Here is a 144,179-nt window from a genome sequence, read left to right as displayed (position 1 = left end):
TACTGGGGGGAAAATACTTGAAAAACAAAACACCTTCGTGTCTGTTGTCAGGAAGGTTACACACCTGTGTGATGAAGGAATTTTAACAATCTTATCTGAACAGCACAGGGGATTAAGCTAAGCTTGCATTTTCCTCCCCAATGTACTGGCTTACCTGAAGACTTGTGCACACTTTGATACGAGCACACCAGTAATGGCGTGCATAAAGATGGTCACGCGAATGCTCACTCTTACAATTTCCTCTTTTGTTCAGCTGTAGCCAAAGATACACTCATGCACGCAAAACTGCATAATGTCAAGTGAGGTGTGCACGCAAACTCACATGAGTGCACAGGTTCTGCCCATGTCGCAGTGTGTCTGTGTGTGGGAGTGTAGTTTGCAGCTTTAATTAAACTTCCTTTATTTTCTCTCGGCTTGTCCCCATGGGGCACTGTCTTCTTTCCGACCACATGCTTATTTATTTATAATTGCATTAAACTGTAGAGCTGAGCTGTAGCTGAACATGGTGCCAGACCTGTGGAGTAAGCTGGGATTGCCACAAATACAATTTCATGTACTGAATCGTCCCACTGGCTGGGAAATTTCCACATTATGACTCATGCAAGGATACAAAACAAACTGGAGAAAAAAAGTAAGATATTATTGTCAACATCAGAGTACCAATCAAGAATGTCAACACAGATGTATGTAAAAACTATGGAAACGTATAACTCCGTCTCACAACAGCAAATTCTACCTGTAAGATCGTCTGAAGCTCATCCCAGCAGAAATGTGTTCTTCCACAGATCAAACATCCCTGAGAAGAATACAATCCAGGTGTCATTATAACTTTTCTCTTCTCTTCTTTATTCACTTTCCAGATCCCCTCTCTCTCTCTCTTTTTGTTTATCTTTCTTCTTTGCTCTGCCTCAGACTAAACATCCCACCAGACAGCCTTTTGGATGAGCTTCACAGCAAAGACATCCCAAGCGCTTTTCTTAAAGTTTGATGAATGTGATTTAAATTTTCAAAAGAGAAAATCACATTACGATATTCTTATCGCTGTGAAATTGTCGAGATGCCCTACATGGGCAGCTACCCACCAGTGGTGGCTTAATATCTGCAACACTGCCTCCAGATAGCTGACGCACAAACCAGGCTGCTTCCCATTCTTTTCATAGTCAATTTCAGTACTGACATGAAGATTATAATCAGCACATGTTAACAACAGCATGTGCACTATAATTCATGCCTTATGTTTTTCTGAGTACATTTTTAATTGCTTGTGGCATTATCTCTCACATCTACTTCCTGTATTGACCCACCTTCCCATAGGCAATAGCTCACTGTATAGATAACAAAATTCCTGCATTTTGTGTGGTTCGACTCCTAAAGGAATGTACATAATCTGACCAATGATCATGAAGTAGAGAGAAGCAATTGCTTCCAACAAAAGTGTATTTGTGTGTGTTTGACAAAGGTAAATCAGTGAGTATCTGGTTCAGAGGAAGATAGGAGCAGACACGGCTTCAGTATTGATGTCTGGTTGTATTGTGTCAACAAAGCTTGATAGTTTAAGCTTTTAACTGATGCCAGAACACAAAGTTTGACCATCATGGTCTATAAAGTTCCCATATCATGAAGTAAGCCCGTTTTATAGTGATTATTACTGTGATGCAAGTTATTTAATTTCAGTATCTGATGGCAAAAGGGCTAAAAGATAAAGGGACCACTTTCATGGGCTTTGGTATTGTAGTGCAGGTGGTCTCGCATTTGGTTTATCTGACTCTGTTGTTTTGGTTCATTTGAACCGAACATAAGTGATTTTACTACAGTGTGTTTTTGGCGGAAAGAACTGGTTTCCGCACACCAGGATCTTGTTGAAAATATTAAATTTGTTAGACGGACATAGCTTTTCTACGGCTAAACCCTGTAGAGTTTGGATGAGGAATAAAGAAAGAAAATATTTCTTTGCATTTATTATTTTCCTTTGAACAACAATAACAAATGTTTGAGATAACACTAACATGGTAACTTCAGTGACATTTGAGTGAGATAAAAAACACTTGTTGGGCAAGTTGTGAACATGGCCCAGGCATTTCCACACATTTAAAACAAAATGTTCTCTGCTATATGAAGAGCAGTTTTTAAGGGGTTGATCTAGTCCTGGTTCTGAAAAGCTTGCAGTGTGCTGCTTCTTCCTGTGCATTCACACATTTGGTTTGATGGGCAGTTCAATGTCCTGCCCAAAGACACATCATCACGTTTACACACTGGGGAGCGAACTGCACACCTTCCAGTTGGAAGACAGCCACTCCACCAGCTGAGCCACAGACACCCCAGCTGTTGAGTCATCAATCATTTAACGGTTGGGAATTTCTTATGACTTTCACTAAGAATAAACAGAAAAGGCTCCATTGATTGTATGTGTACTGTACACTACAATTACAGGGTAAAACAAGGCGTAATCGCTTTTAGCATTCTATTTTCTGTGCATCAGTATAATCTGACCTGATTAAATATTTCCATTTTCTATGACTTGTTATTTCAAAGCAAAATGGTGTTATTGTACTCCATCTGTATTTTACCTAAGCAAGACGCAAACCCTTTTCTGCCGCGAAAAATTCATTTAGTTATAACTTTGTAGACTTAGTTTAGCATGTCAAAAATGCCTCTCTTTTCACATTAGTGCAAAACAAAATCAATAAATTATTACAGACGACTTCAACTTCGACATGATGCAAGGTAGTTATAATGAGATTTACCATAAACAGCTACATTGTAATGCCTCTCATGCATGAGTGCATAGGTAGTATAGAATCCATGAAAAACACTGAAATGCGTTAAAAATCCATCAATTTTCAAAGTAATTTCTTGCACTCAGTAGGCTTAACATTTAAAAATGACAAGACTTTGTTGGTGATTGTTTGACACCTGGAATGTTTCCTGTAATGGGAAACTTAAAGGCATGACACTGGCCTGTTCAGACACTGTAGAGATCAAGATACACTTATGCCTGTTTTTTTTTTTATATTCAAGCCATGCAAAAAATGTCATTATTGACAAAAGGGAAGCCATGAACTGAATAAATAAGATAATACAAATACATCAGAATTCACAGATAACAAATAATTAATTGAAAACGGAACAGAAAATTATGTCTTAGATTTAAATGCAGAAAAAATTGATCATGAAGGTCATGATAAAAGAAAAGTATATTGAATAAAAAAACAAAAACAAAAATATTTTTAGAGACCAAAGTAGTAAAACAAAGTAGTACAAATATTAATTTAAAAAATCTTAATGTATTTGTTGACTTTAGTCTGAAGTATTGTTTTACCCTAAGTTTTTACTCGAATATGGACATATTAAATAATGATGGAGTTGATTAAATATAACTTAAGTAAACTTGAACAGACATTTTGTTAATTTGAGTAATACCTGCAATAATAACAGCAACTATTAAAAACATTTTTTAATTATCCTTTCTTTATTCAAGTTTGTCCCATTGAAATCAAAGATCTCCTTTCCAAGGGAGACCTGTAAACTTGGTTCCAAAAGATCCAAATAGAATACTTCAAGTTGTTTTTATCCAGCTGTCAGTGTGCGTATTATTCAGAATCCATAATTAGATTAGAGATATGACAAACCAAACAAATACAAACAAAGAACACTGAACTTCATAATGCACCACTAAAGTAGACAAAAACAAACAAATAATAATCTAAACTAACTGTAGCTTTAGCTAGAGGATCATTTTTACAATAACTGTGCTGCTGTGATGAAAGACTGTTTATTCAAGAGAGGACTTCGTATTTTTCCAATCTCACAGAACCAAAATAATCCCAGCATGGCCAGCCTGCGTCACCTTACGTCACTGCCTCACCTGGAAGTGTTGTGACAGCTCGTGTCAAAACAAATAACAAACATATTTGTCAGACATTTCAATTTAAAAGACAAATTACTCCACGTGGTAAATTTTTTGGAGATCTCACTTTCAAAGTGCTAATTGGGAGAAAGCTTGGCTTCTTCCTGATAAATACTGCATTTCCAAGAAAACTGAAGAAATTCATTTTAAGATTCTTCATATTTACCCAGTTAACACTGTGATCTCCAAATATTTAAATATAACCACTAAATGCTCCTTCTGTGAGGCAGAAGATGAAACTGTAACTGTTCTCAAAAGTCTCTTACTTGATCACCTAAACCTTGTGTACTCATTTAAACTAATCTACATCTTTTTCTATTATGAAAACCCCAACAATAAACCTCTTGAACATGTAGCTAACTATTTCATATGACAAGCCAAATTTTTTATTCATAAACAAAGATTCCTCAAACAGCAACTGCTGTTTCCCTTATTCCAAATAGAAATTAACTCACTCCTTAAATCTCTGAAACTCCTGAAAAACAACATAAAGAATATGAGGCTTCTCAATTTTTATGAAAACATTTTTAATTGTGTAGATCCCTCCTCTTCATAACTTATACTTTATATTTCATTGTCACATAAAATGATACCCTCTCATGTTTTTGTTCTTACTTCAAGCTGAATTCTAATTAATTTGTATGTAACCTTGTTTGTCTTATCTGTATTGACTTATTGTACCTATTTTGATCAATACTGCATATATAATTTGTATTTTTGTTTGTTGTTTCAATAAAGTTTTGTTTAAAAAAAAAAAAACAGCTCGTGTTGAAATTTCTTGCTTCAAGCTGAATTCTTATTAATTTGTATATAACCTTGTTTGTCTGTATTGACTTATTGAACTTATTTTGTTCAATATTGTATATATAATATGTATTTTTTGTGGTTTAAATAAAGTTTTACCGGAAAAAAAAACATTAAAAAAAAAAAAAACAACAAAAAAAACAAAACAACAACAGTTCGTGTCACAATCCTTCATTTCTGCCAAAGGTGAGTTTTAACAGTTTTTTAATTTGGTCTTCATGCAATTGTTGCCCAGAATTGTTTATATTTCTTCAACAATAAGTTTAATTTCGAGTTGGATGTCATTTAACGTCAGATTAATTTTAGAATCGCCTAAATATTAGCTGCTAACTGGCTAATGTTAGCAAGTTATTAACGGTTCAGGAGCTTTACAGGTTTAGGGTAATAAATTTATATATTTTATTCTGTATAGAGCCCAAGGCTTCTGATTTAATTTGCATATACGGATAGAAAATGTCAATGCTAAATTTTCCAAAAAGAGTCGCGAAGTTTTGAGTTTGTAGTGAAAGACATGGTATGCCATGGCATCAAGCTCAATAGCAGTATCCTGCCAAATAGTGATCACGCCTTCTCCCTCTGTTGCTTCTTCATGCTGCAGGACAGCTGGAGGTTTAACTCTGCCTGCAAGCACCCACAGACAGAGCTATGGTCCAGCAGAAAGACCACTGCAATGCAGACTCGGACCTGAGCCAGATCACATGAATAAAATAAGGATTTCAAATCCTCAGAAAAAAGAAAAAGATACTGATGAATGTTTTAAGTGGAGAAAGATTAACTTAGTTTAACACAAAAACTCTGTGATAATTTATGACATTACATTAGATTTAACAACTTCAAAAATGGGGTAAAGTCAGATTTTAGGGTGAAATCTTTGGTACTTTCCTTTGTTGCATTTAGGGAAAAAAAAAAATCCCTAAACCTCTTTATCTGTCTTTACCAGAATTGCATGGCCAGTGTGTTCATGCAGATACTGGTGAGAGAGTTGTTTTATTCAGATACATTTCATCTTAACTTCGAAAAAAATTTAATTTAAACAAAGGTTTAAATTATGATGAAAAAAAAAAAAAAACAAAACTCAAAAACTATGCAACTGCTCCAGGTACAGCAGTAGTATGCTTCTCATACAAATCTAATCACGTGATGTTTACCTTTTAGTTGGGAAGACTAATTCAATACTTTTTGCTTAAATGCTTTAAATATATTTAGCAGCTATTAAATATGTATATTTGTTTCAAAAGGTTTTTTTTGTTTGTTTATGTTAAATAAAGTGTGGTATTTTATATTTTTTATTTTTTATTTTCATACATTTCCTTCAACAAATGATCTAAATACTTCTTCCGCTTTTAACATAAAGTCTTTTTTTGTCTTGAAGTATGAGAAATTCCTATTGGGTTTTGTCTGTTTTTTTTTTTTGTTTTTTTTAATAAAGTAATTTTTCTGTTATTTTCTCAGTCTATTTTTAGTATTTTCTTTGATTACTAATACTTACAGATATATATTTAATGGGTGTTCCTAGCTAACAATCAGATGGGATTGATTAGCAATGATTAGCTCCTGATGGTATAGTATAGCACTTTGTAAACATGCAGGTTTAGGTGAAAAATAACCAGTTATTATTTCATTTGTCAACCGCATTGTAGACTTGTGATACCTAGTTTATGAGTAATTGGGGCCATCTTTTCAAATTTTAAATCTATTTTAGATTACAGGCTATCAATATGCTTGATTTATTACTATGATTATCAGGGAACCAATATTAAAATAATTTTAGCCTTATGCAAAACTATGGCTCTGAAGACAGAACTCCTTTTTAATAAATCCTAATCAGCAGTCAAAGCATGAAGAACTCTGAAAGGTGGAATAATAATACAGTTCAGTCTTGAAAAGAGTAAAACTGGTGATGTGCATGAGAGGATTGCGATTGAAAACAGGTACTAAATTGCAAAGTTCCTAAAGAAATGGTGCCGCCATAACCTAAATTCATTCTAACATTATGCTAATTATGATGAAGCTGCCAGTGTCAGAGTTTTATGTTTGACCTCTAAGTGTGTTTACATACTGTGCACTCCAGTTATGGCTAAACTTTATGAAATGTGGACAAATTGCACCTGAATTAGTTGAAATACAGCATAATACAGAACGGTTGTTTAGTGCCTGAGAGGAACCGGATATTACTGTTAAGCATCTGCAGGAATGAAAGAGACAATAAACTCACAATGTTTTTGTCTTTGACTCTTTCAAAAGGTTTTTGCAAGGTGTTAAAGGAGGAAGGTCTGCTTGCAGAGATGTTTGGGTGAAAAGCAGACGAAGTGTCATCCATGTGACTGCCAGGAGGTAGGTTTTGTCAGCAAAACATTGAAATGGTACAATGGATAAAAGCGTCTGCTAAATGACTGTAGAATACAAAATGAGCAGCTACTCCTTTCCCATCTCAGTGTTTTTAGTGTAGAGGCCGATTGTTGCAATTTGTGTCCTAACCTTGACTGCAGACTAGTTTGGCTTTACAAGCTCAGAGCCCTGCCAGTGCTGGTCTTCCATCAAGGCTCTGTGGTATACAGCAAAGTTAAACTACCAGGATCGATAAACTTGTATTTACATGGAAACAACTTTGTGGGTTGTTTTAAAGTAATGAATTTGAAAGGTATATTATGTAGTAGATTATTACTTTTGCTGAAAAAATGCCACATCATCTCTTATCACTATTTTCTTCATATTTAAAGTAACACATAGGTGATTGTGACTTTTTTGTGTGTGCACCCTGCCAGCATTTCATCTTTCGGCATGCTTGCTCAGTAGTTTTTGTTTCTGCAAAGCGATATGCATTTTATCTTAACAGTCTTCCAAAATCCAGTTAAGGACACAAAAAAAAAACTCTAAACATAACAAAACTAAAACTAATGTATCTGCAACATACCATGCCTTGCATTTTTATCAGTGTTGCTGCAGCTTATAATTTCCGTTTATTTTACACGTGAAACAAGTGACTTGGTAATGAGAGATGTTTTTCTGGGTAATATTGTAACTACCAATTCACTATCATATAAAGGAAACACTGTGTGTTTTCTACATAAATAAGCAGCATCTGGTCGTAAAAATAAGTTACAATCACAAGTGTCAATTCATTGAATTTATGAACATAAAATGCAGCTTTTCATGGGGAAAAAATCAAATTTTTGCAAACCATCCAAATAAATTCTGTGTAAGAGGAACACAGATCAGGCTTTTAACAAGATCAGTTTAGAGGGGACAGGCCAGATGCTCTTTTTCAAATTTCTGAGCCGTATGCATCAAAAGCAGTTATTACACAGGTGGCTTTTCCATAGACTTCCACCTGGCAGCTGGCAGATAGATATACATGTCATCTGCTGATAGAAGTGTGTGTTGAATGGAATGAGACTACTTTTCTTTATTTAAAAATGTGCTGCTTGTCTGGCCTGTATTTCCTTAAACACTAGTCAGATTTAAACAGTCACAATGATGTGTATCAATATCTCCCCCAAGTCATCTGTGTCCATTCAACTTGACGTATATTAAACTACTCAACCACTGTCAGATGTTCTATACACTGAACGCTTCCTTTCATACACTGCAAGATGTAGCCATTTGGTTTATTTACGGGAGGTGCTTTTGTAAATGCTGGGAATAGGCCAAGAGCCAAACCAAACACATGGTGGAGGCCAAGTTAATAGAATCTGACAGGAATGGAGTCATAGGGGCCGCTCAGGCATCGTAAAGCTGTCGTCGTTTAAGCCCCTAAATTTGTCGCTATTACCCGCTTGCTTCTCTCTTTACCTGGGGAAAAGAGTGCAGTCAGGTTGTTGAGTTTGGAAGATGCTGTTGCTGCCCATTTTGACTACATCAAATAAGTCTTGGTGTGTGTGTGTGTGTGTGTGTGTGTGTGTGTGTGTGTGTGTGTGTGTGTGTGTGTGTGAGAACACATGGCTGGATCAAACGTCTGGGTATTTTATATCAAAGTCTGTTAAAACATTTCCAAATATATACTTGGATTACATCCACCAACCATATGGTTAATACAACCACAACCTGTTTGACAAGTTAAAGCTATCCTAAGATCTGCAAATCTAATTGGAATTTTGGAATTAAAGACAATATGTGAAATGAGACCATCTATCCTGATAATGAAACATACAGTCTCATCTTGAATATGATGGCTGGGACAGGTCTTTTAACTGCACTCTGTAAACAACGGAAAACTGAGTTGGGAGCATTGGATGAGGAAAGTTCTTTGATTCTTGTCCGATTCAGGATTCTGGCTACTTAACAGGGGTCTTTGTTCAGTGGGACTGGACCGTTGTGTGGTGGTGAACACTGACAGCTCACAGCAGGAAAGTTGCTGGTTTGAACAGTGGTTGGAGATTCAAACAGGAGCCTTTCTGGAGTTAGTTCTCCTTGTGTATGTGTGGGTTCTTTAGGTAGCCTGCCTTTCTCCCACTAAGCCTGTTAGGCTGATTGATCAGTGTAGATTCTCCCTAGGAATGAATGTGAGCGTGAATGGTTGTTTGTCTCTCTGTTTTGGCTCTGCGAAAGGCTGGCGACCTGTCGTGGGTGCACCCTGCCTCTTTCATGCTAATTGCTGGGAAAAGCTCCAGCCCCCTGGATCCTGAATTGGACTAAGCAGTGTCGTAAATGGATGAAATAGAAACGTATGAGTGTTTGCTTAGTGTTTGTGATTATGCAAATATTTTCAACTGGTCACATTTCTGGACTGGGAGCAGGCCAGTCCAGCAACTGGAGGTGGTTTAGTTTTGTCTTTGTAAAAAATGCACAACCTTCCCTGAAAAACACATAATTAGATATCGAGCTTATCTGGCGCTACAACTGCACAGCCTATTTAGATTTCAGAAGTGATGGAGCCCTTCCAAATGAAAAAGCTGAATGCTAAGTACGTAATAATTAACCTCCATTCCTTCATAAATGAAGTCTTTGAACTGAGTGTAAACAACAAGCCGGACAGTCCGTCTCAGTGATTACACTGTGTTAGTATTTCAAAGAAAAGATTTCATTTGGCCATTGAGTGGTTTTTCACTTTGCATCCTTTTAAAGGATCATGTTTACATTTGGCTTCATCTTTACATGATAAAGCTTTAATCTGTAACTGTGGGTGGTGGTCATCTGTGCCGACTGAGTGTCTGAAGATTACAAGCATCCAATATTGATTTAGAGCATGTCCCTTGTTGTCGTGCGTTGTCATGACATCTCATTTTAACTACTTGAGATGATGAATTCAGTTACTTAATATTAAAATATTATTACTTCTTAATATTTTTACCTTTTAAAAAAAAATTTTTTGGGGGTTATCTTTACTTGAAGAGACCCTGCCCTTCTAAGAAGCTCTTTTCTGCCTAATTATGTTACCGACTTGTTGCAAGTTAATTCAGTTCGCTGCAGCATGTTGTCCTTCCCGCACCATTAATTGCCTCCCTTCCCGCCACCCCAATGCCAACAACGTAGAGGAAACACTGTCATAAAGTAATAAATTGCCTCTTTTTCAGCATTTGATGCTTTTTTTTTTGTTCTAAAGTTATGTGTAATTCATGAGATTTAAAAATCATGGCGTTTTGTTTATGATTTATATTTTAGACAGCATCACAGCTGCTTTTGTTATATGAGCTGTAAAGCAGCATCTTTACCAGGTCTTTCTCACCTTTTACTGAAAGTCATGCCACATTTGCTGTACCTTGGAAAAAGGAAGACAACCTCGAGATTACATCATTTTTCTACCTCGAGATTGAGATTTACAAAAAGAGGTGTTGTCCTGACAGCTGCTTCTGTGGGGAAAACTTACCCAAGTTGCAGACTGAGAAATCTGATATCTTGCGCTGTTTTATTATTTTTGTTCTTACTGTTTGAGGATCAGATGTTAGAATTCCCAGTTGCAGTTTGATGCATCACAAGGACGGCGGCGTTGGAAAGTGAGAGACAGGCTGACATCGGGAACAAAATGCGGCAATAAATCTTGAGAAATGCATTGTGATTTATTGATTTTTTCACAACTGTTATATTCTAAAGCACAAATAAACAAGTGTTTTTGTGACAGTTTATATTCTGCCAACATTTATGTGGGTGAGTGTCTGATGCTGTCTTACATAAAAAAGAAGAAACAAGGAAATTACAAGCAGAGATGTCTGAGAAGTAAACGTACACTTCTAGGAAGTCAAACAGCATTATTGAGAGGAACAGCTTTGGGATGAGTTTGCACATTTTGTTGTAAGAAAACATGATAAGTAAGGCACCTAAGTTGATGTTTTGTCCATGTGCTGTTGTTCCCCTCATCCCTCTGATGGGGTCGCCACAGCAAATCATTGCTTAGGTGAATTAGCATATGGTTTCCCTTTCAGACACAATCCTCTGCATTTGCAGCGTAGACTCGAACTGCAGACCGTCAGGTCACAAGACAACCTGAGCCACTGCCACTCCCGGGTTTCCAGTCTTGTAGGAATGGCAAATGTTGCATGTGACCCAACTCAGTCACTGCTGTAGGTATGTTTGAGTCAAGCTGTGAGGAACATTAACGTTAATGAGAACTTTGTCTGAATGACTGAATGGCATCGCTTTACCAGAATGATGAAGCCATTAAAGTCGTGTGTCTGGAGAGAGCTTAAGTTTCAACACACCAAACTCTAAATGCACAGTCTCCTGGGTTCTTCCAGCTGAGAAGCTGTCATTATTGCTCCCTTTCTTTGGAGTTAGACTGATTTGATGGCAGAATGGTTAACCTTTCCCAAAGTCCAGTCTAACAAGGAAGGGAAAAGGCTGCAGATGCACTCTCTAGGTAGTGATCTATGAGTGGAAAAGAGGGCTGACTATAGCTGGGAGAGAAGATGCAACCACTCACCGCATCCTTCTCACTGTAGGGAGGAATGCACAGGGGGCTCGAGTAGAAAGGGCAGTGAGGCGGCTGCTTCATGTCTTTTAGTGGCCCACACCCTGAGCACAAGTTCAGAACACGGAGGCCAGCATAACCTGAGCTTCCACAACTTCTCTGAGTTTATTAAAATTTTTATCTTGTTCTTATTTCACTGAACATGTCTAACTGGCAAATGATGATTCTACATTTATTTATACAGAACATTTCACAGATAAAAAAAAAACCACAAAGTGCTTTACAGAACAAATATAAAGTACATAATCTACAGAAAAACACAAGTTAATAATAAAGAAGACGATGAAACCATAATAAAACCCATTGCAATGTTTCCCCTGCGAACTTTTCTAGCTGTGGTGCTAGCTATGGTTACTGACAGCTAATACCCTCAGCTTCTCTAGGCTACGGTAGCATTAGGACCAATTACATTGCATTGCTGTTCATCATCAATATCTGTTTTGGAATGTTTATATAACTTGTAAAATACTTATCAGGAGCTGATTTCCTCTCTGGAGTCCACGTGTAAAAAGGTTATTTCGACTGAAAAAGGTAAAAACTGTAAAAAGGTTATTTAATTTTGCCCCTCCCCTCTACATGCTGCATTCAGGTGCAGAGCAGATGTTGGACAGCACAGTAGCAAGCCGCGGCTGTGCTTCTGGATGCAGCAGATGATATATTAAGAAAGTTTGATGTTCTCCATATTAAAGGATTTCATTCTCTGCATTTTGTGTTAAAAGATAAAGCAGTGGCAACCCGCCATGTTATAGGCAATGTTGGAGAAACAGGCTAATTAAAAGCCTGTTTTAAAAAGCAAATACTTTAACTTCTTTTTAAATACTATGTCTTTGCAGCAATGGGAGAGAGGAAGTGTGTTACACAACTTAGCACCACTACTTAATCTAATGAATGTGTTTAAATCTTAAGAGTGTACCTTCTGAACTCACACAAGTACCGAGAAGGCATTCTGGTTTCAGCCATGATTCATTTCTTTTTGTAAGATGACACTGCTGTTTAGCTCACTATTACGCAGCATATAATTTAATGCTCCATTTTTTGCAATGTAACTTGTGTATAAATATGTTGCCATGTTGTTGCTGAAACAGCAATCGTGCAGCATTGCATGATAAAGTTTAGTGACCCCGAACATCAGTAACATGTTTTCCAATATTTCATTGTCAGATAGACATTATTATCAACTGTGGTGAAATGAATCGCAGTGTTTAAGGCTGCAGTAATGCAACCTATTATCGCATCATTTTGTCTGTATGTGTGGCACACATCAAAGCTTTTCAATATTAATTTACAAAAAAAATATACATATATCCTCGGCCGTTTCTCGGTCTGACTGAATCCACCTCGTTGTCTCTTCTACATATGTGCTGTCATTCTAATTGGATCTGTGCTTTTTGGGTTATTAATTTGTGGTTGACCTTGTCAGTCCGTTCCATGTCAGCCTGTTTAAAATGGGGGAACATCAAATACTAGTTAGTAAAATAAAATAGTACATAAATATATTTTAAAAAAAAAAAAAAAAAAAAAAAGACCAACAATGAAAGCAGTGAAAAAGTTTTTCATTTATAACAAACTAATGAAGTTTTGTTTTTTTCCCCCTTAATGAGCCAGATTAAAAGGATGCTAATAAATTCCTCTAATTTTGAGCTCATGATGTGGGCATTGACCTCTTAGCTGTATTGTTGGATCAAATTTAAAACGTACTTGCCTATGGCATCAGCGTTAACAGCCTTGGCATTTCTGTTTCTGGCTTTAAGGGAGATTTTCATCTAACCTGATCTTTGTCATTGAAAAATCTGAGAGCTTTTCATTCAAAGCTGTCGGTGATCTGTTTGGAAAGCACAAGGAGTTAATCTATTCATATATGCACAGATGGCGTGTGATGTAAAGTATTAGCTTTTTTAAATGTAGCTAATTGAACGTGAATGCATTCGGAAAAAAGTAATGAAAAATATCTGTCTTGGCGCGAAGTATAGCAGATAGTTTGTCCTCAGACACTGTGCTTCCAGGAATCTACTCAAGTGCTAGCCTGCTAAGACATAATTGATATAGACAGAAGCACCACTCAAAAATGTCTTTGATTGGGCCTTTTATATACGCAACTTGAGAGGAAGCTCATTTCTCACATGGCTTATCGCTTGTGAGGAAAGGCAACAAGTATTGAATTAGTTTGCATGAGAGCAGGGAAATTGAAATATGGATTGGGGTCGCAAATGCCTGCCAGTGCTATTGGCTGTTTTGGATATGGAGGATGAAATGTATTTTGTGTGTATACTAGTGTCAGTGTGTGACTGATGCAGACACGGCCAGCATCGAATGGTTTTTCACTGCTCTTCAGCGGAGCTATTCTCCAATAACAAGTAGGGAGCAGGAGTGACACAGATGAAGTGAATGTTTTAAGAGGAAAAGTAATCTTAAAGACAAGCCAAGCCATTCCTCACTTTTAATACCCAGCCTCATCCCGTGCTCCTCCTACATTACTGCTTCAATCTCTTGCCATCTGCCATTTAGATGTATTTAAATCATGCATGCTGACATTAGACCTTTGCTTTGAACTGGCCACGTCCCTGGTCTCTATCAGGCTTTAAAAAAAAAAAAAAAATCATGACCCAGGCAAGCCAAAGGATTCTGAATTAACACCTGTGTTTAAAAGTGTCAATGTGCTGAAGTCAAATAAGGTTTTGCTGATTTTATTTGGCATTTTATCTTGGAAAATGCCAACTCATTCTAATAGTTTGATTTTTCGGACTGCTTTTTCATGGCTGAAAGAGTATCTACGTGAATTTTTTTGTTTAGAGGAGTTTAACTTTTATAATAATAATGTTTTATATCTGGAAGCAAGGCGAAGTCTAGTCCATCTAAAAGTTAAAGAATGCCAATAAAGAATTGTTTGGGCTCAAGTCTTTTTATAAACATCAAATGTTTGGCACTTCCCTCAGTTTTAATTGCAACTAATGCATACTTCACAATCAGTCATAAGCGGGGGGGAGGCAGGGGCAATAGGGTCCTCTCATGCCCCTATTCTCGGGGCTTTACTGGGGGGGGTACGGGTGGGGGAAGAGCGCCATCCATTAGGCCTGAGTCTGGGCTGGCCTGGCTGTAGGAGGGTTGTTGCCGGCCCTGGGGGGGTGCTGGGTCAGCTGCATCTGTGGAGTGGTGGGGGGAACGCTGGGAGTGGTGGGCGGTAATTATGGGGGCCCTGACCGGGGCCATCCTGTCCTCTGCCCCCTCTGGGGCATCTCACATGGGACATGATGGAGGGGTGAGGTGAGGATGTGTGGGAGTAGGTGTATGGGGTTACAGATGGATGGTGCGGTGGCTGGGGGGGGGATTAGGGTTGGGGATATAGGTGGGTAGGGGGGTGAGGGGATAGGGATGTGTGCGGATGAGTAGATGTGTGTGTGTCTGTGTGGAGGGGTATGTTGGTGGGTGGGTTGTATGTAATGGGGTGTGCCTGTGTTGGAGGAGTGAGGGTGTCTGTGGGGGGGCTGTGGGTGGTGGAAGGGTGTTTGGTGGGGCATGTGTGCTTGGGTAGAAGTAGAGGGATGGGGTGGCGGGGTGTGAGCGTGTGTGGAGGCGGGGTCGGTTGGGGTTTGTGTGACTTGGTATGGGTGAGTGAGTAGAGGTGGGGTGGGGATGTGTATGTGATGGGGGATGTGTGGGGATTGCGGAGGGGTGTGTGGATGGGGGCTGAGAGGGGAGTGCGTGTTGGGGGAGGGAGGGTATGCATGTATATGTGTGTGTGGTTTGGTGGTGGGGGGGTGGTGTCCTGTACCCGGGGAGCGCAGCTGGCGCACTGGGGTGCGACCTGGCTGCCGCTAGGTGGCGGTCTGGGGATCCTGGTCGTCCGTCGGTGTGGGCTGTGCCCTCTGCCTGCGGGGGCGGGGGGCTGCTCTCGGGCTCTTGGGGCCCTGGGGCCCGCGCTCTGTCTGCCCTGGGTGGCCGGTGCCCGGCGGGATCGGCCCTTGCCGGCCTGGGCCTGCTGGGGCCTGTTCCCCCTGACTGCGGGGGACTCTGGTTGGGGACCTCCTTCACCACCTCCTGGGCAGATGCATGGCTGGCTCCGGAGTGGGGGGGTTGGGGTCTGTGCCTGGGGGTGACTGTCGGTTACCCGGGTCTCTGGGTTCTCCTGGCCTGCCTCTAGCCCTAGGTGGGCGGGGTCACATTGGCATGATCACTCTTCTCTGAACACGTTCCACTCTAAATGTTCTGCATGAATGTTCTGCATGTGTCACAGTCACTGAGTCATCCAGCAAGTTTATTCATTAACAGCAGGTACCTCTCTTTCTGTCTTTTTGATTTAACTTGCTAGTTTCTGGTCCTCATGATTGTCAATGGTTTTGTTCTCCACAGGGACCATGAATCTAGAGTTGGCTTGTGTGGGTGTATATATTTATGTGTGTGTACATATGTATGTATGTATATGTCTGTATGTATGTGTGTGGATATGTGTGTGTGTATGTATGTATATGTATGTGTATGTATATGTATATATATGTATATGTATATATATATGTGTGTATATGTATGTATGTATGTATGTATATCTATGTATATGTATGTATGTGTGTGTGTGTGTGTGTGTGTGTGTGTGTGTGTGTGTGTGTGTGTGTGTGTATGTATATATGTATATATATACTGTATGTGCGAGTGCATATACATATATATGTAGGTGGGTATGTATGTGCACATACGTGTATGCATTGATCTCTTTTTGTTTTGTATGTTCTCTTTTCTGTTCTCTTTCTGCCCCTTTCCTGTCCCTTCCGGTCGGGTCCAGCAGCATAAACTCTGTAATACAAACTATTATCCAAAGCAAATAGAAAAATAAAATAAGAATCAAGAAATACAAGGGGATCATTACATCTATAAAAGTTCCCCTTGGCAAAATAAATTTGCTCAACAGAACACAGCATCCAGAACATCAGTCTGCTTGCTTAAATGCTGGACAAGACAAAAAAAAACAAAAAACCATCAAATGCAAAAGAGGTGAATTCTTTTGGATTTTTGGAGCCAGACATGGATTTTATGTTATTCTACCAGGTATTGCAGACATTTATATACTAATTAAATGATACCATGCTGCAGTTGGGTGGCATTAAAACCTTTCATATGTTTGAAACAGCATAATACTGAAAGCCGTAGTGTGTATTATTACGGAAGCCGTGCTCGACTATAATTCTTTGTTTAATTGTTATTGCGAGACAATGGACTAATTTTCTCATTATTTTAAGTTTATGGTGACCTTTTCTTCTGAAAACTTGAAAACTCTTTTATTTATTTCTTGTAAAATGTTTGTGTTTAACAGTAAGTGTGTTACACCTAATTTCATTGATCAAAATAGACCCTGTGACAACTGAGAGGGCTGAAAGGAGCATGTGTGTAAATCTAGGAATGAGTGATTGGTAAAACTTTATTGTCAGACACATCACAGTTTCAGCATTGTCAAACTTGATAGAAGTAAAATCAGATGTATTCATGAGTGACGGATGTTCTTTGATCTAATATCTGTTTGCATCTGTTGGCTTTACTGAGACTTCCCAGTATAAAACAGCTCTGTACTGGGATGGCTCTTGGACTCACTAGTTGAGGTGACGGGAGAAAAAGAAAATGGCTAACCAGACCCTGACCCCTCATTCCCACCAAATGCAAAAGAGCTGCAGAGCATCTGTGCTGCAGCTTTGCAGCTTATTGCAGCTAATTGCAGCGACTATAATCAGTTGGAGTGGCTCCACCAGGGGCTCTACAGCGCGTTTCTGAACCGTCCCAAATGCACTGTTGCTTCCTGCTTCGCTAAAATATATGGCTGGTTTTTTTTTTGCTGCTTTTAAACCACATCAATCTGAAACAGAGCAGATTCTTCAGGCAGGAAGTCAGTCAATGAAAAGCAAAATTAGTGTAAATATTTTTATAGTCTCACACTAAATTATACTGTAAATAGAACTTATTTATCAAAACCAAGAAATGCTAACGTCATTGTCATACTTTTCTCATCACCTTCAAATAACAAGCCGTGGTTGGAAACAAATGGAAGCAATTGTACATGTTCTTTGATGTATTAAAATGCTTATTTCTTCCATATGTGATCATGTTTTCAGTTTAGATCTGTACTTTGGATTGTTCATCATTAAGCCAGTATAATGAGAGTGTTCTGTGATAGTGCTTTAATATAACCTAATGTGGAAACAAGTAAAAGGACCCTTTCCCATAGTTTTTAGCTATATTTTTGTGCATCTAAGAAGAAATGCATTTTATAATGTTGAACACCAGCATTAATGATCTATTTGGAAGAGTGTAGTTTTGGATGTATGAGCAAACAAGACAGCAAAGTTACTACATTACTTTGTTGCTAGAAACTGAACACATCCTGCCATGTCCAATTTAAATCCCACCCAAACTGAAGTGGTTAGAAACTGTAATGTTCCTGACAGGGCTTTCACTGTAACCATGTGCATGCGTACTGTCCGAATCAATGGGCCAAACTGACATAAAGTGGTTCACAATGAACCGTACAGCTAGTCCTCAAGTAGTATAAGAAGCTTCTTGTTGAATCCCATTTTCATTTAGGGAAAAAAATTGTGTTTTTATTAAGAGGAATTCATAATTCCTTACATTTTGGTTAATATGGAATTATGAATTTATCGACAATGAATCTTTTTATACCTCTAACAGAAAACACTTATGTTTTGCCAAAGCAGAGAAGTGGAAAAGGAATTTCATGTCAAAAATGGGAACTGGAAAGGAGAGCGGACAGGAGGAGGCAGAGGAAGAGTAAGAATCGTGGCTGTGAAATCGATAGCTCATACTGTTCTGAAATTGAGTTTTTTTTTTCCCCTGTCTTTTTTTTTTCTTGGCAGAAATTGCGTATAGAAAGTAGAATATGAAAAGGCTTTGGTGAGCCTCCCCCCTCATGTAAGCAACAATACTGATTGCCAGGGAGAACCTGGTCCAATTATAGTGCTACAGATTTGGTCACAGCCCTTTAAGAGACTGAGATGACTCTGGTGGGGCAGAATTTTGGGCAGTACCCTGCTTTGCCCCCCCCCCTGCTACTGACCAAGCCCCCAGGTAATTCTGTCTCTTAAGCCACAAAGGGAAAAAGTCTGGAAAATAGTGTCTTCCATTGTTACAGTTTCCCGAATCCCCCTGAGAACACAGCTGTAGGATGAAAGATTTCCCCTGTTGGCAGTTCCTGTGAAGAGATTCACAAGCATTACAACATAAACAGAAAATAATCCCCTCTCTTTGTGCGGTGGTCTCTGTTTGCACGCGTGTCTGTTGGCGAGTGGCTCAGAGACTGACTGAACGGATTGACAGACTGTGTGTCTGTGTCTGAGACAGCCCAGCTTTGTGCCTCTAAGTGTGTTTTGTTGCTGAACAATGACAAGGGTTGAATGAATGTCTGTTCAGCTGCAGCTCGAGTTGAGGTGTATTCACACACATCCCCTACAGTTTAACAGTTACTGTGAACAGCCAAACATTAGTGGAGAAATTGCAGCTGTATGAAAGCTTTTCTTGCAAGATTCACAGGGAAAAATGGTCTGTAATTTCCAGCCTGTGCTCCCGCTGCGCTGCCCCTGCTGCTGACGCTGCTTTCTTAGTGCCTTGTTTTTTTTTTTTTAAGTAAAGGCAACAGAGAGGTTTCAGCCCCGGGAACAATGTAGGACATCTTTTCACCTCTACTCTGCTCTTGAGATTCCAAAGAGAAAAAAAAAAAAGAAAAAGAAAAAAGTTTGCTGTTGAAAAAAATGAAGGGATTACCACTTGCTGTCTGCTTCTTCTCTAGGCACCATGTGTCTCATCGATTCTGCTTTCTTTCTCTCTCCTTTAACTCTCATTCTCTTTCCAATTAATGGGAGTCTCTCGCAATATGTTTTGTTTCGCCACTTGAGTGTTAATGAGGCAGATGAATATTCATAAAGAGGAGGCTGACATTGCTTCGTGGTGATTGTGCAGAAGATGATTGTCTGCACAGGGACTGTAGTGGCCACATTTCTGAGGGATCTGTGGGAAGTCATCAGGAGACTCTGTGCTCCTCTGCTAATGATGCAGATATGCGTCCCTGTGTTTTGTTTTGGTCCATAGTTTTGAATGACCCGTTCCCAAGGCCTTTCCTCTTTCCCTGGAGGCTCCTGCCAGAGCTTATGTTTAGCCTGTAGCTGCCAGCGGAAAGCAGGCACACTGCTCAAGACTTAGAAGAGGAGCTGCCTATCTACTGCCTGCAATCTTCTTCCTCCCTGTGGTCCTGACTTGCTACAACAGATGCTGTTGGTTTCCTTTCTAGCGACCATTTCAGTCCTTTTCTTGTACCTCTCAGTCTGTATTCCTACCTCTCTTTGTGTATTTTTTTCTCTTCTTTGGCATGATTGTTTTCTTTTCCTGCAACATATTGCACTGTGATGTCTCGAACTGTCTGCACTTTATGGTGAAGGACATACAGTGAGAAAGCACGCACCCCATTTTAAAAGGGAAAAGCCACATTATGCATGCTTATCATGTCCCTAGCATTGCTGTTTCCTTCTGCAGTTGGCTCCCATAGTCACACTTTCTTATTGTCGGCGTCAGATTGTCTTCCAACAGCTCTTAAAGTAATCTCTCGCGTTTCTTTCGTCTGCTTTCTCTTTTCTTTGTTCAGCAGATTTTAATTTACATTTTCTCACTTACTCATCATCTCAGTCTTCCTCTTCTAACACTGCTACCCTCAGCCTGCGGCTTTTTTGCTCCTTATTTGCCATTTCTCCCTTTTCTACCATTCATCCTCACCTTTTCTGCCCTCATATCTGACCCCTGAAGTCTACATCTAAAGGAGAACCTGCAGGGATGTTAAATATACATCAAGTATCTAATGTTTCACAAGACATTTTTCAGTCTAATTTGATGTTTTTACTTTTTTTTTTCAACCGTAGCTGGAGATGTGCATTCGTCTGTGTATCTCATGCTTTTGTACTCTGTAGCCTCTAATGTGGGAACTTGAGTCCTTTTGTACTGTTGTGGAGGACAGATCGCCAGACTGGCTCCTTTGTGGTTCTAGTTGCTGACATAATAGAGGCCTTCCTACAGTTCTGTGCTCTTGGCCTGCTTACATTCATGGAAATGGTCGGATGGCCACTTAATGTTGTCAGTTCCAGTCTAGCAGGCGTCCACGCTGATCCTCATGCGTACATCCTTCCTGGAGTTGGGGAAAAGGTGGAGGCCGGTCAATTTGTCAGTGTTCTGACTGTACGGCTACAGGGAGCCCTCCGTCTTCATCAGTTCACTCAGCAAATAGGCACACCCCAGTCACCGCTACTAGACTCACCTCATGTGTCTCCATTATACGTTAATAACAAAGCAGTGGGGGTGACTAGAAAGATGCTCCATGTTTGGTCGTTTGAAGAAACAAGGGTCTGTTCAAATCACAGGTGAAACATTAAAATATGTTTGTTGGCTGTGAAAATGAGGATAGTAGCTAGTTTATTTGAATGTGTCGGTGTTAATCATTTGTGGTCATCAGGTTATTTAATTTAATAGTAATTTTTCTCTGACTGGTAACTCCCATCAACTGACGGCGGATCCGGATTACTGTGATCAGTTTACACCTCTTTTGTCGTTTTACGTTTTCTTCCAGCTCTGTCCATTTCAGGGCTTTTGCACAGCAGCGACGAAGGACGCTGTCTGTTTTTCCGCTCTCCTCCGTTCTCCTCCCTCTGCCGCCCTTGGCTCCAGTGCTCCCTCGCTTTCCTTGGCCGGTGCTGATCAAAGCCCCTTTGAGGTTGCTGAGCGGTTCTTGGGCTGATAGTGATTTGATGATATGTGCATGTCTTCAGAATCTTGCGCTCAGTGATTAGATGGTGTGTGACAGGTAGTGTCAGTCCCATCAGCTCACATTAAGCCACAACGCTTTCCTGCCACCACTGCTGCCGTTTTTATCCTTTAATGTTAAACCTTCTTCACCAGCCGAATCAATTATCAGTGATTATGTTAGTGTCAAAGTCTTTAGCGCCTGGCTGAGCCCCACCACAGCCTCCTCCTGCTGGTTGCTGTGTGGCCCAGAGGCGCAACAGACGCCCCCCTTTCCTGTGTTCATCCCCTGTCAAAGTGCGACTGCTGCAGAGGGACAGCCTTACAGACAGCTCTAAGTTTAACCTTCCTCCTCAACAGTGCTGTGACAAGGCAAGGAGAGTTTATTATGCCTGACAAAACTCCCATATGTACATTCCTCTCACTGCATAAAAATTAGCCATATCGTGCTCAGTCGTGGACGTAGCAGTAAGCGCCAACACGGTGGTCCCGTGTCCTTGGACTGAACATGGCTGCATACCGTTCTCGAAGACCTGCGTTGAATAGGTAGCTTCATATCAGAGACTTTTCTCTGCAGCACACATTTTCTTTTTTTCTTTCATTCGAAATTCCCACCTCACACACTTCTTCTCATGGGCTTTCCTCAGAGCCGTTTGGCCTTGGATACACAATATGTGTGTATGGATTGTTGCCACGGCACGACAGGGTAGTGAGGCGGCTCGTTAAAAACCTCTCTCAGCTGCAAGGTCACGGCTCTGGCTTTGTCACCCTCGTGTGTTAGTGCTTTGTCATATATGTTCACACATTGTTTCCCGATGACAAGCTGCGATATAAGTTTTAAATATATCATATTTTCATATTTATTAATAATGAACTCTCCCAGATGAAGTCTTACTTTTAGGGAACTCAAACATTGTGAACAAAAATAGATAGAAAAATAGATCAGGAATGTTTAAACTGAAGTATTCAATAAATAACTTCAATCCAATTTCAATCTTGAATTATAAGAAATGTAATTGAACATGTGACATTTTATTGGTATCTCTGCTCACATGGTCATTTTGGAATTGGCAGAGCGGCAGATTGAGATATATGAAATTGTACATACATCAATTTGTAAAGCTTTCCATCATTCAGTCTAAAGTCTCGTTCATGTCAAAAACGTTCCAAGTGGAAGACAAATTTATGTTTCCTCAGTTCAGTTTAATTGTTTACAGGGGAGCAACTTTTTTTTTTTTTTTTTTTTTTTTTTTTTTTTTTACCATTCCTTTGTTTTTAATTAAAAAAAAAAAAAAAAAATTCTCCTCTGGGACAAATAAAGTATTTTTCATTTCATTAAATTTTTATTTTATTGTCTGACTGTACATCAACAACAACATTCATGGATTTTGCAGTACATTTGATAGCATAAAAATATGATCTATATAAAAGTATTACAGTGTAGATCTATCATTGATTATCACTGCATTTTATGTCCAATTATAGACAATCCGACTTGCTTAATGAGCTCAGTTGTGCTAACATTAATTTGCCCGCTTGGTTGATGACGCATTTAGCTTTTCTTAAAATGATGTCTGGTTTAATAGCATTTAGTAAAAACTGATGCAGATGTCAAGCCCAACTTAATTATTTTATGTTTAATTATGAAACAAATGGAGATCTCTGCTTAGTTTCTGGCTTATTTCCCTCTCTGTCTGGCTTTTTTTTTTTTTTTTCATCCCTGCAATCTGTGACGTGGATAGACTTTTCTACTGTTAAACATAAAGCCGATGGAGACATGTTTTCACATTCAAAATGTCAATTAATCTCAACAAATCAATATGCCCTGCTTAGCTAGTCTCACCCCATCTGATCAGTGTATTGGCAGTCCTTTTGGAAATGATCTAATAAATATTCATCCTCAAAATTCGTATTTTTTATCCAATTAGTGCTCAAGTATCTGCTTCTCTACAGCCCCACATTATGCTCAAATGTGGTTACATTACGCACCTAAAAGACCAAGACAGCAACGTCCAAACTGTGAACTTGAGGTTTTAAAAATGTGCTGCTAACAAACCAGAGGTTGGCGTCATGGCGACTGTCAGTATTTAACTTAATCTCTGGTTGTGTCACTGAACACAGAAGAGGCAATGGCGTCTCCTTGGAGAGCCAATAATTGCACCAACACATGAAATACTGAGAAGTTACCACATACTCTTATATACTCAACATCAGATAATCCAGTGTTATTATTCTGTATCTGACGGTATGAGTGAAAACTTATTCTTGCCATTAATTCAGAATTATGCGGACAGACACAACCCAGTTTAATCCTGCTTGTTTGGCTCATTGAAATGTACTTTCTGCTTCACATCTAATTAGGTGAAAGATTAAAAACACACCTTTGTGTTATTCTGCAAACAGATTCATATTTAATTTTTAAGAGACCATTGAGTCAATTTTACTATTATTCTTGAATTAGATTAAGATCAAGATTATTTGATCCACATTTATGGTGTGTTTGCCTTGACGGAGATTTAGGTTTTGTTGCTACAGTTCAACAAAGGCAGTAGGAATACGCACAAAGCACAATCAATGAAATCCAAACCTTTCATGACTTTTTTACTGCGCTCAATGTGGAAATGGATCAAATGTCAGGCTTGGTGTTGCCGGCTTGGATTAAAGTGCTTAAAAAGCGCTTCTGTGCTTGTTTTCTTGACAAGCTTCTGCTTGTGGCATGGGTGGAAGTTTTTCCTTTTTTTTTTCTCTTTCATCTTTTAACCCATTAAGGCTTAAAGCTTTAATTAAAACTATCTGAAGGTTTTTTTTTTTTTGAAGTCATAAATTTGTTTCTGCCCCTGAAGAAACTAGAAACATGTTTTTTTTTTTTTTTTTTACAAGTTAAACAAATCACTGTTTTGCACATAATTGACTTTGCCCTCATGTTTAATTGATATTGCTAAAGAAAAGATTAAATAGTATCTCAAAAATGTTGATGCTATGCAGATGTAGCCCCAGGCTTGAAAAGGTATAAGCTTATATTTATTGCATCAGCTCTCAATGGGTTAGGATCGAATATATCTGCCTTCTATCCAAGAATTTCTTTCTTTTAGTCTCACCCCTCATGCCCCTTCCTGTGCCCATCTTCTCGGTTTACATGTTATCCAGTGTCGAGTGGAGGAGGAACAGATAGTAATCTGCTGTAGCCTTGCCATTCTCACACTCTGGTCTCATTGAAAAAGATCGATGGCGCTCATTTTGGAATGACTGTTAGTTTGGATGGAGAGAGAAAAAGATGGAGGCATAGAAGTGGATTAGGAATGAAAAACCGAGTGCTTGGGGGGGCAGGTATAGTGGGAGGAAAAGGAGCTGAAGGTAGGGTGAATGATAGCTGTAACAGATTAAGGAACGGAGGAGAAAATGCCAACGTGGAGGAGCTTGAGAGGTCATTAAATTTGCTTGTATTTAATTGAGTGGGGGTATGCATTGACCTGCGACTGGTCTTAAGATTCACACATCGTTCTTTTATTCTATGCATACGTGGGTTGTGAAATTGGCTGCACTTGGGTTGCATGTCAGCAAGGTTGCATTTAAATGCTAGATTTTCTCTTTGGATGCAAATGAGATGGGAACAGATTGAGAAGATATGAATTTTATACTTGTGTCTTATGTTTCTGCTGCGTTCATATACTATTAATAGTAGCTGTTCAATTGAAGGGGAATTAGCAGTCCTTCATCCCTCTTTATGATAGGTCTGTTGGCCATGTGTGGGTGGCGCTGGGTTTATTGGCTGTGATGACAGTTACACTCTTAATTGTGTCAGATATTCTCCCTCAGTAGCTCTGTTTGAATTTAGTCGAGCGCTTGATGTAACCCCCTGGTGTTTTGTTCTATTCTACACATCGGCCGTTTTAAGTCTGATTGGGTTTTTAGGAACGGTGAAACATAGAGGAGCGATCCTTTCTTCTTCTGTTTTAATTCCCTCCTCTTTTGAAAGATGAATTGAATCTGACATTTTATTTATTTTTGGGCCACCCCCATCTTCTTGTGCCCCTCTCTGCTGTCTGATTAATTTGTCATCTGCTCCTTTCGTGACGACTTTTATGCTCCTCTGTTTCTTGACTATTGTTTGAACTGCGGTTCGACTCCCTGATCCCCTTTGTCTTTTTTGCTCTGTTTCATCAGCGGGATGTACATAGACCTAGCTTTCATCCTTTCGCTCCCCTATCTGTCTTGCAAGCTCTTCATTTTTCTGCTCTGTTGTACTTTTTCTATCCTGAGTCCCAGTCGAGCAGCTCTGTCTCCGCTTGCTACTTTTTCAGATACACCATGGTGTCTTATGAAGTCCAGCCTTTACTGGGGTCAACTAGTCAGGCGATGGGGGCATGGCACGTTGAGCTGTCTGTTGTTATTGCCTCAGGTCTTTAGACTGCTGGAGTTGCAGCAGGGCAAATGAAGGAAAACCAAAATGACATGAAAAACATAAAAGTTACGTCCTGTTGGACTCACTCAAACTGTTGGGAGGGTTGTTGCACAGTGCAGGTCATGCCTCATTTCCTATGTTCACAAGTGAGTGTCACACCTAAGGTGAGTGTGAATACTGGAAAAATTTAGACATTTAGCATTTTTAGTTCCAAGTTTAAAATGATGAGGAAGGAAATAAGAAGCAAAGTCAAAGTCCTTGTTTGTATTTTGCAGAACTAAGTGATTGTTTGCATGCTTAGGGTCTGCAGAGACAAATCAGGGCTATCCCCATTCGATCTAGCTTCATACAAAATGAATGATTATTTACTAATAATTTGATGTTCACAAAGACCTGTGGATGTCAATGACGTATTTCAAAAGAAGCTGTAAACTGCAGCAAATGCAGAACAGCAATGATCCTGCTTTGCCAAAGTTGCCTCACATTAGGTAGTTCTTCTTGCAGTTATCACATTAAATGAACGATTGCTTATTTTTAGGGGGTGAGAACTGAAAGTTGGCTCACCAGCAGTGATACAAAATGTCATATATTCCTGTTAACAATCTGAAATACCACCAAGTATCTCAGTGGAAAAGAATAAAAGTTGTGAAGGAAGATTGTCAGTATCCAGTTTATTAATCTAATTGGTTTTCATGAAAATATGTTTCTTTTGAAGAAGCTTTTTCAAGTGGCTTGTTGACCCAGGTCACAGTTAGTTTGTCGTCATGTTTGGAGTGAGCATCTGCTTTGTTGAGTCAGAGGCAGCGATCACATATTCAGGTGTACTATTGATCAAACGCTGCTGGTTTCCTCCACACGTCACACAGGCAGGCTACCTTTTTGACATTTCTTTCAGGGCTCAACCTTTGTATTTTGCATCTGATTGACATTTCCTCGGTATATATGTGTAAATATACGGATCTTAAGATATTTCATTCATTCACGCAGATAATCTTTTCCCTCTTGGAAGCATAAAGCCCACAAGCACTTTGGATTCTTGTCACGAATAAAATGAGCCTATAAAAAGGAGCCCATAATGTGTGCTGTATTTCTGAGCCAAATATGAGTCAGTGTTTAGTGTTTTGTTGTGTCTCCATTTACTTTGTTTTTGAGGCAGCTTGTGACTCTCAATTCTGCTGCTTAGACCGTAGTTTCAAGTCATTTATGCCGACTTTAAAATGCAGCCGTGTTCTTAATGATATTGCTGTGAAAAAGTTACTTAAATCACCTTGCTTCTTCTGGTTTAAATGTCAGGCATCTTTATGGATCACCTGTATTATGAGTCCAAATAGCACCACTGTTGCTGTTTGGCTCGAGACATTTTGTTGCACTCAACACAGACTGTCTGCAATAATTTTCCTCTGCACAAACACGAGCAGTCTGTTATGTGAGATCCTGTTCGCTCGTGGTTGACAGGCATGCGAAGTATGAGAAAGCGTCCTTGGTCATGTTTATTTAGGTAGGTGGTGATATTTGAAAGAAAATTAGACTTGGAAGATTTTAATGAGACTGCCAGAGCACACATTCAGGCTGGAGTTGTGTGTCACTGCAGGTCTGTTCTGCTAGATGTTTGTTCTACTATCGAGGTCTCTTTGGGGCTTTATTACATGCAGTGTGTACATCCGTAAAGATTGTTATCCATCTTTATGACTCTGTGAAGATAGACCACAATTAGTATGAGGAAACATTAATCCTGCTTTTAAACATTAATTCATTTGTTGGACAGAGACGGCATTGCTTTATCGGCATGTTTACAGGTTGCTGTTTTCATACAGTTTAACAGTGTTTGACCATGTAAAGTGGAATTATACAAGGAGGTTTCCTGTCCCAGTTAGTTGGGGTAAGCCTTCATGCAGTCTTTGTAAAACATGTGTCTTTTCAAATATTGTCACACACACAAACACATTCTCAAAATGATTCTGCATTCAAGTCTCCCACATAACAGATGCGCACACAAGCAGTCAACTTGACCAGGAGTCTCTTGCAAGAATATGATAAGACAGTAGCTTACACCCACGCCTGCTCTCACAACTACATCTTGTTTATTCTTTTTGCAGTTTGTGTTAGCAGCTTGCCATGAAGCTCATGCTTGGGACAGACATGCAGTACTGACTCACCTACAGACAGCCGGCGGACAGGGTCCAGCTGGCTAGCATGGCAGCAGCAAACGGAGCAGATGTGCAAGGTGCTTTGATCTAGGTGAGGAGCAAATGGAGTGAGAATCTGGGGAAGCACTAGTCTGAAACATTGCTGGGAAGTTGTAAGCACATTGGGGGTTAGGAGGGGAGTTGAAAACAAGATGAATTTATTGGTTTATGAAATGAAGTTTTTTTACTCCAACTTTATAACTTCTTCATGTCTAATTTATATTTCAGTGTTAAAGGAATATGTTATTGAATTTTAAATAATTTTAGACAAACAGAACAATATTTATTATATATTCAAAGTTAATTTAATTTACTCTCTTGTTGGGGTGTCACAAGTCGTCTCCTTGAATTCTAAAGGAAATTATTTGCCTTTAGGCAATTAATTCTCTGTACAATTTTTCATGCAGCTTTGGCTTTTTCTTGGACCGCAATAACACTAACTCCTTCAGTGCTTTTAGCTGAGCTGCTTTGAAGTCCCTTGTGGGTAAGGGGACATGGATTGTCCAGAATGAGAAATGAGGTTTAAGGTTTGAGTAGTGAAAAGTATAAATCTTCAAAAACTGAAGTTGTCAGAGGATCTAAAGGATCTAAAGGATGACAGAGGAGCAAAAAAAAAAAACAAACCACACACACACACAAATTGTCTTCTGGTAATATCCGTAACCATTGGGTAAAAGATTTCATGCCGTAATCAGATGTCTTTTACAACTTCAGTCTTATGAGAATGAAAAGATAATTCAGGTTCAGATTCTGGTCAACCTTATTGATCCCATGGGGCAAATCATTTGCAGCTAACCCACAGCACGTCAACGGTCATCAGAACAAAAAGCAGTCCTAAAGGGACAAAAGATAATAAGACCAGAATTATGTGTAAAAAAATGAAATTCATAAAAAACCTCAATAAAGTACAAATAAATACAAGAATAATAGTTAAAAATTCTTGTTCAAATATAAACGAGTTGACAGACTGCTGTCAGGATTCAGTAGTTTTATAGCTTAATGAATGAATGACTCGTAGAAATAATTTGTTTTAATTAAAGGTGCGCAGTAGTGAGCGCAACTAGTAGGCATCACACCAAAATGTCAAATAAAGGAGCATATCTGGAAAAAAGACAAAGAGCGAGAACCTAAAAGCTGCATGGAAAGACTGTAAAAAGGCCCACATCACCACTTAGAGGCTAACAGCTCCACATATGCAGATAGGTGACATATTTTTATGATGAATTAACTCCCTGCTCAGCCATTGTCTCGTCAAATGTAACATTAACAAAATGAATCTTGTTTTTTTTATTTTAACTTCAAACATTCATATCAGTGCAGAGAAAGAAACTCCAGGAGACAGAAATGACAGGGACTGACCTTTAAATACTCATTCACAAATATTTAATAAGGCCATGTTTATTTCATGGAAATAACATCTAAAGAGAATTTGTTGAGAAAAGCTTGAGCTTCTAAATGATCTCCTGTGTGTGAAAACGTACACTCACATTCAGCATAAACATCATTTTATGGATGTGTGGAACCGCGACTGGATTTCCTGGTTGTGGTTTAATTTCTTTCCTGTCATAAAACTCAGAATAGTTTCAGTGTTGAAAATGAAAAAAAAGCTGTGTTTGTGTTTTGTTTTATGTGCAAAAGAAGCCGTGTGTGTCCTGGGTGTAAGCATGTATGCCCACGTGAAAGGCAGTCTGTGCTGACCCTGCACTTCCAGCCAATTTGCTGTGATCACTCTGACAAGTGTTTTCAAATGGATACTTAGTAATTAGCTAAGAAGAGATGGAGAAAGGTTGAAGCTGGTAGGACATTAGAAGACCTGTCAGAAAGCCCCTCTCATCCTACCCCCCAAAAATCTGTCAGGAGCCTTGTCGGGGGCCCTTGCTCCCCAGTCCCCTCCCTCACACTTGGCTGCTTCAGTTAATTGAAGCCACTTCAGATCAGTTTGAAGAGCTGGATCTGTACGCCTGAGCAGACCTTAGCACTCACCTGACCTGCCAGTCACTACTGCCAGCAGCTGCCTGCCACACACACAAACACCAGAACATGTCAGCGTCTTTCATGGGAACTAACCAAAGACATACAGTAGCAGGCAACCCCAAGTATTTGTTCTTGTTCTGTCCTGTGAGTAAAAGAGGGTTTATACCAGTCAGTTTAGTATCTTCTACTTTTTACTTTACTTTTTGCTTAAAATAGACCTGAAAAATTGGAGCGAATACCTACACATTATTGTTATAGCATCTATAATAAGTGATTTAAATTAAAACTTACAGAAGATCGATGTTGTCATCTGATGGATGGGGTTATTTGTGCTTGGAAAGCCAAGTGTAAACCAAAATCACATTTGTATTTGTGATGCAGCAGAAGAAGCGGCAAAACTCAGTTCCAACAAAGAGCCAAGCCTCCGAAGCTCAGCTGAAGTGACATGGACTACAATTGGATTTGCCTGGAATAATTTGTGTCCCACATGGCGTTTGTTGATAAGTTATGGCTAAAATGCAACTTGTCTGTGGTTATCAGAAAGCAACCGTAGCATGGAAACAACAAAGACACAACTTGTTCTCTGATTTGGACCAAAACAAACTGACAGTCACCAACAATTTTCTCTCATTATTTCTCCACCATGAATTCTTGTTTTTCTTTGGTTTTGTTGGGCAATGAATTCCTCTTCCAGCATAGTCTTCTTTTTCCTTTACTTTTCTAAAATGACTGTTTAAAAAAAACAAACAATTTGTTAACAGTTTTCTTTCAGGGCCCATGGCATGTTTTGCTGTTTTCAATATTAAAATAATAAAACCTTAAACGTGAACCAAAGCTCAAACAGGGCAATTTCATAAACTGACTCCCTGCATCCTGAAGAAAATATTAGCCTAAAACACGGTGTCCTTTCTACCTTCTACTGCTTCTGCACAGCTGCATCAAATAACACTGGAGCTTGGGAAATCCGAAGGGCGACAGTACTGTTGCTGTCTTAGAGACAGCTCACATGGGAATGAATTTCTGCAGTGAGAAATGGAGCTTGTGTATTGTTTTAAATGCCAGGCTTGTCCTCAGCAGTGTGCTTTATTGTGCCAGCCCTTAGATATACTGTAGCTCCCTCAGCTGACATTTAATGCGCACTCATTACTCTGATGCTACTTATGTCTAGATGCAGTTGTTACAGCTTGTGTTTGAGTAGACAGATGTGACAGCTGGCCAACCACATGTGACAACTGTTTTAGATCTTTATTCCATAATTATTCCTTCCCTTAGGGACCTATATTGACACGTAAGGTCTTAACACTCAGTCCATATAAACAGCCAGCCATTGGTTGGCATTATCTGTCTCTTGGCAACCTTCAAACAGACTTAGAAAGTTGCTTAATAATAGCTAAGTGCTAATTTTGTCTGCCAGCTGTGGTGAAATGGAAGCTTTAAATGCATCATGAAAATGATGAGTTGTTAATAGATTTGATCCTCTACTAAAGGTTTCCTTGTTTTCTTTTGCTGCTGCATTTTTCATGTCTTTTCGAAAGCCTTTTGACACCAACCGTGATTACAGATAACTTTTTACAGATTTCCACCGTAGATTTCACCGCTGTGGAAAAAATAAAGGAATCTTTAATCTTGAAGTGAAAGCTGGAACACTTCAAACTTTACAAATATAATAATTTCCTTTGAATATTTCCCGTTTTCCTTGTTAAATTTTTCTGTTTTCCATCGTCTTTCTCACTGACTATTAACTTCCGTTGCCGCAGCAACCCTGTGGCTCTGTCTACTTATGCATCCTCCCTTGTTTCTCTGAGCTCCTTGTTAAGTTCCCTGAGCTGCTTAATTATTGGTTTTGTTATTTATTGGATTCTTAAAGTGTTCCTTTTGATAGTTTTAGCCGTTTTGATAGCTGTTTTATTGGCTTCATTCTTTTTTTACTTTTCTCACTTTGTCAGCAGACTCTTCATTCTTTTGCTTTTTTTCTCCTCATTTGACTTCAAACTTACACTGTTTAGTTTAAAACATGCAGGAAATTGGGGTCATTTAAGGCCACGAGGTGGACTGTCACTGCTTATCTAATGACGTACTTGGATGCAGATGAGTTTGCTTAGTGTACCTTGTCTGATTGTTTCTTTTAATGGAGGTTTAAATGGAGTTTAGAACATTTCTTGGTTCGTCGTAGAGGTTCAGCAGTAGCACATCACAGGGATGCTTGATAATAACTTTTGTTATTTCATATATCCATTAACCTGGGTATACATTGTGTATTTATTTGGACCACTATTTTTTAATTGAAATGCTTTAGATTCCTGAGGCCCTTAAAGTTCTGCTGTTGTTCTGATGCAAATCTAAGGAGCACTTTGTTTCAGTGTCTGTTTTGCAAACTCTGTGCCTTGAAGACAATAAATTATGTTCAGACATTTTTTATCTCCACAGCTGAAGCATTGCTGGGGGCTTGTATATGATATTCTGCTATCAAAGCATTTCCTTAAGTCAATTAAATGTATGTATTGTAAATGGAAAATTGGAAACTGACTGATATGCGCAGTTTATAACAAACACACAGGAAGGTACAGTCGAAAAGAAGGAAAGAAACAACATATCAGTTTTCAAACAGCTGTAAGAACATTTTTGGTTATTTTTCCTGGACGGCAGGTCCACGATGTACCCTGCTTCTCACCTCATAGCAGCCTGGATAAGCTCCCATGCCCCCCCACCACCCTAGATTGGAATTAAGCTTGTACAGAAAATAGATCAGTGTTTTTTATTCTAATCCTCATTGTCAAACCGAGTTAATCTGTTTCTTGTTGGAGTCATGTAGAGAGGAATCGATCATTCCTACTGAAACTGGAAGCTCAGATCTACTTCACTGTCCCTTTTGAGACAAGCTTGACTCTGTCTTGACTGCATTATGAGTTGTCCATGCTGTTATGTTGTGAGAGAAACAGCAGTTATTGCATTTTCATGGCCTCGGTGATTACAAATGACCGTACAGTTTACCAAGACCATCCTGACTTCTGTGTCTCTTTGATCCTCCATGATTGTATGTGGAAATGAACACTTTTATCATCCATCTTTTACAATTCTTCCGCTTTTCATTACTTGACCATTCATTGCATTGAGACACTTCCTCTGCATCTCAGTGAATTGTGTACATACTTTTAAGATGAAGTGCTACATTGAAGCAGAACCACTTGACTGATGTTGTCTTCAATTGTTCAACTAAAAACGCGAACCATCAGCAGATTCATTTCTGTAAATCTGTGTTGTAAAGCGGTTATCAGCTGCCAGGAAGTGAGAAATGTGGCGCTTTGTGAGAAAACAACACATAAACTAGCCTATTTACTCTGACTGCTTTGGCCAGATGATGATGATTAATTCACGTTTGCTATTGTTACATGGGAGTTTTAATTCCTGTTTAATGCCGAATAAACGTTAATTCCGCTTTAAACTGATGAAAAACGACCATGTAAACACTTAATTCCTATAATGCAAATTTCTATTCGGAATTAAACTTAATTCTGATGTAAGTAGCTGGTTTATTCGCATTTTAATTCTGAACTAGTTAATTCCTCTGTCATGTAAACCTTAATTCCACTTTAAGTTAATTCCGGTCGTTCTGTGCATGCTAGTTACTGTCCTGTCCCGATGACGCGCGTTGTTTTGCCTCCCGTGTTCGGTGGTCTATCTTTCTTCTTCTTCTCAGTTGCTGTAAAAAGTGAAGTAGTATGCTCGTGTTGAGCTTCTACTTCAAATTTATAATAAAAATAGCGGAGAAACTTGTACTTATTATGTAGTTTTTACAAGTTACGACTGAAAAGACGAGAAGCAGGAAGCTAACTTTGTTTATTTTCGGTATACGTCATACGTCACGTGCACCCTCTGTCCAATCAGAACCCTTCCCAACCCGCTGCTCGAAAGAGGAATTAAGTGAGGATGTGTTTCATGTAAACGTTATTTTTATTTTAAACTCATAGGAGAATACATTAATTCTGAATTATTTAATTCCAAATTATTAATTCTGAACTAAAAAACATCATGTAACCCTAGCCATTGATAACACCTGTCTGGATGCCCCATAGAAACACAGCAGCAGCTTACTGCCTGGTGCAGCAGGAGAAAGTTGCTTCGCAGGCTTGACATAAAGGCAGCATTTCATTCTTCCCACGTTCCACATCGCTGCCTTTATCGACCACACAAGAAGACTACGAACTGAATAAAATGGCATTGCTGTGGATTTGCGGGATTCTGTGACATTACATGTAATTTCTGGAATCTTTTGCTAAATTTCCAGCCGTGATCATAAAAAGCAGGACTTGTTCATCTATTGCTGCTGGTTGTAGCTTAGCTGTGCTTTTCTATCGAGCTACCTTTAAATGACACCTTCTCACCCTCATCATTAGCATTGTAAACATATTCCTCAGATCAAAAAGGTCTGCCTTTGCTTTGGATTCGTCTACATGCAGATATAAAATCTTAGTTTTTTTAACGCATCTATTCACATAATCCGCATGGAGCTACCAGCCGCACATTTTCTAATGACAAATATAAATCATGTGTTTTGTTCATAGTTTAGTTAAAAAGCTTCATTTTCACAAGACACGAAAATATGCAAACAGGCTTGATAAGCTCTTTCATTAAAAGGTACAAGTAATCCACATATCGACTCTGTAACTAATGATACAATGTTATTATGGTGTAAAAAATCAATCATTAGCTTATAAAGTTGTGGGAAAGATAAAGTCTGATGAATTGCGTCCCTCAGGGCAGCAGCCCAAATCCATTTTGATGACCTGCTGACAATCAGCTCAGTATATTCTGTGCGACTGAACAGATTCATTGTTGCTTGTTGCCAAGCAGCAATTTCTTTTCTCTCTGCTTTTTCATGTATTTCTTCACTTTTTTGTCCTGTTAATGCTTCTAAAATCATTATTGATAACTCAGAGAAAAACTAGTTACCATGCTGGGCTGTGCAAAACACAGGCTTCAGGATATTATTCTAATGATGAATATCCCCATGGGTGTGATCTAATGGATGATGGATAAATGTTTTAATGAATATTTGTTCTATAAACTCGAAAAAGAATTTGCAATGAAACAAGTTCATTTTGCTAATTCAAAGTTTCAGGGATGAGAATCTCATTTCGTTTGAAGTCTGGCTCCCTTATTTGCATCATCAGTTCGTGTCAGGACATCTCGTCTTTTCTGTTTCCTCTTTCGAACACATGGCATCTATGTTTCAGTGTCTTATTATCCATATATATTTATATATTCCACATGTTCAGCTTACTCTTATCTGACTTGTTTTCTTTGACTCATTTCTTTCTCGTTTTGTCTGCCTCCACCCCTCAGTTCATCACTGTCTGCTGTTGCCACCATCTTGGCATCTGCCAGAGCAGTGAAAGTCTCTGTGGTGCTTTTGAATGGCTGTTCAGAGATTGGATTGTGCCTGTCTGACTCAAATGACTTCATTAGAGAGAGTGATAATCTCAGAGGGGGTTTGCACCAAAGGCATCCTCCACCAGAGGCGATTTAGACAAAAGACAAAACGTGCAGAATAGTTAACGTGAGTAATTTCAAATTGCAGAACAGGGGAAGAAGATGAGCTTTTTGGCTCAAAGTTTGATAGTGGCAGGAGTGCTTTCAGGGAATTAGGAAGGCTTGAATTCAGACCATAACTGGTAACTGTGCCAGATTTACTGCAAAGATCTGAAATGTCACCGTGTGTGTGTGTGTGTAAGAGTGTGTGTCAGTGGAACTCGGCTTTATCTGTCTGACATTTCCCCCTTTCAGAACCGACTGCAGTACCAAGCACCATCTGATGACCCGCCAAAAGGCTCAGCACGGCAAAGAATATTGAGGGAAACACATGTAACCTTAACATGAATTAGGAAGGCTTGGATTTGAAGGATGAAGCACGGGGTTGTGTCACCTTTACTGACACTGACAGTTATTTTGTTGCTGTTATCTTAATGGTGCCTTTGAGGCGGATTTTATTCTGCCACTGCTGACTTTCTGTGAGCCCCTGTGTGCAGGTAATGAACTGATCCCAAATCAGTCTGCTAGCTGATTAATACACATGATATGACACATTCACAGTTGTTTGGTTTCCGCTTGTGGCTGCATGCAGTCTGTTTTCACATCAGTAGTGTTGGGAGAAAGGCTGGCATTTAGGTGTCATCAGCCAGAGACTCGCATCTGCAGGAACTCAGCTCCCACTAACGCTATCTGAGCTAACGTAGTAAACACGGTAAAAATGTCACCAAGAGTAGTTGCATTTTTAGAGTCATGAACATTTCGTAAAGTGAAATTTACCTAATTATAACAGAAAAATCACTGAAACTGTACAACGTCTTACTTGAGAGTGCTTTTGCTTTTTTACTTTTTCACTATACAGTCATTCATTCATTCATTCATTATCCTAACCGCTTAGTCCAATTAATAGTCGCGGAGAAGCTGGAGCCTATCCCAGCAGTCTTCGAAAGGCAGGGTACACCCTGGACAGCTTGCCAGTCCATCGCAGGACTTCACTATACATTATTAGCTAAAGATGCACAATGTAAAGAACAAGGTCATTATTCAGTCATCTTATTAGACTTAAAGCTTAAACCAGGAATATTTGATACTTTCTGCATTGATATTCCCATCAGCTTTTATCGCCAGCTCTGGATTTCTCTGCTAAGCATCCCTGATAGTCACTTTTTCTTCTTAATAATGTAGTTTGACTCCTTTTAAGCCAACATCAGATAATGTATTTGTTCTTTAATGTGTATAAAAGGTAAGAAGACCACTTTTAGTAAAACAAAAAGAATATCTGATCAATTTAAAAAATAGGATTTAAAATGATCTCAGAATATGAATGCACATTTATGTGTGTGTCTGTGTGTGTGTGTGTGTGTGTGTACATATATTTGGTAATTGGGGGAAGCAACGTGACTCTGGGGCACACAAAGAAGTAACCCTTGTCATAGCAAGCGGAAACGATGGATAGAACTGAACTTATTAGCGCAGCTACCTTTGTTCTCCCTTCATTTGGCTGAAAAGAGCAACAGCAAAGCAATAAGACAGAGCAAAGTGTGCACATTCCTTTATATGTCCTCAGTGGTCTGTGAGATTTATGACTGGATTTCCACCCAGCGTCAACATATTTATGCTAATTTTATATCTGTTCCAAATAAAGGAATAAATCATCTTCTTACTTTTTTTCTTTGTTAACAAATCTAGAAAAATTATGAGCAGGATGAATTTAAAAACTACATTTAGTTGTGTAACATTCATTAACCGTGTTGCATTATAAATAGTGTTGCGTTTTTGGGTGCTGTTTATCTGTTTGTTTGTTTGTATGATGGTTTTTTCTAAGAATTGGTCCTGATATAATTTAAATTCCATTAAATGTTGGGAGTGATTTGGATCACAGTCTAGATCCATGATTTTTTTTTAAGGGTTTATTATCATTGCAAGCAGGGTCATTTTCACTATATGTGCTTATACCTTCACAGTAAATGTTCCAGGTGTTTGGCAAAAAATCCAGGATAAGTTCCCAACAAGTTTAATAAAATATCAAAGTTAGATCTGGACCTGGCAAAATTCCAGATACTACCATCTAGAACTGGGAAAAATAGAGCATCTTTGGTATTTTATACCATATATTTTTTTTTTTCTTGTTTAATACATATATATATATATTTTTTTTCTTTTTATGTATATATATATATATATATTATATATATATATATATATATATATATATATATATATATATATATATATATATATATATATATATATATATATATATATATATATTTTCTTTTTATATATATTTATTTATATATATATATGTATATGTATGTATATATATATATATATATATATATATGATAGTGTGTGTCGTTCAGGTTTGACTTGGTTTAAAGCACAACTTTTTTAGGTGTTGAACAAGAGCTTTGTTTAGGTTAAAATCAATCCTTACTTAAAACCCTTAGAAATGAGTGTCTGAAAAGAAAACGATTCATTAAGGATCAATGTTTGCCAGTTGAATTATTTCAATAAGACACTTCTCCTGAAAGATGACTGGAGCGACGCAGACGTTGACCCAGTACGGTAACTTTTTGCCTGGGTAGTAGCTGCTGAATGGTCTCTAATGTACACTTCTTAAGGGAGAAGGAGATTAGATGTGACATCTGTTAAGAAGTGGGAATATTGTCCCCTGAGGTAAAGATGAGCTGCTGTGGAAAAGTGTCAGTTCTGACCCCCTACAGCATGAGATTGCCCTTGATCCTCATATTGCAGCAGAATGATATGACAGTATGACACATTAAGTGAACAGTTGATCTTAATAGGCTCCTCTTCACTGAGTGTATGTGTGATGCGTGTGTATATGTGTGTGTCACACTGGCTCCCCTTGGGATTGAAGTACTTTATGTTAATAGAAGACCAGCAGTAAAGAGACTTGTGTATTTAACAAGAAGATCTTTGCCACACTGATGGTTTTCTACGGTAGCTTAAGACAGATGTGCATTGTATGAAGTGCACAAGACATGACACTGAAGTGTTGAATGATAATTGGTGCTTCAGTGCACACAGAGCAGGCAGTCATGTAGAAGAGAAATCTTGCTGTCAGTCACAATTTTTTAATGTTTTTGGTGGAGTAGGGCCACACCAGGTTTCATTAAACTGCTTTTCAGGAGGCTTATTGTGTCTGCCTCCTGTCTTTAAATGACTTACCTAAAAGAAAAGAATGATATCTTCACAACTTTAATGTATATTCTTGGTGTCAAAAGAAAGTGAAGATGTGAGAGGTTACTTCAGAAGATTTGTGTCAGTGTGTCAAAGTCATTTCACATGGAACAGTGTGGAAAATTTTAATGGTTTTCTCCTCCTACTAGAAAACCACATTACTTGCAGTGAGAACCAGACGATCGCAGCCGTATTTATCAAAGACTTAGTAAAATCATATCTGATGTGGAACTGTGCAAAAGCAGATGATAAAAACATGAACATAGGCATTTTACAGGCATTATAATCGTAATTTTACACTGGTAAATATCTCAGGAACCTATCATCTGATGTTGATTATCAACCCCTCTGTCAATCGTCAGTCAGAGTTGAAGGTCAGGCACCAAAAAAATGACCTTAGAAACACCATGATGATCCAGGAAAAGTGAACCGCTAATACTATATGTTTGTAAGAGTAAATGCATCACTCTTCATGTACATCACCAGGGTCTTCATGAAACATTTCAAACAAAGGCAGAGTCACATTAGCAGCTTTTATTTGAGTTGGAACAAAGGTTTTGATCATAAATCAGTTAAAGTAAGACATTACTGATGACTTTGTGATTTGTTTTTGCTTCTTCTTATGTGGTTTTCTTGAAGTAGAAATTAGTTGAAGCTCCAAAGTGGACAGTGCTGCTGTCATGTTTTTGTTATTTTCCCATATAATTATTCGGGATTCGAACTGGGTCTTTCATTTTAGTTTGCTTTGTGTTCGGTTTGGTGCTTCCTTGCATCGGCGTACATCTTCTGTGCTGCACATATCTTATGCTTCCACCATAAAAGCCTGTTTTTTTAACTTATTTTCTTTTTTTTCTGTGGTACATTTGATTCAATCGTGTTCGGTTTAAGATGACATCTCACAAATTGTTGTATGCAGGCTGCTGCAGGAACAGTTTATCATTATTATTATTTGAAAGGAGGGAAAGGATGGCGGAGAGGACTGTAAAGGGAGAAAAGGAGAATAACTCGAGTGGGACTGAAGCTACTCCAAGAAATCACTATTTTCTGCAAATCTGAGCTAACTAAGCAAAAGAATTTGTTTGATTATTGTGTGAGACTTCAGGCAGCGCCCTTGTGGACTTTAAACATTAAAATGTTAACAGTACGATGTATTGTATACCAAGTCTCAGTCACTGAACCTCACTGTGAAGTTCACATCTTAAGAGAAAGGAGACGATAGCAGCGCAGTTCCCAGCAGAGTCTGACAACACAAAGGCAAAGTTCAAACAGAAAAAAGAAATCTGTGGTTCTCCTGTTTTATTGCTGCAGTTCCTTTAAACTTGTATGCTGCTTATTTAAGTTAATGGCAGCTAAAGATGTTACATCAAGCAAAATAGTTATGAGTTTAGAAATAATGTGCAGTGAAATGAAGAGAGCAGGAATGAGTGAATTTTACAGCTCGCAGCATGTACGTTTTATTATAATATACCCACAAAGAATGTAGATAGGCTTGTATCTCTAGTTTTTATCTTGTTGCCACCAAAGCATGATTATTCAAATAAACTTTGTTCCATTTTTATAGAAAATATCTTTTGTTTATACATTTCTGCTGATTTGAATGTTTTTGTGTTGCATTTATTTTAGTATTATTTATTCATTTGTATTTTTTTTTACATGTGTAAATCAGATTTATTCATGCTTTTAAGCTGGCGCTTTTGGATCAGATATGGAATTTTGCATCATGATTCGACCCATAAAAAGTAAAACCTGTTGATGTGTAAAGATACCCACAGAGTGCGTGTATGATGTCCAACACCCCTTTTGAAAGAGAAGGATCAGAAGAGATTAGACGAGCAAAGAGGATAAAGATGGAGCTAAAGACAGGCTTTGTGTTTGGTCCCCTCATGAGCTCGGGCTCCTGCTAATTACCAAGCTCTCTGGTCCTTGCTAAATGTGTTTGAAATCCACTGGATGCAGATAATTGAGCTGGAAACGTGTTACATGACAAAGTCACGGTGAAGGACATCTACTCCAAAAAAAAAAAAAAAAAAAAGGCTTCCACTCCACTTCTGTTACTTTTTCTGTCAGACACACTTTTAAAGCCCCCCCCCCGCCACATGATTCATTCCACAACGTTTGTCTTTGTTGTTTGTTGAGATTGAAGCTCAGAGGATGTTGGAGCCACCTTTTGTGATAAACTATAGTCAAAACAGAGACAGCGCGATGGTAGATGTGTCAGGCAGAATCGCATTTTCTTGTTGCAGAATAATTGCTTTTAGCTTTCAGTTCAGGGATGTAAGCTTTTTAAAATCCGTCACACATCATCATAGCAAAGTAGACTTTCTCTTTCTTTTTTTTTTTCGGCACAAGCTGGGCATCTGTCCATGCGTCTCAAGTTTTCTTTCATTCATGTTGAGGCTTGTATTTAAATTTTTGTCCAGCCTGAATCTCAAATTGATTTCAGTGCTTCATATAAAGAATTGATTTCCTGCCTTGGATACATAGATCCCAGACAGAGATGGGCCTCCCCTGAGAATGTTGTAGTAAAGTGAAAACAAGGTAGAGAAAGACTTCCTGCTGTTCTATTTGCATTTTAATTATAAATTGCATCATTGCACCAAGTGCAGTTCCAAAACAACTCCCTGCCTCTCCATTCACTCCTCCCTTTCTTTCCAGCTCGGCTCACTTCATGACAATGAAACATCATACCGAGAAACTCTGCAGGGCAGAAATGAAAACAGAGGGCAGTATGAAAGAGCACATCTAGAGCAGTTAGGTGGATTAAGATTAAATTAAACCCGAGCAGATTTACGCAGACATGGACATCTCTGTCCACAGAAGGGAAGGTGAATGTTTCCATAGGAACCCAGTGTGACATATATACAGTTTCTGAGACGTTACGCAACACTTTATGGTACAAACTTTGTTAAAAATTCTGTGGAACACAATCTTATTTTTGTCTTTTGCCTCTAATGAACACCAGGAAGCAGAAGATTACACCATAAAATCTTCACATATTACATATTAATAGAGGTAAATATTCCTAAAAAATGTAGGTACTTTTTATTTTACATTTTGCAAAAGGAACAAATAAAGAGCTTGTATAAGAAAAAATGAACTTATCTGGTCATTTTTGATGGGGTTGGTCTTTATGGGTTAGGTTTATGCTCAGACTGTGTGTTTTTGAGACAGAGCTCTGGACTTTAGTGATTTGCTGTTCCTACTTTTATATGTTTGAATTTTTCCAAGTCTCCTTTTTTCGCTCTGTTTGACTGTTTTTGTTTGGTTGTCTCTGCATATGTAAATAAAAAAGTGTGTTTGTGCTGTGTTGATCACTGAGTAAAAAGCTTTAGACACTGGAATTGGCAGAACTCTCACAAGGCTTTAGGTATAAAAGTTGAATATCTATTAGCTCATGCTTTCTGCATCTGTCAGTTTAATGTTATCTTTCCTACAAGTTAGTTTTTTTCTGACTGTACAGATTTATTTTTCACAGTTGAAAGTCACTTCTGTGTTTAATGAAGCATATTAGGTATTGTGCTTCTCAGATTTTCATTCACACATTGTGGTAAGATATGCTCTTTATGTCTTCATCATTAGACAGCGTTTGCTTTTAGTTTAAACCTCTCTACTCTGAGTCAGACATCAGCTGGTATTCTCTTCAACAAAAGAGCGATGGAGAGATTTGAGAAAGATGAGAACGAATACAGAAGTGAGAAGGGTAAAGAATCGGGCTGTGAGGATATGTTTTCATCCTGATTTGATTCCAATATATTCCAATTCCAATATATTGGGTGCCGGTTCAATTTGAAATGCGATTCTCATGATTCCCCAAAACTGCTGATTTTTGTCAGCAACGAAAACAACGAAAAAAATGTACAAACATTTTTTCTTACTTGTCATCTTTCTTGATTTCAATGAGGAAAAAACAACCCAGTAGCCAGCCTATCATTCTGCTGCTATGATGCCCAAAAAGACAAGTTAAGAGATCAATAAAAATGATAAACATTTTATAATTGATAATTTTTATATATCTGAAAAAAAAAATTTAACAAAAAAAAATTTCAATTTTAAAATTGTGAAGCAAAAAAATCCCAATATTTAATTTTTCGATTTATTATGGTAACTTTTTCTCATCCAGCTTTGCCCGTGTCGGCCAGGATTGCTTCACACTGCTGGAAACCTGTGGCTAATTGAGTGATGTTGTAACGAGGTCATAAGAAGAGCTCCACATCATTACACTGTGATCATGTTTGCATGTTTGCCTCCTCTACCCTACAAGATGAGACTTTTAGGTTCCAGTATGACTACAGCAGTGGTGGGAAGAACACTTGGAAAGACAGTGTGAAACGTTCAGTGCAATCGCTGCTGCGTCAAATTAAGCTAATTTATTATTATCACTCAAAAGAGTCACAATTCAGTTAAAGCTCTGAAGTGCAACTACGGTATTAAAGTCATTAATTTGGGCTCAGCAATCTCTCTTTTTTATGATGTGTAATGGTTGTTGCACATATGAATACTTCTCTGGTTTTATATCTTTTAAGGACAGAAATGCCATCAGAAAGAGGGTCTAAAGCATGAAAGAAGGTGTGTGGCTTTGCCACGGTTGCCTGGTTTTATAGCACTCCTGAGTGGGTATTAGAGGAGAGAAAATGGGGAGTTGAGGAGATGCTTTAAAAACGGGGGGAGAACGGAGGCCAAAAGTGATATGGAGAGCGATGGCGGTGTTGTTTCGCTGGGGTTCGCGCCACGGTTCAGGGAGGACCTCTGTCTCTGCCAGTGCTTCTTAATCCATCACACCTCCTGCGGCCCTGTATCCGACACACTCCAGCGTCCTCGCGACCTGCTGCCGAATGGGTGCTCAGCTTTGTCATGCATGTTTGCCCACTGTTTCTGGCATCCTCTCATCCTGGTTTGAAGTCTGTTTTTTCCTCTCTATCAGCTGTGCCTCAGGCAAGATGGACCGATGCTGATTTACAGCAGACAGGTTTCATACATGCTCTACATCTGGACTTCTTTCTTCCTCCTGTGTCTGATGGACAGTTCCTCTTCCGTTCACCTACTTTGCCTGCCAGTCTCATCCACAGACACTCATATACTTTAGATTTTCTTGCCATTAATTTTTAGAGACATCCCTGGGTTACTTCTCCTGTCAGACATGCTGAATTTCTCATAATGAAGAGTTACAATTTATATGGTGCATGTCCATGTGCTTCTTTGACAGGATGTGCACCTCCAGCCAGCTGTGTATGATTTTTAGAAATCAGCTACTTCACTTGATCAATCTTAGTAAACCCCCCTCTTTTCAGATTAATCTGCACATGCTTCCTGCAAGCTTTTAATGGAACCCCACCTTATAATGAGTGTGGTTCATTACCTCTGTCAGATTTTCTCACCAGAGGGGGAAGGCGTGGTGGTGAAGGTGGCATAAGACGAGCCCAGGCTTGACTCCAAACTGTTAAAAAATTAAGCAAGCACACATGCATTTACACACATGCATTATGATCAGAAATGAGCCCTGCATGCATTCATATCTTTAACACTGTGTCTTAAGTTCAGCCCTCTGGCATTGTTTTCAGAGTTAGGGAGCTGTTCCTCTCAACTCTGCAGCCTGTCTCTGTACCTCACTGTTTTGCTCGATGCCTGTTTTTGTCCAAGGTCACCCTCCAAACGCTCCAGGATCCCCGCTGTGTTCACTGCCTTTTCTGCAGCAGCCAAATTTGGCAGCTCCACCCCCTGTCCACCTGGTGGCGTTGTCTCAGCACCGTGCCACCTGTTTGTTCTCCTCTCAGCAGGAACCCAATGCCCCAAGGGAGGACATAGTGGGTGGCCCTGTGTATTGGATTTTTCCTTTCATTTTTGCAAGTGAAGGGAAATTTAGGGGACATCTTTGTTTGTGTGGAAGTGCTCGTGTGCTCGCATGTATAATGTGGCTTTTTTGTTTTTCCTTTTTTCTTTTTTTTTAAATAATGAATTTATTTTCTGTGTTTGAGGGTCTGGGCAGTGACTGTAATATGTTCCAGAAGGATTTCTGTCTTTCTGTTCTGTCACTCCTCATTTCTGATTGCACAGCAGGCCTGGTCGCCCGGTGTCACTGCCATATTGTCTGGCTCAAGGATTTTGGGGGTTAATATAACCTTTTTGTATATAATCCATTGATTTAAAAGTGTTTAATGGGACTTTTGACATTTTCAGCAGATGTAGTCTGAATTAATCTTAACATTAAATGGATACTTTAAAGCTGTGCAGCTCATATTTGACTTGATAACTGCATTTATTAAATATAATTCAGTAAAATCTTTCCAGGAAAAATGGTGCTTCCTTCATAAAAGGAATAAGCCTTTTTGGAGCAAAAGACCATTTTCCTTTTGCTCTTCTCAAGGTCTGACTTTTGTAATGTTCTGTCTAAAATGGCATGCCTTAAATACATAAAGGATTTTTTTTTTTTTTTTTTACATATAAATGTAATCTTTGTCTCAAAAGAAAACCAATTTTTGTGAGATTACTACAGAAGTGTTAGAATCAAGATACGTTAGTTTGAGTATTTATCTGGAAGACAGTAGAAAATGTAAAGTTATCTCCTCTGAACGCCACATTGCTTTCAGTTAAAGCCAGATGCTAGCAGCTCAGTTAAACTAGGAGTTATAATGTCTGATGAAGAATGTGCAAAAAGTGAAGCTAAAGAAGTGAACCTGAACAGTTTTACAAATGTTTTATTTATTTTACTTGCCTTGGAAGCGCTGTGAAGATCCAGGAGGAAGTGAAGCCCAAGATGGTTTATGATAGGAAGAGTTAATACTTCACTATGAACCTTCATCTTCATGGAAACTGTCAGAACCTTCATGGTTCATTTCAAACAAAGGCAGTCGTAGGAGAACACATTAACAAGAGTTTTCTGATGATGAATGAAACATTTGGCCACAAAAAAGCAAAACCAAGACATGATTTTTATTTGAGTGATTTAATTTTTATCTGCTACTCTTTGACTTTGAGCTCACAGAGGTTTGAGGAGACAGACATCAGCAGTTTATGCTTTCATGTGACGCCCTGTCTATGTGGTTTACTGGCAGAGACTCTGAAGTGACAAAGTGGACGGTGTTTCTTATGCTTTTGTTACATTTCGAAGTCATTTGCTGGGTTTGAATTGTGTTTTGTTTGGATGCCAAAGCTTGGTAGAGTTTTTTTTTTTTTTTAAATCTGAGTTTCTTTCTTAAGTTTTTGTATTATATATGTTATGACTGCCTCTTCTTAGAGTGTGCAAACATATTTTGTACTGCATGTTTCTCATACATCCCTTGTACACGGGACTCTTGTGAAGAAGAGGTTCAACAGTTGGGTTGCCATGTCTTGTTTCAATGAAAATATACATAAAAAAATCTTTGCCCATTTGTCTACATCTTACATGATAAGACTTTTTGGCACTAAATATTCATTTTTAGGGATTCTAATGAAACAAAATTCATGTTCTTGGTTCAGCATTATATTTGATAGTGACAGCAGAAGAAACACAAGGAGAAAGTACCCGACTAAAGTCTCCCACAGGTGGACATAAATTAGTTGGTTAGACCTTTAGCATTCCTTTTAACCAATCAACTTGACCTTTGAAAATGTTTTTGTCTGATTTTTTTTTTTTTTTTTTTTAAATTAGTTTTTTCAGTCATTATGACAAAGAAACAAAGCAATGGCCTCATTAACCAGCAATGAGCCCATGATCAGTGAGCCCAATCACTGTTCATCAAAGACGTTGGTAATCACGCCTTCTGGTTGGTCATAATGAATACAATCTGGATGTAATCGGCTTAACATTTCAGAGAAAATGACCAAAGCTATGCTCGCTCAGTCCATTAGCAGCTCAACAAAATGTCCTTCCTCTCCAGTGGTTTTGCATGAGCAGTTAATAAGCCCTGACCAGGTACATTCACACACACACTCACACAAAGAGAATTTGAACTTAGTTATACAGTGTGAGCTGAAATGTTGATGCTAATCATTTCAAAAGAATACTTTGTTTTCAGCTTCACAGAAAGACATTATGCTTTAAAATGAGTAGAGAAAGGTAATCCAGAGCATTAATATCTCCTTCTCTAACACTATGCAGGTTTACCTCCTGCTCAGGAAACAGTTCTGATCCATCAGAGCGAGCAGACTGGTCCTCTGGATGTGTCTTCATTGTTTGGACACAGACAGTACAACCTTAGGAAGCAGCCTGCAGCAGACTTTAGGCTCCATGGTTCAGGTTGTTCTGTTGTAACTTGGGGTGTCGCGGTTAAGGAATTTTCTTTGCGGTGTTGCATGTTGTCTCAACAGCGCGGTATGCGCTGTCACCACAATTTAAAAAAAAAAGAAAAAAAAAAAAGACTCGTAATTAAACATTACGCAATTTTGCTGATTTTTTTTTTTTAACAAACCAAATAAGCTGATCACTTTTTAAATGAAAAAGCTGACAGCTTTAAAACAAAAACATATTTTTATTGTCCAAAGCAGACATGGCAAAGAGGCACGTGCAATAAGCCTTTTTTCATTTATAAAGGAAAAAAAAAGATTACAGCCTTTGCTGCACATTGTCAAAAAACAATGGATAAAGCAAATGTTTTTCCTAAATATTTAAGTGCAAATCACAACGGAGCATCAACCGTATGCATAGAACAAAAGAAATGCAGCCTGTCTTTGTAACGGTGCAAAACAAATGCAATGCAAACTGGCAGGATGTGTTAAAAGAAATAACTTCTTTATCATCAAATATAAAGTCTCTTAAAGACTGACGACTTAGACTCCAGTGCTCATGTCCTTGTTGCGCGCTAGGAAAACCAACATGTTTACTTTGTGTGGTTTCAGAGAGGATCGGAGAGGGGTAACAATGTTTCCAGCGGCACTAAACACTCTCAGATGGCGTACTTGTTGCACAAATGCACATGTACTTGCGGGCTACTTTAGAGAGCAGGGGAAATCTACTCTGGTTATTGTGCCACCAGGCGAGTGGATCTGCGTTGCTATCGATGGGCTCCTCCTGCAGGTAGCGTGCAAGTTCAGCATCTGCACGAACTCTTTTCGGCATGGGTATGGAGGTGGCTGCCTGTGTCTTCAACAGGTCTCCAAGAGTCCTCCTTTTTGCTGCTGGTGGTGCCCCATCATGTGTAGAGGACTCTGCAACTGCGGATGCACCGGTAGTCCCTTCTTCTTTCACTTCCAGCATCTCCTCGATGAGTGCGCATTTTGTCTCCTCTGCATCCTCGATATGGTTGTCCCTGTATCTAGGATCCAGCAAGCAGGCTTTTGACAAAAGTTCTTGTAGGGCTGTTGATCTGTATTTCTCCTCAAGAACACTGCACATCTTTAGCTTGAGGCTCGATGTCAATGCTGTGTCCTCCTCTGATGGACACAGAACACTTCCAGTCAGGAGTTTCAGGACAGGTTTAACTGATGACACGGTCACATAGTTCTCGCCAGACAGCAGATCGGTGAATTCAGCCGCAGGTTTCAAAGCCGCGTTAACAGACTCGAGGACTGCGATGTCCTGCCAGCTCGGAATGAGATGCTGATGTCGCCGGTCATCCAAAACTCTTTTTATTGCTGGGATTTGCTCCAAGACTCTGTCCACCATTTTCTGTTTGGTACCCCATCTTGTAGCGCAGTCCTGCACAGTGTATCGGCTGTTAGATTAAACTGAAATTTCTAACAAAATTAAAAGAAATGCTACATTTCGAAAATCTTTCGTTTTTAATATATTTTTATCAAACAAAAAATGCGTTTACATCATCTCAGGAACATATGCATTTGGTTCACATGTAAATGCAATGTTAACTAGAATATTTCATACTGTTCCTGCAAAATAAATCTAATAGTCTTAACTATTGCTTGTATGTGTACTACTATACTGCCAGGTCTCTTCTCTTCAGCCAGCTCTGAGAAAATGCACTGGCCAAAGTGTGACACAGCCCCATTGCTCTGGCCGTGCGCTCTTTAACGCTTGCCATTGCGTTTGTCACTGCCAAATGTAAATTATGACCAAAACAATTAAGCCACGGCCAGTTTAATTTTTTTTACTGCTGCTATGATGTTTGCCCCGTTATCCGTAGTGATGCATGTAGTGATGCAGGCCAGCTTCTTCTCATTCAGGGACCACTCCTCAAATGCACGGCGGAGAGCTTCTGGAATATTGTCGGACGTATGGTTCTGGGGGATAAACACTGTTTCGAGGCATCGTGATTTAAGATTCCAGTCCGTGGTCAGGTAATGCACCGTTAGGCTCATATAAGGAGTCATATTGACACTTGACCACATATCAGTCGTGGCAGAGAAATACTCCAGATCTTTGAGCTCGCTTTTTACCGACGCGCTTACCGTGTTGTACATTTTTGGGACAGCAGTATCTGGAAAGAAGGTTTTGCCTGGCAACTCATATTGCTTATCAAATTTTTGAAGCATTGATTTGAATGCAGGTTTCTCCACGGTGTTAAATGGGACCATCCCCTCCACCAGATACTGCGCAACGGTATCTGTAAGGCATTTATGCCTGTTACTGTCACGGCTGTATTTGACAACTCGTGGAAAGGCTTCAGCTACTCCAACTTGTCTGCTGGCACCAACCTGAGCGGTCCTAGTTGAAGCCGCTGATGGGAGCAGTTTTGCGGCGACAGCTGGATGACAGCTAGCTAGATGAGATCTTAAATTTGAAGTATTTCCGCAATTAACAAGGAGCTTTTTAGCGCAGATCTTGCATATTGCCTCCTGCAAATTATCTTGTTCTCCATTTTCATTTGGATGAAATCCGAAATATTCCCAAACTGGGGAAGTTACGTTTGGCTTTGGTACCAGGACAGTTGCCATTTTTTGTTAATCAGTATATGAATGGATCTAGCGGGGAGCACGCACCGGATGAAGACAAAAATTTGGAGGGAAAAATGACACTTTTCCGGTGGTGGCGGTTGCTTGCCCCGCCCTGCGGTTAGGCTTGTCAATAGCACGGTTTTGCGATATAGCGGTTATTGTGACAGCACTAGTTGTAACCCACACTGGGGTCTTGGGAATTCAAAGGAAGAGTTGACAAATTGGGATATTGTGCTCTTTCTTATTTGTAGGTATTTTTTCTGCAGTATGCTTGGTGTATGTCCTGTTGGGAAATGACATGTTTCGGGTGTATCTCTGGTATAGGGATGGGTACACAGTATGCAGCATAGTATGCATGGATAGCACAGGTTTTACTCTTAACATAAACAACAGGCCAAAGTTCTCCTACAGAGCATTGTACTATAGCAGTGCTCACTTTGCCATTTAGTGGTTTAATTGGTGTGGTTTATACGGTAGTCTTTATTGAATTGTGGGCTAACATCAGCATAATCACTGACAAATAAATTCTCTTATCACAAAATGAAACTTGGTAGTTGTGTTGCAGTAATTGGTATTTTTATCAGCCCCTCAAGTGGATATTTTACCACAAAACCATTCACTCATTACAAAGGATTTTTCAGTATAATTACATTGACAGATGGGGCATCAGTGCAGTTTTTAGCATTCCTGTTTTACATACAGATTATTGCTGGTTCAAACATTGGCTTTCTAGAAATAAAAGTCAAAACCAGTTAGATATGAATTACATAAATATATGTGGCTAAATGTGATGTAAACATTATAAACCGTCAATGCCAACATGCGATTCTTATAAAATTACATCAATATAATGAGAATACACATGTTTACACAATGTAATGTAGAAAAAAAAATTTTCATTGTTTTTTGCAGTGCAATAAAAGTCTGGGAGAAGGTTTAGGCAGGGATACCAATTCTGGTATTCAAGGGCTGGTGTCCCAGCTGTAACAGGCTTGATTCAAATCAGTGTTTATTTAGCAGACATGAACGGAGCTTTATTGAGTCTGAGACAGGAGTTTTCCAGCAGGGTCACTTAGAAAAAACCTGCAGGACACTGGTCCTCTAGGACCAGGATTGGTGATCCCTGGTTTAGAGAGTGATGAAAAAGATAATTTCTTAGGAAATCCTAATAGACTCCAAATTTATGTATTTTAGGGCCTTTCCAAAAAAGGCATAATGCAATTATTATTATTATTATTATTATTATTATTATTATTATTATTATTATTATTATTATTATTAATATTAAATGTATATATTCATGGAAAGTTTCATGAGCAAAAATTTGATATCTGAAAAAGAACCATGAAGGAAAATAAATTCTGCAAGTTGAATTAATTAGGGAGTTTTAACAGAGTGCTGTGACACAAAAACTCAAACACTAATATGACAACTGTGGGCAGATCATTTTGTTACCCTTTTAAATAAACAGTTTTTCTTGAAACACAACAAACTAAACCTGGACAGCTGTTTCTCAGGAGTTGTCTGCTAACCTGAACGTTAGTGGTTCGATTCCCTGATTACATACTGATGTGTAAGACAGTAAACCTCACGTTTACTCCTGATGTGTGTGATGGTGTGTGAATTGGTGTGATGGAGCAATAAAAGCACTGAGTATATAAGAAGTCCAAGTGTTTGTATGTGTGTGTGTGTGTGTGTGTGTGTGTGTGTGTGTGTGTGTGTGTGTGTGAATAGGCGAATGTGACATGTAGTGTGAAAGCGCTTTGACTGGTCAAGATGAGTAACAAAGTGCGATATAAGTACACTGCATTTGCCATATCATTTGTGTTTTTAGAAAATTGAAAAAAATTACACAAGCGACTCTAACAGGATGATAGAAAAAGCAAAAACACATTTTTATTCAAATATTCATGAGCTTGTTTCATTAACGACAAACTGCATTTAAAACGAGCAATGTTTAACTTTTCAGTTAAGCTGTTTGTATTTTGTACATAAATACTATCAAATATGATGCAATCCAAAACAATCAATACCCTCCATTCTGCTTATCTAACAGGAGTGCTGCATTGTGAAAACATCAGAGTGCGGGTCCTTCCTGGTCATAGCTAAACTAGAGATATTAGCTCTAAAGCATTGCCTTCGTATATACAAAAGTGGTCATGATTCAAAAATAAAGCAGCATATTCTTCCTGTCTGCACGTGGTATTGCCAAAGACCTCTGTTGTGCATATTCCTCTAAAATAATTCATATAGTTCATATTTCCCAATTATTTCTAAGGAGACCTTCAAGCTTTGCTTTTGAAGGTTTAGTGTATAAGAATCAACTTAGTCTAAGATCAGCTCTAATGATCACTCTTTTAACTGGTTTAGTTTAATCCAGAATAAGGCAAAACTGGGATATATTTAAGCCAAGTCTCTGCAAGTGACTTTGAACTGTTAAGTCAGACATTTTAGTCTGGGACTAGCTTTAAGCTCAGTCGCTGAAACTGGCCCTGAGAGTTTGATGAAGATCTTAATCTTTGGAGATTGACTGGTTTGCAGAAATGTCAAATTAACATCCATGTAGGTGGCAGGAACAAGACCTGTTTTAATCTTATGGCTCATACCTAGAGGTCAGAGGTGGGCCACTCCAGTCCTTGAGGGCCACGGTCCTGCAAGTGTTAGTTTTCCTACTGCAAAACACACCTGACTCCTAACACCAGAGGACCAGAGTTGCACACCCCTGGGGTAGGTAACTGGTAAAAAACGTCAGAAATCCATAAATTCCAGTTATATACTTGGTTATATACTCTTTCATGACCATGTTTGTACACCGTGTTTAACCTGGCTCTTCTTTGGAAACATGTTTTCCTTTTTTGTGTGCTGATTTGAACAGTTTTACCAGCCAGCGTTGTAGTTGTACAGCACATCTTTTTTCCTGCTGTAGTTCAGCTGTTCAGTGAAATATTACGTTATTTTTTTCCAAAAAAGGTGCTTTGTTCATGCAAAGTCACATTAAAGCAGCTGAACATATTGAAAATAAGCTAAACCTTCATGCAGGTTGAGAAAGCTGTGCAAGCAGCTTGTGCATCAGCAGCGACTCATATTGTCACAAGCGCAGATGGAAATGACAAATACTGAAATGCGCCCTCAAGTGCAAATATGCGTTGTAAGCTTTTTTTTATGATTCCATTTGCAGATGGAGGTAACATATGCCTAGAATTATAAGATATCATTATGTAAAATTTACAGATATGTGAACTTCTTAGCACAAATGTTTTCACACCACGAGCTGGGTGTCATGGCTACTGTGTTTGTGATGTTGTTGGTGTATACACTCTGGCTGAGGTGGCCCGGACAGCTGGCCGGCTCCAGCTCTCATCCTGATGGCAGGGCTGGTTGTGGCGCACACCTCACTTAGCTCCCTTGTTTATGCAAGAGAAGCTGAATCTGTCTTTTGGTATGACAGAGTCTCTGGTGAGTTGAGGTGTGTGACAGAGAGACGGTGGCTGGACTGGCAGAGTGAGAGGAGACGTCTCTCTGTAATGAATATAAATGGGCTCTCTTCATCTGGAGAAACTTTCTGAAAGCAGGTATGGGAGAAACGATGTGGGAAGGAGTTGGCCCAACCCCATCTGTCCCCCTTTCTACTTACAGTCTTACTTCATTGTAAAAAAAAACAAAAAAACACATACAAGCAAACAGTTTTTCTTTCCTGCTTTCTCTGCTGTCCACGCTGTGATTTGTAAGCTCCCACTTCAGTCAAAGCAGCTGGTGGTGAGACTCACGAAACAATGAATCTTCATCATAGTGTTGTCAAAGTAAATGTGTTTCACGGTTTTATGGAGGAGAATGCATTTCACTGGAAACATTTGCTACGAGCTGCATCATTACCTTTGTCAAGTGGGTTGTGCGATGAGTATAAATTGTTTGTTTTTAGCAAGATTACTTGCAAAACAATGGAATGATTTGCATGAAAATGGTGGTGCATGGCCTGACATTAAAGTGATGTTTGATGTTGATCCAAAAACTGGATTTGGATCCAGGATTTTTGTTTTGTTTTGCTTTGGCTCAGCTTTTGTTGGACTGTTGTTGTCTCTAATGGAGTAACATGACAGGGGCTCTTCATCAGAGAGTTTCAGGAGAGTTTGCTGTTATGACAAAGTGACAGATCTTTTGATGATGTGAGATAAGCATCCATTATTCTTGTGTGTTTGTCAAATATAGGGATTTATTTACAGCCCTGAAATTACAAAGGATGTTTCTTCAAATTTTCCAACAAAGTGTAAATGATAATGTGTTAGATTTAGACGCCCCTGACTTGCTTCACTTGCGTCATACACCAAAAACCAGATCGCCATACACACCAGCTGTTTTGAATGCGTACGATGGCTGATTCAGAAAAGAAACAAAGGAAGACATTATCGGAGGAAGTGAGGAAAAATAGAGAAAGTGACAGAAGAAGCATGAAAACAAGACACAACATCGGACTGACTTTTACTGGCTGGAGAGAGTTCAGAAGACAGACAGGATGCAAAACATATAAATACCCAATTAGCTGTCATTAGGGGGCACCAAAGGGAGGAAACCTGCTAGAGTTCAGTGGTGTTACATGATTGAGAATATACAGTATTTCACTTTTTTAAATCTTCCCTTTCTGTTGATTCAACTCTCCTGCAACTTTTTTTTCTCTTTTTTTTAAAAAAAATGACCTTTCCAACAATGGCTGCAGTGGGTACATTAAAACCTATGCAGCTTGGTCCCCGCTTTACAGAGAACTTAAACATTGCATGAAAAAATTGGGCTTTATTTTGACTTCGAAATATGCATCTTATTTAAGTGCATTTCCATACAGCAGCGAGAACTGGTAGAGTATTTAATCCCAGCAAGGACTGGACATCTACACTTCACACCCTCTGTTGTCTGGTTCTGTGGATTCCTTTATTTGCTGGGAAGAACATTAGTCGTGTAATCTTCACTTGTTGGTCTGCCTTTCTATATCTCTAAGCGCTCTTATCATCCTCATTTCCTCTGCTTTTTATCCAACCCATCTCTGGTGCTGATTGAGCCAAAGTAAAAATCTTCCTCCCTTATCTGAAAAGTAGCAGGTACATTAACTTCTGCCTTTGTCCTTTAATTGCCTTTGCGTGAAGGTTTCTTGTAAAATATATACAGTATTTCATAAAAGTGAGTACACCCCTCACATTTCTGCAAATATTTAATGATACCTGTTCATGGGACGACACTACAGAAATGACACTTTAATATAATGTACAGTAGTTCATGTACAGCTTGTATAAAAGTCTAAATTCAGTGTTCCTTCAAAATAACTATACACACAACCATTAATGTCTAAACTGCAGGCAACAGAAGTGAGTTCACCCTTAAAGCTGGGGTAGGTAATCTGCTCAGAAACATTACTCTGGGTGGAGTAGTCTTTATATTTTGTAATCATGAACAATAATAAATTTTGTTAGACCCTTCAGTTTACTGTAAATCTGTATAAACTCTGACCAATACAAACGTTTGGACCAAAATGAAGTTATTTATTTCTTATATTTTGGAAGCTTCTTCTCCCGGCTCCCCTCCTCCCCCTCCTACAGAACATACCTGATCGCCACACTCTGCATATAAATAGCATGTTGGGATGAAAATATAAAGTAGTGAAGAAGAAGCTCAGAAGGCAATCATGGCTGAAAAAATGCAGGAAGGATTTCTCAGGATTTCAGCTCGGTTTATTTGCCTCCTCCCGCTAAACAGCCGAGAAAGAGAAAATCTTTGGTGGAAAAAGCTGCGAATAAAAAAGCCTCGGATCACGCAAGGAGCAAAACCAGAGGGGGAGGAGCCAAAACAGGACGCCACTTTCACATCGTGCTAACTCCCCAACATTACCCACACCAGCTTTCAGTGAACATGTCCAAAGTGGGCCCAATTAATGATTTTCCCTACCCAGTGTCATGTGATTCATTAGTACAAATCCTCAGGTGTGAATGGGGGTTAAATTTCGTGTTATTGCTGTAAGACTCTCATACTGGTCACTGGGTGTTCAAAATGGCACCTCATGGCAAAGACCTTTTTGAGGATCTGAAAGAAAGGATTGTTGCTCAACATAAAGATGGTAAAAATATATAAATATGTGGTCATGTGTGTGTGTGCCTTTATGTACATACAGCAGATGTAAATATTTATTTATTTTCTTCATCCTATTTGTTATCTCAGTCATTTTTCCAGTCCCTTTGTCATCATTAGATTCCCATGACAACTGAACTGTCTGAAGACGTTTCTTCAGAGGGCATCTTATGATTAGCTCATATCCTCTCCATCTCTGAGTTGTTATTTCTGCTTTCCTCCTTCTGCTCTGCTCTTGATGTTTGTCATGAAAGGATTGTAAAAAAAAAAGAAATGTTCTTAGCTTTATTTTGGTTAAGTGTCATCTGGGTCTACTTAGAAAGCTGTGAGGCTGTTAGCAGCGCTGCCAGTGTTGTCATGTTTCTCTAAACTGATTCGCTGTGTGATTACTTGGCATTCATAGTGCTCTTTAAGGGACAGCACATCAAAACCAGTTGGAAAGTTGTGCTTTAGGTTTGCTGTGAAACAATGCAAACACAATGGCACATGCTGAGAAACACACATGCGTGCAGAAGTCTGTGTATATGCCCTCGATCCCTTATGTGGACTATAATTAATTGCCAGGAAGTCTCAGGTAATTTAAATTGCAAATCAGTGCAGCTTTTTTCTTCCAACTTTTTTTTTTTTTTGTATTAATATTTTATTGTTTTACTGAGCTAAAATGCCACCAGTCTTTTTCATCAGATACAAAATGCACAAAAGAAGAAAAGGGGAGTGAGGGGGATCAGATGCAGGAGTTATCTTTTACAACTAATTAAGCCATGTTTTGGTGGGGAGCTGTTGAGGCTTGAGTTTAACACCCCCATCTCCTGTCCACTCACTAAGACAGAGGTCTCTCCCACTTTATAAGACTTCTTTCATTTTTGCACTCTGGGTCTGATGTTCAATTTCTGCGAAGTTTTCTCAGGTCCTGAACTTCTCTTTCAATCAGACACTAATTATGCTTGGAAATGGAAGAGTTTCTTTGGCAGGAAAATGGAAGTGGGGCTTGCAGGTTGAGTGAGAAAAGATGATCCTGAGACCTTGTGGTGACTTAGCATGAAACTTGCAGAGAGGAACCTGAAAAAGGAAATGAGTTTAAAACAAGTAAAATCAAGCTTTTAAGGGTGCATTCACATCAGGATAGTCTGGTAGACTCGGTCCGATTAGGGACTCGACTCAGTTATAGGGGGGTGTATCCATTCACACTGCACTTTGGTAAAACGCGCCAAACCTTTACAGTATTATATCTCCATTCTCACCAAAGGTGGTGCTGCTCTAGTATTTAGCAAAAGAGAGGACAAGACTCGCATAAAAAAGAAAACTCTGTTGCGAGCAAGCGGCAGCATCCGGCGTTTAAAAGTGAAGCCTCATTGGAAGTGTATAAAACTGCAGTTTCCGGTTCATCCACCAGGGCCTGCAAAGAGCAAATCCCCATAGACTCCCATGTTAAAAAGACCAACTTCACAGCAGAAATAAATATGTTTAGAGCCTGGTTCAATAATCCATTTTCAGGTTAATAGGTCAGGTTTACCTTCATGACATCTGTGGGGGGAGTAAATTTTTTTCTAACTCACCCGTTTAAAAGTGATGAATCTCAAAATTCAGCATATTTAGGGGCGTGTCCTTTTGATTGACAGGTATCCATCTCCCGCTTCAAGTAAGAAGAATGTAGAACAACCACGGTTTTTAGCCGGTTAACAACGTGACTTAGCTTTAGCTAACCTTACCTTCGTGAGCTGTTTAGCTCCTGTCATCTCCGGGTTAGCTTGGTTAGCTCTTAGCTACAGGCAACTTGAAGTTTGCTCGATGTCATTCATGACGCTCACAGCCCTCCTCTCATCGCTACTTCTTTCCCCATGTTTGTATTTTCTGGGTGAGACGACACGCACACCCCTGCCAAGATGGCGACGATAGGGACCGCCCGCCGAGCATCAATTCAGCTCTTCAGAAACCTATGGGTGACTTCACTGAGGCTCCGTTGATCTTTCTGTACAGTTTATGGTTGTGAGTTAAAAATGGAGCAAGAAACTATGGCTGTTTTGGGTTTTTGTTTTGAGTTCTGCAAGTATACTGCAGAAATACACTGCAACAATGTGTGCAGTATGAACAACAGACGAGGCAGAGGACTCAACACGATCGCAATGTATTTACCCACAACGTCAAATGCAGGAAATTAGTTTTTTTAATAGTTCGCTTCCTGTATTTGGTCTGATTGAAATGCACCGAATCAAAATTCGTTTGTTGCATTCACAGTGCGAACGAAGCAGATGTTCTGGGCAGACGGACTCGGCAGACGGACTCGGATTCGAATCAAAAAGGCTGATGTGAATGTTCCCTAAGTCAAAATGTATTTTACTTTAGTACGATTTTCAATCCTATGAAGGTTGAGGAATGCAACAAATTTAATTAATTAAAACAAATAAATTTGTCTTTGTTGCACACAAAAAGTGAAAATGGCAAAACAACAATAAAACAAACAAACAAAAAAGCGTTAAAACAAAGCAACATTGAGCTTACTTCGTCAGCACTGCTATTTAAAAGTATGGTGGTGCATTTTCAGAGCAGACTGGCATCTGGAGATGAAAGTCTTAAGTCTTGCCCTTCACTTAGAGCCACAGCGGACGGCTGCAGCTTGGCTGGAATCAGATGGCTGGTGCAGCACTCTGCTCCTCTCAAAGCAAAACAAAGGAGAAACCATGCACAGATAAAGGAAGGCTTCCCTCAGTGAAGCTGAGCATGTGCTGCTGCTGCTGCTGTGCTTGGAAAACAAATGAATTCAGGGTCTTTACATCCTGCTCACTGGGAAATGCAGCTCAATTAGACCAACCATTCAATTAGAAATAGCCTCTACATGCACAAGCTTACGCACACAAGGTCACCAATTTTCTCAGTTATGTGCTTCACTTGTTTCAAGTTATTTTAATAACTGCTTTTCTGTGTTCCTGCACAGTGTCCAGAACTATTTTGGACTCTGGACGATCTGTTGCACCTGTTCTGTAATGCTGTCCGTGCAGTTGGTGGTCAAGACTGATTAGTGGACCTTCCTTCCTATACACGCTCTGCCTCACTGCCACACCTGGCCGGCGCTCCCGCCACCCCCTGCGCACCATCTGCTGCCAGCTGGCAATGTCCAGAGCCCTGAGTCCCCCACCCCCCTTCAGAGATGTCCAGCAGCCCCGAGGCTGAGAGCTGGTGTTATACTCAGGTGACTGATGCATAACTCCTGCGTGTTTGTGACAGATCTGCTCCAAACGTACCTTTTCTTGTCGAAAAATTTTACATTTGTGCAAATATTTTGCTTAAACCCTTGTGGTCTCAGAAGAAGCTTTTCAAAATATTATAATGCATGAGGTGTTTTCTGCAGTTCCCAGTTTTATCCAAGAACAAAAAGTATAAAATTGAAGCTAAAATCTGGGGTTTTTGGAGGTAAAAAAGCTCCAGACTCGTCTCCAGCCTTCTTCCACATCCCCAGGTGAACATGAGCGCCTCCATGTGAAGCACAGCCAAGTCTCCAGATGCAGTCCCAGCTGTTGACGTGTCAGAGGTGAAGTGACTCTAGGTTTTGACAATGATGAAGCAAAAAATGAAGAATATTTCTGTGTTTCTGCTGTATTGTTTAACACTGAGGAAAGAAAGTACAACAGTAAATCTGAAGAGCGCTCCACGTGTAAAGCTGTGATTGGCTGATTGGCCGGTGAGACTGATGGTCCAGGATCTTCTTAGAAAACAGTTTCTGTAATTCTTAATTAAATCAAGCTGACTTTGAGTGAAAATAGTTTTAAATTTGTCTAAAGAAAGTTACACTTATTTGTGCCCTTTTAATTAGAAAAACTTCCATTTTAATTGTCTGTCTTTTCCTCATTAATACTGTTGCACTTTGAATATATGCCGCCTTCGTGACTTCTGCGTTCCACTCCTGTTTAGTTTATGATAAAGACTGGTGGGATTTAGCTTGTATTAATTGTTTAGATGTTGTGTAAGCTGTGAGATTTTAATTGTTTCACTCATTACACTTCAGACTTAGCGGAGACTTTTCTCTCCTGTTAAATTGAGACTGCAGATAAAGTGTGTCATTGATGATCTCTGTTTTTCATCTCTTATGTCCTTGCGAAGTTGTTTTGTTGATTTATTTATTTTTTGCCACTTTTGCAATGTCCTTTCTTCTCTCCTGTCGTTTGTTGTCAGTGTTTATTGAGATGAAAGGCAGTTTTGATGTGTGGTTTTGAAGTCCAGGCTGACCAAACATCGCTTACCCATATAGAATATATAAATAAAGAGATCTGCTTTCAGTCCATCCTCTGCTTTTGTTTTTGTTTTCTTTTTGTTAAGATCAAAGTGGCAAAGTTCGCCTACATGTGGACCATCAACGACTTCAGCTTCTGTCGCGAGGAGATGGGAAAGGTCAGTAAGAGCTCCGCTTCCTCACCAGGAGGCAACGACAAACTCAAACGGTTAGCATCGCTTTTGCCATCTTCAATGAAACTTCTGCTTCTTATTTTTAAGGCATTTTTGGAGAAAACCCTGCAAACAGTTCTGTCAAGGTGTTTCCACTTGTTGCGTTGTTGAGAGGACTTCAACATGCTTGCACATACACAGGAACATTTTTAACTGGGCTGCTGGTTGACTGGTTTCCAGTGCACCTTCAGCTTATCTGCATTTGAAATCGTGTTTATTAAGCATGCTGTTTGTTGCTGTTTCATATACTTTAAGGTTGAATCTTTACTTTCTTATCCTGCAGAGTTACTGGGAACAACAAACCAATTTTAAAAACCATAACAGGTTAAAATTAGAGCTGTTCTATAAAACCAGTCCGTCTTAGTAGAAGTGACATGATGCCAGAGTGCCGTTCCAGCTTGTCTTTTTTAGAAGAGGTCATAACATTTGTTTCAATCTTTGTAGTCGTGAGGAACAACTTTCCTATGAGATCAGCACCCTGCTGCTCCTGCTGCTTGAAGTGGTTTGCTAATACAATACCAGCATCCTGGCTGTCATCAGGACAAAACAAAGACAGAAAATGGATCAATTCTATGCTTTTCACATATTTGCTGAGTTCTTTGTACTGTCTTATCACACAGTGCGTTATTCTGCTTTTATAGTTGCAGATTTTAGAGTTCTTGTTAAAAAAACTCAAATCTAGGAAGTGTTTATGACATTGGAGTGTTTGGTAGCACTGCACAAGACAAGACGGCACAAATAGCAAAGATCCCAATAAAATATTAAATTTGATTATAATAATTAAAAGTAAGATCAATTAAAGGTTGCCGTGCATGAAACATGTTTTTAACCTGGTGAGAGTTTAATCTCCACTGGCAGTTTGTTCCACTTATTTGCAGCTAAACTACTAAATGCTGCCTCTCCATATTTAGTCTGGACTCTGTTCTGGTCTATGATCGGAACTCTGGTCTGATGTCTGGTCTGGACTCAGATTTGGACTCTGGTCTGGTCTATGACCTGGACTCTGGTGTGGTCTATGATCTGGACTCTGGTCTGGACTCTGATTTGGACTCTGGTCTGGTCTATGACCTGGACTCTGGTGTGGTCTATGATCTGGACTCTGGTCTGGACTCTGATTTGGACTCTGGTCTGGTCTATGACCTGGACTCTGGTGTGGTCTATGATCTGGACTCTGGTCTGGACTCTGATTTGGACTCAGGTCTGGTCTATGATCTGGACACTGGTCTGGTATATGATCTGGACTCTGGCCTGATCTATGATCTGGACTCTGGTCTGGACTTAGGTCTGGTCTATGATCTGGACACTGGTCTGATCTATGATCTGGACACTGGTCTGGTCTATGATCTGGACACTGGTCTGATCTATGATCTGGACTCTGGTCTGGTCTATGATCTGGACTTTGGCCTGATCTATGATCTGGACACTGGCCTGGTCTATGATCTGGACACTGGTCTGGTCTATGATCTGGACACTGGTCTGGTCTATGATCTGGACACTGGTCTGATCTATGATCTGGACTCTGGTCTGGACTCTGGTCTGGTCTATGATCTGGACTTTGGCCTGATCTATGATCTGGACACTGGCCTGGTCTATGATCTGGACTCTGGCCTGATCTATGATCTGGACACTGGTCTGGTCTATGATCTGGACACTGGTCTGATCTATGATCTGGACTTTGGTCTGGACTCTGGTCTGGTCTATGATCTGGACTCTGGCCTGATCTATGATCTGGACACTGGTCTGGACTCTGGTCTGGATTAGCTGACCTGAGTCTTTGGATCAAAGAGCTCTGCTTGGTTTATATTCTCTGAACATATCACAGATGTCTTCTGGTCCAGAACCATTCTAGGATTTGTAAACAATCAGCAGGATTTTAAAATCTATCCTGTGACTGACTGGAACCCAGTGTAAAGATTTTTTGGTGTGATGTGTTCAGACCTCTTAGTTCTAGTTAAAGCTCTAGCAGCAGCATTCTGGATCAGCTGCAGATGTTTAACGCTCTTTTAGGAAGTCCTGTTAAAAGACCGTTACAGTAATCCAGTCTGCTGGAGATGAATGCATGGATGAGTTTCTACTGGTCTTTCTGGGAGAATAAACGTTTTATCCTGTTGATGTTTCTGAGTTGATAACAAGCTTCTTATTGGCAGCTTTGATGTGGCTGCTGAAAGTCAGATCTGTGTCTATCAAGTCTCCCAGGTTACAGACTTGATTGGTAGTTTTAGGAGCCCGAGTCTTCAGGGGTCTCATTTATCAAACTGTGCGTAGCAACGCTGACTACAGGTGGCGTACGTACGGAAAACAGGAAATGCGGCGCAAAAAAACTTCCCGATTTACAAAGCACTGCGCATGCACTTCCCACGCCTGTTTCGCTTCATAAATCAGGATCAACACTAAATGTTGCACGTGAGGGAACATCTTGCCACACCCACATATTGGCTATAAAAGGTCAGGTGAACACCCCTGATAAATATTAATCAAGCTCATTTCCATGACGGTTCAGCAGGAAAAAAAGCCAAAAAGAGGAATTTTTGGAAAATGAGGAAGAAATTCTAATCGATGAGGTTGTAAAATGTAAAAATATTTTATCTGGTGGAGACGGGATGGACATCACCACCACCAGAAAGGCAGAGGAATCTCAGCAGGGGACAGGTGCTGTCAGCTTGTCTCATCAGACTGCCAGATTTATCCAGAAAGTAAAAATAAAGTGGTCAGACAGTAAAATGTAGGGAGAAAGTGCATCTTGGTCCACAGGAGGAGGGGGGTGGGGGGCGCTGCCCATTCCCACAGATTTTAAGCTGGCGGGGAAAATGAAGGAGTCCAGAGATACGCTGGAACAAAATGCTCCAGATTGTGCTGGAAGTGGTTCATTCCTTTGTTTCATATAAAATGAACGTACATAAATGAGACGTCTCTGACTCCAGTTTATTTACTGGGTGCAGGAGATGGAGAGAAATAAACACCACCCTGACAGAAATGACACAAAAGATAAATGTGAATAAATCAGAATTCTCCATCTCTGATGTGTTGCATCACTTCTAGACATAAATCAACGTGAGAGGATGATTGACAACACAATCATTCAGATTGGATGATTGTGCAGGTGAACGCAGGTGAAGCGCTGACGCCATGTTATGTAGCGTCTCCACTATCTTGCACACATCTGCAGCTGTACAACAGGTTTCCTCCTGGGCATGGAGACACCTCCACCTGCCCGATGGCCGCTACACCACGGCATGTCTGGCTGTGGAGAACATAGTTCTGTTCTGCGCTCTGGGTTGGGAAAAGGAGTGATCAGCCCCAACCCGTCATCCATTTCCCTTTGGAAGATGCCAGGCTCGAATCCAGAGTCTCCAAGCTCATCCGCAGGGACAGATAAGCCGCTGTGCGCCTTTACGCATTGGGGAGCATTTTATATCCAACCATCACTTCATGTTCTGTATCTGCAGATGGAGGAAACACCTGATCAGCCTGATGATGGGCAACCGCGTCACTTTAATGCAATTATTCATTTATACTTTTATTATTATGGCAGCTTCTGTATGACTTAACTGTGTGAAATGGATTCTATAACACGTAGAACTGCTTCGTTTCAGAACAGATTTTAGTGGTTGATGTTTTCCGTGGTGGAGGAACAATATCAAATGTGCGGTTTGTTTTTCTTTTGTCTTTTTTTTTTTTTGCAAATGCTATTAATGTACGGCATTCTGTGTAAAGGTTTATATTGGATTTTGAACAGATGTATCAAATTTCACACCATTTCTGTGGTTTTGTTTTATTTTCTGCCTTTGGTGTCGCCGTTTCCTGTTTCTCCAGATTTTGTGCGTACGCCAGGGTCAGAGTTGGCGTGGAGGTAGGGACGTTTTACCGCCAAGTCGTGTTTTGATAAATCCCAAAAGTTGACTATAATTGGCGTATGCCAGGTTTTGTGCGTGCAACAGCTTCGTGAATGAGGCCCCTGGTGTTTACCAACGCTGACCCTCTTCTCTTTGCCACCGGTCCAGTCTCAGTTTTTACTGCATTTAATTGTAGAAAAATCTCTCTCGCTCAGGTGTTTATTTGCTCCAAACACTGACACCGTAAACACATCTACCTTGAAGAAATTAGGTTACTGAGGGGAGGAGAGAGAAAACCAGGATTTGGGAGAAAAATGAGACACAATTTTTAGAGTGAAAACTGGCAGACTTAGTCGGACCCTTAAGAAAAGGACATGCTGGGAGGATTATTTACAACCTGTTTCATTAATCCCGTTAATGCCTATTGATTAGTTGAATATGGCAGCAAGGTGAAGAAAGCCTTGTTACGCAGCAACATGCCTTATCTGTACAAAAACCACCTCCTCTTTAAGCTAAATTACCTTTCGTAATTATGCAGAAAAACTCAGCGATGTATCAGTGTGTGCTCACAAGTTGCAAGCTGGCGTGCCTCATGTGGTAACTCAGAGTTGCATCAGCAGAACATCAACCTCGTTCTGCTTCTGTACTTACAAACAAGACACTGATCTGCAACAAAAGCACATAGATCCTCTCTTGAGTAGGGTGAAAGGGGCTATATGCTGACGGATGGATGGCTGTTTGGACCCTCATAAACCAAAGGAAGATTCAAGATACACTTGCAAAATGTAGTTGTAAAATGATGTTTATTCACAGGAAGCTTACAGAACACATTTGCACATATTCAAATATCTAATGCAGTGAGCTGTGGCTGCAGCCATATTGCAGGTTTAACAGAAATGAAGGTTGTGTATGGTATGATAAATCATGATCCGTTCAGTTGCCTTTTTGGATGCAAACTAAATTCTAGCTTTGTAAAAACAAATCACTTGAGCAGTTTTTGGCCATGATGCCACTATCCCCATCATTTGTCAGAGTTGTACTGGTTGGTTATTACTTTTAACTTGTCTTCATGCCCTTTGTGCTACGAATAAATAAAGATTTATTGATTGATTGTAGAAAACATCACTTCTGTCTTCACAGACTGATTGTAGTAAATGCTGCAGGCCTGAGGCAAACATCGAGCAGGAGGACAGTAACTTCCTGTAGATGAAAATAATATACTTTAATGTATATGTATGATAAAATGTCAAACAAACAGGCCAGGATATCTAAGGTATTGGTTTGAAAACATATCAGCACATGTAATGCTAAAAGGTGGATTTATTTATAGATGAATATTTGCCGCCTTCAGTCGGCACAGTTCGTTTGTCTCCTGGAGGTCATTTGATGAGGTGAATATCGGGCTTATGGCTCTATAATTGCTTATCAAATAAACTTAGCATATTTATTGTTTTGTTTTTAATCAGGGTCAGTAGAGCTCTTCTTTATTTGTTTGTGAAATCTATTTACTTAAATAGCTTAGCAAATTTACAGCGTCCAGATGCCTAACATACAAATTAATGGTCCATATGGTCTTGGTAAAGTGTTTCATGTTTCTTAAACTAGAACAAGCTGTGGAACAAGGAATCCATATGTCACAAAAGCTATGATTCTTGTATGAAAATGGCTCCATGAAGGAAAAAAAAAGACTCACACTCAGCTGTTTTACTAACATAATGAAAAATAACAGCATCACAGTGGATTACACTAAAAACAAAAACATTTGTTTGAAGATGTTTAGCTGGACTGCCAAATGTGCCACAGGTCTGGGAATCTCCTCTCATATTTCATGTTCTGGAGGTTTAGCCTGAGGGCTCATGCTTTGACAGTAGTTGAGGTGGGTCTTGTTTTCTGTGACAACAAAATAGCTTATTTACCACCTCTCTTCATATCCTTTCTGTTGCAGAGCTGTTGTTTGTTTACTTCTGTTGAAGGGAAGGAAACAGTGTGAAATGTTTTGCTTTTGGCAGTTCTCTGCAAGTTTATTGCCGTTTGAGATTGAAATATTGTCTTGTGTTACGCTTCTGAGTGTTTGCTAAGAAAGCCCAGTTTCTCTGCTCTGTGGTCCGGAGCGTAAGACCATTTCTGAAACGCAGTAAAATGGTAATTATGGCATTTTGAACGCCATAATTACGTCTGAACAATGACATTACTGAATTTTTAATTGAATTATTTTGAATGTTTGGTAAGCGGTTCGCCTGTTTGGGTCTGACCATCCTGACATGATGGTTCAGTCGAGTTTGGAGCAGAATTTTGGTGACTTTGGTTTCTGCAGCAGAAGATATACATGAAGTTGATGATGATGATGATGAGAAATTGGTTAATGTTTCATTTATGATTTATGGTTTATCCAGTAAGTAAAAACTGAACCAGAGCAGGAATAAAGGAGAAGAGTCAAAATAATGATTGCTCATCACTGATAAAATAAAGTACAGGAAATACACTGAATAGAAAGGCTTCCAGGAGCACGTGTCTCATTAGTGTGTTTCTTCCTCTTCCCTTCTACATGTTTGCGTGTGAATCCTAATGGTCTGCATGATGGGAGCGAAAACTATTTATCCCTTTACCTTCTGAGGGTTAACTGTCTGAAAAGTAAAGTGCCCACCAAGTTTAAGTTTTCTTTCCTCAGTACCAAAGGAGAAGAGACCGAAGCTACGGGTACGTCAGTCAGCAGGTCTTAACCGGTGATGAAGCCATTTTTTAATTTAAATTTTTTTTAATTTATTTTTATTGTGGAGCCTTAAGCTGTACCAAACAGCACCATTTTTCACAATTTCTTTGAATTACACAGTAATTACATAGATTTGGCTTTCCAGCGGCCTTAGATTCGGCTTCCCAGTGGCTTTGGGCTGGTGTAACGCAAACTGAGAAAGGAATGGGATGTTCATTGACACTCTGTCCTCCTCCCTTGTGCCCCTCCATTACCCTCTTAGTGATTTAGCCTTCCTGGACTGTGTGTTGTCTATTGTCTGAATTTGTGCTTATGTGTATGAGATGTTTTTTTTTTGTCTCTCCAGTCTGGTGGTACCTATTTTTTTTGCCCTCCACCCTAGATCCCAATGTACCACTGTTGTATGGTGGCGCTGGATTTCCGGCTGCGAGGTCTAGGCTACTCGGACCAGTGACCTGTGGATAATATTAAATGTTTGTCTGTTAAACCTTGGACAAGTTGTTCCTGAACCTGAATTTCCCCTTGGGGATGAATAAAGTTTACGGAAATGTAAACCTAATTGTGAGAAATTACGAATGATCCTTCTCTCTTTTCACTTAACTGGCTGTCCTGAATCCTCCCTCAACAACAACCCATGCAAAAGACTAAACTGGTTTACAGAACACTCAATCAGGCTAATAAAGTTAGGAATTGTAATCTTATGAAGGATAAGATTGGGGAGGACATGGAGTAACCTCTATGTATCGCTAAACAAATAAAGCCTGAGTCACAAGGAGATGAAGTTAAAGCAGCAGTCTTCTGTTCAAACAAGCCTTCATTCTGATTGTGTGTCTGTCCACAAAGAAACTTTCTTAATGTGGCCTCAGAACCAAGTTTGTTGTTAATACTCCCAAACCTTTTTAGGCCACGCTACATAAAGGTATGCTCAGCAGAAAACTTCAGCTATCTCAAAGTTTGAGAGTTTGAAAATGGAAAACGGCTCTTCACACCTGTATCTGCGGGGCACTGAAATTGGTTGCAGGTAGAGAGTGTGTCTAATACACCAAGTGTGTCTAATAATGTGAGTTACTGATAGCCATATGGGCATGTGTAATCGCTGCTGGTTGGTTTCATTTCCAGTAAATATGTAATTCAAAGTAGCGTGGGGCAATTTGGATTTTAATTAAAAAAGACCCAACCTTTTTAGAAGTCTTCGTTCGCTTCACTCCCTGTTGATGAATTGGAAATGAATGAGCTTCCAATTCCTATTTTTTTTTTTATTTATTTATTTTATTTTAATTAGGTTATGTTATTGGGGGTGGGGGAAGCAAACTTGTGTGGAACAGGATTAGTTTGGGCCAGATGTGACCGCTTCCTGGTTATCAGGCTTTCTGGCTGCCTCCCTCCCTGCAAGTACCCTGCAGCATACTGTTCAGGAAGCACGGAGGAGAGAAGATTGGGCGGGTGGGACACAGGGAGAGAAGAGAGAGGTGGGAGTCGGAAGTGTCTTTGAATCAGAGGCGTACGCGGAGGAGCTGTGTACAAGCCCCTGCGGTGCAGGTTGTGTAAAAGGGGAAATCATTTTTCCTGTTGAGAAACATTTCCCCCATGTGAACTTACAGTCCCTCATTTGCTCATTAGACCCATGTCTTCTCCTTCTCACTCTCCAAAATCTGACTTTCTCTTCCTGAAGTTCTTTATTATATTCCACATCTATAATATTGAGCTACCACCATTAGACTACTACCAATTTTTGCCTTTTTCTGTTTTCCAGTTGCTTTTTGCATTAAGAAACAGATTTTCTTGTGGAATGACTTCATAAAAAGACCTTTAAGGTGTTTAACTTCATTACTTGACCATTTTACGAGCATTGCTCCATTTTAACGACCTGGGAAAAGCCTGAATGTGGGGAATACGGAGTGAAGTGAAAAGGATTTAATTTCCCATTCCTTTTCTCTTTTTGCATCTCAAGGGCTTTCCAGCTATAAATGCAGTGCTCTATGGTGCACACCCCATCCCTTTCTCGCCGTATGCCCTCCTCCAATCTTTCCCCAATCCCCTCGGGGAGACCTGGGCGCTCTACTTTGCTTGTTTTGTCACTGGGAAAATTACCCAACTGCCAGCGTATTTGTGACAGTTTAGGGAACTCTCCGTTTAAGAATATGGCAGTAATGATTGCTCTGTCAGTTCTGGATCATTTGGAATCCAATTTAATCCAGGCCTCGAGGAAAAAAAGCCAAATAAAAACAAAGTGGCTTAATTATGAAAGCTGAGTGGTTGTACACTGTTGATGTGATGGCATGCTACTTCGCCTGCATATACACTCTTTGCCTGGAGGTGAAAATTTGAACAACTTTCTGAGTCCAAATTCTTGAAAGTAAAATTGCCAGTTTGTATGACAGATACAGAATAAGGATTATGAAAAGGTTACTAGCACAATGTATAGAAACATACCACTGAAAAGCTTTTTGTATGACTTGTCTTTGTGACATTTTGTCTTTTTATTTAATTTCATGCACACGTACTGAGCTGTGTTTATGTAATCAGCTCTCTGTCTGCATATATTTCCAGATTGTGTGAAAGATTGGGTATAAATACGGCCAAATGTTTGGGCTGAGCGATGACGGCAGACTTTTGACTGCAAAGTCTGACATTATCTGATAAAACATGCCATCCACATCAGTCAGCTCTTGAGCTCCCCACTGGAGAACATGTGTGTGTGTGTGTGTGTGTGTCTGGGTCCTCTGATGGTCTGTACTTACTAATGGAGATAGATTCAGGCAGCGGTGGCAGCTGCCCCCCCCCCCCCCCTTCTTGCACCATGCTTGGCTACATCATTTCTCTCCCTGGCTTAATGTGCTGTTTTTCTCCTCAGAGGCTTTTGGGTGGGTTGTAAGTTGTCTCTTGACACCCCCCGTTCCTTCCTCCTCCCTTTTCCAGATAAAACACCCCCCCCCCTCACAGACTAGTGGTCTGACAGTTAAAACAGTAAGCACGGAAAGTTCCCGTCCTCTGCTTACAAGGTGCTTTGTATTCAAATGGTTTCCATGTCGAGTTTCCCATTTCGTGGTTTTCTTGCGCTGTAGCCAAAAGGCAAAGTGAGCTGAGGTGGCCAGAGAATCCTCCTCCAGCAGGTTTTATGGTTCTGGTCTACTTTTATGTTTGCAGCTGCGAGTCAGATTCTTTTTTCTTTTGTTAAATTTAATCGTGGGTAGGAGCTTGTCAGTCCGTTGCCCTCGGTAACTGACGGAGGTGTGGGGGAGTAAAGCCCAGTTAATAGACTCGGAGCCATTGGTCAGTCTTAACATAATCAGCTGGTATTGACATTGGTAGAGAGACTGTCAATAGACATGTTTGTGCTGACACTAGCTTCTAAAGCTCCATCTTCAATGGAGATCAGATTTTTTTTTTTCTCTGGAACACTGTTTGGGAGAATCAATACGTTAACGTGGACGAGGTTTCAGAGGAGATTTTTGAACTGATATCGTAGCACCGTAGATATTTGTCCTAATAAGGCCGGTTTAATTCACTTTAAATTAATCACTGCTTCTCCTCGCTTTACTGAGGAATAAAAGGTTTGTCTGTTGTCGGTCACATTTTACAAATATGAATGTAAGAAGTTGTGAAAGATGTCCAAGAGAGGTCTAGACGGAAAGAGAGATGTTCACTTATTTTTCTACATGCCAGCTCATCCTCTGACGACCTTCTCTTTCTGTGTGCCAGCTGAGCTCCTGAGCCCTGCGCCTGAATATGGATGCCCCTGCTTGCTTAAACAGCCTGGCATCACTCCTGCTCCCCTCTTCCTCAATCTCTCTGACTCCAACTCAGACTTGAGTTTTCTCACCTTCTTCATCACCTTCAGTCTCTTTTCTGGCAGGGTGGGAAACTTTACTCTTCAGTGCTGGAAAAGTGCTAGAAACTTGGAAACTTTTTTTTTTTTTCCCCCTGAGTGGCACCTGTACATGTCTGCACTGTAAGTGTTATTTTTCACACAAAAGTTGTACCTTTTTCAGACATTAGCAGGATCTATATATTTCTCTGAAGGTGTGCAGTGACACGTTTTCCTACCAGTTGTTAATCTTTCTTTCATCCCAGTCTTCTTCGTAGTTCGCACGTTTCCAGTAGGATGTCTTGGAGGCACTGACCCCCTCTGCCGCTGTCCGGGTCTTTTTGGTATTGGTAAATGGTAAATGGACTTGTACTTCTATAGCGCTTTTCTAGTCATACAGACCACTCAAAGCGCTTTACACTACTTGTCACATTCACCCATTCACACACACACTCACTCAACACACTCATACCCCGATAGGCACATCGGGGGGCAGTTTGGGGTTCAGTGTCTTGCCCTAGGACACTTCGGCATTTCAGGGGAAGCCTGGAATCGATCCCTCAACTTACCAGTTGAAGGACAACTGCTCTTCCTCCTGAGCTACAGCCGCCCAGAATTCTGTCAGCGTGGCGGCCCGCCCACCACCTTGGCTGGCTCCATGAAACGGTGAGAGGGACTTATCTGACCTGCAGTTGGTTCTCTGCCAACGCAGGTTTCTGATGCCTCACTGGAGATGGCAGCGTGGCATTAGCTGAGCTCAGCACACACACACACACGCCCTCATCATCAGCTTATGTATGCATGCACACATACACGCACAGTCCCCTTACTGTCATGGCTGAGCTCTGAAAAAGTCACACCTCTCTTTCTCTGTGCAGCGAGTCTGCTGGAGCTTCTTTCAGCATTCCCTCTCACCTCTCCTGTTTTCTTCCTCTTCGCTTCACCATCTCTCTCTCTCTCTCTCCTGCCAACCTTTCTCTTCACTCCTTAGTTTAGCTTTCGATAGTGCCACTGGGGAAGTCCTCACTAGTTACTGGAAGTCGTGTTTTATACCCAAATAACACAACTTCACAAGTAGTTTCTGTGCCTCAGGGCTTCATCTGGGTCTCACATCGCAGGTCTTTCAAACATGTTTAAAGGACACAAAAGTCGGAGTGAAAGGCAGCAGAAAAAGGAGAAGTCCTTTAGATGTCTGTGAAGGATTCTTGTATTGAGTTTATTGCTTCATGTCTACCCAGTCACATACAGCAAAGTGCACTGAGGTCACACAAGTTTGACTTTGTTTTCAAGCCTACTTGGCTTCGCTGCTGTAGAAATCTTTGGTCTATTTCTTTTAAAGACTGACACTCCCTTCTGCTGCACTTACTGGCAGTACGATGAATAAACTCAATGAATAATCTAGTGTTGTAAAAAGTAGAGTGCATGCATTTGTAAATTTTGTGAATTGGCATGCGTTCATGCTTACATCTGTGCGTGTTTGCATGGTGATTTCTGTCAGCTTCTTTTGCGTATGGAGCCTCGGGAGGCAGGGGATTACATTGAAGGGCCTCCTGCATGAGCAGTGGTGGGAGTAACTGCGAATGCACTGTACTCCTCCACCAATCCCGTCTTTGACTGCCTGTTCCCTCAGATCCAAACAGGGGGATTTGACACAGGATCTTACAGTTGCATTGACACTTCATCTTAGTGCTTCCTACTGTGATCTGTCAGCAGAACTCCTGTTGAGATCTATGCCAAAGCAGCCTGAGTGGAAGTGCTTGGACTGAACACGTGTACATTAGTGTGCTCACAGATCTATGGGTGTTAGATGTGATGACCAGTATGGGCTTACTATATAGCTCCATCAGCTTTTAACAGAAGGTTTGTGTTGTTTCATTTAAGCAGTTGTCAGTGATTGGCAGATGCTTGATGGCGACGGGGAGTTGGAAGGTTTGCTGGAGCAAAGTTGAGTTGCCTTGTTGCCCTAAAACATTTGAATCCTTCATGTGAAGCTGTGAATGTCGGCGTAAAAGACTGTGTGAACTTTATCTTGTCATCTTGCCAGCATTAATTTGGGAAAAGCTCTGAATGAGCTGATGCAGGTGGTCCTCTGGAGAAGTCAAATTAAGAGAGGCAAACATTTGCCGTCTCATTCTGCTTTTTGTGATTTTTTTTTAATATTACAGATGCAGAAGGATAGGTGGTATACATGCCATGCCATACATGTCATTATTACATATAGGAGGTTGCCTCATCCCTCGTCCTTGATGCGCTGTGAGGGAAACATTTTCCACTGCATATTTTCTTCATCATATCTGTCTTTACCCTGGTGCCGCCTGGTTGAATTTGTCGTTGTGAGAATGCATCTCACATTGAAAACATCCGACTGTCTAATGCATTTGTAAGTGGGTATCAGTTGCGAAAACTATACAGGAGATTTTGTCTGGTGTTTTTAAAAATGGCTTGAGCAGACTGAAAAGATGTTTTGCTGCTCTCTTGGTCTTGGTTTGGTGGATTTACATAGTTTCTTAATAGATTTTAAACACAAACATTCATTTGATTAGTTGTAAAAACGTGTTCATGTCATGTGTGAATTCTTCATCCATCATTCGTACAATCCTTAAAGTGTCTGACGGCCTCAAATTTGCTGTGTGATTGGGAAATAAACGACACAGCCAGAGACATAAAGGTGAGCACTGCACAGTGGTGAGGTTGTTGACATCGTTACCTCATGCTGAGATGGTTTCTGGTTGGAGGCTTGGCTGGTGGGTGAGGCGTTTGAGCCTTTCTGTGTGAAGTTTAGATGTTCTCCACGTGTATGCCTGGCTACTCTGGCTTCCTACCGCAGTCCAAAGACGTACATGTTAGGTTAATTGATCACTCTAAATTCTTGTGAAGGTTGTTTGTCTCTTTTTATTGGCTCTGCGATGGACTGGTGGTCTCTCCAGGGGGTAACCTGCCTCTCACGTCACAGGGTTAGGCTCCGATTCCCCCGTTACCCTGCATCAGAGCAAGCAAGTATGGAAAATGGATGAATGGATGAATGAGAAGAGGAAAGATTCCTGGTTAGATGACCTTCACAGAGAAGCCAGTTGTAGGACAGATGGGAAAACAAGGCAACAGAAAGATATAAAATAAAAAAAAAAAAAATACACAAGAATTTTTATAGTTTGAAAGGCATTTGTACAAACTATAGATTTTGCAGTTTAACTTGAATCTGTGGTAAATCTAAAATTGCTTTTAGACTGTGTTAACCTGATCAAACAAACATTAAACAGTCTCATATTTAAATTAAAATTTTTTACATAGTTTTTTTCCTCTGCTTTGTGTTTCTTTTCAGTGCTAACACATCTGAAGGACTCATATGCACGGGTTACTGTTTTATTTTTTTTGCATTGTTTGTATCGAACATTGTTGGAAGCACAGCAATGACAAAGAAATAAAATGAAAGGACTAGAAACCAATTTGTTTCAAGTGGGTCTTTTGTAGCTTAGGGTGCTTTTTCCTCATTTGTCCATGTAACCCTTTACAGGATGAGGCACATAAAACAGACATAAAGCCCTAAGTTATTACCTTCATCGCGTGTTATTGTCATGCCTTCTCAGATAGGAATGCACAACATCTCCCAAACACAGACGGCTTCCATCCATCCATCCATCCATCACTGTATCTCAGCTCATCTGTTTCAGAAGCTTTGAGCAACGTGTGAGGAAGCATTTTATTCTAATTCTAACTGAAAAATTAAGTGTTGCATTCCTCCAACAGAGCTCTCTTTGCTGGCAGAATTGATGCATTTATGGCCGGGTTTCTAAATATCTGCAATTAACTGTAATTTGTCATGATCTCTGCAGCAGTCATTGCCCGTAGCCATTATGTTTAGACTTTGTGTGTTACTGTTTACTGTTGGATATCTGTCTATAGCTGTGACCACCACACATTATGACTGTTGTACACACAAGAAGTCCACCACCATCCTGTGTCTTTGTAGTGAAAGCGAGTGTCACAGAATCCTTCCTGCCACTGTCAGAGATAATTGGCACTCCGTAAACACATGATAATTGGACTGCTTTGATCCCTGCAATTTCTCACTTCTCGGCCAAAAAGGCCCAGCAGTTCTGTCTTATGTTTACCACTCATCTTTATGCAGCAGTGAGAAGATGGAGTGGAAAAGAGAGGGAGAGAGAGAGAGATTCTGCTTTCTTCTGAAGTGTTAAAAGCTCCCTGCAGGCATAACTTCCTGCACCCAGCATCTTTTGCCATTGTTCCTCCGCTGCTTATGGCCATGACTCATAACAAAGTTTCCTTTTTTTTGCACACACACTTGCACACACACGGGGCCTAATCACTTTGTGAAAGTCTCCAGAAAGATTGAGTTACTCCTTGTTTGTTTGTGTGTTTACCTCCAGAGAGCCAGAGGGCGTACGCCTTCGTCCAGGGGAAGGACTGGGGTTTCCTTCCTCCTGGAACGGATTGCTACCTGATGACCAACTTACCGCTTTTCTGTGAGGTAAGGGTTGGGATAGTTGATTTTAACTCTGGGTATTTGAGAAAGACTTCTCCGAGTGTTATTTCTTTCAAACTCAGCACAGGCTGAACTTTCTAAAGAAGATAATCCTGATTAGGAAAACTGAATGAGCTACTCCAACAGATTGTGCAAACACGTTTATTTTGATCAGAAATTTCTATTTGAACTGTGTTTTTTTTTTGTTAGAATGGTTATTTGGCATTAAATATCATTTTAATAAAATCTTAAAAGAAGGAATTCTGTTGAGATATCCACAGTTTTTGTTTGCGTTGGTGGCTTTGCCGGGGAGGCTTCACAACCGTAATTCCTGTTTCACTGATCTTTTTATTCAACACTACGACTCATTTTATATCCTTGTTAGTGAATTATGTATGTTTTTATTGGTACTACATAGCCTCTGGGTTCACATCTCTCTTTCATCACTAACATGCAAGCTGATTGTCATTCAGCCCGCATGGCGGCTTGGCTCGGATTCCTCTGATCCAGAGCTGGCCGCTGCTCCACATTGAAAATTCCCTTGTTGTTTTCCAGCTGCAACACAGGGGGCAGCAGAGGTCAACTGTCCTCTCTCCCTCGTTTCCCTCTGCTCCTCCTGACGGAGCCGGAGAGCAGAGAAGAGTTTAAACTTTCTGGATATGTTAATGCCTTAGTTGTAATGCATGCACCCATAAATGTTTAAAAAGCATGGCAGTGGCTGTTTAAAACAATTCTAATTAACCCTGTGGGTATGAAGGAGAGCATGTCTTGAAGTTTTCACTTTTTTGTAGCGGTGTAATGTGCAAGTCTGTTTAAAGTTTTTCCAAACTGGGTTTATTGACAGAGGGGTAGGAGGGGCAGTGCTGCCTTTCCAGGGCCATGTGGAGTTTGGGGAGGAGGTTGAGTTGATCTAATACATATACAGCATTGTGTGTGTTTGTGTAGGCGTGTCTCTTTGGGACAGAATTTTGAGGATGAGTCTGTTTGCTGGAGAGGATGAGCAGAAGGAGACGGTGATTAGTTACTTTCTTTCACTAAATCCATCCGCATTCGTGAAGGGGAGGGTTGCTGGTTCAAGTCCTTGGTGGCGACTTCCTCCCTCATAAATATTTGTCATACTGTGGTAATTAGCCAGCTCTCATGTGCCAACTCTAATAACTCACATTGTTTGGACTCTGGAAATATTTAGCAGTTCGTATTTTATTTATCTGCTATCAGATGACATGAAAAGAAATTACAAACACCCCACAAAGGAACCATTTGATCAGGAGCTGGCAAATTCGTGAAGCCTCTTAAGGTTTATATCGAATAAAAAACAAACAAAAAACAAAACATAATCAAACCTAGAACACACCGGAAGGCAGTGTGTTCTAAAAAAAATGGCAATCCGGCCGTAGGATGGTTTGTTCAGAAGCGATGAACTTGCCAGTACTGAGGTCTGGTCATGCCGTACACTAATACGAGGGATGGTTGGCATAGTTACTCTTTGGGTGGGTTATGGTGAGTGGATGATGGTAAGAAAGTGCGTAACGGGTGTTTGAATCTCTTTTCCTGGGCCTTTTTCCACGTGAAAGTGATGCCCAGTGTTTACTGTCAGAGACCTGGCTCAGCTTTCGTCCAGATGGTCCCATCCTGCATCTGAGAAAGGCCCATTGCCCCAGAGTCCAGATCTCTCCCTCTTTTCTCCTCTCTCATCTCTTCCTCTTCCTCCTTTTTTATCTCTCATTCGAATCCAATGCCCTCCTCCTCCTTTTTTGTTTTCCTTTCAAGTGTTTTCGCCTCCCTCTTTGAACATAATTTTCATCAGTTTTCTTACTCCAGCTTTACTCCCCCCCCCCCCCCCCCACTGCTCTGCTTCCTCGATTTTCCCACCTCTGTCTTTGACAGTTTTATCTAACTTATTTCATTCTCCTCTACACTGTGCAGTAGATTGTCACAGAGAGGAACACTGGCTTGACATCTCCTCCTCATGACCCTTGGTAGCTGTGATCAGTTACCTGTAGAGTCATAAGTAATTCATGTTTAGTGCAGGAAATCTGCTATATGTCATGTGCAAGAGGGTCTGAACAACATCAGCCGTTGCACACTCTGTTTCTCCGGCATCATTTTCTGTCTCCATCCCTGCCAAAGCACTTCAGACAGCTGCAGGTATTTAATGAGGAGATAGCTCCCATTAAAGGTGCTGCGTTGCCTGTCAAAAGTAAGCATGAGGGACAGAGAGAGATAAAAACGGAAAGGAAGGAGGCGCGGTGAGAAGAAACAGAGGGAAAAGGCCTTTTAAGGAAGAGTGAGCCCACTCGGCAGCATCAAGTCACAAAGAATAATCATGACACAAGATTAAGACAATAAGTGATGATTGAATTTTGTTTAAAAGAGAATTTATTAGCCTTCTTCTCTCATTCCCTCTCTTAAAGGGGTGCTATTATGGTATTTGGAGTTTTCTGAGCTTTCTACAGTGTTACAGTGTTGAATCCTCATCAGACATGTGAACGGCACTGTTTTTTATCATCTAAACGCATGTTTGAGTTTGAGTTTGAGTTCCAGCACTCTCGTCGTTCGATTTCCATTGCGACGAAAAACGCGTCGTTTTAGAGAGTTTTTTCTACTTGGAAATCCTTGTGACGTCCCGGGGGATAAGGTTCAGTGATTGGTTACCTTCTACTGGTTAACAAGGGCATGTACAAATACATCAGGCGGGTGGAAAACGTGGGATAAAGTTATTTCCAACGATGGCTGGTGAGTTTACCAAAGAGAGACATCCTGCTGCATTCCTTGCTCTTTTCCACTTCGTTTTCAGGGTCTGATTCAGGTTCCAACATGTAGGGCTGTATGCTATGTGTTGACATTGTAGTTTTTTAAAAAAATTTTTATTGAGTTTATATTCGCGTAATTCTTCTGTTTATAAGATGTTACAATGACGGTGAAAGCAGGTTACTACAACATCATTACAATCATTACATCACTACAACGCGCTCCCGATGTAGTGCAGTGGCGGGAGGCGGGGCTTAATGCGGAAGGGTGACAATAACTTGATCAATCCCAGCCCTTCTGGTCTCAGAAATAAAAATAAATTAGCCTGAAATGCACATAATAGTTCCACTTTAATGAGACAGAGGGACAAAGCAGGTTGAATCTGTTTTCTTTGCTCCACCTTCCTCTTTCTCTGTCAGCAAGGTTACCTTTTGTTTAATTTTAAAACAGTTTTTTCTCTTTCTCTCTGTTCAGGTTAAAAATGATACAAATGCTTTATAAAAAGTTTAGTTATACCAGCCGCGGGATGTCCTTTAGCGCACGGAAAAATCCCAGAATCTTCAGGCTGTCATGACATGCCTCCAGGCAGAGATGTGTTTACTGACAATGTGAGAGTTACGACTCTCAAAGTCTCGTCATTTGATTGACTAAAGGAGGGAAAAGGGGATTGTTTTGGAAGGAAGAAGTTTATGGTAAAACTTATCTGTCAGTCATCTTAAATTGGCGACTGTGAAGCAGGGGGAGACAGTGGTCCACCTTTAGTCAGAGAGCTTCTACTGCTGGACACATTTGGCTTGTTTCACAGAGGATCCTGCCTCTTCCTTCTCAGAGAAACACTCAGTAGACACCGTTATGTCCTCTGTGTCCACCATACACACCGCATATTGCTGTTATAGTGATTGAAAGGCAGCATTTTTTCCTTCTTTATCATCAAAAGACACATACTGATATGTTGCTTTGCAAATCTGCACTGATACTTCATCGATTGTTGATGGCTAAAGGCGACAAGCACATATTGAGTTAAGTGGTTCAGAATATTTACTAAAAAGTGTGCCTTACTGCATAACATGTTGTTATTTGTCTAATGCATGTTTTGCATCAGACAAAATGAGTCATTTATGCGATTTAATGTAAATGTCTTTTTTTGAAAGCAGCATCTCTTTTTCATTTTATTCATAATCAGCTGATGTTTTTTTTTTTGTTTTTTTTTTTTTTGTTTGTTGTGACAGTAATCACCACAATTCATTAGAGAGTATGTGGAGGAAGTGCAACTGTGGGAAAAGACTGGATAATTATTGATTTTACTGGCTCTCCATTCAAGTTGTAAATGCTTGTGAAATTGAGAGCGGCTTCATGTTTGGCTGCTGTCTGATTTAGACATAAATAACTAGACTGAGAAGAGATGAAGATTCCTCTGGGTGTTTATTCAGGTTCTGAAACCAGAACCAGGAGGAGATAAGGGGTGTTTTTATTCAGATAGCGCCTTTAAAAACCGCTTTACAGGAAACGGGTAAAAACAACAGAATAACGTTGAAGGTAAGAACCAAATAAAACCATTAAACATGGGATTACGTGTCCTTAGTGAGGAACAGATAATAAACTTTATTTTTGAAAACAAAGTGGATCAAATGCAGACATGCTTTGGCACACAATGAACACAGCTGAAGAGCAGCTTGAAGAACTCGACAGTGAGCACAAAGCATTGATCTGCTTCCCTTATTCCAGCCCTATTGAGTGTTTGCTTGATGCGCTGGAATGAGCCCAGTCCACAGAGCCTCCAACCCACAGAACACTAAGGATTTGCTTCTGATGCAACAGAATACCTCCAGCAGTCCTGTAACCACGGCACCACAAGGGGAACCAGTCAGGCTTTCTTGTGCTTCTCTGATATCAATGACTCCATGTCTGAACTGGAAGGTGACCCAAAGCTTTCTTGATCGGTTTATTTTCTGCACATCGACAGTCTTTGACAAAATGTCTGAAATGTTTTGTGACTGCAATCCTGACTGCCATTAGCTGTTTGGAAGCCCTTTCCTCGAGGCGTCAGTGCTTTGTCCTCTTAGGGTGGGGTGATGGTAGGAGAATAAATGAGTGGGTTGCTGATGTTCAGCTGTTTCCTTCTTTTCCTCATAGTGTTAGTGCGGTTCGCCTTTCCTGTCGGTGGGTAAGCACTTTGCCGGGTGACAGCACCCATCCTTCACAGGGCCCTGCCATATGCTGTGCTGCTGTCAGAGGAGACAACTGCAGATGCTCCAGCTGCTCTCTCCCTGCACACTGAACAACACACACACATACAGAGTAGTGTGTGCGTTGAGCTCAGAATAAGAGCCAGAGGTAGACACAGAAAGGGACACGGAGAGGATGGAGTGAGGGAGAATGGATGCATATTGAGATTAAAGTTTATTTTTGCAAAGAGAACAGAGGTAAAAAGTGCATTTCTTGTGCAATTAAAATGTCTAAATATATGCTGGATTTAGCCTAAATAGAAGATGATGCAGAGATGAAGAAGGTAGGGGTATTTATATAGCTAGAGGGATGCAACAAAAAAGCCAAATGACAAAAATGAGGATTTCGCTTCTTTAGTGTTGCTATAATAAGTTGTTGGCATCCATTTCTGAACCACAGTTTATTCTTTAATTGATTGTGTTTCTGTAATGCTTCTGCAGCAACACATCACATTATTTATTCATGTTCTTTGTCCAGAAAAGTCCTTCAGATACCTACGATGAGATATCAGAGTCTCAAAACCATCACTTTAGTCGCTGTAGTCCTCATGCAGAGAAAACAGAAGTAACTTAAAACAGACCCAAATGGCTGGTGCTCACAGACGTCATGCAGAGGCTCACGCTTGCTGCCAGTGCTGAAACCCAGTGTGTGTGTAAGTGTGTGCATACGGCGTCTGAATGTCGGTGTTGTGTATTGGTCAGAACAGGAGCAGGCCTGGCACAACACAGTTGGCTGTGGAAGCGGCATTGAAGACACGATACTTGTTCAGCAGCTTGACTTCAAATCATGTGTGGAATCTGCCTCTGTCAGTGCAGATTCACCCAAATACGTCTGTGTCAGTGGAAGGTTGGTGTGTCTATGTGAGACCGTTCTTGCACCAACAGCACAAGCTACCACAGCAGCAGTGTTCTGGAAAGTTCATTAAGTTGTTGGGATAAAACCTTACCATTGGTGTTTAAACTCCCAATGAATTGCTTTTTCTGCTGCTTGTTGACATGTTTGCCGGAATAAATAAAAGGTAGAAAAGGCAGCTGCCACCTCTCACTGTCCTCCCAGGGACAACCCACCATCCAACGTCAGCAATGCTGAAACTCAATCCTAAATGTTTTATTGGACAGAAAACTGAAACACACTGATTTATCAGCATCTTGAGATGTTTTCTAGGAAATCTCAGACTGTAAATTTTGATTTAAAAAAAAAAAAGCCACAGAGCAATAGTGTTTTCATTGATCAATCAGAAATCGGTGTAAAGTGAAGATGATATTTGGTGCAGGACAGATTACATACAAGTTGGAAGCTGTACTGAATCTTCTTATGCATGAATAAAGTAAGCGGACCTGACCTAAACTTATAAAAATGTCCTTTTATTTTTAGTAAGGACTTAAAAATAAAACCAAAAATCACAAATAAAATGTCATCATGCAGTTTTTACTTGTTCCATCATCGCGGATGAAAGTAACCAGTATAAGAGCCATAAAACGGTCTGAAGAAAGCAGCTTTAGGACCAAATGGCTCACTGACAGGGATGAAGACTTGAGAGATTTTTTTTAAATTAACACACTGATAGATTTTAGATTGCATTGGTGATAGAAAAACTGAAGTGTTATAATAGGACAACTGCTAGAGCGTCCGAATTGTGTTGTTATTCCTTCAGTGCAGGTTGGGTCAGTAAGCCCTGAGCTTCCAGTTGCTGCTTTCCTCTGTATGGTTTAAAACTATATTATTAAGAAAGATTATGCATATTTTAATTACATTTACTGATTTAAATTGTATGTGTTTTTCTGTCTGTGACAATAATAATAATAGTAAAAAGTTGTGTGGGTGTGGGTAGTGTGTGTGCAGCTCCAACTAGCCACCCAGACTTGACTGATTAGTTTTGTTTTAGGTTTTGCAAACAAAACTAATAACTTGTGCACTAAAGAAAACCCCCCACAGAGCAGTGTGTTGACAGCAAATCTAATGGCTTTCATTAACTCTTTATGGGTTACTATGGAGATTGAAAGACAACAAAATAACCTTTAATTAAAGAAGACTAACCTGTTAGTGTTTTTTTAAGTGTTTCTTTATTAGCTTTGTGGTGTTAGCATTTCTAGCTGCTAACTCCGAATCTGACATCAAAATATCTCCTAACTCAAATATCCAGTGGTTGTTATTTGTGATTTTGAGCAATAAGAAGTGAAAGTGGATGGAGGGACTGAACGAGAAAGGCAGAGGGAGAGAGGAAGCCGCAGAGTGGGTCCGTGACATCAAGCCTGTTTACTCTGGCTGGCTGGAGAGAGGAGGGCGAGCCGTGCATTATAAAAAGCTGGCGATGACTTTTGTGCTCGGGGGCTCAGACGACAAGTTTAAAGGTCCCAGGTGTATTAAGCTGCAAGCCAAGATGAAATGTGCCTCCATGCATGTTGTGTGTGTATTAATGAAGTTTTAATGAAAATATCGGCGTTGCTGGACACTTCATTATTTGGGTTATTTCCCAGATAACACAGATCCGTGTTCGCTTAGGAGCACAATACTTCCTGTTGACAGCTAAATTCAGTCACACAGCAGATAATGAAGCCACAATAAAGCACTGCTTTTTTTTATATATCTGTCCTGTAATTCATTTATCCTTACTTCTTTAACCCTAACGCTTTACTTCATAATGCAGCGAGAATACAACTAGATGTGAATCAACAAATTTGTTTGTGTCTTCTTTTCAATATGAAACAGTTATGACACAGTTAAGGTGTTAATAGACAGAAAATGTTTGTTTCATTTGCTCTGTGATGGCAGTTGCGTAGCATTTGTTTATGCTTTTGTTGTTACCTCCACAGAGCTCAGTAGTAGGATTTTAAATAGCCTTGAGCAGCCAGATTTGGATGTGGCTCAAGCGTTTAGTATGCTGCGGTTGCCACTGTTGGGGAGCACTTTTCATATGTATCCAGCGCTTTCTCTCTTAGACTCTTGTTTGAGCTAATAGGAGGATTTTTGCTGCATAGATGTCCAGTGTTAGATGTAGAATCAGAAGTACAGCATAGTATAGGTGAGTTACAACCTCTCAATTAGAAAATACAACCAATTAACCAGTAGATGCAACGCTGAAAGACCTAATTTAATTGAATTGGAAGTGAGTTGAAATGCACTGAATTGAAATATAGAAGCGCAGCAATGAGCAACAGAAGAGGAGACCTTCATCTTGAAATCTGAATTGAGTGAATCAGTAATACATTTCACCAGATGAGAAGCTGTTGTCATCCTGTCCTCGAATTCGCCGATTGACCCGACCTTGCAAATGAGTAATTTCAAATGCATTCCGGGAACGGTCTCAGTGTTATTTTTATTATATATAATCATCCAGATTAAATTGCAACGATATTTTCATCAGCATTCATGTGTCACACAGAAGATTAAAGATGAAGTCTATGTGTATGTTTTATGTTTAACCAAATCCAGTCTTCGTTTTTACTCGTGACATACGCAGCATATTTATTCTTGGCGTTGTAGCTTTAATTAGGCGCTATCTCTCCACCAACCTGCCAGGCATTTTTGAAACTTTGTCAGGCTCTCCCTCCATCTAACAAGCTGAGCGCCATTTATTTTCCTTCCTGCTTTGTCACTTTGTTCATTTCTTCAAAAAATGACTCGGAAAGTTAATGAATTTCAACAAATTGATGTTGAATAATTTCCTCTCTGTTACCAAAACGGTATCTCTATCAAACAGGTGCTTACTTCCAAACCAAGCAAATAGGATGCTGTGTAACACTTTCTTTCTTCACAAAGCTGACTTGGAACATTAAAAAATGGCCTATATTCGCATGCTATGGATCAGATTAAACACAACAAGGGAAAATGTGCGATAAAGGTGCTTGGAGGAAAGATATGTGTGGTATAAATTTAAAACTAAACAACATTTGTTGGGATAAACACTCATCTAGTGCCATCTAGTTTTTCATCGTCAGCAGCAATCCATATCAGATTGGATTACATTAATACCAGTTCAGCTCATGATTCAGGGAGGGAGGGGGGGGGTCACAGCAGTGTTTGCAAATTCAAATACAGCTGATGCAAATCGTTTATTAAAAAAAACAAAAGTATGGAGAGTGAAGGGGAAAGGAACTATCCCCATCAAGAAGAATGCTGTGCTTTCCCTGGTTCAGACATCCAGCTGCAGCTGTGATGGAGACGGATGTAGTAAGTGGATGAATACCTCGGTCCAACTTTGTGATTTTGTCCATGTTTTGCAAATGAACAGAACAGAAAAGATGAGACTTGGAAGGTGAAAATAAATAAATAAAACAAGTATTCCAGAACTTAATGAATGTGATTTGATTTTTTCTCTCTCTCTCTCTTTTTTTTTTTTTATCCCTTTTCAAACTATTTCATGCATGGTAAAACACTATAAATCCATAAACAAACACACAAACAAGCAGAAAAAGATTGATGCATTATGAATAAATCATCTGCGTGCTGAAACTCAATATTAACTCTTGCCTGGAGGGTTTAGAGGGAGCTTACGACAGATCCATCTTGATGTCTGAGGAACTGACTGGGAGGCAAGTGCTTTAGCAAGTACTTATCTTGGGAACTTAATTACCAAAACAAATGATGATTGTGATGATACACAACGGCAATGATTCTTCATTACTGTTATTATTTTTTTACCTAGGGTTGTACACAGAATGGCTTTTTGTCGTCATCGTCATCATTGTCATCTGCATTAAAACTCCAGGGTAATAAATAAAAGCCATTCAGTTGGTTGATTAGTTGGTTCAGCATTTCACATCTTCATCACTGCTGGGCTCTGAGAAGCTCAAATTTGTTTGATGATGATGGTGATGATGAGTTTCTTGCATTTTCAGCTACATCTCATTAAAGACTACTATTGCTGTGACCTAAACCACCTCATCATTTTTATGCCCATACTGGGATTAAAGCAGGTAATGTTGCTCAGAGACATTATTTTTTTTACTCTGAGTTAAGTAGTTCCTCATCCTGATAGTAGTCTATACATCTTGTAGTCATGAGCAATAAGAAATATAGTTAGAACCTAGAGCTGTGACGATATACTTTTGTCCCGGTTTGACTCGATCCGATTTTTTGGGTGCTGATTCGATTTAAATTGCGGTTCTCAAAATTCCTTAATATTGATTATTTTTGTAGATAAAAAACAAAAGATCTTTTATAAAACTTATTTTTGCTCGTAATTTTTCTTGATTTCAGTTAGGAAAAAACAACCCAGTAGCCAGATCATCATTCTGCTGCTATAATGCCCAAGAAGACAAGTAAAAAGATCAGTAAAAACAATGAAAATGACAAAAAATTTATAGTGGATTATTTTATTTATTAAAAAAAACCAACAATTTTTTTAAAATAGTGAAGAAAAAAATCCAGATTTCCGATTTTTCGATTTGATTTTCCCCACCCCTATTAGAACCCTCAGTTTACTGTAAATCTGAAAAAACTGACCAATTCGGACCGAATCAAAGTTGCTTATTTGTTATATTTCGTAAGCTCCTTCTCCCGGCTCCCCTCCTCCCCCTCCTGCAGCGCGTCCCTGATAGCCACATCCTGCATATAAACAGCGTGTTAGGATGAAAATATAAAATAGCGAAGAAGAAACTCGGAAGGCAAACTAGAAAAGCACTCTGAGAGCGCAAACTGCTGCCACAACCTTTTAAAAATTCCTGAATCCAAAATTAAATCACTTCTTCCTTTTTTTTCCCACATTTCCAACAAATCCTACAAATATAATTAAAATCTATTCACAACTCTTTGACTTATCTTGAGCACAAACAAACAAACACCGATAAAAACATAACCTCCTTGGCGGAGGTAAGAAAAAAGCCTTGGATCACGCAAACAGTAAAACCAGGGGGGGAGGAGCCAAGACACGGCGCCACTTTCACATCTTGCTAGCTCTACAACATTACCTACCTCAGCTTTAAGGCTCTCATGATAATAGAATTTTTTTAGTACGATTATTGTCAGAAAAATAATCACAATGTTACAATTATCACAATTATGTGTTGATTCATTATACAACACCATAAAAATCATGCAGACACTTCTCATTGAGATGTAACTTTAATTTATTTCTGTGTTTTGATGACAAGAAAACAAAATAACATCGCAACAAAGGAAATGAACCAAAATAACCAATTTTGAGCTGATCTCTGATGTTTGTTACCAGAAAATAAATTCTACATATGAACTTCATGTGTCTGTCAGAGAAAACAGATGCGAAAGGCTACAGGGCCTCTACCTGGACGTTTACTATAAACCACATGACAAAATGTGTTTTTCAACATTTTTTTGAGGCTGAGTAGAAAAACATGGAGAATAAAACATCGACATCACTGGAAGCGTTTGACTTCCAGCTGCCCTTTAGCAGAAAAGCTGTTGTTGGAAGCAGAAGTTAGGCTGGAAGAGTGAAAAGAAAGAAATGAACCAGAACACATATCAGAAATAAATGCTGTTTCTTCTAAAGACTGTTGCACTCTAACGACAGAAGATCCGCCATGTTTGATCATCAAAACTATCCAACGTTTTTTGTTTTAGCTCATCCATATGAAGCATCCATATGCTTAACATGTTGAACAGTGTAATCTCAGCCTGAGTCATACGTATCTGCACGCGTTTGGTGCTTGGGCCTAATTAGCTAAACACAAACATAATTTATCCCCAGTTTCTGCACATTTACCTTTATTTGTGGTATAAACTGGGTTTAAATGCTGCAGTTTGTGAAACATAGTAAATATTATTTCTCCTCATGCTGCAACTTTCTCACGGCATGCTGGCAAGGTGACGACAGTGATTTCTTGTTCTTTTTTCATAAACTAAACAAATAAATAAACAAAACTCAAAATGAAAAAAAAAAACGTTTTTTTCTTGAGGGGCAAACAAAAACATTTTTTTTTCTTTTTCTTTTGGCAAGTGGATCTAGTGGGCTCAGGTGCAGCGATGACTGCACTACAGGTAACTGCTTTTGGTACGTTTTCAGGTGTTACACAACCCAAACTGGTTTCTAGCACCTGTCAGACAAAGCCTGTCCTGCAGTTTTAAAGCTCGAAGAGTTCTTACTCCACACACATTCATTCATTCATTTTCTATATAATTTAGGGGTCATGGGGAAGCTGGAGCCTATCCCAGCAGTTAGCAGGCAAGAGGCAAGGTACAACTTGGACAGGTTGTCCATCGCAGGGCACGATACACACACACACTCACACACTATTCAGAAACACCATATTTAAATTAGTGTCACAAACATGCCATATTTTTTCATTCTCTCATATGTCTAGTGCAGCTTGCACAGAACGAAGACAAAGCAGGACAAGTGGTAACACACGTATGTTGTGCAACTTTGTCTTTGTTCCATGTGTGTCGTGCTGATCTGCCGATATGCTTCAGGCATAATCTTTTATGGAAAGTTGCAACATTGAGGAATCTTCACGACTGATTCCTTGTGTCATTTATATGTGAAATGAAATGATTGCGTCATCGACTGGGACGGTGTTTTACACTGTTTAGCTAAACATAAAACTGTCCACCTCTACCAGTCATCGCTAAAAGCTTTTGACAGAGATGCATCAGATCTGTTATTTTAATGTAAATTATGAAAGTGTGTCCTACAAATTACCATAAATTAGCATTAAGTTTATACATTGTCCGTGTCCACTCGTCTCTTGTGCCAAGGAGTGTTATGGAGGGGCAAGATGTACAGAAAAAGATGAGATGGTTGACAGTGACTGAAGATGACAGCTAATGGCGAGAAGACTGTCAGGGCAGCCGGTGTGTCGAAATAACCAGGTGCTGTGATTTCGTTTCTGCCTGGTTAAACAGTGGAATAATTGGTCAAGTTAGCCAGTAATTAGACCGGCTCTGCCACACTGCATCTGAGTCCCAGCAACGTTTCCACCATGCTAATTGGGCTATTTATACCCAAACACATTGACCAGGCTCGCAGGCTTCCCTTCCAATTCGCTTTTCAGCACTTGTTTATTTTTTTTTATGGTGAGTTCTCAGAACACAATGCTGGACTCTCTCTCTCTCTTCTCAACTTCTGTCATCTGCCCTCTGTTTCTTTGTCTGTCCATCTGTCTCTCCTCTCTGTTTTTCTCATCCTCACATGTACACAGCCGCTCCCCCTCTCCCGGGCTTTCTGCTTTGCTTATCAGTGTTATATGAATGACAGCGTCTCTCTGGTCCTCCTGTGAATGTGAGGAGATGGAAGCATGTCAGTCAGTCAGACCTGATTAATAAAGCCAGATGTGGGAAAACAGACACACATTCTTTCTTTAGGAAGTCACATTTTCTTCTTTCTGCCCTAACAGCTCATTTCTAGCCAGAAATGAGCTGCTTCTATGAGAGGCCATCTCCGACTGTAGCTTACTCACACTCCCACCCTCTTTTTGTGTGAAGACTTTTCTCAAGCCTCTGTCAGTCTGTCGCCCGGTATCTCTTGTGTCTGTATTCTCTGTGCCTTTTATTATCCTTATATCTCCCCTTTTCTCTGCTCCTTTTCTTACTCTCCTGTTATATCTTATTATCCTTCCTTCTGTCTCTTATTCTGTCTGTCGTTCTTTCCCTTTCATGCTTACCCTCAAACCCCCATCAGGAGCAAACAAGACTCCTTGACATTCAATTTCTTGCTTGCCACGCACTTCTCTTTTGTATGTGGCTCCCCTCCTTTTCCAGGACTCTTTTTGTGCGAGTTGAATAGGTGGCTGGATGTGGCATTGGACGAATGGCTGGGCGGATGACTGAATGGGGATGAATGAAGAAGGAACCTGGCTGTTTTTTGTTTTGTGTGTGTGTCTGTTTGTGAGTGTCAGCCCCCTGTGCCAAAGCTTCAACAGCAAGGTCATTTTGAAGAGATGTGGGGAGGATTTTTGTCCTTTTTCTTGACAGCAGTTTACTAAAACGGTGGCATCGGCAATGGAAACAAGGGAACAACAGGATGTCTGACTGCTCATAATTGTGCACAATGTGATAAAACAACCAGTAAACAGTTTGATGGCATCATAAAATAGACTGTAATTATGTGCTGGATACTGGAAAAGCATCTTTAAAATTCAATTTTATACTTTTAATTATCCTTGGATCACATTTATATAGCCATAATTGTAACTTTTAATGCAAACGTGTATTACACTGCCTTTAGAAAATTATGATGCAGTAAAAATAACATGATATTGTCCATATTTAGCTGTGAGTTTATTTCACAACCTGACATTTGTACCTTTCTCTTCTCTTACCAGTGTTAATATTGTATGTAGTTACAGTGATATTTTACCATTAGATTACTAATATTTTACCCTCATTCACATTTAAAAACATCTTTTTCAGGCAGTAAATTATTTCTTGCCTTATACATTATTGCTGCCTGTAACTCCATCAAATCAGTTAAGTTCTAGTGATATGAATAAAACACCAAGTCTTGACTGTTATAGTATCGTACCTTTATCATCAGCAGGCATCACAACATGTGTATTTCATGTTATGGGACCACATCACACACCAGCGACTAGATTTCAATACACAGGCCATTTTGAGCTGGGACCATTATTCATTCATAAAAAAAAAAGAGAAAAAGATGGTGAGGTATGACAAGAATCGTCACTGGACAGACTTTTACTAGCTGGAGAGAGCTCAGAGAAGAGATATGATGCAAGACAGATGCTGAATTAGTCATCTTTGGGGGGTGCTAATATGTCAGAATCTTCTTTGATTAATTACAAACTAGATTTTAAACAAATGGCATAAAAAAAAAAAACGTAGCTGTAAACTAGGCTATGGCTAATCAAACTTAGCATGTTGATTAGACTGCGCACAGGTTAAACACTGCCAGTCAGTCAATCCAGTTAGTCAGAAATGACTTCATAATGAGGATGTGTGAAAATGTGGCTGTGTCTTTGTGTTCCTGATTTTGCATGTGTGTTTGTGTGCATGTGTGTGTGTGTTTGCAATGACTCCTGTTGAGAGATAAATGAGTCTGGTTGACATTGTCTGGAACAGGTGGTGAAATCAGCAGGGAAGACATACAGACAACTCCAATGCTCTCTCTCTCTCTCTCTCTCTCTCTCTCTCACACACACACACACACACACACACACACACACACACACTCTGACACTCCCAATTGGACTTCAATGCCTGGCTTGTTTCAGAGTGTTGCCCGTCTGATTGGATAAAGACAGAACAATAGGTTGTCTTTGAATTGCTCCCATATTGAGTGGCTGATGTATTGATTACAGAGGCAGAGAACCCACATTAATCATTCACAGTGTGTTTGATTGACTGACTCATTTTCTTTTATGAGCATTGATGCTATTTATAGGCCTCTGTGTGAATTAGTCAGTTTGTTAACAGTTAATTTCATCCTAAAATAACTCCTATTTCACTGGCATATACAGTAAAAAGGATGATTTATATTTGCTTTACACATGTGTGTGTTTTCAGGTTGGCATCTTGCAAGACTGTGAACATCTCAGGCCAGAACGCTGTGAACATAGTTAAGGTTCCTGGCTACAGGTTGGCAGAGGAGCTTGGAGATTTATGGAAAAGCTCTAGATTGACAGACGGCTCCTTTTGTGTTGCTGGTTTAAGGTTTCAGGCACAAAAAGCCATCTTAGCCGGTATGGATAACTGTTGTCACATCTGGAAACGGTGGTGTATTTAGCGTTCAGAAACTCTTGGAAAATAAATGTAAAGCAGATCATTCACCGTACATTAACATAAAGACATTATTATTATTATTATTATTATTATTATTATTATTATTATTATTATTATTCCTCCTCCTCCTCCTCCTACTACTACTACTACTAATAATAATATATCATAATAGTTCCTTTCTTTAGTATTCCATGCAGATACTATTTAATGCTGTCTTTAAACCAAACATAAAATGCTCCTAGTTAGTTAGTAGTATCTTTATCCTCAGTGATCTGTGAGCTACAGTCTATTAAACCTGTCCAGAAACTACCAGTAGCTCTCAGGGGAAAATGTTTTACATGTGACAGCATGAAGAGACAGCGTTATGCGGTGTCCTGCAGGTGGTGTTGGACAACAGTTTCTGATGAGCACAGCTTTTTGAGATAATTAAGCAAGTTTATTATTTTTTGACTAGAGTGTCAGCCCCTCACAGTAGGACCGAGTGAGCTACCACTTATTCTATAGGCAGATGAAATCCAACAGTATCCTTTTGACCAGAAGTTGTTTAGAACCTCCTTGTAAGACATTACAGGCTGTAGATGAATGTTCCTTTAAAGAAAAAGTAAGCTGTGGCCACTTTTGTTGACCAAACCTCATCAATGCCAACTGGAGCTAAAGCTGAATCACACCCACCACTGGTGCTGGACTGTTTGAAGCAGGACTGAATGCTAATTAGACACTGAAAAGCCAGATGTTAGCAGCTTCCCTTTAGCAGAGAGCTTTAATTTACACATAGCTATCTGCCAAATGTTCTTTCTTTCTTTCTTTCTTTCGTTCCTTCCTTTCTTGTCACTTGTGTTTCCCAGCAGCAGAGAAAGCAGAATGATGGTTTGGCTGGCTTTGCTTTGCCAAGAGGATCTTTGTGGAGATAATGGAAATAAAACTGTGAATTTAAAGCCATCCATGAGCTAAAATATCAGTCTTGTTTTTCATGTATCGCTAAGTTACATGCCTGATAAGGGAAAACTAAGGGAGAGTGAGAAGAAGAGCAAAAAGAAGGAATATGAGACAACAGATACAAAGCCCCAGCAATAACAGAAACCAGACAACCAGATGCTACACACCTGTAACAGAAAGCATCCCATTACCTCTGGAGAAAAACAATGCAGACGATCATCATGAGCACCTATAGAAGACAAACTGAGGAAAAACATGAGTAACAACAACAGCAACAAATAAAAACATAACAGCAACAGCTGGTGATTTTACCTCCAGGGCGACACAGTGACTATATAAGAATGAGGGTAAGCGAGTGTCTGATTATTCAAATGTGACCACGCCTTTCCAAGGATCAGAAGAATGCAAAGAGGCCCAGAAGACCTGTGCAACTAGTAGCCACCACAAACAATGAAACCCAGCCAGCCCACCACAGACGGCAGAGGAAGGCCCAGCCAGATCTCCCATGGCCATGGAGCACAGGCCCCAGAGGGCCAGAGATGACAGCTGCTAGCCCCGCTGGGAAAGCAGAGTGCACGGCCCCCCCATCCCGAGAGCTGACTTCTAATCTATATGTATTAAAGCATCTTCCAAAAGGATATAACCAAACTGGAAAATTAAATTTCTTCTTTGCATTAAATGTCTTGTAAAGTTTGATCATCTAAAGCAAAATCAGATGCCATAAAAAAAGAACAGTTATGTATAGAGGCATGAAAATATGGAATTCTCTACCGAAGAACATTAAATTGACCACTGACCTTAAAAACTTTAAAATATTATTAAGAGACTATTTTTCAAAAGTACAGGTATCTATATATACATAATTATAAGGGTTTGGTGATAGGTATAATAAATACAAACAGTAAACAAATTGATAATGGGGATAGAAGTGTACTTGAAGATTTGTATTATAGATAATTAAATATATAGGTTGATATCCAATTATAAGTAAGCATATTTTTTGTAAATGAATAGTTTACATGATAGGATGTAATATGAATGGACATTACATGCATGTATTTACTTATGTAAAAATGGATGTAAAGAGATGATTTTGAAGATGTAAATACCATGTATTTCAGGATTGAACTGAAATATTTGTGTGCTGTGAAACTTTTTACAAGTTTTTGTTTTGATGTTATAATTGTGCCGGACCCCATGAAGAATAGCTGTAGCTTGCTACAGCTAATGGGGATCCTTAAAAAACTAAGCTAAACTAAAATCTGGTAAAGTCAACATCTTTCGATAGAATTATCAACTTTTTTTTCTTTTTTTTTAATCTAATGTCTCTTTAGAAATTGTTCTCAGAGATTATAGCCATATCGGTGAGGATAATGGTGAGTTAGTGCTGCAACATTTGCATGAAAGTGTTGATACTAGCAGTTTTTTAGGCTTCTGGTGACGTATGGTAAACCACGCGCCGGTGAAGTGTCTCTGAAGTGCTCTACCTACAATCACGCGGCAACACAAGATGCAAAGAAACATGAAAAAGATGGAATGGAAAAATAAGGAAAGAGATAAATGCACATCTTGACCTGAGTATATATTACAGATACAAAGTAGAGACAGAATTCACTGAGCACATTAGTCTCACTCCAGTTTGTTCTCATTTGTGGCTCGAACACATTTAACTTTCACTGACTTTGCACTTCTTTGCTTCTTCTGCTGCACTTCGTCCTTCTCCAGACATTTTGCTTTTAACGCTTATGCCAGATTTTCTTACTGTACTTAAGTTTGGATGTTTTTACTCACTTGGAAGTGACTTTGGGTAAAGCATCTGCTAAATGATAAGAAGTTAAATGTGATGTTTAAGGACGGCACAGAGCAGCATCTCTCGCTGTGATTTTTCTGCTTGAGAGGAGCTTTGACCTGATGAATAGGAACCTGAGCTCTGTGTGCATGTGCCAAACTCATTTAACACTGCTGAAGAGATGATGCAGAATAAAAATGCTATTAATATGCTACTATTTAATTCCACCCAAAGGTATGTTTCCTGTCTGTTTTTAGCCCTTTATTCCATGGCCTGCACTCCACAATGCACTGAACGTCTTGTGTATCTCTCTCCTAATTTGATCATAAATCCACTCATATAGCTAAAAGGGTTTCACACTTTTTGGTTTAAATGCTATCAGGGGGAAATTTGAGTTTAAAACCTTGTTAATACAGTAAACATCTATAAAGATCTAAAATCCATTTGATCCGTAGCGGTGTTTTAGGATGAAAACAAAACAAATTTCCATAATTGCATCACTAATACCCACAGTGGAGAGCATTTTATGATTCATTGAGGAGTTTATCATTCCAGGTTTCATCGTAGAGTTGTTTGGTCTTAATGCTGTTTCACAGACCTGCTCACTGTGACAAGAATTAAACCGGCGAATGGTTTTGCTTTCCACTGGGATGGTTACATTTAAAATGTAAACGTATCTTGGTGTTGCCTTTAGGTGAGATGAAAATATAGTTGCACACTCAAGCAAATAAACGTGAACTTCACATCCAGTCACTTTGATGACAGCCACCATCAGAGAGTGAAAAGTTTGAGGAACTGGTGAACTGTGTGTCTCTGTGGAGACGAGGGGAGGCTGTTCATTATTGGATTTGTTGAAACGTGTGTGTGAGGAGCCATTTTAATTATGTGCTGCTGTGGTTTGGGGTCTTCCCCTCTCTCCTCTGCTCTCGCTTTCTTTCTCTGCTCTGCTCGGTCCAGATGACGTCCCTCCTCCTCGTTATTCCCTTCTTGGCTGTTCCCGTGACAACTCTTCCGTCCGTTAATCGCCGTGGAGACGGACGGAGAGGGATCAAACAAAGAAGGGAGAGCAACTCAAATTGGCTGTACGCTGACCATGTGATCTTTATATCACACTCTCTTCGTGTCTTTTACCTCCTGCTCCATTTGTTCTAGAACTCTTTTTTTTTTCACGTCTCTCCTTTTACCTGTAATGCTTACTTTCTTTTAATCTTTCTTTTTAACATATTTCCTTCTTTCTCTTCCTCACATCAGCACATGAAGCCTCTTCCGTTCGCCTCTGTTCAGTTTTCACTGTTTGTCTTTTTCTGCACAAATCCGCTCAGTTCGTGTTTTTCCGTCTGTTTACCTATCTCTTCATCCTTCTTCCTGTCGTTCTCTCCGTCTTCCTGATGCTTTCTCTCTTGCTCACCCTTTCTTTCTGCTGCTGCAGTATGAGCTCACCAGTTTTCAGCTGCACCAGACTCACCAGAGGTTTGTCTCCAGACTTCTACCTGGCCACTCAGTGCTTAGTTGGTTTTCACTACAAATATTTAGGCTGCTTTCTGCTTATGAGCGTGCTTGTCACAGGATCAGTAACATCTGTGCACGTAGTACAGATGGAAAATAGCCTCTTGGCAACTCCGGAGCATTTACAGCAATGCTCATTAATGTGCAGCGCCTTTGTGAGATAAAGTAGAGCATAATGAATAACTAGTCATTAATAAGTAGCAACATCAAACCTTTTCTTAATTTACCTGAAACTCAGAATTACGGATGCGTCCTTGTTGTTTGTGTTTTTCTGAATAGTGTAATGTAAAAAACTAAGACAAACCAACATGTGTAGTCATCCCGTGACATGGATGTGTACTTACTTTCCTCTGACAAGTAAGTCAACCCTTTAACTCCTAATTAATCATATTTTGTGTTTACAGCTTTTGAGGCCTATCACTTCACCGTATGGTAAAAACTTTCCCTGTTGTATACAAGCTTATATATATATATATATATATATATATATATATATATATATATATATATATATATATATATATATATATATATATATATATATATATATATATATGTATATATATATATATATATATATATATATATATATATATATATATATATATATATATATATATATATATATACATATATATAAACAGGGACCCTTTTATGTCCATCATGTCTTGGGTTGGGTGTCAAAGGGTTGAATTATGTGTTAGCAATAAAGCTACCTGCTTCTGGTCAAGTTTTCATCACTGTAGAAGATCTTTGCTCACTTTTCAGTGGTTGATTATTCAGGAGAGAACGGGACGCCATCAGAACCTTTTCATTCTCTTTTTCACTAGAATCATGGTTTCACCTAACTTTTCTCTCTCTTATGTTCCCATTCCTGGCATCTGTTGTACTGTACTCACTTTCCTTGTTTATTCTCCCACTCACTGATGAGAGTGTGCAGTGAAATATTCAGTCAACACAAAAAAGCTCTCCTTAATTGTTAGATCACACCCATATTCTTATCATTGTAGTAGTGCGCAGACTAGTACAAAGTCGGCCTCCCTGTGCTTATAGCAGAGTGTTGGAGGCACTGCCTTACACAGCTGGTTACCGTGTGAGCCAATGAGCATTCATCCCATGCATTATCATGTATTGATCCAATGTGTGTGCATTAAAGGAGTTGTGTACATGTGTGATTGAGAGCACAGTGGGGGGGAGAGTTTCAGAAGTCACATTAAGTGAATTTTATGTGGGAAATCCACACAAAAAATATCTGTTTTGAAAAGTCAATAAATAGTTCAGTCAAAAAAAAAAAAAAAACAATAAAAAAGTTAATTATATGTGTAGCTTCCTTTGTCTTCCATCCAGGTAGGACGGTAAACCTCACCGCAGACCTCCATTCATTCATTCAATCATAGTCCAATGAAGGGTCGCGGGGAGGTGGAGCCTATCCCAGCAGTCTTTTGGGTGAAAGGCAGGGTACACCCTGGACAGCTTCATCGCAGGGCCATTTGCTCCTCCAGTAAAAGTGTTTACATGTGTTATATGTGTCCGAGTACGATGCACATTGTATGCATGTTGGTTCGATAAACCCTGGTCTTCACTCTTCTGTCTATTACTGTTCTTTTACACTTTTCCAAATACAGTAAATGCTATAAGCTGCTGTCTGAATGACAGAAATCCTTACTAGTGCTTACAGAGCTTTCTACTAATTGTGATGCCATGCATCCAACCACTGAACTGCTACAATAGCTATGAGTTTTCTTCTGCTCTAAGAACACCTCATGTTTAATGGATCGATGAACAAAGATCATCAGCAGTTATTAAAAAATAAGGGATGGGATAAAACTAAGGGTGAACAGTACCTCCAATAATCACAGGAACTGTAAAAATATTATCCTGTTGAACAACTGAAAAAGTATAAAAGTTTAAAGGGTTGTTTACAATTTCAGGATCAAATTGACCTGCCTGATACTGATTTAAAAAAATTAAGTTTTGATCTTTGCAAACATCATAAAATGAAAGGATTTTGTTGTTTTCCATCTTAAAACTGTCCAGACGAATTACCTGAGATTGTTTAATTGCATAAGAGTGTTTATGTTATTTGTTTTTGTTGAGATTTTGTTCTTTAAAATGGAATCCTAAGGTTTGTCCTCTCTTCTGCCCTAATCAGAGACACGATTCAGACACTAAGTCGAAACCTTTCAAAGTAGATGAATGCAAAGGCTTCAAGATCTGCTGCAATCTGACGTCTTTGTTTCTCTACTTAGTTCAAGCTGTAGTAGCAACAATTGGCTCTGATTTTCTATCTCCTAAGTCCCATTGTAATCTGAGCACCCGGTTAATAACTAAAAAAACACATTTTATTATCATAATTATTATTTGGGGCTTCAGCTGAGTTGATGGAAAGCACAATGTGCTTCCAGATGAGTAATTTCCTGGTTAACTGTAATAACAATGACTGTAGCACATCATTAATAATGTGTTAAAACATTTGTTAAAAATTTAATGAGTTGCTAATTAGTCATTCATTAGTGTTAAAGTTTTACACAGAATAGTGACAGTATTTTCTGTGTTATTCTCAGTAAAAGGCCAAGCGCTACCCTGTGCAGACACATTCTCTCTCGGCTGGTAAACAACTGAGCGGTAATCGAGTTCAGACAGCGCTCCGTCTGTGAGGTTCGGCTTCAGCCTGTGCCGAAACTAACTGCTGTCACGGCTGGGATGATAAGAGAGAAAATACACAGCGAGGTTGCCTTAAGCGGAGCGACGGAGCCAAGATGTGGTGATTATTTTAATCTTGCAGTTATTATACAGCAGAGATTTCAAGTAGCAGGAGTCGGAGTGATTTATTTCATTTGCAGCGCTGTGGTAGAGCCAGCATGACCTGTCTGGAGTGAAGATTAAACATGACCTCTCCCGCTGTGGCCATGACTGGGATATTCAGACAGAAAGTACACTGTTTAGCTTTCAAAGCGGTGTAATGACTCTTCTACATCACTTATTTTATCATAATAAAACAAAGATACAGTAACCCATCCATCCATCCATCCATCCATCCATCCATCCATCCATCCATTCATCCATCCATCCATCCATCCATCCATCAATGCATCCATTCATCCATCCATCCGTCCATCCATCCATCCATCCATCCATTCATCCATCCATCCATCAATGCATCCATTCATCCATCCATCCATCCATCCATCCATCCATCCAACGATCCATCCATCCATCCATCCATCCATCAATGCATCCATTCATCCATCCATCCATCCATCCATCCATCCATCCATCCATCCATCTATCCATCCATCCATCCATCCATCCATTCATCCATTCAACCATCCATTCATCCATCCATCCATCCATCCATCCATCCATTCATCCATTCAACCATCCATCCATCCATTCATCCATCCATCCATCCATCCAACGATCCATCCATCCATCCATCCATCAATGCATCCATCCATCCATCAATGCATCCATCCATCCATCCATCTATCCATCCATCAATGCATCCATCCATCCATCCATCAATGCATCTATCTATCCATCAATGCATCCATCCATCCATCCATCCATCCATTCAACCATCCATCCATCCATCTATGCATCCATCCATCCATCCATCCATCCATCCATCCATCCATCCATCCATCCATCCATCCATCTATGCATCCATCCATCCATCCATCCATCCATCCATCCATACATCCATCCTTTGGCCCATCTATGCATTCATACATCTATGCATTGATCTATGCATGCATCCATTCATCCATCCATCCATCTATGCATCCATCCATCCATCCATCCATCCATATGTACATCCATACATACATCTATGCATTGATCTATGTATGCATCCATTCATCCATCCATCCATACATACATATATCTATGCATTGATCTATGCATGCATTCATTAATCTATCCATCCATCTATTCGTCTATCCATCCATCTATCCATCCATCTATGCATCCATCCATCCATCCATCCATCCATATGTACATCCATACATACATCTATGCATTGATCTATGTATGCATCCATTCATCCATCCATCCATACATACATATATCTATGCATTGATCTATGCATGCATTCATTAATCTATCCATCCATCTATTCGTCTATCCGTCCATCTATCCATCCATCTATGCATCCATCCATCCATCCATCCATCCATCCATCCATCCATCATGCAGAATGATTAAACAGCTGTGATTTTAAGTAAGTGTTGCTTTTTGCTTAATAACTTCAGTATATTGTTCTGATGATTAAACTGTCTCTGCACACTTTGAATATTAACTAAAAAAAACTCAGTTTCAGACCCAGTCAGGTTGGATTATACAAATACCATTCACTTCTTATTTGTATGATGCAATTGGAAGGATACTTTCTTTGATCTGTCTTTTTCTTAAGAGGATTTATAGTCTTTGGTGAGCAGAGTCCTCTTACAGCAAGTGAGCAGTTTTATGTTCTGTAGGAATATTAAAGATGAATGAAAAAATCCACCTTAAAAAACTCAACAGGAGTCAGTGTATGTATTTTAGGAAAGGATAAGCAGACATGTTGCAGGTGCCCATATTATAAAAACATTAAGACAGAGCTTTTTTTAATGCATAGTGGATCAGTGTTCAGTCGGCCTGTCAGCTCTGAATATGAGCTTAAAAAACCAGAGGCGGTCATGAGTCTGTCAGCAGGAAGGAGTTGCAGATGACTTTTTCCACATGGTGCCTCTTCAACTGTCAGTACTGTCAATCATCTTGTCACTCTTGTGGCAGGTTGTTCACGAATATCAGAGACCTCACCATGTTATCAGCATTATACACAATAACAAACCCTCCTCTGCCTGTGTCTGTCTTTTGTTTCTGTTGCAGCTCGCTCACCGGTGTTCAGTGCCATGTTTGAGCATGAGATGGAAGAGAGCATGAAGGTGAGTCGACTTCTCTTTCATTGACAAATCTGATGTTTTTTTTTTTTGTTTTGACAGACGATACAGGAAGTGGGTTTTTTATGTCACATTGACTGCAACTCCATTAACACTACCATATGCAGAATCTCATTATGACCATGGCACCTTGTCTGAAATGGTTGTTGTTTATACACAAAATATGATGTCATTGGTATTACTGAAGTAAAAATTCCCAAAAGAATTTCTTTATAAATTGTAAATGTGTTGTGTCTTTACAAAGATGCAGGTAAACTGACCAAAATATGACAATAAGCTTCATTTCAGTGCAGCTGACTGAGTATATGGTAACTTCACTCAAGTTTTTTCATAGATTCAGCCTTGAGTCAATATAATTTTTCCCTTCTCAGTTTTATTTGAATTTCTCTGAAGTCTGATGCAGACCAAACATTGCCTGATAAGTTTTGCCTGCTTCTGCTCTGCACAGCGTACCTTAACCATAACTGAAGAAGAAAACTATTACAAAGACACTTCAAGAATTGCAGTCGCGTTTAGAATTTGCAATCATCTTAAGGCAAAGCAAAATACACGGTCGCTATTAAGTCTCTAACTTTTTATCAAGTTAAATTGAGAACTATAAGCTGAAAGTTGCGGCCAGTGTGTGTTTTGCTTAATGCAAGCAAATTTATTACTGAAAAATGTTCCGGTTGAACAGAATATTTTGCAAAAACCTTTTTATTGCTTCACACTGCCCCTCTTTCTACCTGCACTAACTTTATTTATTTATAAATATGCAGATTTATTACATTTTTGACTTCAGTGTCAGGCTCTGAAACAGTTTAATGCGTTTTAATGCAATTTAAATAAACGCTTAACAACCTGTGTTTACCACCTGTTTATTTAACCCTAAATGCCACTGATTTAAACATGAATACACTCCTCATAGGCATATGTGTGTGACCCAGTAAATTTTTGCATATATCTTACTATTATGTGTGGAATCCATGCCACTAATTTTCTTTGTGTGTTCTCCATGGTGATTGTATGTGGACATGCACTGTCACATATTCATGCTGTAGAGGTGTACATCTCTCTACATGTGGTGTGGGGTTTAGCCTCCCTTTTGGGGACAGTAACACAGCTGAAATTATTAAATGTTGAATTTAAGACTTGTTCAAAGTTGGGTGGAGGTACAGGGTGACACATCTGCTAGTAAGCAGAAAACATCTTCAGGCAATTAATGTAAATCAAATTAATGTCCTCTAAAGTACTGAATATAAAACCGTGTGTGTGTGTATGTGTCTGTGTATGAGAGATGCACAGGGTCCCTGTGCCACATTTGGTTGTTTTCATCTGATAGGAGGTGGTGAGATTGAACCGTGGTGTTTTAGCCCTCATGTCAGCGGAATATTGATGCCTGCACAGCTCAAATGGGGAAATTATAAAGCACAGAGCCAGGAAATGCATCTTAATTGCTGCTTAACTGGGCGTCTTTATCAGAAACAGGGAGAAATGGTGGGCCATGTCCCCATACGATTCAGGGAAAACAGATAGATGAGTTAACACTCCTCTGCAGCACTCTATAGAGGAGAGACAAATGAGCTCATAAAGAAACACTCTAATAGAAGGCTGCTCTGTGTATAGAGGAGAGCTGGAGAAACTGTAACTACAGGGCTGTTGTCTATTTATGAGACACAGATGAGAACTGCTTTTGTATTATCGAAGAATATCCTGTTTTGTTTATTTGTGAGTTTGCTAAGCAAAAAAGTGAGTACACATCGTTGTGTGGTGAGTGGTAGTGGGCAAAATTACAAAAAAAAAAATTGATACCATGACATTCTGTTTTATATTACATTCAAACAACATGTTTCTAAAATACCTTAATAACAATGTGCCTAACATTAATATAGATGTATGTGGCCAAACAATAAGTCAGAGCCTTGGTGATATCCTACCCTTTGCCTGACTTGTACAGCAAAATAAAGCCTCTCCAATGCCATGCTGTTCCTCTGTGGTTTGGCTTTAACCACTTCTGAAGTCTCTCACTGCTTATCTATCTGATCTGAAGTCTGCGTTCCCCTCTGGTTGACATATTACCATAAGGGAACATAAGGGAACATAAATGAGTGTATCCCAGCTGCAAGATAGTTAAAAATGTTTGCAAAGCATGAAATCCAAACATTTTTAATAACTGGAAAAGTAACAGCCATGCTTGTTCAGGATGAGAACTGAATTTAATGCATTATTTACTGCATTTAGTTGGTTTTCCTCCATTATGAGTTTTATATTAATTTGACCAATTGGCTTGTATGAACACAGTTCTAAACGGGACAGATGTGACTTTGTTTTAATGGCATCACAATGAATTGGCTTCATGTCATTATATCTGCAAAGTGCTTTGAGTTGACTTAGTTGAGAATTAGGGCTGTCTGAGTAAAGCTGAATATATAATGCCCCGTAATAAGCTCTTAGACAGGTGCGTGTTGTGTGCATCCATAGCAAACGCCGAACTGCGAAACAGGCCTCCTCCTTTCCAAGTCCATCCTTTTTTAGTGTGATTGTGTTGCTGTCGAGTGGTCAGAGTTAAACAAACACACTAAACTGTTAGTAAACCCCGTCTGACCCTGCTGAAAAGCCACTGGTCACCTTGGTGACGATAAAGCTGTTTGTAATTGGTTTATTGCTGTGTTTTTCCTCTCAACGCCAGTGGAAAAGCTCAGGTTGCCGCCGCTGTGCCTGTGAGCGATGAAGCATCCATATTTTGCGAGCTGCAGGTTCAGACGAGCAATGAATGTAGAGGATTCACTTTGAGGAAAATAGCTAAAAAATACACTAAAATGTAGTGTTGTTGTGTGTTTTTAATGCTCTTCAAGTCTTTTTCTCATTATCTGCTTATTGGAAGTTGGTTTGTGTCATAGCAGGCTGTTCCTGTGTCTGGAAAACAAGGTGATTAAGTTTAGTTCAGGTAGAATTTTTGCAAACTAAAAATATAATGTGCTGCTTGGCATTGTGTTGAAATATTGTTAAAGCCTCGATTTTTTTTCCCTTTCTTTTTCTTTTCATCCCAGTAAACTCTGTATATTCCACTCTCGTGTCCTCTCCAGCCGTTCAGAACCGTGTGGAGATAAATGACGTGGAGCCAGATGTCTTCAAAGAGATGATGCTCTTCATCTACACAGGCAAGGCCCCCAACCTGGACAAGATGGCTGATGACCTGCTGGCTGCAGCTGACAAGGTACACAGTGAGTGTGTGTGCTTGCACCTGTTACAATCAATATTCACACACAAGTCAGTGTGTATTATAATGTAGCCAAAATATAGGAGACACACAGTTCACTAAACACAAGATGGATTTCAGCCCTCTAAACATACAAACTTAAATAAAGCTGTGACAACAAAACTTCAGCTTAACTATAAAAATGTGTAGACACACACCACACACACACACACACGCACACACACACACACACTACATACACACACACACACACACTACATACACGCACACACATGCATGCTTAAAGCTAGAATGTGTCACAAAATCAAAGGTCAATAACAGAAAGATATATCATTAAAATTGTTTCTATTGGTATCAAATCTCTTTAAGGATGCATACACATCAGGTTGGTGCTGTAGACTCGATCTGATTGGGGACTGGGCTCAGTTGTAGGGGGTGTATCTATGCAGACTGAGATCGCTGCACATTGGTCAAAAGAGCCAAACTATTAGAAGAATTTATCAGCATTCCCACCAAAGGTGGCGCTGCAGCAAAAGAGAACAAGACCGATGTAAAGAGAGGAAAACTGTTTCCTCCACTTGGGATCTAAACATGGAGATAATACTGTTGCTGTTTCGGTTTTTTTTATTTTGTCTTATGTGACTATACAGCAGAATATATCCTTAGCTTTCAAAACTGCACTACTGCCTTTGTTTCATAGTGGACAGTGTTTAGGATAAATAACGCCTTAAAAGTAGCTAGCTGTCATGCTTCAGTGTTTCGTCTGGGCAAGCTGTAGATAAAGACATGACGTTCTGACTGAGTCAGAGCTGTGCAGTATAAAAGAACACTGAGATGGTCATACATGCAAGGATAAGCCACATCATTTAATCTGCCTGCGTGACATTACGTAGGTCCCCTGCTGTCCACTACAAAGACTTCTGAACGTTTGCAGCTCACTGCTGCAGGTTTGTATGCAGACTGGTTGGGAATCTGTGCTGTGTGCGTCCTTTCAGTAACGTAATGTAGTTGTTGGATTCAGTTACACTTTATTAGTATTGTTCCAATTCACAACAATCTTCTCAAGGCACTTTTACAGATGTAGTCCAGTTCAGTCCAATGTGTTGTAATCCAGTTATAATCCAGTTAAAACTAATCCATCCCATGATCTGCTTATAGTAACTGTGCTCAAGCCAATTCTTTCAAAAAACGACCTTTGTTGAGAAATTCTGTCCTTCCTGCCTTTCTCTGCATTTTTCTGCTCTTTCCGCCTTGTTTGTTGGATGTTTTTTTTTCCACTTAATTAAATTAATTTCTTTATTTTGAACTGGATATTAACCCAAGCAATCATTGTAAAGACCTCACTCATGAATAGCCACAGTAACCATGAATTCAGCTTTAAAGATCATTTGCAGCAGATCTTTTTGCTCGGATTGAGCTCAATGGATGCTCACTTGCATTGTGTCTTTGAAAGCTGGTAGGATGCCTTGGGGCTCTTTGTTATGTTCCTAAAGCCTTTATTGGAAAGAAAAGACTGTTTTGCATTAGCGGTGACTATGCCAACCATTAATATGTTCTAAAAATCAGCCTGTTAGGAAAAAAACCAGATGACTGAGAACTGCCTCACACAGCTGCAATACTCAGCTCAGTCACAGAGTCTTTATAGCAGTGATCATGTCTGAGACTGCAAAAAGAAAATGTAAATAAAGTGTTTTAAATGTGTTAAAAGGCTTATTTAAAGGTGCGTTCCTGAAAGCGACCTCTGCACAGTGCAGGTAAACATATAGATAAATATGCAAAGGTAAAGATATGTTGTCTTTGCTTCCCCTCTGCAGCTCAGCCTCTGGTGTGTGTGAACATTACAGAAAATCGTTGTGTCTTGCAGAGTTGTAATCAAACTCTGGGATTTTTATTTGTTTTACCTCTCATATGATCGTCTATCTCATCATCACTCCCTCCCCAGTCTGCATAATCATTACTCTTCCTTTCTTCTGCATACTTTTCACTATTTAATTTAAACCTCCTTGTCGCTGCAGCGGAGCAATTCTGTGTTTCTGTATCATTACGCAGTGCAGCAGTAGTTGTTGGTGGCAGCACTGTTTAAGTAATTTAGTTTACCTGCTGTCTCATCGTCTCCCTGTCGTTGACAGTATGCTCTGGAGAGGCTGAAGGTGATGTGCGGGGATGCTCTGTGCACAAATCTGCCTGTGGAGAACGCTGCAGACACCATCATCCATCCAACCAACTCAAGACGCATGCTGTGGACTCCATCGGCTAGTGAGTTACATGCTTACAAACAGAAGGGCATCCATACACATGCAAACATTATTCCCCTTCATATGTGCACGCATGCACTTCTATGCTCAAATTTTTTGGCAAAGAGAGTGTTTTGGTCTCCTGAGGAAATTAAATTTAATCCCTAGATCAGACAATTTTCATGCCATGTCATATGAGTCCACTTAGCAACAAACCTCAGCTGGTCACGTTAATCGTGTTGGAGGCAGTCTCTTTATGTTAGAGGGAACACATCAGCATCAATGACCGCTCCTTATGTCCACCGGGTTGATTGATCTCGTGTTTGGATGTGCATCTTTCTTTCAGACGCCACCTAAACTGCTTATCCTTTCCGCTGTGTTTTCTGTGTTCTCCGTCTCACAGCCAAACACATTTTCCATCCTTTTGTTCATCTCTGTTCTCTCTTCACGCCGTTACCACATCTCCTGGCCTTGTGCCTGCCTGGGCTCCAGCTTCCTCCCTCTTACATCCACTCCCATCTCTCCTCCCTTTTCTCCCCTTTATCCCTCTCCTGTTCTGTGCTTAAGAGCTCATGTGTGCCTAAAGGTGTTCAGTAATGCAGATTTCTGCCCCTAATCCCAGTCATTAATTGTGGTTATGGGCGTTATGACAGTTTAATTTGCGACAGCGTTGTTGTGGTGGTGGGAAAATTGGCCACTGGGGACTCCCGGCCAGCAAAGCATTATCAACCCTCCTCCTGCGGACACAATCGACAGCAACAAGAGCAGCAAAACAAAAATCAATTTAGAGACCGAATATCGAAAAACTTGCGACGCGGAGGAACCAATAATCCTGCCCCCAGTAGTCCCTCAACCTCTTTCCAGACCAGTCTTTACAAGCATCTTACAGCCATTTAGTGGAGACAATAGGAGTTCTTTTTAGCCTCCCTCTGTCTCATTTATTCATCCTCTCCAGGGATGTTGTGAAGAGTAAAGCCACCCAAACTCCCTTTATCTACTTTGTTTATTGAGCTTGCCCACTTTTTTTCAGTCTAACACAAATCTGTAGCCTCAGTAAATTTATAAAATAAATCCCAGGAGGAAAAGCCGACGCGACATGAGTAAAACCAAACGCAGTTTAAAAGCAAACGGAAGCGGTTTTACAGATTTTATCTTCTGAATAAAAGTTCTTCCCAACTTTGTGGTTAGAACTGATGAGTCTTCACAGTTTCCCTTTGTCACCTCTCTGTTTATCTGTCACAGATGCTGTCTTATTCTCCGCTCCGCCTGCACATTCGTCCTCCTTCCCCTCCTGCTGTGACTGCTCTAACCTGCCCTTTCTCTGGCCTGCTGCCTTCGCCGCAGCACTCTGGCCATTACTGTGAGCCAGAGTTCGCTTCTTCCACAGAGAATAGGGTCAAAGGTTGGCTGGAGGTCTGGAGCTGCTGTGTGGAAAGCCAATGAGCGCGCACACACAATAAACACACTGGCGTGCCAAAACTGTACATGCCGAGGCGTAAACACGCACAAGCACACATGCGGTTGTTTATTTACACACAATAAATCCTGAGAAATGTCATTAAAGGCCACACAGCGGTGTGCGTGATAGTGCAGCCCCGCACCCTGAGGGTGTCGAGAGGGTGTCTGCTGGTGTGAGCTGGTGCTGCTGGGAGGTGTTGACCACAACTACACTCATCAGCAGGTAATTATTCAACCTATCTGCACACATGCACTTCATCTAAGAAGAGTGTGAGAAATTCTCTTGTTATTTTTAAGGAAGTTGGCTTTTAATTCAGCTGATAAAGGTATTTAGGAGACCAGACAGATATTTACAAGCCAATAGAAAAGTAGCCGAAGCTCACAAATAGATTTATTTAATTTCTCATTTAGCTATTTTTGTGTGACATTAATTTGTCAGTTAAATTATAAACTCACAGCTTGATTGATGTCGCAGGTCACAGTGATGATACATATAATATATGTCATTGATCAGCAATGCAGGATGTAAACAACATCATGCAGAATAATTCAAAACTTGTTATGCTTTTATTTTTCTGGAGAGTATTATTTGTATGATGTCTGAGAACCTGGTGTCTATAAGTCAAAGGGATTCAAAACGCTGTTAGAAAACCATAAAAGATCTTCATGATTATCAGTAAACAGCCTGCTTTTTCCTTTCTGTGTAAAAGTGTACTTAAATATGATGATCGCTTCTGCAGTTGCTGATTGATTTTCTGTTGATTAACTGATAAAATGAGTAATTATTTTATATAAAAGTTGACATGGTAAAACTATGAATCAGCAGATGTTTTCATAACATGCCCACATATTTATTTCAGTGTTTTCTTTTACTTTTTGAATTGTTCTACTGAAAAAAATGACCTCATGAGTTGAATATGTTCAAAAATATTAAGTAAACAACAGCTCTGCCAGCTGGTGTGACACAACCGTAACTTCTCATAGCTCCACACAGATGGACTCTTTTAATCTCAAAGTCTCTGAAAATTAATAAATTAGTCAAATAAAAAAAATGTGTGTATTTATATGAGTTACTTGCATCTATTTTCCTTCACTTAGCATGGTCTCTTTACTTCCAGTCATGCAGCTGAGATGTGATGGAGACATCAGGTTGGAAGTCCATGGTCATCTCTCATCCATACCTGGTGGCGAAGGCTTATCGCTTGCCGGCCTCGGCCCAGTGCCCCCTCTTAGGGGCCCTAAGAAAACGACTGTAACAAAAGTATTGGTGCGTATCTAATCATGACTAGGGGTGGGAAAATCAAATCAAAAAATCGAATATTGGGATTTTTTGCTTCACAATTTAAAAAAAAAAAAAAAAAAAAAAAAAAAAAAAATAATAATAATAATAAAAAGATTTTTTCAACAACAACAAAAAAACCTATCTTTTTTTAAATAAACAAAAATAATCCATTATAAAATTTTTGTAATTTTTCTTGTTTTCATTAATCTTTTTACTTGTCTTTTTGGGCATTGTAGCAGCAGAATGATGGTCTTGCAATTTAAATCGAATCGGCACCCAGAAAAATCGGAATTGAATCGAATTGAGACAAAAGCATGTTGTCACAGCCCTACTCATCACCCTGCCGAGTCCTCCCGCACAGGTCCCCCCCTTACACACTGATATCACTACGGCAGCTAGGGATACCATAAAGAAGGGGACAACACACTTCTGTAGGACTGAGTGACTTCAGTAAGATCTGAATGGGACTATATATGGACTGAAAGCCCACAGCCTCACATAGTCCATGTCCTTTGTCTAAGACATCTGAACGCTGGAACTTTCTTCTGCAACTAAGTCATGCAAAGAACTGATCCTGAAAGCAAAGAGTCAATGCTGATCTATGAAAACAGTTTCTCTGATGCAGATTTTCCTCGTGCAGTTTCAGCCCAAAAATGTTCTTTTCAGGCCAGTTGTTTAGATATTGAAGTGAAAAGTAAACTCTATGTTTAAATGACTGATTTAATTTTTTTTTTATAGCATAAAATCTGTTGCCCAAAGATCTCCTGTTATCCAATAATTTTTTTTTTTAAAGATGGCAATTTATTTTTGTCATATAATACAACCAGTGGAATTCTGCAAAGTGAGACGTGAAAGGACATCTGAAAGTCAACACACCACATATGTTGTCGTTCCTGGTAAAACTGCTCAAAGTGAATCTGCATCTCTGCTCCGTGTCAGCAGAGTCACAAATGAGGCTGTTTTGTTTGTTTAAACCTCACTGAAAGTGTCAGAGGGTAAAAATAGATTTTATTTGCACATTTGTGCTGGAGGATCTACACAGTGTGAGAGAACAGTGGCAGGGAAGACAGTATGGTGGCTGAGAAGTACAAAACACATTCATTCATCCTCCAAAGGGGGGTATTGTGTGGGCGAGAGGCAGGGCACACCCTGGACAGGTCGCCAGTCCATTGCAGGACACACACAGACAGACAAACAGCCATTCATGCTTAAACTCACTCCTAGGAAGGATTTAGAGCGACCAGTTCACCGAGCATGCATGTCTGTGGACGGTGGGAGGAAGCTGAACTGTATGAAGAGAAGCCACGCAAACACGGAGCCCATGTGCCTGATTGTTTGGCCTGTTTGTTTGTTTTCTTCCTAATGTATTTCCAGATACTGATCATTAAGTTACAGCTTTTTGCACCTTGCTGTTTCAGTTTCAGCCTCATCCTGCTGTGATCAAAGTTTGCTTCCTCTGACTGTGAGGGCTCATATCCAGCTCCGTAGTCTGTGGACTACGGTTACAAGCCTGTTTGACTCGGTCCCTTTAGCCTCGCTCAGAGAAAAGACAGGTTGTAATCACTCCGCAGAGAGACGGACCTCTCTGTCAGACTGTATTTTAACAGGGATTTCTTTGTGTTGACCAAAGTCGTGGCCTTATGGGCTTTGAGGAAGCTCATCCCTGAGCCCTGCAAATCACTCCCTATCAAACACTTAGTCTGGTCACTGATCCCTGGGGATGTTGTGGCTTTGTCGTAGCCTCATCAGTCTCAGGGAGGGCCGTTATTTGCATCATCTCTGAACCAACAGAAATTGACAATAATTAGATAATCTGATTATCTTTACTATTAATTCCTTCTCATAATCAGGTCAGATTAGTGCTTTTCTGCTTGTTTAAAGTTTGCCAGCTGATGGACAAGAACTAGTTGTGTTACGTCATCTTTTCTGTGGTAGTGTCTGCAAACTCGCCAAATCTTCTTCCATTGTTGCTTAATGTTGCATTTGAGCTGCTGAACAGTTCCGGCATCTTTTCTCATGTTTTTCAGTTCTGAATGCTCCAAATGTTTTCAGTGGATGACAGGTCTGGGCTGCAGGAAGTTGGACTCTAATGGCAGAGCTTTAGTGGAGTAAAAGATGCAGGAGCCTGCTAAAATAAGCCCTGTCCTCTCATTGTCTGCATTCAGACTGTGTTTTGTATTAAACAGCACTGGCAGCGTGCAGTTTAATATGCAAGTATGCAAGTGTCTCATGCATATGCACTGATACCTCTATATCATCACAAATGCTGACCTTAGATTTGCAGATAAAGTGCAGTTCAGCCTGGAGACAACAGCTGCTCAGCAGTGGTCTGCAGCCTTGTTCTACATACAAAGACTCCTCCTAAGTCTTAAAAATATTTAATTATTTTACATAGAGGAAAGGTTTGTTTGTTTTGAGAAACTATGTTATGTAATAGTTTAGCTAACGCTTTACTCTGCTTTTCACAGAAGACAGAAGATGGAGCACCTGGTTTATATTTTAGCATAACACAACTTTATTAGTTGTTTTAGTCTCTTTTTTTTTTTTTTTTTAACTTATTTTTAAAATGTGTTTTTGGTATCACATTTAAAATGAATATATGCTCAAAAACAGCAAATTCTTTTTTTTTTTTTATGGGATAGATGCTGACATTATCTAAACCTGAAGATCCAGATTGTCTGGGTGGGAACTCTAACATGTGGGGAACACATCCAGGACTCAAAAAAAAAAAAGCTAAAGGCCAGAATGGAGAGCAGAATCTGTTAGTATGCAGTCTATAATTCCTGATCAATCTTAAAATAAGATTTCTAGTCAAAAGGTCAAAGTTTGGAAATTTTGCTCTAAAGGTCAAAGTGTGTGTGTGTCTTGTGTGTGTGTGTGTGTGAGTTTGCCAGGCAGATGGTGTGTAAACAGGCAGGCACACAGATCTCTGAGTGTGTATTCATGTCAGCACTCTGCTTCTTTGCAAATGTCTGTGAGAAACCAGAAGCTTTCTGATTTGGAGTTGGCCTTGCATGTGTGACCTCCGCTGTGTGAGCTCAAGTGTGACATAGATAAATAAATATAGATATATATTTTAGCTTTGATAGTCAGCAAGGATAGCAGCTTGCAGCCAAGCTTCTGTGTCTTTGTAAAGATTCGTGTGTTTGTGTGTCACTGTTGGCCTTCGATGAGATGGTTTGTGTGTGTGTGTGTGTGTGTGTGTGTGTGTGTGTGTGTGTGTGCGTGTGTGTTGGGGGATGGGTTAGATGGAGTGATGCATGTGGAGAGGCGTACTGTTATTATGCATGCTGTATGAGTCTGTCCCTCCCTCCCTCCTCTTTGCCTTCCCATCATTCACTCATCTTTTTATGGGCAAAAGGAAAGCAAGGCGTGGCAGGTCATGGTGTGACAAGCTCTGCATCTGTTTCTGGCCGCCATCACTACAGAGGAGAAGGAGCCAGGCGGAGATTGATGCCTGCTGGTCTGCACTGCCCAGAAGGAAGAGAGGGAAGAAGGATGGGAGTCACAAGAGAGAGACATGTGGAGCACTGAGCAAAGGGTCAAGCCTCCCCTTATGGGAATTCAGTTTATAACTCAATATTTTTATGTGAACTCTTCTTCTGTTTTAGCAAAGTTAAACATGAATATTTGAATATCTCCTTCATATCCTATGGAAACAAGATAGCTTCACTGGCCCCAGGCAGTGTTGGGATTTTCAGATGAAAAATGAAATGTATATATATATGTATATATGTGTATATATATATATATATATATATATATATATATATATATATATATATATATATATATATATATATATATATATATATATATATATATATATATATATATATATGTATATTTGTATATATATATATATATGTATATATGTATATATATATATATATATATGTATAAAGTTTAAGCAATGTCCTCCGTAGTGGACATTTGTAGTTACTCATTTTTTATCCTGGTAGTCAGGAGGATATAAAGATTTGATTGAAATACCTCCAGATGACACAGGACAGAGTGAACCTAAAGTTTTGATAAAGCAAAGTTTAGTAACTGATGGATCATAAATCAACATTAAGTGAGAAAATGGACACCAATAAATGTAACTTTGGGGTTCATGTGTGCCGAGACTTCATTTAAAATTATAATAATTGTCTAAGCCCTTTTTTTCTACCTGGTCCTCTTTTTTTGTATCTAAATCTAAAGATGTCTTGTAATTTGTTTGTTAAAAATGCTTTTATATATAAACTATTAAGAATTTGACAAAACCAACAGGCTACATTTTATCAGTCCTCGTATAGACCACTGGAGCAGCGCTGACTAACACAACATTATTATTAAGTGTATTATAACCTTTGTGAGGAGATATTCGACCATCTATCCCTCATGATATTCCAAGTAATCCACTCAGATTGTATCATCTGTGACAGGCAGGAGAGAGCTCAGGCCTTGGGGCAGAGAAATGGAAGGAAGAAGTGACAGGGGTAATGGATGGATAGAGGGATGAAGAGTGATCGGGTGTCATACAGGTGGGATAGGGCCAGACAGATAGTGAATGAAGGTGCGATGGAGGATGGATGGCCGGAGCACCTCAGACATTGACAGCGTTGAGAGATTTGTCTTCTTTGCACACCATTTGTCTTGTTTTTTTCCCTCTCCGCCATGTCCTCGCAAGTTAAATCTCATAAAGCTATTTACTCCGACAATGCAGAGGCAGCTGCAGCAGTTTGCCACGATGCTGTTACTGCACTGGAATGCTAGCAGCTGCCATTTTGGGAACGTCCACCGTTCTGAGAGGATCGTCTTCAGGATTACAGGAAGAGAAAATTTAAGCAAACTGCAATCCACAATGAACTGCTTACTAATACCACTACATGAATAAATTAGAGTTGATAGAAAAAAGGGTGGAGAAATAGGAGAGGTTTTTGCACCCACACACTTGCACACGGACACAATTACACATGCATATATGAGCTGCTAATTGCTTTGTGCGTTCCATACTGTTGTATGAATGTGCCAATGCAATATTGCTGTGCTGTGGGTGTTTGCCCAGCTCATAACCGCAGACCAATGTGGCAGAGACAAGCTCATATATTAAGATAACCCCGAATCGGAATGGAATTGTATTTCCCCGGCGGTTCAAATGACTTCTGTGGTTGTAAACTGATAGTGGATGAGATTTGGCTTTAATGAAGCAAGACTTATTGCACACAGTGCAGCAGGGGAAGGTGCATGAGTGTAAATGCTTCATTATTCAAGGGTGTGGTTGGGGTGTGCACGTGTATGTGTGTGTGTGTGTGTGTGTCTATTTATTTTTCCTTAAACAAGGAGTGCTGTCACAGCTGCAAGTTAGCTGGCGCTGTCATGGCAACTGTTATTGTATCAGTATTTTTCTTGCTTTAAGGCTGGAGTGTGTGCCTGGAGGGCCGTGATTTATCTTACCTGAACTAATCAAGTGAAAGGTTTTTATTTTGCACTCGCCCCTCTAGTAATCTTTCTCAAGGTTGTGTGTGTGTTTTTGTGTGTATGCGCAGGCGGTAAGAGTGTCATCTTCATCTGTTTATTAGAGCGTTCCCTACTGTCCTGGCTGTAATGAGGCCTGTGGAGTGATGGAGTTGAGCTCATCAGGACAGCACAGGGAGACAGAGGTGGCGGACAGGTTGGAAGCTGTTAAAGGGGATCAAAATCACGACACACAGCTCCTGAGTTAACAAGTGAAAGGTTTCGTTTTCTAGATTGTTCTTACCACCACCCCCTCCTCACTGATGTCTAAAGCTTCTTTCTTTACTGGTCAGTGATTTCAGACCAGTTCAAATGGGGTTTGTAGTGAGCGCTGACACAGCAAAAATCTTGTTGGTAATTGGCCTCGCATCATTTTCCAGCCAGATATCCTCCTCTGATGCTACTTTGTGCACTTTAGTAGTGGCTGAAATTCCAGCTGGGATTATTAGCGCAGTTACTGGGCAGCAGGGGAAATATTTTACCACCCATCTCCCCCTGGAGTGTTAATACTGTCAGAAGAGCACTGAGGATGTCCGTGCGTGTTGTGCAGCGGAAGGAGAGATGAATGAAAAACAAAAGGATGCCCGAGCACGGCTTTAATGTCTCAGAGGCACCATTTAGTTTTCACACAGTAAAATGCTAAAGAAGAAGAAAACACACACACACACACACACACACTCAAACCCACAATAAATGCTAAAATAGCTAAGTCTACAGCCATGCAACCAGAGGGGTGCTTTAAGCTAAACACCACCAACATGCTAACATGCTTGCAGTTACAATTTGGTCTGAATTTTAGAGATATAATGTGTTTATGATGTCATTTATCCTCGAAGAGTATTTGCAGGGTTAATTTCTAATCTGTGATATTTACCATCAGCAGCTATTACGGATCTAATGAATGCACACAACCCGGGCTTTCTAGATGAAAATACTGGACTGTTGCAGTTACGGAAATAAATAATTGTGTGACGAAGCACCAAATGTCTGTGTTTGAACACTTTTAGATTGACAACTAAAGTAGCCAATCAGAAGTTCCATTTTAAGTTTAGTTGAGATCACAACGTTGTTAAGTGTTCATTTTCGTGTTGGAGCTGAGCTCATGGTTGTGCCCATGTGCGTTAATAGGAAAAGAGTGAGTAATGGTCTGAAAAAGCACACGTGCTTATATCTGCTAGTTGTATAGTTTTGTACATGCGAGAAGGCGTGGCGATAGTATTTATGTTAATTGTGAACCTGCTATTGTGTTAAGTGCACTAATGCTGACAGCCTTGCAGTAGTTCCTTACTAATTAGTATTATTAGCATTGTTCTGTCATTCTTGTTAGTTGTATTTATTACATTATAATTCAGATATGTTACTTATCTGTGTTACAGAACCACACTCAATACCAGGACAACCATTGTGAGCTAAAGTTAAATAATAAAGAAGACATCTGAATTATCTCCTACGTGCATTCTTACCAATGCCCTCTGGCAGTTACAACATTAATGGGCCAGTCAATTTAGCTCTCCCCACAACAAATTGTGCGTTTAATATTTGTTAAGAAGTCCTTCCACCTACTCAATATTTGCTCAAAGTGATAAAGCAGCTTAGACCCTCAGCCAACATGAACAGAGCGTGTCAACATTGTAATGTACATCCTGCAAATACAACATCATTTTAGCGCTTGCAGTTGACACCACAGCACCCCTCAGCATAGACAAGATGAAGAAGATGACGGTGGACATCAGGAAGGCGAGGAGACGTCATCTTGATCTGGTCCAGCATAGCATGTGGACGCAGAGCATTTACCACCAGAGCCCACAAGAAAGCTGCCTCAATTCCAAAGGACATTACCCACCCCATGCACGGACTGTTCACTGTGCTACCTTCAGGCCGGTGTGAAATGCAGGACTGCTAGATTACAGAAGTCTTTCTTTCCTACGGCCATCAGACTTCTGAACAGTTAACCCAAGTCTGTCTGAGGGTTTACCTCATTCATCACAGCTGCACCAGTAACTGCACTGTACTTTATGTCTACATGCACTGTTTCTTGTGCTGTCCTTGACGCTGACACGCTGTTTGCATTATTGCTTCTGTTTTATTATTTTTATATTTAATCAGCATTTTGTGGACAAAGTGAGAATTTAATTGCATGAGGAACCTGGTTTGTGGCTGCACATGACACTGAATCATAATGTGATTAAATGAAGGTCTATCAAAGTATCAACACACATAGCACACTGAGTACATTCACCTTTTCACCTTTAAACTGTATAAAACCCACATTCATGTGGATTGTTGATTGGCTTCAGGCCTGTCCAGCGGTGCTGACCAATCAGCAGCTGGGTTTTAGAGGTGATACTGGTCAATGGTAAAGTCTTACGATGTCAGTAATATCAGAACTGAAAGGTGTACTGTTGAGGAAGTTTTAACAGCCTGACAAATCTCCACTCAGAGATTAAAAAAGAAGTTTTGATCCATGATTGGAAACTCAGGCTTTTTGTCTTCTGGACCATCACTGATTATTGGGAGCTTCATTAGAAAAACTGGTGTTATGAATGAAGAGGGATCAAAATAACTTAGGAAAGGTTGTGCCAACTGGTTAACCAGCCTACATTTAAACTACTTTTTACCTGGCAAGCAGTGCATTTACTTCGTAATAACATGGTAATAACTGGAGTTAAAGAAAGATTTTACTTTGATGTACACATAAACCTAGACTGATTATTCTTTTCTGGATCAGTAACCAGCGATGCCACCAATGTGTTGCCAAATTGGATGGGATATGAAAACATATAGAACGTGCCCTGCATCACCACATGAAAACATGGTTTCCATGGTAACACAGTGGTTTATTTTGCTGTAAACCAAAAGGATTCTTCGTGATAAACGTTGGGTTCAGAACGTTGTTGACATAATTCCTCATCCTGGACTGTATATTGTGAGATGAAAATTCCACTCTGAGTGCTGATCAGATCAAGAGGGCTTAAAACCTGAGGATGAGGAAATCTATGCTGGACCAGATCACGTGAAGATCAAATGATAAAATTTTGATTAATAAACATTGTATAATGGTTAAATTAGTCAATGAAAAAGCCTTAAATGTGATCAACATCTAATATGATACACACAAAAGTTTTAAAATGACAGTTGAATTATTTTTTACTGCCAGTCATGATTTTTTCTGCAACATCAGTTTTTACCTTGAGATTTTTTGATGTTGGACATCAGGCAGAAACATTCCAAACATTTCTCCCTGATGTCATTTAATGTCCTCCGTCTGACAAAATCAGCCAAATCAAAACATGATTTATTTTTGTTATTTTATCCCAAACACGGATGGACTGCTCGGAGCAGGACATCAGTTCACCTTAGGTTACCGTGGTGATTTAACCAGGTTAAAAGGAAGCTATCTTTAAAACTCAGGCTTTTAGCTCAACATGACTCATTAAGCTGCAGACATAGAACATATTTTCTTCATCTGAAGGAGAAAAAGATCAGCACTGCAGGCTTTTTGGTGTTAAATAACTATTTACTGACTTGGTCTGATTTTACAGACTGGATTTTATGCTTCATAATAAAATAAAAGTTCACCTGCAACATTTTTTTCAGTGGCAAATGATGTCCTTTTGCATTCATAGCTTTTTTTAAGTGTCTAATTTAGGCCAAGTGAACCCCATAAATTAATTAAAAGGGATAGAATGATATAAATGCACAGTAGTGCCTGATAACCTCTTTGTTTTGGTGAATATGCTCAATGTTAGACATCAGATATTTTTAAAAAATGGATGTGAGAGGTTGAAGAGGAGTGTTTAGGTGAAGAGGGAGAATGAACTCTGCACTCTAGGAGGGAGTTGCCGAAGGGCATCACAGGAAAAAGGAGAAACGGCGCTGTCTTATGAGCACTGCGGTCCATTTGTTACCTGCGCGTGGGTAAATGAGCGCCCTCCCTTTGCCTCGTTAAGCATGATACACTGCCTCGCCCATTGGCGCACAGCTGATTAAAATTTACCCTCCCGAGTTTGGGGAAGCAGCAAGCTGAGCCTGCACTCCTGCTCTCTCAAAGCAAATGGGCTGAGAGGTCACGGCTCGGTGACCCCCACCGCCATGCCTTATTTATTTAGCCTTTTACCTGATGGATAGGAGGGTTTCTTCCACGGTCATGCTAATGCACTAGAAATATACGACAAAATCCTCCTTCATCTTTTTTCCACTGACGTCCACAGATGTTTGAAACATAAACATTATTCAGCTTTAAATGATGATATCTTATGATGCCCTGCAAAAAATAAGGAGCTACATGCAGCATAGTGTGATCTCCAGTGGGGCAGAGCAGTAAAATAACAGGAACATTGAAATAATGAAAACTCCTCTTTTTTTTTGTGTTTGTTAAAAAGAAGTACAAGTAAATTATCAAATGTTTACATTTAATGAGGTATCCTTTTAGAAAATATTATAAACAACCTAACAATTTCTGAAACAAATTAAGCAAAATTTCAACAATATTTGACACATTTATAAAATTTATTTTTTAACATATTTATTTTTGTATTTTATTTGATTAGATAAATGTACATGCACAGAATATTTTGTATTTTTATTTAAACAGTGTATACAAGAAATCTAATCTCAGATAAATTTGATTAATCTTAGATATATTAAATATATTCTGGTATATGCATTACATTTATCATTTTAGATTTATTAGCTGTTTTAATTAGAGTTTGTTTTTTATGTGCATATTTAATCAGTTTTACATATTTACAGATTCAATCCAGCTTCCAGATCACAAAGAAGATATAAAATCAGCAAACATCTAATCCTAGCTTTAAAAGGGAAAATCACTTTACAGATTTAGAAGTTACTTTATATGTAGATAGGTGTACATTTTTGCATGAGTGTAACAATCCTCCGCGAAGGAAGTAATGTTTTTACTGCCATTAATCTGTTTCTGTTTCAGATTACTCCAAAAGTTGTGGATGGAGTTTAATGAAATTTTTCAGGAGTTATTGGAAATGTGAAAAGGAAGAAATTATTAAATTTTGGTACTTTATTAAGTATCCCCAGAGTGTCTCTAAATACCCCCAGGGGGGGTACATGAAACATCAGACTCGATACATGATGGTTTAAATGGGTCAAAAGTGTGATGTGACACGGGTTGACTACCTAATTCAACAATTACCTCCACCTTATTTGTATTTTGTTGTGGCTTTAGCTCATCACTTTGTTTTTCTTCTCTCAGTCTGCTGATATCCAGCACATTTCCACTTGCAGCAGGTTGTCTAATGGAAACTTGCAGCATCTGCCAGAAATCTGCCATATTTGAAGATGTTGCCGTACTTTAATATGCCAGGCATCATTATTGTGAACAGCTGTGGAGGCAATGGTTTCCGCTGTATAGGAGCCAACTTAACTTTGTTGGAACAATGACAGAAAATTGGCTACAATAATCCATGTTTGTCCTGTATGGATGTGTTTTGCAAGATTTATTAACAAGTTATGGATTCTTCCAGACGAAAAAAAAAACCTGCAGAAACTAAATGTGGGTTTAGACTCGGGTATCTGGACAAAGTGTTAGGAACATGTTTTGTATTGTAGGGTCTGCAAACGCTTGTCCAGATGATGTTTCATCCTGCCAAGAAGAAAATCCACAAGGAAGCAAGCAGAGGTTTCTGTCCTTTTGTTCTGAAGTTAGAGAGACGCATGTTTAACGGTACTTTAACTCAAAGTTCCTTTAAAATATTTTGCTTGTTCTAGCCAGACTGCAACATGCGGTTTGTGCTGGCACACCTGGCGACAAGAAATCCTGGCAGCAGGTATACCTGCTGGCAGAGAAACCCTTTTCATAGCTGGCAAGAACAAATATTATCCCCATCCACAGCCGGAACAGCTTTCTGATTGCTTGTTTTAATAGATTTCTGCACTTTGCATGCCTCTTCACCAGTTTTGTTTACCTCTACTTCACTCAGCGATCTTCCTCATTTCTGCAGAATATAGTTTGACAACTTTTGAGAACAGGGTGAACTTGTCTGATTCAGCTGAAAGGGTTACAGCTGGATAAATGCAGCTGAAAGGATTTGATTCTCACTTGCAAATGATGTCCTCAGACGGTATTGTTGGAATAATGAGTAGCCTTCTTTTAGCTGGAAACAGGTGTATAAATGACTGAGGGACAAAATAATCACATTAATACAAACCATATTATTTTGTGATCAAATCTAACGAGGATAAAAGAAAACTAAGTGTCAGAAGAGCAAATGTTGCTTCCTTCATTGTGGATTGTGCGTTTGAGTGTGTGTTTAATCAGAAATAAAAACACCTCAAACAGTCAATAAGACATTCTACACATCTTTAACTAGATGATTTATTTTTATAGATTTATTTTTTTTTAACTTCTGGACAAGGAAACCAGTTTTTACTGGGCTGGTTAGATGCATTCAGACTGTCTTCTCCCAGATTTCAAACTGGAACAAAATCACATTTTTGGAGTGGTTTCTTTTTTAATCCATCTAAATATAGTTCACCAAAACATGTCTATAAATATTTGAGATGTTTTTACTTTCAATTTACTTCATGCAGATGAGGATGTCGCATCCTGAATTTATTTCTTTATCCAGATATCTGCACCTGACTGAAGAATCTGTGGAAGAATTTTTGGTTCTGGAAATGTTCTGGTCTCCATTTATAGCCCATCTGCAGGCTGCAAGACACTGACTAATATGCTATGAGTGGGATTTGTTTGCATAAACATAAACACTGGAAGCAATAGTCATCTTTCTCAAAATAATAAAAAAAAATATTAAACAAAATGTTTCATAAATTTTAAACAAATATTCAGAAAATATGGTAAATTTATGCATCCCTCACTGATTGAAACGAGAAACTGGATACGTATTAACATTATTAAAATAATGTGGTGAAACTCAGATGAAGGGAAACAAAGTTTCTAGTGATTGATGATAGAAAATTAGATTTTTTTCTGAATAACTTTATGAATGAAAGAGTTTAGCTAAGAACCCTGTTGACATTCATCATGCATGTGATTTATTCATCTGAAATACATTACTTTGCTGTCATATGTTCCTACATGGAAGCTCAGCAGAGACAAGAAAAGCAAGAGCTCAGTGCATCATGGGAAATCCTCAGCAGTCCTCAGCATAACTAAGGGAGGCCTACACCTCCTGAACTATAAGACCTGTCAAAAAAGAAGGTTTTAAGCCTGATCTTAAAGAGGGGATATCTGCTACCTGAACCCAAACTGGGAGCTGCTTCCATAGGAGAGGAGCCTGATAGCTGAATGCTCTTCCTCCCATAATTCTCTCAGATACTCTGAAACCAGTCTGAGACCTAGTCCACACGTAGCAGGGTATCTCACAAAAGGAAGATTTAATTCTCCCATTTGGCCTGTCATTGACACAAAAACGTAGATTAATGCAATGAAAAACGATTCTTTTAAAAACCTCCGACCAAAGTGAAGATTTGTGAATACTCTGTTTTCCCGTCTGCATGCGGACACATACAACCTGGGTTTTAGGTTTTGAAATGTCACCGTCTGCAACAGAACATACCGTCACATGTGCGACTTATACATATGTGTGTGTGTGTGTGTGTGTGTGTGTGTACATATATATACATATATATATATATATATATATATATATATATATGTATATATATATAATATATATATGTATATATATATATATATATATATATATATATATATATATATATATATATATATATATATATATATATATATATATATATACATATATATATATATATATATATATATATATATAATATATACATACATGTATGTATATATGTATATATATATATATATATATATATATATATATATATATATATATATATATATATATATATATATATATATATATATATATGTACTTGAGACTTGAGAACTCCTCAAAACTCTGTTAGCTTCATGCATTGTCCAGGCGTTTTGTGTTTGTTTGTTTTTACACCACTGTCAGTTCCGCTGCACAGACGACCAAACACAAAGGACGAGATTAAGGAGTTATTTTCCACCACCTAACCATATCATGTTGGAGAAATGCTTAATGTTTTGTGGAAGTGGCGTCCTGTGACAGAAGGTTATTCTGATTGGATGGGATAAGAGGTTTTATATGCTTATGAATGTGTGTAGCTACCGGCGGTTATGCGGATAGGTGAGGATGGATGTGGTTCTGAAAAACAAGGTGATGTGGACTCTTTGTTTACTGGCTGGCTGGGGGAGATATTCTGTTTTACAAAAACCCAGCTCCATGTGGATTTGGCCTGAGAGCGAAGTGCTCTGTTTGGAGTACTTGGAACTAGGAGATCTTTGATGTTCAATGGAGTCAATATCAGCTTCATATGTAAAGAAAAGAATTTCAAATTCTATCATAGATTTAACAGAGAGCCAATGAAGAGAGGCTACAGCTGGAGAAACATGCAGAAGGCATTTTCCTCTGTGCTAATGGTGTAAACTGGTAAAGTCTTCAGCTTTGTGTGTGTGGGGTTTGGATGTGCAGCATATGAGTTTATTGATATAGATACGTGAGCTGATAAATATTTCTCAGTATTCACATGGATTTAGGCTGCATTTGCATCATTTACTCTGCCAATAGATGCCGCCCAGATGTTTCAAGCTTGTGCTGCTGGAACTTGACAAGTTTTCAACTAAATGAATGCCTGTTTGAATTATTTGTTTGAAAATGACCCATGTAAAATGGAAATATTCAGAAGATATAATATTGGTGATGTGGGTCCAGGTTTCCATGATCTCCTTCCAAAGACATGCAACAGTCAGGAAACCTTGTGAAGCAACGTTGTTTTTAATTTGGATTCGGATTCCACATTTGTTGACACATTTGACATGAAAACCATTTCAGCACATGGAGAAAGGACATCGTTCTTTTTATTGACCTGAGCGTTACCGACCAGTTGGGTTGTGAAACATGAGCAGACTGTCCACTTCTTCACGTCACGGTGCATGATTCATGTTTTGAGAACATTAACTCTCAGTTAACTTTCTCCTTTTCTGAGTCACACTCTGTAACTGAACATAGCATTTTATCCCCCAAGGAGACGTCTGACAAAGCTTCCTTCTTGCTTCTAATATTCTCTATCTTACCCCCCCCCCCCCTCCCCCTTTTTCACATTCTAGCCTTAACACCTTTTTTGCACTCGTCTGTCCAGCTCTCTTTACGACTTGCTCTCCATTTTTACCACCTACACAGTTGAGTTTTTCTGCATCCCCAGTCATCCCTGCAGCCAGCTTCGTATTCATTTTCTCAAGTCTCTTCTTCTCCATCTCTCTCCATCTCCCTCCGCTGGTTTGAGGTTCAGGTTTGGCAGGGTGTAATTGGCTTGTGTTGTGTTAGGAAACTACTGGGAAAAGAGCTTTAATCTTTAGTCTTGCTGAAAATGCAAAGCAAACGCCGAAGGCATCTGGACACAACTGAAGTTTGCCACGTCCTTTATAAAGACACAGTGCATGACTGCATACAGCAGAATCGCACGTCGGATTTTTTTCCTTCAGCAAAGCCAGAATTCCCATCGTTCTCTGAGTGTCAATGCTTTGAAAAGGCAAGTGTATCTTCTGATTCTGCCCATAGCAAGTAAAAGACATTAGTGCTCTCCAGGTGGTGTGTTGACTAGATAATGAGTGCTGAGGTAATTGATTGAGGGCTGTAATTAGTGGTTAGCTGTCACTGATTAATCACAATCCACCACTTCTAGCGTTATCATCACTGCGTATCACGTTGTCTGGAGCATGTGTCTGCTTCACTGGGCAGCACTTCAGCCCTTGCTGTGATTGCCTCGGTGCTTATCTCTGACCTGCCCTGCAAAACACACATGCACATGCATTTTGGCTTTCCGTTTCTTTTATTTAAAGGCGTTCAAATGCTGTTTCCATTCTCTCTTTACGCTCATCCTAGTTGCAGACGTTTGGTAGTCCATCACCTTTCAGCTGCCAAAAAGACAGAAATAAACACGACACAGTAATCCTCAGCTCTTCAGGATGTCCTGTTGTCATTTGTGATTAGTGCTGATTTGTCAAATTAACCCACTTTAATCTCACAATTAAATGATCTAATAAGTTTTGTGGTTGTATCAGATGAAACTTTCTAAGTGACTCATTTGTATGCCGAAGCTTGTGACATAATTTCTGTTAATAGGATCATTCCAGCACTAATCAGCAAGTTTTTGCACGGACGAGGTTCGGCTGAGCTTCCTGCTTCATCTCCAGATTACTGACAGATAGCTGAATAGCCCTCTAATTTCACGTAGATAATCTACCGAGCGAGAAGAAACAGATTTTAATTTGTGTGCATGGATGTGTGCATGTGCACCATTTCCACGTATAACTCATGTTTTATGAATCTATTCATAAAAACAGGTAGAAAAGCCCAAATTCCAATAAAAAGCGTAGCTACTTTAGTTTGAGGACATATACAGGGGTCATAAGGACAGGGACACTGTTGTCATGTTTCATACATGGAAAAGTACTCAGAGGTTTTAATGATGACCAAAATCCAAAGTTTCTTAAAATGCTATCACATAATCAGGCATTTGTTAGAGTGTCCAGCATCTTTGTTGTATTTTCTGCTGAGTAGCAGTCAGGTTGAGCTTCAGGTTGGTAGTGTCATGGAAACGGGCAGAAACCCACAGCAGGTGAAGCTCTTCAGCTTTATGGACGCACACGTGCCGCCGTTTGTCCTTGTTCTTGCTTTGTCAGGCGAGTTGATAGGGGAAATATTACATCCTGCCATGATTTACTGCATTTTTGGTTGTCTGCAGTGTTGCCTGTTCCTTCCAATAATTATATCACCGATTCAAAAATGCTACATTTGGAGGACAAGGAGAGACCCAGGACTCCACTGACATGACTCCCTTTTGGTGTCATGGTCTGCCTCTTTTCAGATGTGAAGATGGACACCTAAGAGCACAATGTTGCAGCATACAGTAAATATCAGATTGCATGTTAAACTAAAAGACCATTTTATTCTAAAATACTTACATTTCTCTCATCTGAAACCAGAAATTGACCAGTTGAATGTTTACGTTTCTCTTTTTAATCCACAAACCTGTCACAAGATGTGTTGAACTGATTCAAATAGTTTAAACACGCATCGGTGGATGTCATGGCTGCTAGCCAGTTAATACCACCACAGAAAGCTCATACTGTGATCTCCAGACCATATCTCTGCTATGTAACCTCACCAGTCACTCCATTCCTCTGTTTCATTTCTGGTTTTAGTGGCTAAAATGAAAAATTGCTGCTTTTATGGCCAGCATTTATTTTGTAAAGGCAGTTATCAGTGCTGTAAAGATAAATATCAAAATAAATATATATCAAAAGTACTGGCAGAGCATTATTAGTTCAGTTATTTCCTCTCTGAAATCATTTATGAAATTAAACCTTCAATTCAACTTCATTTGTATTAAAGCTAATTTACAATCATCTCAATTCAGGACAATCCGTTTTGATCCAATTAAAACAAATCCACAATGGTCCAGTTTATGTCAACGGCTCATACAAGCCAGTTCATTACAGTGTAATCCAATGGGTTGCATTGGATCTTGTCTTGGCATTCAAACCCTCATCCTGAGCATCTGGTGGCAGAAACGACCATGGGAACAGGAATACCAGAGGAAAAGATGACTAGACTGTCAACCTGGCCCTTCTAGAGGACAGTGGATGCATCTGAAGTAGAAGTTGGGAGGAGAAAAGCAGAAAAGCGACTCATTAACTGTGATGAAACTTTACTTTGCACATTTTGAACAGATCATTAAATGTCCTGTTTTTACATCAAAGCAGCTTAAAAAAAATAAGTGTACTCTTTTTCTGTTTTTGAGTTGGCCATGACTTCAGATACTCAACATATGCTTTCAAACGCAGTCATGAGAGTTTGCTAACAGCAGCTGTTTTTACTCCCTCAGTGGAAGGCCGCAGGGTGGAATACACTTTTCTCATTGCACACAAACAGAAACAAAAAATATTGGAAATAAGTTGATTTAAAAACAGTTACTATGGTGTCACAAAGTGTACTTTGAGGAGATATGTCTAAGAAAAGCTCTGGTTTAATGCACACTTTTCCACTTACAGATGATTGTTGACTCATTACTGCCCCATCAACACTCAGCTTTCTGTTACCTTGCATAAAAATATTTCCATTGTACAACATGCACTGAAGTGAGATTTATGTCTTTCAAATTCAGAAAAAAGAAGCTCTGGTTTCCGACTGGGACTCTGCGCTAGCATAGAATACAGCTAATAGCACAGAGCTGGAAAATGCTGCATCAGATCAGCTAAAATATTGTAATATTTGACTTCGCTGTCTTCAGGGCAGGTTTTAGGGTTAAGCATGTGGCATAACCTGAATGTTAGAATCAAAAGGATGCATTGTCTCAAAAAGGGTCGTCTGGAGTAAAATACAGTGTGTGTGTGTGTTCAAATGTTGGGAAAAGGGAGTAGGACTGAAAATCCCTCATTTACACAGTGCAGAGGAATGGCAGCATGATGTATGAGGTCACTCGTCCTTCAAGAGGCTTTGCTCTGCTTTTATCATGCATTCTGTTTCCTCAATACACACACACACACACACACACACACAGACACACACACACACAAATACACACACACACTCATAGACAGACACACAAGCCAAAAAACAAGCATGTTCATACCTGAAAGGTCACCATGAGCAGTATCGGTCTGTCATTTAGGCTATTACCCTTCATTAGTTGTAAAATACCCCCGTCCAGCTGACTCTGTGAAACAGTCACAGCTTAAGAGACATTTCTGTCGCGACCTCATGAATTCTTCAGACGGCCGTCTGCTGGCGAAGCCTGCGATGCCTCGGATGAGCTGATGTGTCCAAGCGGAGGTCATCACATATTCTCTCCACACCTTGACGGAGAGTATTGCCGTCCTCATTCTCATTCCAGCTGTGCTTCCATGTAGCCGTCAGGTGAATTAGAAACAAACTTTAGAATTATGGTCCAAAGGACAGAAAATAGAGTAAATTTGTCAGGTTTCCTTTAATCTGAAACCAACAGAGTCAAAGAACGGATCTAAGAAAAGCGTTTTGCAAGCTGAGAGAAACCTCCTGTTAGTTTTATGTAAGTTGAGCATGTTTTGAGTTTAATATAAATTAAAAAAAAAAAACTGTCATGTTTGCTGGGTCAAAGATTTGGAAAAAGCATCTAGAATGATCAGAATAAGAAGAATTATGTGTTGCGTTAGGAAACTACAGGAAAAGACGTGAGAATTTAAGTAGGATTTCATTTTCTTTTCAAAGTGAAGTTGTTTGAAGTACCCCGTGTGTTGCATGCAGCAGCGCTCTCGGTTTGGAGAAGCATTCGTAATTTGATCTGGAGCCAGATTGTATGAGTGTCTTGCTCCGGCATTAAAAGGTTTGTCTTTCGTCGAGCTAATGGGCTCTTATGCAGTTTAAATGTGGATCTGGATCCCAAAATTAATGCAACAAAAATCCTAATTTAACCATTGATAAAAACACAGCTTATCCAAAAGCCACACAAACACTCCCACCTGGATAAAACTCCATCAAAACGTCCAAAACTGATGCAATTTGTTTATGTTACATTATATTCCTTCTTTTGTTTATGTTCAGTTTTCATTAAAATGCGAAAGATTTTTGACCCGCTCACTTCTTTCTCCTGAATCTGCCAGCTTCCCTCCGAACCGCACTTGAGACTTATTTCGACTTGGAAGGCTTTGCAAGTTTGTCTCTTTGTTTCCCGCTTATTCCCTCCACCTCAGGTGCTCCTGGGGGTGCATTTCTCTTTTTTTTTTCTTAGTGCGGAAAATGCAAATATCTCTGCTGCACTGGGCCAATTACTCACCCTGACTTTCTGTGAACTTAACGTTTTACATCTGAACGTCAGAGCAGTCAGTCATTTGCCTCCTATTGCAGCTCTTGAAACGATCTGCGGTAGGAGCGCCTGGCCTCAGAGCTGATAATTAAGTTTCCTTTCCAAGATTGTGAGCAACAGAAAAGTGTTACAATTAAGGGAAAATGATTTAATTGCCATAGAGCGGCACAGCGTGGGCGGTATCTGTTTTCTAAAGATTCTATATGAAACAGAACTGCATGGATGCATTCTTGTCTTTGTCTGGTAATTAGGGGTTTGGCACTGATAATAAACCGCTGTGTAATATGAAAAACAGTATTCAGAGTACTTTATGGGAAACAAAACAGCAAGCAAAACCATTATAATGGAGGAAGCAAAACAAAGCCGTCTCCTCCACAGACACTCCTTCTCCCCGTCTGAACTATGACTTATCTACTGTACAAGTGTGCGCTTTCAAAAAACTTTCAATTTATCGCACACCCTTGCCCAATAATTTTGCAGGATGTGTTTATATGTTTTTCTTTAATAGGACACAATCCGATGTGTGTTGTGCTAATGGAGCGTATCATGATGAAGCCCAAAGTGAATAAATAAGAGAATGAATTACAGTAGGTGCACAAAAGTACATGTGCAATGATGGGAATAATAATCATCGCTGCGCTGTCGCTGCAGCTAATGACTCTGAGCATGATGCCTTGTACAATATGCAGCAGCGCTCCGTTGCTGCTAATTTAGAGTGTGTAATAGTTGTCTGTGTAGAGCCGAAGCACATTTTTCAGCACGGATAAAAGATGTAAACCATAACTTTTCATGACTTATAGCATTTGTTTTATTGGACTTTTATTTCTGTGAGGCCTTTCCTTCTCCGAAACATGAACCATGAACCACCTCTGAACCATGAAAAGAAATTCTTTGTTTATTCCAAATACCACACATCAGTGTGTGAAAGCTGTCGTAAAGTGGCCATACAGGAAGGTAAGCAGGTTGAATAACACCTGCGCTGCTGCAGTCAGTGAGTTGCATGTACTGCTCCGTTGGGAATGCATTAATAAACAGCTGACAACATAAAGCAGAGCATGTACTAAAAGCTGTGGGGGGGAGATAGTGCTAACTGAATTTAATGAAGGACTTGATAAAAGAAGCTTCTGAGACATGAGTCACAGCAGCACACGTGTCTTTTCCTGAGTAAAGAGTTCACTTCAGGTTGTTTTTTTTAATCAGCTATGAGTGTGTGTGTGTGTGTGTGTGTGTGTGTGAGGCTTCTGTTTGGAGCCGCTAACGTGGAGTCTGATGGGCATTCTCTGCTTTGTTTCAACTTTTCTTTCTTCCTCTTCTCCTCTGTGCTGAGGAGGAGAAGCAGCTCAGATCTCTGTTGGACCAAACATCTGTTCAGGCTCTGTGGAAGTTCACGAGAGGAGTGAAAGAAATCTTCTGTGATGTGGCTGCGTGCACGCGCTGCTTCTGTGCACACAAGTCGGTTGTTGTCGAGCTGCGTATGCATAGATTTATACACACGGGCCTGTTATTAAATGAAGACATGTCTTTGCACACTACGAGCTCTGCTATTCGACTAAATCAGGTGATTGTGGAGCTTCAGTGGCTTAATTTTGGGAGGGCTTACGGACCACCAACTGGATGAAACATGCTACTCAGCCTTTTGAAACATAATTTAAATCTGTTTTGATTTACTCCACCATTTGGACTCCACTGCTGAGATCTTCCTGAAAGCCTCATAATGTAGCTGGCCTCATAAAATCTGATCATATGACAACTGGGCCTAATTGCCCCCTTACTGGAATAGCCTATTTGTTAAAGTCTGACAATATAGCACAGTGTAAATGCTTTCGGCATTTACATTCGTATCCATCATGCAATCTGTTCTTTCATACTTTCATTCATCAACATGCAGCTAAGTCTCCAGATTTAAATATTAGCTTTTCTGCAAATTGTGTAGATGCTTCTTCAAAGCATTTAGTGTTTTTAACATTTTCTCAGCCTAAAAGCCTAACTATCCATTTTTGTCCTTTTTGTTATGAATGTGTTGGAGAGTAAAACAATGCATTTTTAAAGAATATATAATAACCCATTTCTAATTCTAAAGAACTCAGTTTGGTATGTAAAGTATTCATGTTTTTCTTGCCAGCACCTGACCAGATGATGACATGAGAGCAGCAAATCATACTTCTTGGAACTTATTCAGTCGTATTCCAGCATGACCAGTTGTCACTCTGTTCCAACATTTATCCTGCATGTTGAGTTAACGTCATTTCTCAGGTAAATCTTTGCACCAAATGAAACAATTTGATAAAATGTTGACATGTATAGTTTGTAGAAGCTAAAATGCAAACTGTTTACTCTGGAAATACCCTAGAACTAAAGTTAGAAAGTTATAAACCTGAATTTTTTTTTACCTTAAAGATGTACAAATAGCAGCTGTCAATATGGCCGCCATCAAGCTTGATTTATCGAGCCTGTTATGTTTGCTGTATATGAGAGGACAGGAGTAACTAACACTGCCTTCAACATCATCAGCACCACAACAAGGTTTCCAAAATCTGCCTTGAAAAGACGATCACAAACTGCCAACATTTCCTGCATTTGCTTCACTTGATGCAAACAGAGACCTATATTTTTTTGGGACAAGTTCGGTTGCACCTTCACACCTCCCTACACCAGCTGGGATTTGTTAAGGAACAAACGAGTATTTGAATCAGAACGGCTCCAATTACTTAGTTTTCCTAAAGGGGTTCTATGATGCTATTTCTAGTCTTCTGAGCTGTGTTATAGTGTTGAATACTCATCAGACATATGAGCATGTTTGTGTTTTCCAGCACTCTTTACGTTTGGTTTCCATGGTGACGGAAACGATCGGTTTTAGAGAGTTTTTTTCTACATAGGCCTTATGTCTACATAGGACATGGGGCGGAGCCAAAGAAGTTAAATCTGGTCCATTTAAAAACTAAAGTCTTTGTTCACTGGTGAGGGAACTGTGGTGCAATTAGCTGATAGTGTGAAAGCAAACGCATCAGCAAAGAAAGGAAGTGATGTAGAATGTGTGCAGGCTGCTCATACTGCTGCACTTATACTGAAAACTTGGTTTCAGTTTATGGTTGCAGCACTCTTCATTTGCAAGGAACAAGCCATTTTCAGTCCAGGTTTTCTTCTTCTTCTTGACGTTTTTGGTCAGTGGAGGTTTTGGAAATGATTCCCCCCATAGACCGTATATGAAAGATGGACGAAGCCTCCGGCAGTAAAAAGTGCATAAAACTGCAGTTCCCCCTTCATCCACTAGGGGCTGGCTGCAAAACAGAGAAAATCCCCATAGACTCCCATGTTAAAAAGACCAACTTCACAGCAGAAATAAACATGTTTACAGCCTGGTACAAAAATAATTTTCAGTTAATAGGTCAGGTTTACCTTAATGACAACTGTGGGTGGAGTGAATTTTTTTTTTTTTGACTCACCCTTTTAAAAGTAATTTATTCTCAAAATTCAGCATATTTAGGGGCGTGTCCTCTTGATTGACAGATACCCAATCTTCCGCTTCAAGTAAGAAGAACGTAGAACAACCACGGTTTTTAGCCGGTTAACAACGTGACTTAGCTTTAGCCCGCTTAGCTCCGTTAGCTGGTTAGTTCCTGGTATCTCCAGGTTAGCTCTTAGCTACAGGCAGGTCGGAGTTCGCTCGATGTCAATCATCCACCATGACGCTATTAGTGCCCCTCTTAGCTCCACCTCTTTGCCCATATTTGTATTTTCCGGATGAGACGATATGCGTGCCCCTGCCAAGATGGCGCTGGTAGGAACCGCCCACCGAGCTTCATTTCAGCTTTTCAGAAACTTATAGGTGACGCTATGGAGGCTACGTCCACCTTTTTATATACAGTCTATGATTCTCCCATAGCAGGCAGTTGTTACAACTGCATGACACTGTCATGGCAAACCAAACCAATAGAAGGTACAGCATTTTTCAGCATTCCTTGCTCAAAGTTTCCTGGGCTATCCTGGTGTCATTGTATCTTTAGTCTAAAGAGAGAGACTTTGGTCTTGTTGTTGATTGAGCAGTTTTTTTTGCGGGGTTTTTTTTTGTGGGCAGTAAATATCTGTGATGCATATTGAAAAGACTATTTTAAGAGGTAAACATCGACTGATGGTCAAAAATGAGCAATTTTCCACACAAAAGGCTGACAACAGTTTTTGTGCTTGTGTTAAACATCTTTATTCTGACTGATATTTCATCCCATTTAAGAATGACATAATGAAGTTAATGAAATGCAACTTTTTGATGTCAAATTGACACCAAAGTGAGTATGTGTTTCACATGTAGTGTTTTGTCCAGGGCAGAAGGTGGATGGTATTAGATTTCGGTCCACTGGCCATTAAACCAAAGCGATATTGGTCCACGGTGGGGGTCTTTAGTGATAAAGGTGGTATTAAATAAAGATAATACTGGGCCCATGATATTTACAGAAGGACAATGCTGTTATGAGGGGACTGTTAGTTCGGCTATGAAGCTCTTGGATTGTGATGAAAAGCAAAGGGAACATATTAAAGCTGAGCCGTTTTGTAAAAGCCTGTCATTTGCCATCCGTACCTGCCTCAGAGAAAACCTTGGTGTCATGTAAATAAAGAGAGAAAGGAAGAAGGATGATTGCTTTAGAGGGAGAGGGACAGCACGGGGTTGGGGGAGGACTGAAAGAAAAAGTGAAAAGGGCTGGAAAACGTGTCAGTGAAATATAGAGAAGGTAAATGGAATCTTCTGAGGAATGAAGGATGGCATATTGAAAACCGGGAGGGAGATGGTTGTGGCTGAGGTGAAGATGAAAAGCGTGGCAGTGTTAGGATGACAGTTGGAGGCTGAAGCTCCAATCAGTATTCGGGGCAGGGCAGGGCTTTGGATGTGGACAGGCAAACAGTGTTCAGCTGCTTCTGAGCTGCAGATATACTGCACTGATTCAATACTTTCAGTATAAGCAGACCTTTCCTGACCATGATCAAAATTACACACTCTAATAAGTTCTTACACACAGATGTGGTCCCTTCGGTTTTCTAATAAAAACACAGCGGAGGATATTTTAATATTTCAAATGTAATGCTTCATGCACTTCTCTGAGCAAAAAAGGAGATATTAAACTGAAAAGAAAGATGATGAAATGTGTGGACGGTCAGAAAGAATACGTTTAATTCAGCTCTGTATTTTGATGCTAAACAGATGAAACCATGTGTTACATCTCATCTTCTTTTATACAAAGCAGAATAGGCTCCATTATGACATTTCTACTCATCCACAAAGACTACATGCAACAAATCACTCAAGAATGCTTAAAAATGACGGTTTAAGTGTAGCAGAGAGATTAGACTAACTCAGTTCTTACTTAATGAGTCAAACTGGTTTTCCACAAAACGAGAAATAATCAGTGGTCCACAGTTATTATGTTTTACAGCGCTGTGAAAGGTATTTACATGCTGAAGATCTCTAAACCACATAGGCTGCAGCAACATAAAGCACAATGATGGTTTCTGGTGGTAGCATATGCTGCACACTGAACCAGGGCTCCTTCGACAAAAGCCGAGCAGGACACCTGCACTGTAAGAAAGGATCGGAAGAGCAGGGTTAATGTTGGCAAAACATTCATAGATTAGCAATCACCTATGAATGTTTTTGGACACCAAAGTAGCGCCCAGTTTACAACACTTAAAAAAAACATGACTATCCCAGCCCAACCAGAAAACTTCGACCTAAAACTTAATACAAGTTGTGAGAAGTTGTGAGATAAAATTTGAATCAAGCAGTTGTTTTGAGCATGTGAGTTATTATATCATAAATTATCTTCCTTCATGTCACTATGCATTACAGCCTCCACTATTACATCACACTACCATCCCGCCGTCACACCCAGCGGGTTGTTTAAACCAAACCCATCGGGCCTCTACAGTCCTTTTCTGTTTAAAAACACCTGAACAAAGGGAATTTTTTTACTTGGATTAAATATATTATTGCTATATTTTTGTACACGTTCCCTGAAGACAAAGTGAAATCCAGTTAAATGGGAGCATAATGATGCAGACCACTTGTGTTCATTTCATTTTCATTTGTTCATGTAGAAAATATAATTTGATCCCTTTCTGTATTTACTTTATGTTTTAGCAACCTGTTGGAAAATTCTACAAATTTGTCTCCATTGAGCTCAGAAGATTTGATGGTGATTTAATTGTGTCACTCCAACATTATGGCTGACGGAACAATAAACAACTAGCAGTAAAACTAATTTACAGTCAACTTTCAGTGCACTCGGGATATTCTCATGCAAGTCCTGCTGGTTTGTAAAACGCCTAATCTGAAGTATATGGGGTCAATGAAAGTGTCTTGTAATAGTTTGGGGCTCTGTGCATTAGGCCACCACCGAGGGCTTGAAGGTCACAGCACTCTGCCAGTGCTAAAAGCTATATGGCCATTTTTGCCCTGCTAATAGAATTAGGAGGCCATCTGTTTTTGTGTGGTGTGCCAGCCTGGAACCCCTGCTAATTATGTTATAAAATCCCATTCAACTGCAGTCGTCTTTTTAATATTCCCCCAGCAAACACTCCGGGGGCAGGCTCCAATAAAAGCAGGTGGCTGGAGACAGAGATGCAGAAACACGAACCCACATGCTCTGTTCTAATGAAATAACACTGTAGCTGAAAGTGTATATCTTCCCCGAACTGGGAAATATGTTCAGAGGCTGAGCCATGTTGCCAGGCGACTGCTGCCTGGAATGGCGTGTCTGTAGTGATAGACAGATGGAGGGAGGATGGACGTGGTGAAGCCAAGATACTGGAGTTAAACTCTCTCCAAGTCTGCATGTGTGTTTGTTCGGAAGATGTGGACTTGGTTGTTGTCACTTCAGCGATGATAGCAGCGTTTGCAGTGTCACACTTCAACACATCAGGGGAGGTGGGTTTAATAATCCGGCCAAGTCCTCTTCTCTGTAAAACGCCATTACCACAAACATTATTTACAGTGTGTCTGCCATTACAGTTTAATTATTGGAATATTCTGAGCTGCCAGCACAGCTTTTCTTGTTTGCACTGTCGGTGGTTTGTAATCTGCCGTTTTCTTTTTTTTTTTTTGCTCTACAAGGCCTGGATTTGTTTTGTTGTTTTCCTCTGTGTGCCCTTGTGTTTGCAGATTGACCTTGCTCCACACAAAGTGAGACAGGGATTCACCCGGGCACTCACAGTGCGCCTCATTAAATTAGAGTACTGTCAGAGGGGCGCTGAAATAAGGCTGCAACGCCCATTGTCTGTCCCGCTTTGTCATCTGAATGAGGCGTGTTATATTCTCCCTCTTGTTGCTCTCCTCTCTCACAGATGTAACTGCTGATGCTGTTCACGGGGGATATCGCACTTTCTCTCTTTCTCTCTCAGCATGGCTCTGCTTATGAATATCTCAGCAGTCTGCGCAGCTTACCTGACACTCTTCTTACAGGTGGATGTTAATGTCTTTTTTAGTATTTGATGATGCAATCATCTGGGTTTTGGAGAGGCTGCTGAGTTTGACGATGTGCACCTTTAAATTATATTACAAAAGATTTAATTAGTCATATAAGAGCCTTGCAAAGTGGAGATGTGCATCAGAAATGCTGCATTTAGATAATTAGCTTTTATTCATTCATTCGTTCGTTTTCTGAACTGGTTTGTCCGATTAAGGGTTGCAGGAAAGCTGCAGCCTATCCCAGTAATCATTGAGCGAGAGGCAGGATACATCCTAAACAGGTTGGCAGTCCATCATGCCATCAAATATTTAGCTTTTGTCCTTTAATTCTGGAGGTTTTGCTGTACATGGAGCGATTTTACAGGACAATGAATAGTAGTGCCATCCCTCTGATATAATAAATTTTCACATGCATCCTCTTTATAAACGCTAAATCTTCGAGAACATCCCTCAAAGGATGGAAGCTTTTTACCTCCCCAACCCTCCCCCTCCCACCCCTTGTTAAATGAGAACAAATTGTCCACTGATTAACATGTCAGGAAACCGGCCACAGCATGGGCCTGCTGCAGTTACTCCACGCTGACTCTACAAGAACAGAGAGATAAGGAATAGACAAAAAGGGAAAATTAATATCCCTCTGAAACTGTCAGCGGATGTGGCAAATTACTATGCTGCTGCTGCATCCGTCTGTCTGACCAGTCGTGTTGATTGGGATTTCTCCCCCGAGGTAAAAGGCCCTCTTACAGGATTCAAAGCTTTAGCTTACCGTCACAGGGCTGTTTGTAATTTCTGATTACAGCACCAGCAGAAAGGGTGGCAGGGATTAATTCAATCCAACACACAGATCTAATTCTCCACATTTGCATATTAATGAGAAAAAATGTTGAGTGTTTTTGGCAGGTGGCAAAGCAGAAGATGGTTAAAACTTGGAAATTTGGATATTTACTACTCTGGTGTCTGGCGAGCTGAGGTCAGTATCTGGTTTTGCATGTATTTACATACATCTACATCTAAATGATGTGATTTTACTTGTAGATATTCCAGTGGCTTTTTGCCTCTTATGCGGCCACTATTTCCTGTTACATTATTACAGCTTAAGCACTGCTCGCTCATTTGTAAAATTCCTCAGCAGTTTGTTGTGAAGGCCCAGTGTATGTTTCATGGAGGCTGATCCAGTGACCACAGCCAAGGTAGCAATTTCCATCCTCATCTGATCACAGTAATTAACCTTGTACAAATAGCTGTAAATGATTAATGAAACTTAAGTTGCAACTGTATGTTGCAAACGCTTACATGATGGTGTTTTACATCGTAGTGATGCTGGATTTGCATGTTGTGATTTTGGAAATGCTGTGTAAGTCTTTACCTTCGTCCTGTGACAAATGCTTGTAAAACTTGTTTTGAAACATGTTGAAACACTGACAGAAAGAAAAACTGTGGAGCAACAGCAACAAAAACTTATATTTTTCTGCAGTAATTTGAAACTAGAGGAGTAAAATGTATTGGAGCATGAAAAAGTATCACTTTCAAAGTTACAGATTTACAATACATCAGCTGATTAAACTCAATGAGCAATATTCAGAAAAAAGCAGACAGAGAAGACGTTTCTTTGAGGATCTGTTTGTGGCCTAGCTTATATTGGCTTCAAGCTATATTCAAATTCTAAGTACTCTCCTGAGATGAGGAAAGTAATTCCTGTTATTTGTCAGTGTAGCTGGACAACAGTGCAGCTCTGTTGCACAGACAAATGGACTAAATGAGGCTTTGGATAGACAGAGCTTATTTCTAAGAAAGCTCAATCCAATGTTAACGTCTGTCAGTCCAACAAGAGAGCCAAAAAAAAAAAAAAAAAAAAAAAAAAAAATATATATATATATATATATATATATATATATATATACATACATATGGATAGGTCAGATGTTTCCGACGTATGCAGAGGAACCATAATGAGTTGCATTCATTTCATCTGAGAGAAACTTCATCTGCATTTCAACGCAAAGCAAAGAAGATAAACTTGCATCTGTGCGTTTCTTATCATCTAATTATGTCATTTTAGTTTTGAGTCATATCATGTATAAACTATGTTATGTTTTAATAAAAGCAGAGTGTTGGTCCTGATTTTATATGGAAGTGTCCGACAATATTATATACTGATGCACATTTTATGTATAAATGGAAAATAGAAAGTTTTAAAAGAACAAAAAAACAAGAGGAAAAGAAAATAACAAGGTTTTTTATGAGCACATAAATACACTGGTATCATTATATTGTACATATGATGGACCAGCACTGACTGATTCAGTTGCCCAATAAATATATTGCTAGTTAATCCTTGAAAAACTGTTTTATAAGACAAACCACTGTGTGGTTTAGAGAAAAATGTTGAAGTATAAAATTGCCCACAAATCACATGCATTGTTGAACTGGAAATATTCTTACTGCTAAACATTTGCAACATTTTTATAGATTCAGTGCCAGCATGGAATAAAATACTTTATATGACTTACTCTATTAGAAAAATATGCTTTTTTACCACGACGCTGTACCTGAACAGAACTCCGTCTGGGCTTGCTTGGCCTGGTTGATAGATTTGCAGTGCTCGACTCTAGATCAGAGATCTCAAACTCCTCCCCACGTGGGCCACTGTCCCGCACTAACAAACCTAATTCAAACAAAACCGATCCAACAACTTCTAGGCAAGTCCTCCAAAATAACTCATTAAACTGAGTTGGGATGTGGAAGCAAAGAAACATGTAAAACCTGCAGGATCACAGTCTGAGATACCTGGTCTAGGTTGGGATTTCTAGAACCTGTAACTAATTCTCAATGTTGTCGTGTTTCTCTGCTGCAGCTTTTAGAGATGCTGGCTCTTGGTTGTGGTCGGATGCGTACGTGGTTTATGAGCCACGCGGCCAGCCCATTAAACCCGCCGCTCTTTTGTAAAGGTTGTCTGCCTCTTAAACGGTGTCATCTTTATTGATGTGTTTCTCTAGCGGCCTCCCTCCCTTCATGAAGAGAAATATGCAATATGGCTCTGGTTTAAATTCAGTTCCCCAACATGGGTTGTTTATTATGGCAGACAGGCCAGCTATAGAGCTATAGCTTTTGAGAGGAGAAAAAAAGTGTGTATGTGGAGGGGGTGACTGTCCCAGCATGAAATGATACAGCAAATTAATGTCTTCCTTTCACAGATAGGTACACAACCGCACGCGCACGCAGAGAAATACACACAGCAGTGGCTCCACATGCCACATCCCGCTTAGCCCTGACAATATAGCAGCTGTGAAAGTGGCCGCCTCTGTGATCGGACGCACAAATCACAGCAGGAGAGATGAGATGGTGCCGTCCTGCAGCTCGGAGAGCCAGGGAGAGACGCTGCAAAAGGACAAGCTGCCACTCTCCTGCCATAAAAAAAAAGGGAGAGGTTACTCAGCTTCTGCAGCTTCCATCAATGTCATTTTCACAGTCACACTCGGCTATAAACGGCCACCGAGCTCGTCTTTATTTTTCGGACATGTGCCCGCTTGCTCCCGCATACCTATGATGCCAACCTGCCGTCTACATTTTGCTCTTGTTTGCTTTTCCTTCCACATTATCTTTTATGCTTCTTCTGTTGCAGAGTCACCTCTGACATCAATTCCACACGGTTCATCACGGGGGGCTTTTCAGAGCTGCAGTGCCAATACAAATGTAATATACTGAGTGATAAATGTGGCTAAGTATTGATCCTCAGGGATTTCTGGTCTGTAGTAAGTACTCCGTCTCATCAGCTTCGGTCTTCACATGACTGGCACAGTGTGCACGTGCCTGCTTATTTTGCACCATCTTGACCATACGCACACATAAAAAAAACAGTGTTTGTTGTGGGGGTGTAGAGTTGAGGGATGGAGACGCAGACTTGATTAGCACTGTAAGCTTTTGCCATGCTGTTTGAGTTTGTCCCCTACCTCAGTGCTCCTCAGCCCCTTGCAACCACCCCCCCTCCACCCCCTCTGTTTCCCACAGCTGCTAATGACTGCTAATTGTGGCACAGCAGGGGAGAGATGCTAAAAACCAGATCTATCCAGCCATGCCTGGCAACGCCACTGCCCGCCGGCTGAGTGGCTTGTGGCCCCTCATATGTCAGCTCCATCTATCAAGAAGTTGACTCAACTTCTGTTTGTTCATGGCAGTAGCTTGAAAAACAATGTTTGCTTGAGTACACGGTAAAATCTCAATAAAGAACTCACTGAAGAGTTACATTGTGCCTTTCAGTGACTTTGGCCAGTAAATATCTTCCACACTAAGCTACAAATTTGAGCGTCAAGCTTTCATTGACGCCAATTCAAAGTTATGGACTCCGAGTTATAGTTCCAGAAGTTTTAAAATCCCTATCTATCAGAAAATGTTGCAGAAATAATCACCACCGTGGCAAAAGTTGTTTCATCATTTACAGCCTGTAAAGCAGCATTTGTCATTTGTCTGACATTGTGCTCGGGTCTATCAAGGAAACAACACCAATTTTTTTCTTTTCAAGTTCACCTGATGCAAACTTTTTAGTCTGAATCTTTCAAGGTGGCTTTGCAAGAATGGATGTGACGTTTTCAGGGTTATCTCATACTGAACTTGAAACACAAAGTCAGGGTCTGGGTGTCGGAAGAAGAGACAAGATGAGTCACAAGCTTCACTAATGAAAGATGCTATTGAGTTAACATATGGGAGTTGTGTAATCTGGTGTTTTAGGGTTGATATCATAATTACTGAAGAGAAGAATTGTTAAAACAATGTTCGAGCAGATGGAAAGAAAAACAGTGAGTCTGTTTACATGACCCTCACAATCTGATTACTGGGAGTAATCGGATAATTGTAATAAATCAGATCTGATGCATCGACATACACTTCTGACATTTTCATGAAAACCTTGTCTACATTTCCCAGTTCACCATCAGCTTTCTGTCAGAGTATGTATCTACATAATGACTTCATTTCCTGTCATTTCAAAACACCTGCAGTCTTTATTGAACATGGCGGGACCTACAGACTTGGCTTTAGCTGCCAGTTTGGAAGCAACTAAGCTGTGAAATAGACATGTGAATGTTTTGCTTTGTTTAAAATCTAACTTCCTGCTGCCAAACGCTGTTATATTTACATATTTTCTTCTCTGTTCCACTCACATCCAGCCTGATCGCTTCTGTCTTTTCAACATGTTGAAAAAACAGTGATTTTCACATGTGAAGGTGGATCCATCAGTGACCAGAGTTCAGGTTTGAGCTCATTTTCAGACAACAGCAAACATGTTGACGGTGAAGGAGATCATGACACTATACCTTCTTAGGACAAGACAAAGGGGATGCGCAGCAGACGGTGGTGGTTTGTGTAGCTGTGAAATGCATTGTAGCTTCTTCTGCATTATGTTCTTTGCTGGTTGCACATGAGCGACTCTGCACAACACTGCCCCCGCAGTCTACAGTGGTACTACTGCGTTTGCAATGTCGGGAATGGTTTCACATGAGCCATGGAAACTGAACAAATTATGAAAAGATCACATGAGCTGGATAGAAATCTCTGTGTCTACGTAGAGCAGAAGCTAGGGGTGGGGAAATCAAATAGAAAAATTTAAGATTGTAATTGAGATTTTTAGCTTCACAATTTAAAACTGATTTTTTGTTAGAAAGTCAATTTTTTTTTCCAATTAATAAAGAAAATAAATTCTAATTTTTTTTTGTCATTTTTATTGTTTTTCTTGATCTTTTGACTTGTTTTCTTGGGCATAATTGTTAGGTTCAGCTCAGGCAGTGGACCCAAATGCATGACTTCAGAGACTCTATAAAAGTTTCAGACTCGATTTATTCTTCCATTCATAAAAGAGATCAGGCAGGAATACAAGCTCTCACATGAGATGGTTGGCAACGATCTGACACTGGCAGATGACAAACACACAGACTAAATACAGACAAAGAGGAAATGAATACCAGGTTAAATCAATCTGGACTGGAACAAAACACAAAGGCAGGAAGGACAAGGCACATAAAATGAGAGTGTGAAAACTTTAAAAATAAAATACAAATCCAAAACAGGAAGCAGACTAAACCGAAAACCTAACAGATATGACGGGACACAACAATTATAGCAGCAGAATGATGGTCTGGCTACGGTGTTGTTTTATAAAGTGGAACTATTATGTGCATTTCAGGCTGATTTATTTTTATTTCTGAGACCAGGAGGGCTGTGATTGATCGAGTTATTGCCCCAAATCGCTTTATTTACTTCAGACCGACCCTCTCCATAGGCTGTCAGATCAGCCTGCGGGCAAAACGAGTGGATTGAGACTCTTCCACATTAAGCCCTGCCTCCCGCCACTGCACTACATCAGAGCGCGCACTGCACCTGCTTTCGCCGTCATTGTAACATCTCATAAACAGAAGAATTAGGCTAATATAAACTCAATAAAAAAAATTTAAAAAAACTACAATATCAACACATAGCATACAGCCCTACATGTTGGAACCTGAATCAGAGCCTGAAAACGAAGTGGAAAACAGCAACCCACAGCAAGGAATGCAGCAGGATGTCTCTCTTTGGTAAACTCACCAGCCATCATTGGAAATAACTTTATCCCACGTTTTCCACCCGCCTGATGTATTTGTACATGCCCTTGTTAACCAGTAGAAGGTAACCAATCACCGAACCTTATCCCCCGGGACGTCACAAGGATTTCCAAGTAGAAAAAACTCTCTAAAATGATGTGTTTTTCATCGCCATGGAAACCGAACGGAGCGCGTGCTGGAACTCAAACTCAAACTCAAACATGCGTTTAGGTGATAAAAAACGGTGCCGTTCACATGTCTGATGAGGATTCAACACTGTAACACTGTAGAAAGCTCAGAAAACTCCAAATTGCACCCCTTTAACTGAAATCAAGAAAAATAATGAGGAAAAAAAAAGTGTTATACATTTTTCTTTGTATTTATCTACAAAAATCAGCAATATCGAAGAATTGTGAGAATCATAATTTAAATCGAATTGATGCCCAAAGAAAATGAAACAAATCGGGACAGAAGCATATCGTCACAGACCTAGCATAAGCTGACTTTTACAGGCCTTCATGCACCACAGCGTTGGAACATAGGGGAGAAAACAAGATGTTTTTTTTATACTTCAATGACTACTATAAAATGACACAGGAGATCAGATTGTGCAGTTTACATGAACATATGAACTATCTAATGACCTGGTGTGCATGTAAACAGGCTCAGTCATGTCCGGGAGATGACACAGAATTCCTTTGTAAAAATGAAATCTTCCATTCACTGTCTTGTAACAACTTTAGCATGTTTCACATTGCTTGTTCAAGGACTGGTGGGCTTTCAGTGCACAATGTAAAGTGCCGAGATGGAGGAGAAAGTGTCAATGCTCCTTCTTTGTTAACGGTCTTGTCAGGATGGACCATATGAGGTAACTGCTAAGTGCAAAGAGCAAAGAGTTTTGTACCAAATATCTATTATCTGTTGTTTGGATGTAGTATATGGCTACATTCACACTGCAGGGCTCGCTGTTCATATCAGATGTTTTTGTGAAATCCAAATTTTTTGAAAGTCCGTTCACATTTCCGATCAAATGTGACTCGTATGTGATCTCCTGTATGAACCTCATGTGCACCAGAAGCGTCCCGCATGCGTAGAAGACACAGCGACGTGCAGTGAGTGTGCGTGTGACGTCTTTGTGTTTGCAAAAGCAAAAGTAAATATGAATGACAGCAGAGCATTTGCTATTTTAAAAGTTTTGTCCAACCGTAAAAGTAAAAAAAAAGTTAAAAGTTTTGTCCAACCGTAGCCACAACATTGTGAATGGGTTCGTTTTAAGGAGACGTTTACAGAAGAGGGAGGTAAACGTTTTGGTCGAAGCCTTTTGTGGAGCTGTGGCAGCAACAACTGCAGAGAGAAATGTCAATAATGATCGTGTGTCAATGATGGGTCGGTCGGATTAATGCGACCTGACCGTTCAGACTGAAGTCGCATAGCAAAAGATCAGATACATATCGGATTTAGGACTACATATCCAAGCGGCCTGGGTCGCATTTGAAAATATCAGATCTCTGTCGTTCAGACTGTTAAGAAAAGATCGGTTCCAGGTCGCATAGGGGCAAAAACATCGAATTTAAGTCACTTCAGCCTGTAGTGTGAACGTAGCCTAAGTTTGCTAATTCACAACCACAATCATATCACTATGGTCGATTCATTCCCAGATTTATTCTATTTAAGACAGGGAGATGCAAGTAATTGGAAGAAAAGAAATCTGACAGTCATCTGAATCAAGATTTTGATTTAAACAGGTAAGGCCGAATATTTCAAGTTTTTTTTCCCCATAACTTACTGTTTTTCTGACTCTGCAGCTTTGAATAAGTGCAGATGTGCACAGTCATATTTACTGCTACTCATTAATCATCAAACTCAATCTCAGTTCCTCTTTCAACAACATGGTTGGGCTGAGATTCTATGGTGAGTGAAAAACACATGAACCTCCATCTCATTTTTAAAGCATAATTGTTAAGTTTCAGCCTTTTGAAGAAAATATCGGTCAAAGAGAAACATGCTAACTTACTTACTAGCATGATTGGAGGACTATCTGTCATGTTTTTTAATACTTTTAACACTGGGTAGTTTTTATCATCTACCAAGCACTTTCTTTTCCCTTTGTCTCCTGTCTCCATTTCATGCTGCGGCCAAACAGCCTGGATTTCCACCATACAACACAACACAACACAACACAACACAACACAACACAACGCAACACAACACAACGCAACACAACACAACGCAACGCAACACAACACAACTGCTGTCATCTTCCAGTTTTTAAGTCTAAATTGTGATATTACTCCTTATTGCCTGTGTGGACAAACATTCCCATTTCATCATTTTTTGTGAGACTGAGCTGCTTCTTGCCTCATGCTTTCTTAGACCTGTTCTTCTTTGTCATTGACTTCACCAGAGCAGCCTCTTTCAGCTGTCTTTTTTAGTTTCCTTCTGCTGATTTTCTTCACATTTTGCTCTTAAAGCGAAGCCATTTTTTCCCTTTCTTTAAGGTCCAGCCCTGAACTCCACATAACATTTGTGCAATAGGCATACCATGATAAGCCTACAAATATAGGCTTTGCAAATCATTCTTCAAGCATTGAATTAAGAACATTATGGGGCTAAACATGTCTCCCGACCCCGTTCTATTGAAAGACATGCTTCTGTGTTATGGTTAATATGCTGATTCTAATCTCATCAAATGCCTGTGGTGTGACGCTTTGAATGTTGTTGCTGTGAGGAATCGTAGGAAGCCATTATCTCCCTTCCACATCCTCAGATTGCATGTTTGTGGGCAGGGATAACAAATTCGAGTGCGTGGTTTCAGGCATGGCTTTACACGTGTATCCTTCTTTCTCTCAGATGACCCTGTTGGCTTTGTAGCTCACAGTTATGCTTACTGTGTGGGAAAAAGTGTCCCACATATCCACA

At 39.7% G+C, this 144,179-nt stretch overlaps 1 protein-coding gene across 1 annotated transcript; it reads left to right on the top strand.

Annotated features, from left to right (window-relative positions):
• Positions 1 to 58,703: 58,703 nt before the first annotated feature.
• On the top strand, positions 58,704 to 107,814 carry spop (speckle type BTB/POZ protein; the record flags this gene model as incomplete). The annotated part of the gene is given in 15 exon segments (XM_079253498.1): positions 58,704 to 58,727; positions 58,729 to 58,782; positions 59,907 to 60,028; positions 66,411 to 66,562; positions 74,769 to 74,822; positions 74,825 to 74,856; positions 74,858 to 74,869; positions 90,278 to 90,294; positions 90,296 to 90,453; positions 99,597 to 99,652; positions 102,741 to 102,863; positions 104,996 to 105,073; positions 105,076 to 105,122; positions 107,677 to 107,686; positions 107,689 to 107,814. Coding segments are annotated over 15 exon segments (1,065 nt in total).
• Positions 107,815 to 144,179: the final 36,365 nt, after the last annotated feature.

This window comes from Telmatherina bonti (assembly GCF_933228915.1).
Source record: "Telmatherina bonti genome assembly, chromosome: 14".
In the NCBI taxonomy this organism is placed as follows: Eukaryota; Metazoa; Chordata; class Actinopteri; order Atheriniformes; family Telmatherinidae; genus Telmatherina; species Telmatherina bonti.
The sequence above is the reverse complement of the archived record's forward strand: the minus strand, read 5'-3'. Positions and strand labels throughout refer to the sequence as shown.